At 46.6% G+C, this 116032-nt stretch overlaps 2 protein-coding genes across 6 annotated transcripts; one reads left to right on the forward strand and one right to left on the reverse strand.

The window, feature by feature from the left end:
• Positions 1 to 40669: 40669 nt before the first annotated feature.
• LOC132591432 (spectrin alpha chain, non-erythrocytic 1-like) lies at positions 40670 to 54617 on the reverse strand. 2 transcript variants are annotated; one of them, XM_060270005.1, is made up of 5 exons: positions 54463 to 54617; positions 48647 to 48886; positions 46117 to 46242; positions 43814 to 43954; positions 40670 to 41200 (listed from the first exon to the last, which is right to left on the reverse strand). In XM_060270005.1, the coding sequence occupies exons 1-5, from the start codon at positions 54472 to 54474 to the stop codon at positions 40670 to 40672; spliced, it is 1050 nt and encodes a 349-aa protein (XP_060125988.1). In that variant the 5' UTR covers positions 54475 to 54617. The 2 variants fall into 2 exon arrangements, with proteins under 2 accessions (XP_060125988.1, XP_060125989.1); XM_060270006.1 differs by lacking the exon at positions 54463 to 54617 and adding an exon at positions 53386 to 53831.
• Positions 54618 to 55061: 444 nt separating this feature from the next.
• On the forward strand, positions 55062 to 99765 carry LOC118078993 (nuclear receptor subfamily 6 group A member 1-like). Of its 4 annotated transcripts, XM_060270107.1 has the most exons (11): positions 55062 to 55437; positions 63644 to 63685; positions 64392 to 64448; positions 66079 to 66309; positions 69554 to 69609; positions 74766 to 74920; positions 76278 to 76502; positions 79813 to 80067; positions 81383 to 81504; positions 83238 to 83390; positions 91811 to 99765. In XM_060270107.1, exons 1-11 carry the CDS (start codon positions 55068 to 55070, stop codon positions 91897 to 91899), a joined length of 1755 nt encoding a protein of 584 aa, XP_060126090.1. In that variant the 5' UTR covers positions 55062 to 55067; the 3' UTR covers positions 91900 to 99765. The 4 variants fall into 4 exon arrangements, with proteins under 4 accessions (XP_060126090.1, XP_060126088.1, XP_060126089.1 ...); XM_060270105.1 differs by lacking the exon at positions 91811 to 99765 and having other exon boundaries at positions 83238 to 83640; XM_060270106.1 differs by lacking the exon at positions 91811 to 99765 and having other exon boundaries at positions 76281 to 76502; positions 83238 to 83640.
• The last annotated feature ends 16267 nt before the right edge of the window (positions 99766 to 116032 follow it).

The following is a 116032-nucleotide window of genomic DNA, read 5'->3' on the forward strand; positions in this document are numbered from 1 at the left end:
TTTATACCCCGCCCATCTGGCCGGGTTCCCCCAGCCACTATGGGCGGCTTCCAACAAAACACCAAAATACAGAAATCCATCAAACATTAAAAGCTTCCATAAACAAGGCTGCCTTAAGATACCTTCTAAAGGTCTGGTAATTGTTGTTCTCTTTGACCTCTGGTGGGAGGGCATTCCACAGGGTGGGTGCCACTACCGAGAAGGCCCTCTGCCTGGTTCCCTGTAACTTAGCTTCTCGTAGCGAGGGAACCGCCAGAAGGCCCTCGGCGCTGGACCTCAGTGTCCGGGCAGAACGATGGGGGAGGAGACGCCCCTTCAGGTATACATCCCAATACATCCTTCAGGTATACATCCCAATCCCAAAGAAGGGCAGTCCCAAAGAATGCTCCAACCACCGCACAATTGCCCTCATTTCACATGCTAGCAAAGTTATGCTTAAAATTCTACAAGGCAGGCTTAGGCAGTATGTGGAGCGAGAACTCCCAGAAGTGCAAGCTGGATTTTGAAGGGGCAGAGGAACCAGAGACCAAATAGCAAACATGCGCTGGATTATGGAGAAAGCTAGACAGTTCCAGAAAAACATCTACTTCTGCTTCATTGACTATGCAAAAGCCTTTGACTGTGTCAACCACAGCAAACTATGGCAAGTTCTTAAAGAAATGGGAGTGCCTGATCACCTCATCTGTCTCCTGAGAAATCTCTATGTGGGACAAGAAGCGACAGTTAGAACTGGATATGGAACAACTGATTGGTTCAAAATTGGGAAAGGAGTATGACAAGGTTGTATATTGTCTCCCTGCTTATTTAAATTATATGCAAAATTCATCATGTGAAAGGCTGGACTAGATGAATCCCAAGCCGGAATTAAGATTGCCGGAAGAAATATCAACAACCTCAGATATGCAGATGACACAAGCTTGATGGCAGGAAGTGAGGAGGGATTAAAGAACTTTTGAATGAGGGTGAAAGAGGAGAGCGCAAAATATGGTCTGAAGCTCAACATCAAAAAAACCAAGATCTTGGCCACTGGTCCCATCACCTCCTGGCAAATAGAAGGGGAAGAAATGGAGGCAGTGAGAGATTTTACTTTCTTGTGCTCCTTGATCACCGCAGATGGTGAAAGCAGTCATGAAATTAAAAGATGCCTGCTTCTTGGGAGAAAAGCAATGACAAACCTAGACAGCATCTTAAAAAGCAGAGACATCAGCTTCCGGTCCGTCGCGCTGGTGGAGTAGGACGCAGGGACTTCGCGCTCTGAAGTCCCTGGCTTCGTGGAGGGGGGGGGGAAGTCCGCAGAGCGAGCGGACTCCCCGAAAAAACACCGGGTAGAGAATCCCGGTGACATAGCGCCCAGCTGCCTGCTCCAGACGCGATTCCTCCGCTGCCCGAGAGCTCCGTAGAGCGATCGAGAGCCAGCGGAGTGGAGTCGCGGGAGCCATTTTTGGGTTTCATCTTACCTCCTCATTACAGGGGATTGAAATGCTAAAGTAGGGAATCAAGAGATAAAAGGAACAACTGGCAAGTTTGGCCTTGGAGTTCAAAATGAAGCAGGGCAAAGGCTAATAGAGTTCTGTCAAGAGAACAAGCTGGTCATCACAAACACTCTTTTCCAACAACACAAGAGATGACTCTACACATGGATATCACCAAATGGGCAGCATCAAAATCAGATTGATTATATTCTCTGCAGCCAAAGATGGAGAAGCTCTATACAGTCAGCAAAAGCAAGACCTGGAGCTGACTGTGGCTCAGATCATCAGCTTCTTATAGCAAAATTCCAGCTTAAACTGAAGAAAGTAGGAAAAACCACTGGGCCAGTAAGATACAATCTAAATCAAATCCCTTATGAATACACAGTGGCAGTGAGGAACAGGTTTAAGGATTTAGATTTGGTGGACAGAGTGCCTGGAGGCTCGTAACATTATACAGGAGACAGCAACGAAAACCATCCCAAGGAAAAGGAAATGCAAGAAAGCAAAATGGCTGTCCAACGAGGCCTTACAAATAGTGGGGGAGAGGAGGCAAGCAAAATGCGAGGGAGATAGGGAAAGATACAGGAAACTGAATGCAGATTTCCAAAAAATAGCAAGGAGAGACAAGAGGGCCTTCTTAAACGAGCAATGCAAAGAAATAGAGGAAAACAATAGAATGGGGAAAACCAGAGATCTGTTCAAGAAAATTGGAGATATGAAAGTGAAGCTCTGAGTCCTCAGCCTGCAAGCGGTGGATTCTTCCAAAAAAAATAAAAGACTTGTACAAAGTAAGTCAAATCTCTATTCGGACTTTAAAAATTTTAAATTTGAAGATAGGAAGAGATTCTAAAGCAACGGAAGCCGATCTCTTCCAAATGGTTAATCGGGAGGCGTATTAAATATTCCTAAGCCGAAAGGGGGAAAGTTCATTTCCAGATTGTGGACCCGAGAGAAAGAAAGACTTTTCCAAACCTTCCCAGCCCCCGGTGTCGATACCCCTTGAGGTTCAGCAGCAACAAGGGGGAGGACGTTTTGACAGCTGTCAAAAGCTGTCAAATTGCTACAGGATTAAGAAAATTGATTTTACTGTTGTGGACTGTAAAAACTGATTGAAGAGGATTCAGAAGTAATTTAAGTGGAATTTAAATTTGAAATGTAATGAAGTTAAAGACAAAGGATAAGATCAGCCAAGATGGAGCCGACAACGTGGTAGAGAGGAATTTCCCAGCACTCTTTGGCCCTTATCTCTGGTCTGCCTGCGGTTAAGTGAACTATGAAAACAAAGTTTTCTCGAGCCTTCCAGGAGGCTGTGTTGAACTACCTACAAACATGGGAAGATATTTACAAGGAACGGCAATGTTTGAATCCAACAGAAATGGAGAATGAGGTGCAAGATCAAGATTTAGAGGACAATTTTGATGCTGAGACTGTGTGTGAGGAGCAACAATTTGAGGATAACTTGGAGACTGATTTGGACCAAAAAAAATATGTGTTGGATGATGAAAAACAAAAATCTGAACAAGGAGATGAGGCCGACAAGGAGAAGCAAAGTGAAGAGAAGATTGATGGAAATGGAAATCCTGGAAAGACTGAAATGTGGAGTGGTGTTAGTGAAGGGAGGGATAGGCAGGAAGAGGGGGGGTGCAAAGGTCTGGAAGTGGATGTGGGAAAGGACTGGTGTGGGGTGAAAATTTTAGTTTAAGGGTTTTTTTTTTTGCTTGATGAATAACGGTGTCTGAATCTTGGCCTGCTAAAGGATATGCTGATCCAATGGGGGGAAGGGACATTGGGAGGGGGGAGGGAGAGATTATTAAAAGTTTAGGGTTAAGAGTTTTCTGGAGGGGCAGAAGAATGGCTGGGGAAACATGTTAAAGTTTGTTTTTAATGTTTTTGGTGATTAGAGAGGTGTTTGGGTAGAGAACTACCTGTCTCCCTCTCTTTACTCTTGGCATTCAGTGGCAGGGGGTGTCTGGAGGGGAGAGGGGGTGGTGCAAGGAAACCCAGACACAAAAATGGAACCTTTTGACTGCGGAACCCCTCGGGTTACCCTAGTGGCAGGAGGGGACTCGGAGGGGGGCAGCATGAAGAAGGAGGAGGATTAAGTTAATATAATAAGAATAAGATTTTGAATTAGATTAGAAAACCCGCCAAAATTAATTAAAGAAGTCAGGAAATCCAGGAGGAAGAGAATCGTGGAAGCCGCAAACAAACTGTTAAGAAAATAAGATTTGGAATTTAGATGTTTTTGTTTTTTCTTTTTCTTCTTTTTTCCTTTTTTTCTTTTTTCATGTTTTTTTCTTTTTTTCTTTTTTCTCTTTTATTTGTGGTTTTGTTGTTGAATTATAATGAAGAATTAGCTGGGAGATAAGCCAAACCTCAGAGCTCCTCCACCTCTGTCCTCTCAGTGGCAGGGGGGGGGGATGAGGAGGGAGGGGGGAGGTCAAACCCAGCTTAAAAATGGACCCCTTTGTTTCTCAATGCCCATGGGTATCACTGGTGGCAGTAGTGGTCTTGTGGGTGGAGGGAAAATGAAGGGACAGAGTTTATTGTATATGTTGTGTATGTTTTGTCTTTATAAAGAAAAAATCAATAAAAATTATTATAAAAAAATAAAAATAAAAAGCAGAGACATCACCTTGCCGACAAAGGTCCGTCTAGTTCAAGCTATGGTTTTCCCAGTAGTGATGTATGGAAGTGAGAGCTGGACCATAAAGAAGGCTGATCGCCGAAGAATTGATGCTTTTGAATTATGGTGCTGGAGGAGACTCTTGAGAGTCCCACGGAATGCAAGAAGATCAAACCTATCCATTCTGAAGGAAATCAGCCCTGAGTGCTCACTGGAAGGACAGATCCTGAAGCTGAGGCTCCAATACTTTGGCCACCTCATGAGAAGAGAAGACTCCCTGGAAAAGACCCTGATGTTGGGAAAGATTGAGGGCACAAGGAGAAGGGGACGACAGAGGATGAGATGGTTGGACAGTGTTCTCGAAGCTACCAACATGAGTTTGACCAAACTGCGGGAGGCAGTGGAAGACAGGAGTGCCTGGCGTGCTATGGTCCATGGGGTCACGAAGAGTCGGACACGACTAAACAACAACAAGATAGATTTTTTATATATTTACCCTTCCATTCTATTAATATTTTGCCAAATTTTGAAATTTCCTTCTCAAAGCCAATTTTGATATCTTTTTTAAATCTTTAATTTATTTGAAAATATTCCAGCCAAACATTACAATATCCTTTAATTTCATTATAATCTTTTAATCTACAGTCATGAACAGGTTTACCATACTAAAAGAGCCCACATCCCACTGCTGATTTACGCTGGAGGCGCAGTAGGGGCTCCTTTAAACTCAGGGCTGGATTTAGATGAAGAGAGTCCCTAGGCTACTCCACTTGTCTGCTCCAGAGGGATATGAAACACTCCTGCTTTTAACTCCACAAGAAATAGACTTCAGGCTAACCAGCCTTACTAGACTGCTGTTGTAGCAAACCAGCTACCATCTGCACAGCGTCTGTGGAACTCACTGCCACTAGAATATAAACACCACCACATAGGCAAAGCCAATGGCCATCTAGTTATGCAAAACATGAGTCAGCTCATCCTGAAATTCACCTCAGGAAATGGGAAACACTAAGCATCCAGCTTAAGCCCAGAAAACACAGCTTCTACAAGCTTACCCCACCTGTTGAGACTGAGTACACCAATATCTACTCGGCATAGGCTTTAAATAAATATTGTCAACCACCGACAAATCACCAGTTATTCAAACAGCAATTCCCCTCCGGGCAACACCTCTCCCCTCTGGAAGTGGGAGTGGCACCTGCTCCTCTCTGAGCAGAACCTATAGTCACTCACTAAACATCATGGATGCCAGAGTCCACTAAGACCCATCTACAAGGAAAGTCACAGGAAAGTCACAGACCTCTCTTTCTTTAGACCAGGGGTCGGCACATTTTTTTCAGCAGTGGGCTGTTCCACTGTCCCTCAGACCCTGTGTGGGTTCGGACTATATTTTGGAAAAAAATATGAATGAGGGATGATGAGGGGCGTGTGGAAGGGCTCCGGAGAGGGTCTGCTTTAAATGGCGGCCGCTCAAGAGGGGAGCTCAGCCAACCGCGGCTCCTCTGTCTTCCAAGTGGCAGAGGCTGGTTGTGGAGGGACTATGGGCGGTGGTGGCGGAGGGACAATTAGCGGCGCGTGAAAGGGCTCCGGAGAGGGGTTGGCACCAACAAAACCCAGCCCCTTTCCTCCTCTAGGCAGGGCGGGGAGAAGCATAGCTGCCAAGTTATCCCTTTTTTTAAGGGATTTTCCCTTATGCTGAATAGGCTTCCTCGCGAGAAAAGGGAAAACTTGGCAGCTATGGGGAGAAGCCAGGAGGAGGGAGGGAGGAGGCACCGCCACGGTATGTGTGAGGGGGGGGGATGGAAGAGCCTGAAAAACCAGAATCAGATCCACACCGATCCACGCAGCGATTCCTGGACCATCCGCGGGCCAGATCCAGAAGGCAATTGGGCAGGATCTGGCCCCTGGGCCTTAGTTTGCCTACCCATGCTTTAGACAGTAACACCTGTTGTAGTATGTTTGTTTGTGGGTCATAAATCCTTTGACCCATGGAGTCTGCTGCCCGACAGTGTAATTAGCTTGATTTACAATCGGGTCCAACGTTTATGGCCGCCCCGCACGCTTCCTCAGCGCTCAGCCACACTTCTGTCTTGTCGGACGTTGCAGAGTTCAAAATGCAGCAAGGAATGGCAGCTGTCTGTGTCTTAGTGGCGTCTCAAATAAACAGCTCGACACCAGTGCTTCTTAATCTAACAGAAGACTTTCTTTCTTTAGCATAAATGAACAGAAAACCCTACAGAAGCAAGCTGCATGTCTGCAGTGCTTATCTCTGTCTCTCTCTCACCAAAACCAAAACCAACTAGCACAGAACAAAGGAAAATGCCCAGATAATCTGGGCAGGCACCCAGTGAATAAGAACACCTCCTGGAGTGTTAACTCTATACTGTCCAGAATCCCAACAACACCATCTCCTCTCGTGGAGATGGCACCAGCTCTTTACCATGGTTTGAAACTGAAACCATTTGAGCTAGCCAGTCCAGCAAACTTCTGATAGCTGAATCTGGCCCAATTCCTGTCAGTCAACACCAGTTCCATTAGAGTGAGATTGATGCCCACCGGTAAAATTAGCTAAAATGTACCGTACATCTGATAATAAGTGTTGGAAATGCAAAGAGAAAGAAGGAACCTTTTTCCACATGTGGTGGATATGCCCCAAAGTACAATAAAGGACTTATGGGAAAAGATATATAATGAAATGAAAAAAGTGTTGAAAGACACTTTTATTAAAAAACCAGAAGCCTTTTTAATCGGAATAGTAGGGGGAAATCCCCAGAAAAGATACAACATTCTTTCTGTATGCCACAACAGCTGCAAGATTGTTAATTGCCAAGAATTAGAAGACAGAATAAATACCAACTATAGAGGAATGGCAAATGAAGATGATGGACTTTATGGAACTCGCCAAACTGACTGGGAGACTCCCCGATCAGGAAGAGGAGACGGTGGAAGAAGATTGGAAGAAATTTAAATTATATTTGAAGAAACATTGCATATTCAATAATTAGAAATCCTTAGGGAAGTTTGATATAGGCTTTCGGGTTAGAATTATGAGTTAGGTTTAGTATTTTTAAGATAGTTTATTTTTTACTTAGGAATGTTTTGCCCTTTTAGTAAGGATAATTTTATGATTTAGATTAATTGTTTTATAGAATACTTCAAAAGATGATTAAAAGTGAAATTCAGACAGGGGGGACTCGGGGAAGTCACCCAATAAGGTTAACAAAACTATGAATATATAAGATTATGAGTATTGCTGTTGTTTGTTTGTTTTCTGTTTTTTTCTGTTTATGTATGGTTTTTGTATTTTGTATGCTTGTTTGTGTTTTTATAAAATGAATAATTTAAAAAAAAATAGAGTGAGACTGATGCCCTGTCAAAGGCCTTACACATCTCCTCCCTAGATGCAGAAACAGACTAAAACAAGCAAACTTCCAGCTTGTGAGCCTGTGGGGAAATCAACCCCCACTTCTGCTTCTGCCTATCGCATACCAAAAAAACCCTCAGTTTTGTCACCTGAGTCTATGTTAGATGAAACCACATTCTGTAGGAGTTCAATAAGATTATCATATGCCTCAATAGAAGCTTCTGCAGATTGACCATTTATAAATTTTTTCTCTTAAGAGAATTACTGGTTCTGAATTTAATCTGGTGTAAACTGCAGGAAACTGCTTTGGAGACCATTTTATTCTTCCCTTGGTTGGGCCATCTGGATCATGGTTTGTTACTGGGGGCCGCACGTTTATGCCCTGGGGTAGGACAGAAAGGACCAAGGGCAAAGGGTAACTTTCTATCCTATTGTCAATATTAAAAGAATTAATTGACATAAAAACCTTTTTTTATATAAAAAAACTTTATTTATTGTTTCTTAAAAAACATACACAAAAAGAGAAAAAAAAGGACACAAACATAATCAACACGACTTAACAAAGGAAAACATTCAACATAATGAAATCTCAAAACATAAAAAAAATCTTAAACAACATAATATAACAAAACAAATAATAAAATAAATAATGAAATAATATTAATTCCAAATCATATATACATAAAAAGAACATAACTTTAATTCATAATATTAAATGATAATAATCAAAATTAACGATATAACAGAAATATCTTAACATTGAACAACACTAGAAAAATTTACCCCCCTCTTCCCCCACCCCCCTCCACCACTTGTGACTTCCAGCCTCTCCTATATACTGATTTATATTACCTTGATAGATTGCATACTTTAATCTATCAATCTTTTTCTTTTAGCTTTTTAAATTTGTGCCCTTCATACCTCTGCTATAATATTCGCTTTTTCTATCTGTTTCTTTAAATATGATTTGAATGGTTCCCAATCCTTCCCTGCTTTTTCTTCACTTAACCCTTTCATTCTTCCTACTTTACCTCTCTCGCCCTGATCTGGCCTCAGTGATCCATGCGACGGTCACCTCCAGGCTTGGTTATTGTAACTTGGTTATTGTAACTTGCTCTACGTGGGGCTGCCCTTGAAGCTGACCCAGAAACTCCAGCGGGTGCAGAATGGCGCGGCGAGGCTCCTTACGGGGTCCCAGCCGCGGGATCACATTAATCCAGTGCTTTACCAGCTGCACTGGCTCCCGGTGGAGTACAGGATCAAGTTTAAGGTGCTGGTTTTGACCTTTAAAGCCCTATGCGGCTTGGGACCCTTGTACCTACGGGACCGCCTCTCCCGGTATGCCCCACGGAGGACCTTAAGGTCCACAAACAACAATATTCTGGAGATCCCGAGCCATAAGGTGGCTAGATTGGCCTCAACTAGGGCCAGGGCCTTTTCAGTATTGGCCACAACTTGGTGGAACGCTCTTTCACAGGAGACCAGGGCCCTGCGGGATTTGTCATCTTTCCGCAGGGCCTGCAAGACAGAGCTGTTCCGCCTGGCCTTTGGGTTGGATTCAGTCTGACCCCTATGTTTTCCTCCCTCATGGTTTGGATTTATGGACTACTTAGAATGAGGCTGCATTTTAAATTTTAATACTTTATTTTAATTAATTGTTTTCTTTTTTTATGTCTTATTGTAATTTTATTGGTGTTAACAGCCCTGAGCCCGGTTTTGACTGGGGAGGGCGGGGTATAAATAAAAATTCATTATTTATTATTATTTATTAAAGCCGAATTTTGTTTTGGCAGAAGAGTTATTGTGGCGTCTCTCCATGAATCTGGCATAACGTCTTTTATTAAAATTTCATTCCTTACATTTTTCAATGGAATTATTTATAAATCTTCTAAATTCTTATAATATTCTATTGGGATCCCGTCGGGACCTGGTGACTTCCCAAGCTTCATTTTCTGAATTACCTCTTTTATTTCTGTTTCTACTTTCATTTAATGCCTTGATATTATCAATGGTTATTTTTGGTAATTTATATTTACTTAATTTTTTAAAATTTTCCTCTTCATTTTGCTCTTCCCTTCGATAAAGATTTATATAATTTTTTTCAAAAAATTTTCTTATCTCTTGGGATTTTTCTATCATTTCTCCTTCTATTTTTAATCTGTTTATCCATCTTTTGCTTTTCCTTTTTTAAAATTGCCACGCTAACATCTTCCCAGGTTTGTTGGCCCACTTGAAATTTTTATATTTCCAAAATTGAATTTCTCTTTCCATTTCCTGATCTATTAAATTTTCATATTCGCCCCTTAGGATATTAATTTCTTGATTATTTTTTTTTCTTTGTTCTGTACAATAATTTTTCCTTCCTCTTTATCTCTTCCATCAATTTCTTTTTCCTTTCTTCTTTGGCATTTCTGTCGATCTTATTCTGCTGTATAAAATAGCCCCTTGCCACTGCCTTCCCAGCATCCCATATTGTTTTTAAATCCACCTCTCCATTGCAATTAAGTTCAAAATATTCTTGTATCAACTTGCGTGCCCCCTGTAAAACTTTTTTTTATTATTCATAAGAAATATATTCATTTCCCATCTTTTATGTGTTTCTTGTTCTTTTTCTTCTATACTTAAGGTTACCGGGTTATGGTCTGTCAGAGTTTTAGATAGTATTTCTACCTTTCCTATTCTCATTAAGATATTTTTAGAAATCCATATTCCATCTATTCTGCTCGCTGACTGGTGTAATGATGAATAAAAAGTAAATTCCTTTTGTATTGGATGCTTGTATCTCCATGCATCAAACAAATCTAGATTTTCTACCATATCGTGGAAGCTTTTTGGTAATTTATTTTCTTTCTTTCTCTTTTTATTTCTTGATTTATCTAATTCGGGATTGGTAACTCCATTTAAATCTCCCATTATTAGTATTGGCTTATCCATATAATCTAAAAGTTTCCCTTCCAATTCTTTAAAGAAGCCAACCTTACTCCCATTTGGTGTATAAATTCCAGCAATTATCCATGATTCGTCTTCCACTTTTATTTCCACCATTACTATCATCCCTTCCTTATCTCTCCATATTAATTTCGACTCCCACTTTTCTTTGATATACACAACCACTCCTCTTTTCTTTTTTTCACCTGCTGCTATAAATTCCTTTCCCAAATTATCATTTTTCAAAACTTTTTCATGTTTTTTATTTATATGGGTTTCTTGTAAGCAAATTATGTCCCAATTCGATTTTTTCAATATATGCCCCAATTTATTTCTTTTTTTATTATTTAGACCATTCACATTCCATGATATAATTTTTAATTTCATCTTGTTTATTTAATTTATTTATGCACTTTATTAAAAATAAAAAATAGAGATTCACTGTAATCACAAGCTCGCAACAAAAATGAAAACAGACAATCAAAGGAAAAGACAATATATACATTAGAAGCTTTTTTTCAGGGGAGAATTAGTTCTCCTCTGTCTCTTCCTTTCGAAGCGAATTACATTGAGATCCCTTTCCCTCTTACCACTTTTTGGTTCCAAGACCACCCCCTAAATTAAGTCTCTTGGTTATTTCCTTCTTCTTCATCTTCTTTCTTGTCATCTTCCTCTACCTCTTCCTCTGCACTTTCACCGTCTTCTTCCTCTTGGTTGCTGTCCTGTTGTTCTTCTACTGGCCTGACTTTTTCACCACCCAGTTCTTGCCAATACTTTCTCCAAAACAAGTCCGCCTCTCCCACATTCTCAAATTTCCTTCGCTTCCCTTTATATAAGAAAGATAGACCTTCTGGATACTCCCAGCGGAAAGGGATTCTCTTCATTTTTAATGTTTTAGTTAGGAATTGGTATTTTTGTCTCTTGTGGATCAGTCTTGGTGGGATTTCTTTCAGTATTACTACCTCTACGCCTTCTATTCTCAGCTTCTTTTTCCCTTTTGTTTGGAAGAAGAAGAAGAAGAAGAAGAAGAAGAAGAAGAAGAAGAGGAGTTTGGATTTGATATCCTGCTTAGAAGAAGAAGAAGAAGAAGAAGAAGAAGAAGAAGAAGAGTTTGGATTTGATATCCTGCTTTATCACTACCCGAAGGAGTCTCAAAGCGGCTAACAATTCAAAGCGGCTAACAAGATCCTTTCTACCAGCCAACTTGTAGTAAAATTCACAATGCAGTCTCCAGGCCAGTTGTTCGCTCTCACTTTCTTTGAATTTACTCTAAAAGCTTTCTCCACTCTTTCTTCTATTCCCTCTGGCTCCACCTCTAGCCATTTTGCCAACTCTTCTGTTATCCTTTTTTCTATTTCTTCATTTTCTTTTTCAGGTATTGTAAGAGAGAGGGCTTGCAGAGAGCAGCCCACTCTGCTTACTTCCACCAGATGGGAGAGCAGCAGCAAGTCTGGGAGTTCAAATCAGGAACAGGAAGGGTTAAGACGGGTCCAGGGCTCTGCAGAGTCCTGGTGGCTCAGCTCCAGGTTGGTAGCAGGGAAGCAGGGGAGGAGCTAGCTTCAGCAGGGGCTGGAAAGGAGGGAGGAGAGAGAACGGCACCTCAGGAGCCTGGTTTGGGACCACGGAGGACCCATAGAGCAAGGAGGAGGGGCGTTTGGAGTCTTAAAAGGGGGGTCAGAGCCCACGAGACGCCATTGTGGGCTTCTGCCCCATGCAGAGCAGACATGATTTGAGACATCTCACCACTGTATATAGCATGCACAATAAAACTATGAAAATCCAGAGGATGTGTGGAGTGCTTACTCGGGAGTAGCCAACACCCCATCTGTGACAGCAAGCCCACAATCTTTTGATGGCTACCCCGAGGGAAGAGGGCTGCAAATGTAGCAGCCGGCATGAAGTTGGCAGCATCTAAAGCAGAAGAGAGAGATGCCGAGGGAGGATTGGCATGAGTTGCCAGCACCCTGCAACTATGGAACGGCTCAAGCACCAGGTAGGCACCCGGGCACAGGGGAAGCCAAGCTTAGTGAACCGAGCAGCTCTGAACACAGCCAAGCCGGGGGAGCGGAGGCTGGACAAGCAGAGAGGACACTCGGGACGGGCCAGCACTTCGTAGGGCGACCCTCAGCACAAGCTGGCTCTAAGACTGAGAGGCATGGTGGCGTGGAAGTGCAGGAGGCTGAGAGGCGAGTCCGGGCAGAGGGGACAGACGGAGGGGAAAGGCAGCGGCCACAAGTTCCCATACAGTCCCGGGGAGGCAGCTGCAGCACAGCACAGCCCCCTCCAGCCAGATGTGATGCAGAGGGACAAAGCCCGCGCGCGGGTACTTTCAAACGCTGACGCGGGAAAACAGAGGAAAGAGAAAGGCGGGAGATGCCTTTACAATGCACCCAGCCACTGGGTGGAACACTGCCCCCAGAGGAAGGAATGGCGAGAGCAGGCAGGCACAGACACAAGCCTGGATGCCAGATCAGGAGGGGAGGGGCCAGGCAGAGCACCAACAACTGAGCCCTCCTGTGACACCCCACAGCACGACAAAGAGATGGAAGTAAGTCTGCAGCTGCCAAGAGGCCAGACCCAGGAGACAGTCGGGCTTCTCTGCAGGGGCAGCAGCAATGATTTCCTATCGGTGGACTTTGCTAGGCAGAATCAGATTCCCCTTTTCCCAAGGAAGCTTCCCATGAGCGTCTCGGCCATAGACGGCAGGGAATTGCAGGAGGGTGAGGTCACGCAACAGACCCCCTCTCGGAAGATGGCAGTGAACAAGCACGCAGAAGTGCTAGCTTTGGACTTAATGGACAATGACCCTGTGGGCAGCCAGCGCCGGGGAGATCTCACCTTTGGAGATGCAGACGGCAAGGAGCACTGCAGGAAAGAAGGAGAATCCTCAGGATCGCACCACATCAGCTCCCCAGGCGGATGGAACGACGCAGAGGCGGGGATGCAGGAAGAGAAACTGAGCCAACTCACCAAAGAGGACACTTTTACCCAGAACATACGGAGGGACTTGAGGGAGAAAAAGGGGGCAGGGGAAGGGCTTGCCGAGAAAGAGGGGTTACTCTTTAGCAATGATGCCCGGTATATGCCCCAGGACTCCCTCAGAGGGAAGATTCTCAAGCAATATCATGACAACCCCACGGAGGGGCATGCAGTACATGTCTTCACGAGGCTCACACCCAGTAAGGCCAGTCTTGGGCGAAACCCCAGAGCCTTCCCAGAGCAGGGGGAGGGGGAGATTGGGGGACCACCTATTGAGGCATGGGGTGAGAGGAGGGAGACAGTACACCAACAACTGGATGGAGACGTGGCAAGGGGCAATGAGGCTTACAAGGAGGGGGCAGACCATCACAGGGGACTGGAGAAGGTCTTCCACGGAGGGGACAGGGTCTGGCTGTGGTCAGAAGGCCTTCCCATGGGGGGAAGGGGGAAGAAGCTGGCACCCAGAAGGCTGGGGCCCTTCAAGGTTCTGACACAGATCAACCCTGTCACCTTCAGGGGGGAAGTACCTACAGCGAGAAAGGTCCATCCCGTGGGTCACAGGTCTTTGCTCTCACACTTCAGGGAAAGCCCAAGGTTCAGAGGACGTGACACACATCCAACACAAGACGCTGACAGGAGAGAGGGGGAGGAAATCACACAAAAGATACTAGACAGAAGGGTGGAGGGAGAAGGCAGCCAAGAGGTTCCAGAAAGAAAGGAAGAGGAGGAGGTCTACAGTGCCACAGCGAGCCCGGGCTCCCGGTGGGGGGAGGGGGGGTTAAAATGTCTGATGGCCAGGCAGGGCACTCCTGCTTCCCAAAACGCGGAGGCAACCACGCACACCATGCAAGGGGAGGACCGCACACTGGAACTGCACGCTCCTTTCTCCCACAGACCCAAACCACCACACGTCAGTAGCACAGGGAACACAGAGGGGGAGGGCGATCCCAGGTGGGGAGCAGGGGAGACGCAGACCCAAGGAGCCCTCCGGGAATCGGAAGCAATTTTCCAGAGGGAGGAGGAGGATGACAACGGAAGGAACTACACGGACCAGCCACCCAGCACCGACGGGGAACAGGATTTTACACACACTACAGAGGAGGAAGACCTGTCAGGCTTCCAGCCCTCTTTACAGACATCAGACCAGGCAAACCAGGCCTCAGAAAGGGGGGGGGAGCCTGGAGGGGGGGTGGATGTAAGAGAGAGGGCTTGCAGAGAGCAGCCCACTCTGCTTACTTCCACCAGATGGGAGAGCAGCAGCAAGTCTGGGAGTTCAAATCAGGAACAGGAAGGGTTAAGACGGGTCCAGGGCTCTGCAGAGTCCTGGTGGCTCAGCTCCAGGTTGGTAGCAGGGAAGCAGGGGAGGAGCTAGCTTCAGCAGGGGCTGGAAAGGAGGGAGGAGAGAGAACGGCACCTCAGGAGCCTGGTTTGGGACCACGGAGGACCCATAGAGCAAGGAGGAGGGGCGTTTGGAGTCTTAAAAGGGGGGTCAGAGCCCACGAGACGCCATTGTGGGCTTCTGCCCCATGCAGAGCAGACATGATTTGAGACATCTCACCACTGTATATAGCATGCACAATAAAACTATGAAAATCCAGAGGATGTGTGGAGTGCTTACTCGGGAGTAGCCAACACCCCATCTGTGACAGGTATGTTCCGGAATCTCAACGTCTTCTCACGGAGCTTTAACTGCATCATCGCCAGCGCATCATACGCAGCCTCTTGTAACGTTCTATGTTTCTAACTCTTTTTTCATCTTTTCCATTTCTTTTTTCCCTTCCTTCTTTTCTTTGGCTGCTTTTTTGATATTGTTTTCCAATGCCTGGATCTTCATTTTCATTTCTTGTATTTCTGTTTCAGCTGCTTTACTTCTTTCTTCCACTTCTTTCAGTTTGCTTTTCATTTCATTTCTCTCTCTCTCTCCCGGTTTTGCCGTGGTCGCGTTCGGACGCGCTCTGGGGAGCTCCTAAACCCCTGGGGTGTTTTGCTGGTGGAAAAGGGGGTTAGTGGAGGCGAACGCACCCCCGAATGAAGGGTCGGAAGGCGATTTCGACCCAAGAAGTCGGCAGTGTCTGGAAGGGATTCTCGGTACCCCTCGCCCGAAGGCTGAGGTGGGGGAGAACCCAGGGCACTAAGACAAAAAGATTGACTTACCCAGCAATAAGCTGCAACTCCAACGCGTTCCTGACGGTAAAATTTCATTATCTTAAACTGAACCTATACTGGGGCGTGGGGAATAATAAAGAACTAAAGTGGAAGAAATCCCCCCCAACTGAACTGAAATTAAATGAAAGTAATTTAAAACAGCGAGAATTGCTGAAGGGGAGGGACGGACGTGCAGGGAAAAGCCTTTTATATATAATAAGTAAATGCTGCTGGAAGTACTTGATAAAAAATAAAAGAACGTGAACTTAAGGATTTTATTTTTGAAGCCATCGATATCCTGAGACGAGTAAAGTGCATGCAAAAGAACTGTGCCTGGGGGAAAAAGAGATAACGTAGAGACGGCTGCCTGAGAATCGTGCGAGTGGGGAGTAAAAAGGAAAGACGTTTTTTAAAGATAGAGTGGGAGCCTGACGGGCTGCAGAACAATTTTAAAGAGCGATTGATCAGAAAGAGGGTCATCCTGTTAAAATGGCGGGTGCCTCTCTGCTGAAATGATTAAGCAAAAAAATAAATGAAGAAGCTGGAAGTAAGGGGAGAATCAGAGACAAAGAGAAGCAAATAAAGAGGAGACTCAAGTTTCAGCCTGGTGGGAAATAACGACACCTAGTGGCGAAATAAAATAAAACAGCTCCAATTATAAAAAATAATACACAGCGTCATCGCGTGGAGAAAAAAGATATGACAGTTTTGGAATACAATTTGGCAGTCGTATTAGTGAAAATGTAAAAGACAGGAGCTGGAAGTTTACAACAAAAAAGGAGCTCCATAATGGATTCAGAAATGGACTTAAAAGAACTTATTTGGAATCTGAAGGGAGATATTGGTGAGGTAAATAAAGACTTGGCGGAAATAAAAAAGGAAATGAGTGAGAGATTAAAGGTGCTGGAAGACAAGGTAGATAAGATGGAAGTGAATGTGGATAGTTGTGACATAAAAACCTTTCTAGTTACCAGGCAGTAGTCAACTGTACTTGCTCCCCAGTAGTTCATGAAGGTGAATTCTCCCATCATACCCTCTGGAAGTATCCCATTCAGGATCATAAGGTCTAGCCTTAGTTTCAGAGAAGTCAAACTATAACCAGTGAAATTTGATTTTTGGATGATCTAGATAGAAAATAACCAGGAGAGGAGTAATAATGGGAATTGAGCTTCCAATTGGGTATCTTCCACACCAATTATTGCGTTCATATCACCCATTATACACACAAAAGCAGTAGGGTATTTGATTAATAGAGAGAATAGGTAGCTTTGTAATTTGTGCCAGGAGCTCTCAATCTGTGCATTAACTTTATAGGGTGGAATATAAACTGAGACAAAAATAATAGGGTTAGTCCCAATATTCAAAATGATTCCCATGGCTAGATGGTCAGGGTCCTCAATGACTGTGATCTGGGAACCCTAACCCTAACCCTTTCTTGACATCAAAGGAAATGCTATCGGTTAGCCAAGTTTCTTGCAGCATTATCACATCATAACCCTTTATATACTTGCAGAAGGACTCATCCCCAATTTTGTTGGCCCAGCCCGCAATATTCCATGAAATTATTTTTAAACAACTCCTCTCTTCATTGGCAGTTGGACTTCATTGTGGCAGGCTGGTTATATCCAACATACTCCCAGCCTCATTAAGGGCACAGTCATTCATAGGGTTTTTATGGTGAGAGATTTCCCTCTGCTGTGTAATATCCATGTCCAAACTGCACAACAGAAAAAGCATTGCACGCTGATTTATACTTTTAGGACTGTTAGGGTCTACAGTAATTAGATCTAGGTTGAGTGTGCTTGAGGGCAGTGTAATAAATAAAATAAAATAATAGTAATAGTAATAGTAATAGTAATAGTAATAATAATAATAATAATAATAATAATAATAATAATAATAATACCCCACCCATCTGGTATGAGGGCAGAGTTTGATGGTCGCTTCACTCAGCAGTATATTGCTGGTGAAACCCCTGCCACTCCTGAGTCCCTCTGCTACCAGCGCCAGTTGGAGGGAGTCAAGTGCAGCAGTGGTTTCACTCGCAATATACTGCCAAGTGAAGCAGCCATCACAGTCTGCCCCTCATACAAGTCCTGGGTGGTACTGTATTGGCCTATTTAGTGCAAAAGGCAACCTGTGTGGATTTCCCCCACTCTTGTTTTCCATGGGAAGCTATGTGGCTACGTTTTGGGGTGGGAGGAAACAGATGTACAACAGAATCCTAATAGATTCAAAAGTTGGTTGTTCCTATTGGGTAATCAGCAACAATAAAAATCTCACTCCAAATGAGTACTGTATTTAACTAATTAATCTCTTTAAGCCAGGGATGAAAGATGGGCACAAGAGAACTAAATAATAAAAAAATGTTGTTGTTGTTGTTGTTACTACTACTACCAACATTACAAAATTCCAGTTGTTTTCTACTCAGTCTTCACCAATACTTTATCAAGCCATGAGGCTCCCAGCCTGAATGTGTGCAAGGGGGTGCCAACTAGGTCTTTGACCTGGGTGAAATAAAGCTTAGTTTTGCCCCTGCCTGAAATCCTTTGCTTATTAGGGGCCACCTCACATTTTCTTCAAAAAATTACTTTGCATAGGTAACTACCATAGAATTATCAAAATTTTCAAAAGTAGGTGGTACAGGGCTTGGCTTTTGAAAAGTAGGGGGTCCTCACTGATTAGTTACCACTGACATAGTACTTTGAATTGTGTTCCAAAAAGGGAACCAGTGATTAAAGGGATAGACATCTGTAAGGATCGTGGGGTGGTTGCTCACGAGTAACAACACAGGACTCCAACCTGATTATTTACAGGGCCTTAGATTGCCTACCCCTGCCCAAGATGATGGGAGGTCCCGCCAACGTAGTCACGTTGAAAGTGATGGTCTCTGAGTGAGTAGACACCCACATTCGCATGGGGGGGGGGGCGTCTGGTGCGTGATCTCCCCCCCCCCCAGCAACTCCCTGCCATCAATGGTGGTGACTTGCAAGGGAAAGTCCAAAGGTAGTACAGTGGTACCTCGGTTTATGAACACAATTGGTTCCGGAAGTCTGTTCATAAACTGAAGCGTTCATAAACTGAAGCAAACTTTCCCATTGAAAGTAATGAAAAGTGGATTAATCTGTTCCAGGCAGTCTGCGGAGTACTTAAACTGAAGCGTTCATAAACTGAAGCGAACTTTCCCATTGAAAGCAATGGAAAGTGGATTAATCCGTTCCAGACGGGTCCGCGGAGTACTCAACCTGAAGCATACTTAACCCAAAGCATGGGTGTAATTGGTTCCGGAAGTCTGTTCATAAACTGAAGCGTTCATAAACTGAAGCGAACTTTCCCATTGAAAGTAATGGAAAGTGAATTAATCCATTCCAGATGGGTCCACGGTGTTCGTAAACCGAAAATTCGTAAACCGAGGTGTTCATAAACTGAGGTTCCACTGTAAGTGCAACTGGTGTTCGAAGGCAAATTTCCTGCTGAAGAAGTTTGCACTTGCTCCTGAGTCGACCAAGGCTTCCACCTCAATGGGGTACCCATTGGGCAGTTCCAGCTTCACCTTGATTACAATTCCTGCCTTGGGGGGGCAAGGTGGGGGCTCTTCTACTGCTATTCTGCCTGGCCGCTGCCCCTTCCCTCCTGCAGCCAGGCACTGTCATTTCCCTGCACTTTCACTTATTCCCCCACCTCTTCGACCGCCTTGCCAGTCATTCCTTGCCAACCGTTGCGTTACGGAAAGGATTTAACAAAGTGGCCTGGCTGATCACATAAAAAGCACTTCCTGGTTCCTTTCCCGCCCTTTCCCTCCATTCTCTTGTGCCCTGCGACGTTTGAAAAGCCCCGTGCGCGGGCTCCATCAATTTCCATCGGTTCTGGAGGAGGAAGTCCAGGCGCAGTGCCAAACAGCTTCTCAGGAATGTGGCTGCCATGGAAACGCTCCCCTTTGCCTTCCCGCCTTTCCAGAAGGCACACTTCCTGCTGGACCCCTATCATAGGGTTGCCTTAGTGAGCTCATCCATTGACTTGGATCTGGGTCCCCTTGAGAGCTCATCCTTCACCTCAGGGTTCAAGCCCATCTTAAACAGCCCCTGCATGGGCTCGGGCGCCAAATCCCAGCCCAGCTTGTGCACAAGCATGGCAAAGCGAGACCAGTATAGCTACGCACAGTCAATGTCCCTTGTTTGAGCGTTAAAAGCTCTTGCTGTGTAACACCCCCCTGGACTTCACTGGTAAACGTAGCGTCCATCGCCTCATTAAACTTCTTTAAATCTTTCAAGGCATCATTTTCCGCTGCTATAAGGGGCCTCACCCACTCACGTGCCCCCCCCTCTAAGTGAGAGATAACGAATGCCACCCTCTCCTCATCGTTGGCAAACTCCCTCCTTTGTAGCTGCAGGGCGTAATTAATCTCAGTCTTAAAGCCCAAATACTCCTGAGGGTTTCCACCAAACTTGCTCACCAGGGTGGGTACCTTTTTCCCCAAGGGTGGCTCCATTGGGTTGCTGGTCTTGCAACCGGTGCTCCTCCAGTCTTGAGGCGAGATCTTTAATGTGTGCCTCCAGCTCAGCGTTGCATTGCGCGAGGGTCGCTGCATATCGTACTGGGTCTTCTGGATGCTTGCCACCCTGGGCTCCTTGCCCAGTGGCGCCTAGCTCCTCCGCTTCCCGGTCAGCCGATTTGCTCATTTCCCCTCCTTTTGCAACCTACTCGTGAGCAACCGCAAAGACTCCCAGATTCCTGTAAGGATCGTGGGGTGGTTGTTCACGAGTAACAGCAACCTGATTATTTACAGGTTTATTGTGCATACTATTTACAGTGAAGAGCAAACAGATTCATGACTGCCCTAGTCACTAGCAGAATCTGGGAGTGCCCCTTTCCGGTTTCTACCCCAGCATAAGAACTTGGAAACCCCCAACCTCCGCCTCCCTTCCTTGCGTTTGAGACCCCTGCACAATTGGGACGACGACAGTAACGTTTCCCTCTCTGAGCCCCCTTGGCTGAGGTGGTGCAATGGCTCAGAGGCAACATTCTGTAGCCCTCTCTCGTCCGTGCCGACCGCCTCTCCACTGGATGTTTGGCTGCTTTCCCGGCTGGAGGAGGTGCTGCTGGAGAGCAATGGCCGAGACTCCCTGTAACCCAATCCCCTGTCTCCCTCCTCCCACTGACCCTGTGAGCGCTCCCTGACAACATCCATTATTATCTGCGTAGTATGCAGACTCCCTGTTCTCCTGTTCCCACTGCTTGCTATCAGGGGCTATATGCATTTCTGAGGCCACCCATTTACAGCCCTGTATTTTGGGGGTACATGGAGGTGGATCATTTCGGCCAGCTTCCAGCGAATCTAAAGAGTATTTGTGAGCAGTTAACAATACCAGTTCAGACAGGTGGAGCAGGACAGAATCCAATTTAAGATTAATTGCTTCAACCATTTTCCCAGTTAATACATGTTATAAGAATTTTAAGGTCATATATAATAATAATAATAATAATAATAATAATAATAATAATAATAATAAATGTTCATAAATATACCAAGCAAACACATATATAAATGTATAAACCACATTTTCTGAAACCCCACAGAAAAAGTCCAGAAACCATTTTGTCTCTCCCAAATGACCTCAAAAATTTCTCTGCAAGGTTGAAGGAAATGGGGAACCTCCCCATTGTCTCTTTGCTCACAAATCCTGTCTCAAGGGCACATTGAAGATGTGAATAGGGTGGACCTGTGACCTGGATTCAGGAATTGAGTAGTTATAACAAAAGAGTGGCCAGACAGGATAAAAAAAAACACACTCAGATTTTTGTTGTTTGTTGTTGTTGGTTTTATTTTTTAAATTATTCATTATATAATAACACAAAACAAACAAATAAACACAATACAATAAAAAACCTAACAAAACCATATAAAACAAAAAATACAAAAAAAATCTCAATATGAAATATCTTTTCTTAACCATTTTATGACGACTTCCTCAAATCCCCCCTTTCTGGGCTTCATTGTGTATCATCTTTAGCAATTTCTATATCATAATTTTAACCACATTTCAAATCTTGTCCTTACATAATTTCTCTCATTATCTACTTAAATCATTACTATATAATTTCTCAAATACTAACCACTACTTCTACACCTGCAACCTATATCAACTTCCAAATGCATTCCATAATATCAAATATTGCAATATTTTTTAATATATATTTTAAATTTCTTCCAATCTTCTTCTACTGACTCTTCTCTGTGGTCACGCAGTCTCCCGGTCAATTTGGCCAGTTCCATAAAGTCCATCATCTTCATTTGCCATTCTTCCACAGTTGGTAATTCTTGTGTCTTCCAATTCTTAGCTATTAATATTCTCGCTGCTGTTGTGGCATACAAAAAAAAGTAACATATTTTTTGGGAATTTCTTCATCTACTATACCAAGTAAAAAGGCTTCTGGTTTCTTAATAAATGTGTTCTTCAACACCTTTTTCAGCTCATTATAAATCATTTCCCAGAAGTCATTTACTTTGGGGCACGTCCACCACATATGGTAAAAGGTTCCTTCCACATCCTTACATTTCCAGCATTTATTGTCACATGTATGATAAATTTTAGCTAGCTTGACTGGCATTAAATACCATCTCTATACATCATTTTCATCATATTTTCTCTCAAAATATTACATACTGTAAACTTAATGCCCTTTTCCCACATCTTCTCCCAATCCTCCATCATGATGTTGTGCCCCACATCCTTAGCCCAATCAATCACTACCGATTTCACCTGTTCGTCTTTCGTATGCCACTCCAGCAATAAATTATACATCCTAGAAAGATTTTTTGTTTTTGGCTCTAACAATTCCGTTTCCAATTTGGATTTCTCTGATTGAAAACCTGTTTTCTTATCCATTTTGAACACTTCATTAATCTGATAATATTGAAACCAATCATCTACATTATCTTTCAACTGATCATACGATTTTATCTTAAATTTATCTCCTTCTTCCAATAAAATATCTTTATATTTCAACCACTTGGCTTCCATATTTAGCCATATTTAGGCCTTCAATGGTGAGATCCACCTGGGTGTTTTCCTTTCTAATAAATCCTTGTATCTATTCCATACATTATACAATGCTTTTCTGATTATATGATTTTTGAAACCTTTGTGGATCTTTATCTTGTCATACCATAAATATGCATGCCAACCAAATACATTATCAAAACCTTCCAAATCTAATACATCGGTATTTTCCAACATGAACCAATCTTTCAACCACCAAAAGGCTGCTGCTTCAAAATGGATCTTTAAGTCTCACAAGGAAAATTCCCCTCTATCTTTCAAGTCCATTAATAACTTTAACCTAATTCTAGGTTTTTCCCCCTGCCAGATGAATTTAGACAATACCTTTTGCCATTCCTTGAAACAATTCATCTTATCAATGATAGGAAGTGCTTGGAATAAAAATAACATTTTTGGCAATACATTCATCTTCACAAATGAAATTCAGCCCATCAAAGATAGCTTCAAATTTGTCCAAATGTCCAGGTCCCTCTTTCTGTTGTTTGATGTTGTTTAGTCGTGTCCGACTCTTCGTGACCCCATGGACCAGAGCATGCCAGGCACTCCTGTCTTTAATAATAAATTATTAAATTAAATTTTCATTTTAAACATAAAAACAGTAAATTCCAACAGTTATCCACACATCTCTTTCCACATCGCTCTGCCGAGCTTTTGACTTCCCTCCATCCCGCCATTAGGCTTTCCCTCTTCCAATCTACGTCTCGCAGTCTCTTCTTATAGTCCAGTCTACGTCATAGGATTTATTTCAAGCCCACTAGCGTCTTCAAACCTCTACAGTTTTTATTCATATAATCCATAAATTTACTCCAGTCTCTTTGGAATTTTGCTTCATCCCGGTTTCGGATCCTGCAGGTCAGTTTTGTCAGGTCCTCATAGTCCATCATCTTCGTCTGCCACTCCTCTATCATTGGTACTTCTTGTAATTTCCACTTTTGGGCTATTAATGTTCTCGCCGCTGTTGTTGCATACATAAACAATCTTTGGTCTACCTTAGCAATTTCCTCTCCCATTAAGCCCAGCAAAAAAGCTTCCGGCTTTTGGGGAAAGGTATATTTAAACATCTGTTGCCTTATTGGCCTAAGCTGGGTTCCTTAAGTTGCGCCCAGGCAGGGACAAAGACAGTCAATAACGACACCGAGGGTTGAATTCAGAGAAAGAGTTTAATCTCTATATAGAGAGACCCTTGGTGATCACTCTTAACGGCAAGAGCAAAGAAAGACAGTTTTACATGAGGCTTTTATCCACTTCTTGGTGCTCCTCTCCCCCCTCCCCATGAATCCACTCTGTAAGTGTGCGTAAGAGGGTCATAGGTTACAAATACATATATGAATCTTCCTGTGTCCTGTCCTTCTCATAAACACATGCTGACTCAGCAATGCTACCCCGGTACCAGCCTCAAGCAGCCTTGAGTGTGGGGGCTTGAGTTCCTGTCTGTCTTGCCTCTTGTGCCTGATATATGCGTCACAACAATTACCAGACCTTTAGAAGGCATCTCAAGGCAGCCCTGTTTAGGGAAGCTTTTAATGTTTGATTTCTGTATTTTAATGTTTTGTTGGAAGCCGCCCAGAGTGGCTGGGGGAACCCGGCCAGATGGGCGGGGTATAAATAATAAATTATTATTATTATTATTATTATTATTATTATTATTATTATTATTATTATTATTATCACCTCCTGATGTAGACCTTGAGCATCTCCGGCAAGGCCATCCTGTCTAGATGTCGAATGTTTTCATTACACTTTGACACAGAGGCACAGAGGCAATGGAAAGCACCCAGGAATATTGGGGGGGGCCCCTAAGCCATACAGTCTGAATTATACAATGCAGGCAATGCAAACTATAGGATCAGATTTAGCTCAAGAATACAATTAGCAAATCTCTCTCTCCACATCTTTTTCAGTTCATTATAGATCAATTCCCAAAACAATTTTATCTTTTCACATGTCCACCACATATGATGGAACTCTCCATCTTTCTCTTTACATTTCCAACGTGTTTTGCTACCCATCCTATACATTTTAGCCAATTTAACCGGTGTTAGGTACCATCTATACATCATTTTCATTACGTTTTATTTTAAAGTAACACAAGCTGGAAATTTTAGACTTTCATTCCATAATTTCAACCATGCATCATATTCAATGTTATACCCAAAATCCATTGCCCATTTTATCATCACTTCCTTCGTCGGTTCATGTTTTGTAAACCATTCCAACAAGAAATTATACATTTTAGATAATAATTTGCTTCCGCATTCCAACAGTTCGATTTGAAAACTGGATTTTTTATCTTCAGATTCTACTCTCTTATTGCCCAAAAACACATCATACACTTGGTGATATTGTAACCAACCTGTAAAGACCTATTTTATTTGGTCAAACGGCTTTAATTTCCAACCTCTATCAGTTTTCATTAAAATCTCTTCATAAGTGGCCCACCTCCCTTCTGTATTCAACTTCTTAACAGTTAAGACCTCCACAGGTGATATCCACCATGGTGTTTTCCTCTCCAACAAGTTTTTGTTGACGTGATTTGTGAAACCTCTGTGAACTTTAACTTTATCATACCAAAGATACTAATGCCAACCAAATCTGTTGTCGTATCCTTCCAGATCTAATAAATCTGTGTTTTCCAATGTAATCCATTCCTTCAACCAACAAAGACAGGACACTTCATAGTAAAGTTTCAAGTAAAGGCACTCCTGTCTTCCACTGCCTCCTGCAGTTTGGTCAGACTCATGTTGGTAACCATCTCATCCTCTGTCATCCCCTTCTCCGAGGGCCCTTAATCTTTCCCAACATCAGGGTCTTTTCCAGGGAGTCTTCTCTTCTCATGAGGTGGCCAAAGTATTGCAGCCTCAGCTTCAGGATCTGCCCTTCCAGTGAGCACTCAGGGCTGATTTCCTTAAGAATGGATAGGTTTGATCTTCTTGCAGTCCATGGGACTCTCAAGAGTCTCCTCCAGCACCATAATTCAAAAGCATCACTTCTTTGGCAACCAGCCTTCTTTATTGATTTCTGTGTCTGTGTGTGTTGTTTCTCTTCAGCCGAGAGGGAGCAAGCCTTCTCGGCTGCAGAGTCATTTAAGTAAACACCTGTGTTTTAATGAGAAGGAGTTGTCTCTTCATTATTTAAAGACACGAAAGATGGAACTTTTAAGCTGCTGATCAAACTCTGCCAGTTTGAATTGGAAAGAAAGACTTTTGAGACTTTGAAAGGAGAAAACGCCACGGAAGCAGGCTGAGCAATTCAAACGCAGGAAAATGCTGTAGGCAGATAGGTTTCTTTACCTCCTGCTCAAGCCCCTGCATCATATCTTTTTCAATATACGCCATAGGTCATGGGCAGGCAATTAATTTAGCTTTTAAGTGTCTGTGAAGAGCTGCGAAGAGCTGTGAAAAGCTGCTGTTTGGAAGCAGTGATTTATTCCAGCTTGGAGGTTTCTGCCGGCAAGGCAGGAATCTCGCTGGCAACCCATCCGGAGGCTGAAGCTACTGGGAGTCACTGTGGAAGCGTGAGTAAGCTGACAAGCCCTGGGGAAAGGAGGGGAAAGCACTGTTGTTTACACAATGGCAGAGGCTTCAAAAGTTTTCCTTTGCCACTTTCCCACGTTGTCGCCAAAGAGAATCTGGAATGGTCACCCCAAGGAGGCAATGCCTGCTGGCCTGAAGACGCCCCCCCCAGCCCTAGCCCTTGACACAGCAGTGAAGGCTGTGGTCGCACCTACTCTCAGGGAGATGAGAGAGGGGGGTTTCAGAGGGGGCTGTTCTGCTGCATGCAGTGAGGGCACAGCCAAGGCAGGAGATGTCCTGGGAGGCTTTGCTGGAAAGTGGAAGAATAGTAAGTCTGTTGCTAATTCCAGGGGAGGCTGGGCACTTATCCAAACCCCACGGTCGGCCCCTGCAGGAGCTGTGCCAGAACTGGTGGGAGCTGTTTTGGCCAAACAATGCAGAGATGATCGGGCTGAAGAACTTGCCCAGATGCCTGTAGTTGCTGATCAGGGCCATCTTAAGCATATCTGGCGCCGTGGTGCGAAGATCCCTCTGGCGCGCCCCCCCCCCCCAATTCCCAAGAATTTTTTAGGCAGGGGCCCCCCAAAGTTGTTGTCCATTTTTAGGAAAGATTCCCCAGAGAAAAAGCTGACAAGAAGCAGCGGGTGGAAATTAGCAAATGCTAAGGAAAGAAGGGGTGAAAGAGAGAGGGGGGAAGAGAGAGGGAAGGAAGGAGGGAGGGAGGGAAGAGAGAGAGGAAGGAGTCAGAGAGAGAAAGAAAGAGAGGGGGGGAGGAAGGAAGGATGGAAGGAAGGAAGGAAGGATGGAAGCGAAGTGAGAGCCGCGCACAAAACGCCCAAGTGGCTCTTGCTTTTCTTGCTGGTACAGCGAGCTGGGAGAAGGGACGGACTGATGGGAGCTCCCGTCCACCACCACCCCTCCCAGCTCGCAGCAAAGCAAGCGGAGCAGGCTTGGTAACTGGCAGCAGGGAGGGAACGGGGCATCCCAAAAGTGCTCCTTCTGCCTTCCGTGCCTGTGTTCCAACGGAAGGCAGGCAGGCAGGCAAGGCAGGCGGCTCAGCCCGGGAGAGGCTGCTGCTTTTGCAAGCAAGGTGTCAGTCTATTCGGAGCTAGAGCGCCTGCGTTCCGTGGGCTCCTCTAAAGCAAACACTTCGCTTGCTTTAAGGAGAAGCCAACGGAAGGCAGGCAGGCAGGCAAGGCAGGCGGCTCAGCCCGGGAGAGCAGGGGCGTACCCAGGATCAAAACTAGGGGGGGGGGCAAGCCATGGTTCAGGAGGCTGGCTGCTCCAAGCCAGTTCCCCGTTGGCCTGATGCAGTGGTGAACTTTCCACCTAGGTGGCGGCAGAGCCCCCTTCTTGCAGCACCCTCCCCGCATTGGCACCCAGGGCCGTCTTAAGCATATCTGGCGATCCCTCTGGCGCCCACCCTTTCCCAGAGTTGTTGACCTTTTTTAAGGGAGCTGACACCATGCTTACACTCAATCTCAGGGTTGTGGTTCCAAGCCCCATGTTGGGCAAAAGATTCCTGCATTGGAGGGGGTTGGACTAGATGACCCTGGTGGTTCCCTTCCAACTCTGTGAATGGTTCTGTTATTCTGTTGTATCCGAAGGCCTGTTCACAGGGAAGATGGAGCAAACTTGTTTTGTGAGAGATGCTTGTGGTGTGATACCTGCACTGGAGGGGGTTGGTCTAGAGGACCCTTGGGGTTCCCTTCCAACCATCCAGTTCTGTGATACTATGATTAAAATATTCAGCAAAGGTGTGCAGAAGAGAGACAGATACATATTATTTCCATCTGAAAAGTTGGCATTGAGGCAAATGTGAAGAATAACCAACAGAAACAAAACCATGGTGTTTGCATTTTTATAACAAAATAAATCTACATTAGAGTTGTTGTTTTAGTTGCAGGATACACCCCCCTTTTGTGGTTTTGAGTGATCTATATCCATACCTTTGAATTGATAAACATGTCTTAAGAATTCACAGCTCCCCAAACCCATTTGGGAAATTTCTTGATATTGATGTTTATGTAATCACGAGGCACAGTTTAGATACATTCTGGGGGAGGGGGATTTGTTATCCAATTTCTCTATCTTCTTGCTTTAGTTTCCCAGGGCTTTGTTTATTTATTCTTAAAGCATTCAAAAACAGCAACTGTTTTTTGCTGTACAAATTTGATGAAAAGATGATCTACATGCAGCACTCTTCTCTGGTGCTCAGTGATGGAGGGGAGAAACACATGTTAACAAAGGGGGGGGGCACTTCTCAGTTAGCTCATAATGTCCCCTGCTGTTCAATTGGGATCGTAAAGAGTATGCCTTAATGAAGGCAGGTGAGAAGGTGAAAAAAAACTAATGAGCGTGTTCCTTCTGCATTGAAAAATCACTTAGGAGCTGCAAGAACTTTTGTGTTAGCAGAATGCACAAATTAGGTCTGAAATCATCACACACACACACCAAGATCACAAAGGCCTGACACTTGGTGCAGCACAGTCCCTTTCTCTCCCTCATAACCAATTTTGCACCTTGTGTCTTTTTTCTTTTCTTTTCCCTCAAGGTTTGAATTTATGGTGATCTAGTGAAAAGGGACCCAATTTTATTGTCCCTTTTTTTTTTTTGCTTAGTGCATAAGGAATGTGGGCTAGTGCATAAGGAATGTTGACTAGCCAGTAGCCTGTGCAGTTTTTAAACTCCTGGAACAGTCCCCAGGGTGAGTCACACCATTTAAGATAGAACTTAAGATACGTTAAAAAGCAGTTAAATTGGCTTTGGCTACAGTGCAGAAGTTTCTGTTCTTAAAGACCAACTAAGTTTTTATTTTGGTATGAGCTTTCGTGTGCATGCACTTCTTCAGATGAAGAAATCCCTCTGAAACCCTGGTTGCTAGGCGACGAGAACGATAGGCAATTGACAGGCAATTGACCTGCAGGCTCAGACAATGATTTTTTTTTAAAAAAAATTATATTTATTGAAAGGTTTTTTGATACAAAATAGAAGAAAACCAATTTTACATAGCCAATACAAATAAAAAACAAGAAGAAGAAAAAAAGGGAAAAAACCACAGGATTAAAAAAACACTTCAAAAAAGAAAAGAAAAGAAAAGAAAAAAATAAAAGAATAAACATTCTAATTTATAATCCATGATTATAATCAATTCTGACTTCCCCGACCCCTCTTTTCCGAGCCCCTTTTTATCCCCAAAATATGCAACTTCCAATTCATTTTAAAAATACAACTTTTTACATTCATTTTCCAATCTAAAACAATTCCATTTCCCCCCCTAATCCAAACATTATAATCTTATTTATCTATTATAATTCCCCATTGGCCTCTAATTTTCCCTCAAAAATGATTCACAAAATTATCAAATCTCCTTATATTTTCCTCTTTTACTTCTAAGTCCAACCCCCCCCCCCCCCGGGTTCCGGTTTTCCCGGATGCTTCAACTAGCTCCTTAAAATTATCCATTTCCAACCAATTTAATCCGTCCAAAAATTAAACAAACATCAATTTTTCATCCAATCCCAACTCTGACCCACTCCTGCCCAGTCCTTTTCCCCACAACCCCCTTTCCTTCGTCCTGTTTCTTTTTATTATACATTCCATCGCTTTCCAGAAAGTTTCTCTCTCTGATATAGAATCCATTGCCGCTGCTGGGGCCGCGCTCCTCTTCTCTCACAGGAGGAGAGTGACTCCCCGCCTTCTTGTCTTTACCCATTGGAGCCTCTTGGATAGCAGTTGTAATCTGAGCTACCCCTCTCACGGGCAGCGTCGGATTTCCTTTCGTTTGCTCCTCTTCGTTACAGTCAGAGTTCTTATGTAGATCAGTTTCCATTGGGGTTGTGTATTGTTGTCCCTGGCCAGTCTGGTTTTCGTCAACGATGTCTCCTCCATTTGATTTGCAAGCGGCTAGAATTTCTAACGCTTTTTCCAACAAAATCCCCCAACAGGATTCATCCATCTGCGTAAGTTGTGTCTTCTCCATTTCCGTTCTTTGTTGTCTCAAATTACCTCGGGTAGCTACGCTGCTTTGTTCAAGATGGCGCAGTCCCTTAATTCAATATCCTGACTTGATTAATAAATAAATTTCCTCTTATCAAATTCTTTTCTCTTGCTTTTGTTACTTCCTTACCATTATTTCAATTCAAAAGCCAATCTTTTCCGTTTAACACCTCCACCATCCAGCTCAGAGATCTACAACACTGGAGACATTCTTTCTCTTTGAAATGTAAACAATGTAACAATGTGGCTAGTCTCCGCTCCCGGTTCCCGTCCCCAGGCTACAGGGAGTTTGTCCTTTTGCAAATTTAACAGAGTTTCTTGCAGGTTCCAATTATATATGCTTTCTTCCCTTAGTCCTGCCACTAAGGGAGGTCAAATGTTCTTCTTTTTGAAAGTTATAAAGTTCAATCCGTGGTAATGGCTGCCGGCAAGATAGCTGCGTCATAAACCACTCGGTGAGGAAGGGACCGACCTCCGTTTTAAAATCCACTTCCTTTCGCCAAATTTATTCCAAATAAAACGATTCTTGAAATTACTTACAGGCAAATCAATGTTTTGGAGGCATCTGCTGCTCATTTACCGTCGGCACGGAGCTTTGCGACTGCGGAGGAAGCGAATCAATCCAAGGCTCCGTCCCCTCGACCTGCTCTCGGTGGCTCTAACTGGCCAACCGGGCAGTAAAGGGGACTTTAAGGGGCACTGCTGGATGACCATGCTCTCAGAAAGCCCATTCTGAGATTTTCCCGGGTAGCCACATCGCCCTTGTGGCATTACCCCCTCTCCGTAGCGCTAGGAACCTCGGAGCCGAGGTGATCCTCGCCTTTCGGTAATGGCAGCAAAAGCGGAAGCAAAAGCAGGCTCAGACAATGATAACTATTAAGAGCAATTTAGGTGGCTGGGCAAAAGGACAACAGAGTGTCAGGAGTATGGGCAGGAGTCAGGCTCTGGGGCCTGTAGTGCTTTGCAGGACTGGGGCATGCCTCAACTTGTGCTGGAGAAGCAAGGAGTAATCACCCAGGTGAGGCCACTTGAGATCTCAGTGCACCTGGTGGCAGGAGCTGGGAGGGATAAAAGCCCAGCATTTCCCTTTAGCTCTTTGCCACAGCAACGCTATCCCTGCCTGGTTGCATCTGGCCTCCTGTTCCTTGGACCCTTGCCTTGTTGCTGCCGTGCTTCTTGGACCCCTGCCTCGCCTTTGCCTTGCTCCTGCCCCGTGGACCTTTGCCTTGCTTCTCGTTCCTGGACCCTCGCTTTGCCTTCGCCCTGCTTCGTGCCCCGTGGACCTTCGCCTCTGCCTTCGACCCTGCTTCTTCACCACCATCTTGCCTCTGGTCCTGACGCCCGCCGACCGGACCGTGACACAGAGCAGGCAAGATAAAGTCACAATAAAGCTAACTACTGTACTTGCCCCAACGAGCTAGGCTGACCTTCACTGGCTGAAGATGGGGGGGGGGGAGCTCCACTCCCACAAAGACAACTAAAATAAAATAAAATAAAACAGCCGTGCAGCCGGGACACGCTTCCCTCAGCCACACACACGCCCCACAAAGATATGTTATTAATCCCAACAGAGGCAAAGACGGGGAGTGAGGAGTAAGGGGGGAGGAGCCAAGCAGCAGCAGAAAGGGGGAAAACGCTCCCAGATGCAGGAAGGGAAAAACGCTCAGCCACGCTCCCAGATGCACCCCTCCCCACCAAAAGCCTTTGCTAAACTGTAAAGCAGTTAAAAGGCAGAACATGCCCAATTAGGAAGTAATCAGCAAAGAAAAAAGCCTCCGAAACAAGACACACACACCCCCGCAGGTACAAGCCCTGATCCCCGAACGTTACCACTCTCAGGGAGAAGGAACCTATTCCGCTTCTGCGGACAAGCCAGGAAAAGCCGAAAGGGGCGAGCGGCGAGGTGCTGCCGGCTCAAAGCCCAAGGTAGTCAGCTGAGCGAAGGAGGACTGGAGGCAATAAGGAAGGATGGCTCAGGGCTGCCGCGGCTGTTTGAATACAACTAGCCCCCGCCCCCGAGCCAGCCCTATTGGCTGGGTGCAGTAGGCAGGGCGTGGCAGCTGGGACGGCTAAGGCAAGGAGCCGATAGCCCCCTTGCCGACGCAGGGAACCGGCTCCCGCTCACAACTCCTCCCCTTTGAGAGGCTTTGCCGGAGAGACAGCCAGGGAGGGAGCGGGGAGGACGGGGAGCCACTTATTTTTTGCTTCTGGGGGGGGGGGCGCGGCCCCTCCCTGCCGCACGCTGGGTACGCCCTTGCGGGAGAGGCTGTTGCTTTTGCAAGCAAGGTGACAGCCTCTTCGGGGCTAGAGCGCCTGTGTTCCGTGGGCTCCTCCCAGCCCTTTTTTTATATATATATAAAAAAACCAGTTTATTAGATTTTCCAAATAAACACATTAAACACATTAAACAAGACAAAACATTCAAAAACAAATACCACACACAAAATTTTTCTCTTTTTAACAACTATTCCCATATCGCTAATTCCCAATGCTCTGCCGAGCATTGACTTCCCTCCCTCCCCTCATTTGGCTTTCTTTCCAACTCTTGTCTCGCAGTTCCTTTACTCCTTATTTGAAGTCAATTCGTAGGATTTATTTCAGTCCTGCAAGTGTCTTTAAACTTCTACAGTTCTTTTCCATATAGTCCACAAATTTACTCCAGTCTTTTTGGAACCTTGCCTCTCCCTGGTTTCGGATCCTGGTAGTCAGTCTTGCTAATTCCGCATAGTCTATCATTTTTGTCTGCCACTCTTTGATTGTCGGCAATTCCTGGGTTTTCCATTTTTGGGCTAACAAAGTCCTAGCCGCGGTTGTCGCATACAAAAATAGTACTTGATCCTCTTTTACAATCTCCTGTCCTGTAAGTCCTAATAAAAAAGCTTCAGGTTTTTTGGGAAAAGTGTATTCAAGAATCTTTTTCAATTCGTTATATATCATTTCCCAAAATCTTTTAACTTTTTTGCACTTCCACCACATATGACAAAATTCGCCATCCTTCTCTTTACATTTCCAGTATGATTTGCTACTCATCCTATACATCTTGGCTAATTTTACTGGTGTTAAATACCATCTATACATCATCTTCAAAACATTTTCTTTCAGGGTAGTACATGCAGTAAATTTCAATGTTTGATTCCATAATTTCAACCACGCATCATATTCAATACTATACCCAAAATCTTTTGCCCATTTTATCATCACCTCTTTTGTCAATTCATCCTTCGTATACCATTCTAACAGCAAATCATACATTTTTGACAACAATTTTGTTCTGCCTTCCAACAATTCTATTTGAAATTTGGACCTTTTATCTTCAAAACCCGTTTTTTTATCATTTGTAAACACATCATTTACTTGGTGATATTGCAACCATCCGGTCAGAGATTCTTTAATTTCGTCATAAGATTTCAACTTCCAACCCTTTTCTGACTTCCTTAATATTTCCTCATAAGTGGCCCTCCTCCCTTCCATATTTATCTTTTTAACTGTCAGTACCTCCACTGGTGAAATCCACCATGGGGTCTTAGTCTCTAACAGTGATTTATTTATTTCCCACACCTCATACAAAGACCTTCTTATCACATGATTTGTAAATCCTTTATGAACTCTTTTTTTTATCATACCAAAGATATGCATGCCAACCAAATCTGTTGTCATATCCTTCCAAATCTAATAAATCTGTATTTCCCAATGTTATCCATTCTCTTAGCCAACAGAGACAGGATGCCTCATAGTATATCCTCAAGTCTGGCATTGAGAATCCACCTCTTTCTTTTCTATCCACCAAAATTTTATACTTTATTCTTGGTTTCTTCCCTTGCCAGACGAATCTCTGCAATTTTTTTTTGCCATTCTCTGAATTGTCCTGTTCCCTTTATTATAGGAATCGTTTGAAATAAGAATAACATTTTGGGTAATACATTCATCTTAATTGCGGTTATTCTCCCGAGGAACGACAACTTCATTCTGTTCCAGGTTTCTAAGTCCTTCTTTATCTCCTTCCACACTGGTTCATAATTATCGTTAAATAGGTTGATATTTTTTGCTGTCATCTATATTCCCAAGTATTGTACTTTTTTTGCCACTACAATACCATGTTTCTGCTGCAATTCTTCCTTTTCCTCCATCTTCATATTCTTAATCACCATTTTCGTTTTTTGTTAGATAAATTTGGACAATTAGCTGGATTCAAATTAAACAATCTCTTCTATAACTTCTGCAACACTTTCATTGGGATTTTCCAAAGTTAAAACTAGGTCATCGGCAAAGGCCTTCAATTTAAACTCTTTTGCACCTACTTTAATTCCTTTAATTGTTTGTATTTCTCTGATTCTATTCAATAGAACTTCCAGGACCGTAATAAATAATAACGGTGATAACGGACATCATTGTCTAGTACCTTTCCTGATTTCAAAATATTCTGTTAGAACATTATTTATTATCAATTTCGCTCTTTGTTCATAATATATCGCTTCAATTCAATTCAGAAAGGATCCCCCCACGCCCATCAGTTCCAGGTTCTTCTTCATGAATTGCAAAAAAATATTATCAAATGCTTTTCCGCATCTATAAACATTAATACTTGCAGGCTTATCTATCCTGGTCTCCAAATATTCTATTACATCAATTATGTGTCTAACATTGTCTTTCAGTTGTCGACCAGGGAGAAATCCTGCTTGGTCCTTATGTATAATCTCATTCAAAATTTCTTTCAATCTTCTTGCCATTAAGCCTGCAAAAAGCTTGTAATAGTTATTCAGTAATAAAATTGGTCTATAATTTTTCACATCTAATCCATCTGAACCTGGTTTTGGAATCAATGTTATGTATGCTTCTTTCCAAGTGTTTGGGATCCTTCCTCCTACAAGCATATTGTCAGAGATGCCGATGTGGCTACTCTAGAGTAACGACTCCTCACAGCATTGTCTTTTCAGTCTTTATTAAGTGCTGATTATTTACAGTGCTCGGACCGATCTATATACATGTTGTCAGTTAGGCGTCAGTACCTCCGAATGGAGGTTGGCGCGTCTTCTTCCAGCAAAGAAGTTTGGGAAGACCTAATCTCCTCCCACGACGTTTCTTGCGTAATTCCGGGGTTGCCGGGATCGGCCTTCCCCCCTTGCTCCCCCCTTCCTGTCCCACCTTGTGCATGGGCTCCGCTACCTTGCTGGAGCCTCGGTCACCACTTCCTGAGTCTCCGCTTGAGGCATAACCCTCCCCGCTTTCCCCAGCGCTTGGCGATGAGCTGGTACTTAAGATGGGAGGGACCTCCCGGTATCCCCTGTCCTTCACACATATTATTCATCACTTCAACTAAAACTGGTGTCAATTGTCCGTTTAACACTTTGTAATATTTTGCTGAAAGCCCATCTGGTCCTGGAGCTTTACCTTGTTTGATTCTCTTTATTGCATTTTGTATTTCCTGTACTGTTATTGGGGCATTTAATTTCTTTCTTTCATTTTCTGGAATTTGCTTCAATTTATATTTGTCCAGATATTCTTTAATTTTCTTACCATCTTCCTTTCCTTTGCTATATAAATTTTTGTAAATTTTTTGAAAAGCTTTCCTGATTTCCTTTGGATCTTCCGTCATTCCGTCTTCTACTTTAATTTTATTAATTGCATTTTGATTTTGACGTTTCCTCAGTTGCCAAGCTAACAGTTTACCTGTCTTATTTGCTGATTCGAATTTTTTTTCTCATTTGTTTTATTTTCCATTCTATCTCCTGGTTCACCAACATGGAGAACTGCGTCTGTAACATCTTTATGTTATTTTTGATTTGCTGATCCTGCGGATTTGCAATCAAATTCTTCTCGTTCTCCATGAGATATCCCAGGATTTCCTCCTTTTTCTTTTCCCTCTTTCTCCTCAGGAAACTGTTCTTCTGTATTAGAAAGCCCCTCATTACTGCCTTACTTGCATCCCACACCATGTCTATTCCGGTTTCTTTGTGTAAATTCCAGTAGAAATAATCCTTCAAAATTTCTTTAGCTTTATCCACAACTTCCTTATCGTCAAACAGATCTTCATTCATTCTCCATCTAAAGGAATTCTGTTCTTTCCCTCTCAGTTCCATGAATATTGAATTATGATCTGACAATGTTCGTGGCGTAATCTCACTACGTGCTGTCCTGGGCACTAGTTCTTTAGAAATCCACATATGGTCAATTCTTCCCGAACTTTGTTTTGGTTCTGAAAAAAATGTAAATTGTTTAGTCGTCTGGTGTTTTAATCTCCAAATGTCCACTAGGCCCAGGTTCTCTACTAACTCAAAAAAGGACTTAGGCAACTTTCCTTCGTTTTTCCTCTTTTTTGTCCTGTCCAATTCTGGTATCGCCACTCCGTTAAAATCTCCCATCAAAATTATCTTTTGATCCATGAATTCTGTCAATCTTTCTTCCAAATTCTTGAAAAATTCTGCTTTATTCTCATTCGGTGCATAAATTCCCACCACAATTAATTTTTCTCCTTGCGATGTTATCTGTACAGCGATCACTCTTCCCTCTTCATCCTTTGAGATCAGTTTCGGGTCCAATTTCTCTTTTATATACAAAACTACTCCTCTTTTTTTATTTGCAACTGAATTTATAAATTCTCTTCCCAATCCTTTATTGATTAAAATATGCCTATGTTTTTTCGCCACATGTGTTTCTTGTAGACAAATTAAGTCTAATTTTTTCTTCTTTAATACATGTTCAATCTTATTTCTTTTAATTTTATCATTTAATCCATTCACATTCCATGAAAGCACTTTAAGTGCCATTTTGAACTTCGGCTATCAGAAATTTGGTTTAGTCTTGGATGGGTATCCTCCCCCTCCCCCTCCCCCTCCCCCTCGGTTTTGGCTCTTCTGCTGCTGCTGTTACTTCTGCCAGGACTGCTAGGTTGGGTTCTAGGACACCAAGATGTTTCTCACTCAAAAATGGTGCCAAACTGTTGCAAAGACTCCCCTGACACGTTTAGCGGTGGAAAGAGAAGGGTTTTTATCATAGGCAATAAAATCTGGCCTCGACAACTTAACCTGCGAAAGAACATTTTTTTGAAAAAAATCTCTGACCGGCGGGTCAGAATTTCACCAAAAATCTGATGTTATCCAATTCACTCAAAAATGGTGCCAAACTGTTGCAAAGACTGCCCTGATACATTTGGTCAGGGTCAGGGAGTTTTTTCAAAAAAATGTTCTTCCACAGGTTCAGTTGTCGAGGCCAGATATTATTGCCTATGATGAAAACCCTTCTGTATCCACCGCCAAACATATCAGGGGAGTCTTTGCAACAGTTTGGCACCATTTTTGATACAGAAGGGTTTTTATCATAGGCAATAAAATCTGGCCTCGACAACTTAACCTGCGGAAAAACATTTTTTTGAAAAAAATCCCTGACCGGCGGGTCAGAATTTCACCAAAAATCTGACGTTATCCAATTCAGTCAAAAATGGTGCCAAACTGTTGCAAGGACTCCCCTGATACGTTTCTGATTCTCAAATTTAGAGATTTCAGAAAAATAGTTCCTTTTCCAATGGATTTTAAAGAATGTCCATCTGCCTGTGACACGATGGAGTCCAGCTTCTCAAAAGTCTGGAACAGTCTCTTGTCTTTCACAAGATGGTGGGACGAACCAGAATCAATTATCAGATAAGATCCGTCGTCTTCTTCATCCATTTGAGCAAGCATTGCAAGCATTTTGTGTGCTGTAGGGCCCTTGGAGCTTCCGCCGCCGGTGCCCCTCCCCTTCGGCTCTCTAGCCTGTTGTGGCTGGCTATGAAAGTCCTTCTGGAGCTTTTTGCACGTCTTCGCTGTGTGCCCAATCAGGTTGCAAATCTGGCATCGTATGGCTGCTTTAAGAGCTTGCTGAGTCTCTATAGCAGATCCTGGTGAGGGTGACGTGACGTTGCCCCTCCCATTGGCCTCTGCCTGTGCACGATTTCTGTCCTCCTCACTCCCTGTTGGCATCCAGTTGCAACAAGATCCCTCCCACCGCCACATTTGAAGCATCAGTTTCCAGGCGCAGCAGAGCGTCGTGCACCACGTGAAACAGGTGCTGTTCTGCTGCAAACACCGTCTTCAGGCGTTCGAAGGCTGCTTGCGCCTCTGCTGTCCACCTGAACTTCTGCTTGTCCTTGCGTGTCCTGGGGCTGTGCCAGTCAAGTATGGCCTGCACCTTGTCCTTGTCCATTGCCAGCCCCTTGTCCGATAGCTTGTAGCCCAGGAATTCCACCTCCTTGGGGTGAAACTTGCACTTCTCCAGTTTCACATATAGGTGGTTCTCCTTGAGACGCTGCAAGACCTCTCGGACATCCTTCTTGTGCTGGATGGGGTCATCTGAATAAGTAAGGATATTATCCAGGAATACGACACAGTTCTTGAAGAGCAGGGACCCCAGGACGTGGTGCATGAAGGCTTGGAAAGAGGCTGAGCCCCCTTGCAACCCAAAAGGCATAACCAAATATTCAAAAGCACCGAGCGGCGTGAACATCGTGGTCTTCCACTCATCCCCTTCCCTGATCCGCACCAGGTTGTACGCCCCCCGCAGATCCAGCTTGGTGAAAATCTTGCCTCGCCGTACCGCTGCCAGCAGGTCATCCACCCTGGGCATAGGGAAGGCCACTGGTTCCGTCAAGGAGTTGAGCCTCCTAAAGTCCACTACCAGCCTCTTCTGGGGCGTGTCCCTCTTGTCCACCCAGAACACTGGACTGCCCCCTGCTGCTTTGCTTTCCCTCATGAATCCCCTCTTGAGGTTCTTGTCGATGAATTCACGCAGGTCTGCCAGCTCCTTATCTGACATGGAGTAAAGCTTGGCAGGTGGCAGTTGGGCCCCAGGTACCAGGTTGATCTGACAGTAAAAAGGCCTGTGCGGGGGTAGGTGGTCTGACTCTGCTTCGCTGAAGACCTCCTGCAGGTCCCAGTATGGTTTGGGGATGGTGACTCCGCCTTTCGCCTGCATCGTGGGCACGGTGACCAGCGGCGGCCCCTCCCCTTGTTGCTGCTGCATGCAGTGTTCTATGCAGTAGTTGGAGCCAAACGTGAGGGACCTCTGGTGCAAGCTTATTGTGGGGTCGTGGCGTGCCAGCCAGCTCATGCCCAAAACTATGGGCGGTTCCGACAGCGTGGCAATGTTGAACGCTAGTGTCTCTGAATGTCTCCCCACTGTCATTTGCATGGGGGGCGTCTGATGCGTGATAGCGCCTCCCAACAATTCCCTGCCATCAATGGTGGAGACCTGCAAGGGGAAATCTAGCTGCAGGAGGTGAAGCTGGTGACTCTCAGCAAATGTCCGATCCAGGAAGCCCGCTGAGGCACCTGAGTCCAACAGGGCCAGGACGTCCAAAGGGAAGCCATTGGGTAATTTTAGAGTCACTTCCACTACCACCCCTGCGGTGGGCGGTGAGGGGGGGGGATGTGCTCTGACGTGAGCGGGAGGGTGGGAGGGGGCTGTCTTATTGAAGTTGTGCCTGGCTGCTGCCCCTTGTCTCCTGCAGCCAGGCATTCCCGTTTTCCGGAGGCTGAGCAGTTGCCGCTGCTTCTGAGACCACTATGCCCGCCTTCCCCTGCCAGTCTTTGCGCCAGGGACACCTGCGGACCTGATGATTAGGGTCGTTGCACACAAAGCAGTTACCTCCCCTCTTTCCGCCTTGGCGTTTTGAAAATCGCGCGCGCGCTCCATCAATTTGCATGGGCTCTGGGGCTGGAAGGGGTTCATCCATCGATTTAGGTCTCGGTGCTCTTGATAGCTCATCCTTTACTTCAGGATGCAGTCCTAGGTAAAACGCGGACTGGACTGGCTCAGACTGAAGATCCCACCCCAGTTGGTGAACCAGCATGGTAAATTTTGACCAGTACTCTTGCACCGTCATCTTGCCCTGCTTTAGACCATGTAACTCCTCTCTCACGAGGTCAATTTGCGAATCACTTGAGAACATTATTCTCATCGCTTCCAAAAATTGTTTTATGTCCTGTAGGGATCTGTTTTTCGATGCCAGGAGAGGTCTTACCCACTCTCTAGCACCCCCTTCCAAATGTTCGATGACGAAAGCCACTCTCTGACTATCGTTTAAGAACTCAGCATCGTTTAGCTCCAGGGCATATCTTATTTCCGTCTCAAATCCCATAAACTCTCTTGGATCTCCATTGAACTTGGCCACTAGGGACTGGGCTCTCCTTCCAAACCCCCCTTGTGGGCCCCTCATGTCCACCCTCCTTCTTTCCTCCAATTGCGCTTGCAGGGTAGCCGCGTGGTTCCTAAGCTCCTGTTCACGGACAGCGTACTGTCTTACCTCCTCCACCAGCTTGTTCATTTCTAAGCACGCTGCTTGAGCGTCAGCTGTGGCTGCAGCAATTTGCCGCTTCGCGTCTTCTGCAACTTTCAACAGCTCCTTTTTCGCCCTCTCCGCAGCCTCCCTCGCCTCTGCTAGCTCCTGTGCACTCATGTTGCCGCTTGCTCTCGAGTAGTCTCAAAGACTTTCGGATTGCTGTCAGGGGTATCTTGCAACTACTCTAGAGTAACGACGCTCCTCAGGTTACTTTTCCATAATGTGTTTATTGGTGCTGATATGTACAGTGAAGCAGGTGCAGAAACATGTCTGCTCACTCTGATGCAGAATCCGGAAGTGCCCCTCGGCGCAAACGCCCCCAACATAAAAGGCGCGGGACACTGAATCTCCTTCCTTTTCTCCTCCTTCGTAATTCCGGAACCGGCGGAAAGGGTCTGCGTTCCATGTTTTCCCTCTCCCCCTTGTCCCCTTCTCTCTCCTCCCGTCTGTGGAGTCTGGGCTCTTTCATCCTGCCTGAGCCCGGGCACTCTCTCTCCATGTCCTGACTTCCCTCCCCGGAGTCTATGTTTCCTTCGCTACTCTGTGAGGAGCTACTCTTGATGATGGGGGGGGGTACTCTGTACTCCCTCCCCCTTACAGAAATGAAATAGAAAAAAGGAGGACAAATAAGATAAATGGAAATCAAATAAAATAGAGGGAAAGCCGGCCACCTGTTGAAGCGCTGCACTTCGGCCGCCCCAAAAAGTTTTCCCTGCCTCTGGAGAGCCAATCCCTTCAGACGCTGCCAGGAGGCGTTGACCTCTTCCTGCTTGGAGCGGATCACTTCCTCTTCCAGGTGCTGCTCCTGAAGAAAAGGGCGACAAAGCTTTTTATTTATTTATTATGATTTTTTAATTAAGATTTTTTTTAAAAAGTCTATATTTATTGCTTGAAATTCCCGCATTGAAGGGGGTCAGACTATAGATGTAAAATTTCCTGAAATGTTGAAGCTGCGGGGAAATTTTGACTAAAGTGGTTAATTGCAAAATCACAGCCTTTGGGGGGAAATTTTGGCGAATGTTTTTGGCAAAATCACAAGCTTTTTTGGGGAAATTTGGGGCAAAATATTAGGCAAAATCACAGCCTTTTGGGGGGAATTTTTGGCCATTTTGGGGGCAAAATCACAGCCGTTTGGGGTAAAATTTGGGAAAAGTTTAGCCAAAGTTTTTGGCAAAATCACAAGCTTTTGGGGGGAAATTTTGGGCAAAATATTAGGAAAAATCACAGCCTTTTGGGGGAAATATTGACAAAAGTCATTTACAAAATCACAGCCTTTTGGGGGAAATTGGGGGCAAAATATTAGGCAAAATCACAGCCTTAAAAGGTGAAACCAATATATGAGATAAATGCATGACATGCAAAGCAAGATATGGCAAGCCTTTTTTTCTTGTCACTGTAATTATTTGTCGTTAGGCGGGTCAATTATAAATGGAATGTCATTAATGAAATGTAATAGCGATGTTTATTTTTGTTGATTTGTGTGTGATTGTAACTATTTGTTTTCTTACTGTGGAATTTCCAAAAGAAAGCATTTGTCAAAATTATAAGGAAAATAAAAAAATAAGAAGTTGCATTACTGAAATCGATACTTTTCAACGACATTCTAATTTTCCGAGTTTCACCTGTATTTTACTAAACGTTCTTAGGTGGACTTCCTCCAATCCCCCCTCTCTGATTTTCATTTTTCATTTCATTTTTCCTGCATCTCAATCATCAAAGAAGAAAAGGTAGGAAATTAAAATCGGTTCATGTTTAGGAAAAGTAACCGTGAATTATGGAATACAAGAAGAAGGTAGGAAGATTGGAAATCTTTAGACGTGGTTGAAGGAAGTCGGGAAAAAAGATCGTACGAGATATAAATGTTAAATGACGTCTAAAAAATGTATGCAAAACCTTTATTATTATTTGGTTTTATTATTTATTATTATTTAAATATGATATTTAAATATTTAAAATAAGAGGAGGTTCACAGTATATCAGGCTCTTTGTAAGGTTGCTTGATATAAGCCGCAGGCTAAATTTCCGTGGTCGGGATTTTTTTTGGGGGGGGGAGGCGTGGCTTATATTCGGGCCATTACGGTAGAATTACAGACACGGGAGGGTAAGAAGTTAGTTATTAAGATTTGGGAACAGATTGTTATAGAAATATTGAGAATCGTGGGTAGAAGGGTGGATATATCTAAATTAATGGTTCTTATTAGCCTCGGTAGCACTGGGTTGAAAACAAAAAGAGAAATGTAAATGGGTAAAATTGATGGCAATTGCAGCTAGACAGGTTATATAGCAAATTGAATATTATAATTTTAGAATACCTAACTGTGAAGATGCATAAAATGAGAAAAAGCAGGATTGGTTTGAAACGCTATTGAATTATTTGGGGAGGTTGGAACAATTTGGGGTAATTAAAATGTTTAAAGTTAGATAAACCTTGTGGAGGGTGGAGCTTAATATAGCTAGGTGTCACAGGCGCTGTAGCGGCTACTCTAGAGTAACGACTCCTCCAGGCGTTGTCTTTTCATTCTTTTATTTAGTGCTGATTATTTACAGTGCAGAACAGTACTATGTACATGTTGTCAGTTAGGGGTCAGAACCTCCGAATGGAGATTCGCGCGTTTTCTTCCAGCAAAGTAGTCTAGGCATACTGAATCTCCGCCCCCGTCGTTTCCTGCGCAATTCCGGGGTCGGTGGGATCGGCCTTCTTCCCTTGCCTCCCACTTCCCTTCCCACACTGGGCATGGGCTCCGCTACCTTGCCTGAGCCTCGGTCACCACTTCCTGATTCTCCGCTGGAGACCTCTCCCTCTCCACTAGCACTCGCGCTGGGTGACGAGCTGCTACTTAAGATGGGAGGGACTTGCCTGTAACTTCTGTCCCTCACACTAGGTGTCAGAATTATGCCACTGGAGGGCGCTATTTTTTGGGGGTAAAAACATGTTTTTACCTGTGTTAGGTATGAAATGTGTACAATCTGAGGTTACGCAAACACTCGGGTTTTGCCGCGGACCGTTGTGTCCAAATTTCTACACAATCGGTCAAGCGGTTTCAGAGAAAAGTGGAGCCCACAACTTCACCCTTTCTACATTTATATATATATATATATATAGATGTACAGTGGTGCCTCGCAAGACGAATTTAATTTTGCGAAAAATTAAAAATTTTGCGAAAAATTCGTCTTGCGAATCGCAGTTTCCCATAGGAATGCATTGGAATTTCTTTTTTTGTGGGTCACCATCAGATTGCAAGACGCTTTCGTCTTGCAGGGCATTCGTCTTGTGAGGTACCACTGTACATCCAATGTATTGGACGCCCGGTGGGTTTCACTGTCTGGGTTTGGTGTTGGTGAATTAAATAAAAATTATATATATAAAAAGAAAGAAACACAAGCGAGGGAGGAAATGAACGGAATCGATCACCAATACCTTGTCATTGATCCAGTCCATCACATCCTCGCACTCTCGCAGGTATTGCACGAGTTTCTGGGCTTGGGGGAGCTTGACGCCCTTCTCGCGAGTCTTCTCCAAAAGCAGCTCCCAGAGCCGGTGGAGCTCTTGCATCCGGGTCTGGAAGGGAGGGGCGGGAAACCCAGCCGTCAATCAATCAAGGACATCGACTTGTTTTCAATCAAATCCGGCCGTCGATCAAATGGAGATTGAGAGGAAAGGAGAGGGCAAATGGAAGGAAGCGAGAGGGTAAAGGAGGGAAGATGAGAGGGCCAAGAAAAGGATATGAGAGTGCAAGTAAGAGGAAAAGAGCAAATGAAAGGAAATGAGGGGAAACGAGGGCAAAGGAAAGGAAATGAGAGGAAAAGAGAGGGCAAATAAGAGGAAAAGAGGGCAAATGAAAGGAAGTGAGGGGAAACGAGAGGAAAAGAGGGCAAAAGAAAGGAAATGAGTGGGGAAAGAAGAGGAAAAGAGAGGACAAATGAAAGGGAATGAAAGGGAAAATGAAAGGAAATGAAACAAGAGGAAAAGAGAGGGCAGATAAGAGGAAAAGAGGGGAAACGAGAGGAAAAGAAGGGAAAGGAAAGGAAATGAGAGGGGAAATAAGAGGAAATGAGGTGAAACAAGAGGGAAAGAGGGGAAATAAGAGGAAATGAGAGGAAAAGAGAGGGCAAAGGAAAGGAAGTGAGGGGGGAAATGAAAGACAAATAGAATAGAGGGCAAAGGAAAGGAAGTGAGAATAGATAGCAAAGGAAAGGAAGTGAGAGTGCAAACGAGATGAAAAGAGGGCAAATGAAAGGAAATGAAGGGAAACGAGAGGAAAAAGGGAAGGAAATGAGATGGCAAGTGAGAGGACAAATACAAGGAAATGAGAGGGAAAATGAAAGGAAATGAGGTGAAACAAGAGGAAAAGAGAGGGCAAATGAAAGAGGGCAAATGAAAGGAAATGAGGGGAAACGAGAGGAAAAGAGGAAAAGGGAAAGGAAATGAGAGGGGAAACGAGAGGAAATGAGAAGGCAAATGAAAGGAAGTGAGGGGAAAGAAGAGGAAAATAGAGGGCAAATGAAAGGAAATGAAGGGAAGCGGGGAAAATGAGAGGGCAAATAAAAGGCAAAGAGAAGAGAGGGCAAAGGAAAGGAAAGGAGAGTGCAAACGAGAGGAAATGAGAAGGCAAATGAAAAGGAAGTGAGAGGGCAAAGGAAAGACAGAATAGAGGGCAAAAGAAAGGAAATGAGAGTGCAAATGAGAGGGCAAATAAAAGGAAGTGAGGGGAAACGAGAGGAAAAGAGAGGGCAAATGAAAGGAAATGAAGGGAAGCGGGGGAAATGAGAGAGCAAATAAAAGGCAAAGAGAAGAGAGGGCAAAGGAAAGGAAAGGAGAGTGCAAACGAGAGGAAATGAGAAGGCAAATGAAAGGAAGTGAGGGGAAACGCGAGGGCCAACAAATGGGCATTCCAGGAGAAATGGCAGGCAATAGCACACTGGCACCCACACCCTCGGACAGAGGCAACAATCCACCTACTCGTAGGTGAGCCCCCACTTGGATGACGGTGACGATGGGGCGCTGCGCCGTCCGGTATGGCGTGAAAGACTGAACTGTCGAAACACAACAGGTTATGGCGGCGGAGCAGCAGGACCCGCCCCCGCCCAATATCAGCGCCCAAAATTCATGGCGTTCACCCAGGCGGGTCTCCCGCTGTTTACAAAACTAGAACTCCCATAATCCCTGGGCGCTGTGGAGGATGGGAGTTGTAGCGACACAACAGAGGACGACCTAAGGCATGCTTCCTCAACCTTGGCCCTCCAGATGTTTTTGGCCTACAACTCCCATGATCCCTAGCTATCAGGACCAGTGGTCAGGGATGATGGGAATTGTAGTTTGAGGAAGGCTGACCCAAGGAAACGGACCCCACAGCCATCCCCGCCCTGGACAATCTTAAATCTTAATTTCTCCAAGACGCTCATGGTCTCTGAGAAAACTAAAAGGCTCAGCAATGTTGGGATCTTCCTCAAAAAAAGAAAGGTAAACAATTTTGGGTTCTTCCTTTAAAAAAAAACAACAACTCAGCAATTATATCTTCCTATAAAAAGCTAAACAATTTCAGTGGATTACTTTTTTGAAATTCAACAGTATCGGGGTCTTCCTAAGAAAAAGCTAAGCGGTTTTTTTTTTAAAAGCTCCACTATTTTGGTAGAGTTGTTTTTTTAAAACTTGACAATTTGGGGGGGGTCTTACAGCAGGTATAACTGCAGGGACCGGGGTAAAACCGCGGGGGGACTTACCCGGATGGTTTTGCCGGCGAAGTGGCCCTCGTTCATCATCTGGTTGCCGGTCTCGTCCAGCTTGACGATGGCGCCAGCGTTGGCTTGTACCTCGGCTTCAAAGGCCTGGTGCTTCTGCAGCTTCCCCTGGAAAAGGGACAAAGATTGTGGCAGGTCAGACTAAATGACCATGTGGGGACCCTTCCGGCTCGGTTGAGATTCCACAATTCTCAGTCGAGATTCTATGATTCTCGGTCGAGATTCTGAAATTCTCGGTCAAGATGCTATGATTCTCGGTCGAGATTCTGTAATTCTCAGTCGAGATTTGTCACGGTCCGGTCGGCGGGCGTCAGGACCAGAGGCAAGATGGTGGTGAAGAAGCAGGAACAGGTGCAGGGCTGAGGGTCCAGCCGCAGGCAATTGCAGGGTCAAGGAGCAAGGCAGAGACGAAGGTCCAAGGAGCAAGAAGCAAGGCGAAGGCTCAAGGAACAAGAAGCAAGGCGAAGGCTCAAGGAACAAGAAGGCGAAGGTCCACGGGTCGAGGAGCAAGGCGAAAGCAAAGCAAGGGTCCAAGGGTCGAGGATCCAGGCGTCGGCAAGGCAAGGGTCCAAGGAGCAAGGAGCAAAGCGAAGGCTCAAGGAACAAGAAGCAAGGTGAAGGTCCAAGGGTCGAGGAGCAAGGCGAAGGCAAAGCAAGGGTCCAAGGGGCGAGGATCCAGACGTCGGCAAGGCAAGGGTCCAAGGAACAAAGATCAAGACGTCGGCAAGGCAAGGGTCCACGGAGCAAGGATCAAGACGTCGGCAAGGCAAGGGTTCCAGGAGCAAGAGACCAGAGGCAACCAGGCAGGGATGGCGTTGCTGTGGCAAAGAGCTGAAGGGAAATGCTGGGTTCTTATCCCTCCCAGCTCCTGCCACCAGGTGCAGTGAGATCTCAAGTGGCCTCACCTGGGTGACTACTCCTTGCCTCTCCAGCACAAGCTGATGTCTTCACCTGTGTGGCCACGCCTTGCTTCCCCAGCACAAGCTGAGGCAGGCCCCAGTCCTGCAAAGCACTACAGGCCCCAGAGCCTGACTCCTGCCCATACTCCTGACAAGATTCTAGAATTCTCAGTCAAGATTCTGTAATTCTCAGTCGAAATCCTATGATTCTCAGTTGAGATTCTTTAATTTTCATCAAGATTCCATGATTCTCGGGTGAGATTCTATTTCTCACTGGAGATTCTAAAATTCTCAGTTGAGATTCTAAAATTCTCAGTTGAAATTCTATAATTCTCAAATTGAGATTCTATAATTCTCGGTCGAGATTCTATGATTCTCGGTCAAGATTCTACAAATCTCAGTTGAGATTCTATAATTCTCAGTTGAGATTCTGTAATTCTCAGTTGAGATTCTATAAATCTCGGTTGAGATTCTATAATTCTCGGTTGTGATTCTATAATTCTTGGTCGAGATTCCATAATTCACTGTCAAGATTCCATAATTCTCGGTTGAGGTTCCGTAATTCTCATTTCTATCATGAGATTCTATCATTTTCAGACTGGATTCTCTAATTCTCTAAATCTGCTGGATTCTCAGTCGAGATTCCAGCATTGTGGTGGGTCATAGAATCATAGAGTTGGAAGAGACCACAAGGGCCATCCAGTCCAACCCCCTGCCAAGCAGGAAACACCATCAAAGCATTCCTGACAGATGGCTGTCAAGCCTCCGCTTAAAGACTTCCAAAGAAGGAGACTCCACCACACTCCTTGGCAGCAAATTCCACTGTCGAACAGCTCTTACTGTCAGGAAGTTCTTCCTAATGTTGAGGTGGAATCTTCTTTCTTGTAGCTTGAATCCATTGCTCCGTGTCCGCTTCTCTGGAGCAGCAGAAAACAACCTTTCTCCCTCCTCTATATGACATCCTTTTATATATTTGAACATGGCTATCATATCACCCCTTTACCTTCTCTTCTCCAGGCTAAACATACCCAGCTCCCTAAGCCGTTCCTCATAAGGCATCGTTTCCAGGCCTTTGACCGTTGTGGTTGCCCTCCTCTGGACACATTCCAGCTTGTCAGTCTCCTTCTTGAACTGAGGTGCTCAAAACTGGACACAGTACTCCAGATGAGGTCTGACCAGAGCAGTATACAGTGGTACTATTACTTCCCTTGATCTAGATGCTATACTCTTATTGATGCAGCCCAGAATTGCATTGGCTTTTTGAGCTGCTACATCACACTGTTGACTCATGTCAAGTTTGTGGTCTAACAAGACTCCTAAATCATTTTCACATGTACTGCTCTCAAGCCAGGTGTCTCCCATCCTGTATTTGTGCCTTTCATTTTTTTTGCCCAAGTGTAGTACTTTAAATTTCTCCTTGTTAAAATTCATCTTGTTTGCTTTGGCCCAGTTGTCTAATCTGTTCAGGTCATTTTGAAGTGTGATCCTGTCCTCTGGGTTATTAGCCACCCCTCCCAATTTGGTGTCACCTGCAAACTTGCTCAGGATGCCCTCAAGTCCATCATCCAAGTCATTGATGAGGTCAGCTCAACGACTCTAGGGTTCTCGCTTACCTGCAGGTTGGTGGGGTCCTTGTAGCTCTCGTCTGAGGCCACTTGGAGCTTCTCCTGGATCCACTTTTCCAGCTCGTCGGCATCGCGCTGGAAGAACTGGAAGCGGTAGGAGTCCTCAAGCTTCTGGCGCCGCAGGGTGGACAGCTCCTTAAAGCGGTGGTAGCGGTCCAGGACCTGCTGGCGGCGCTCTTGGATGTCCTCGGCCGTCTCCAACACTTTCATCCCGGAGAGGTCCATGGTCTGGAAGTCAAGAGTTTCTCTCGTCAAAATATGGTTTGAATTGCATTGTTAAACGAAAATCAGTTAATAATAATAATACCGTAATAATTTTTAAAAATAGGTTTGCATTGCATTGCATCGTTAAAGGAAAAGCAAATAATAATAATAATAAATAGGTTTGAATTATATTGCATTGTTAAAGCAGTAAATATTAATATTAATAATAATTTTTAAAAATTGGGCAACTACATCACCAGCCTCCGGCGGCTGGGGGCGTCCCAGGGAGGGCTTGGCGAGTACCTCTTTGACAAGCACACCCTGGGAGAGAGTAGCAGCTGATTGTGTCTCCCTCCCTTCAAATAGGTTTGAATTGCATTGCATAAGGAAAAACATAATAATAATAATAATAATAATAGTAAAAATATATAGAAAAAATAGGTTTGAATTGCAGCAGCACAAATATAGTTGCCATCGAAATGATTCCACACAAACACCCCGTTGGCGAAAAAAGCAATGGAAAAGCATGATCTGTTTTTAAAAACCAGAATCGGACACAAGTAGAAAATTTGAGAGAGAGTGAGAGTGAGTGAGAGAGAGAATGTATACATTTTAAACCGGAATAAGATAGAGAAATAATGTATAAGAGGTTAGGCCTTAGAAACTGCCAAATAAGATAAAGAAAATGAAATTCAGAAGGGGAAAGTCATATATAGATGTAAAGAAAAGTTATGATGTCGTAAGAAGAAATTTTTGTATTTGTTTTCGCAATTTTTCTCTTTCTCTATATAAATGAATTTTATTTTATTTTTAAAGATGCAAGTTGAAAACTATACATTTTAAGGCAGAATAAGAAGCAAGTTTAAAACTATCTATTTTAAGGCGGAATAAGATGCAAATTGAAAACTATATTTTTTAAAAACCGGAATGAGATCCATTTGGAAAAGAAGTTATTTTTTAAAATCACAGAGACCCAAGAGGAAATTATGATTTATATTTTTAAACTAGATGACCCAAGAGCAAAATGATACCTATTACTTTAAACCAGAATAAGATCCAAGTGGAAAACTATAGATATAATTTTCAAACCAGATTCAGATGAAAGTTGAAAACTATATATGTTTAAAAACCAGAATGAGATCCAATTGGAAAAGGAGTTATTTTTTAAAATCACAATGAGATGCTTTTGGATCTTCCAGTTTCAAAATCTAGATCTCATTTGGAGATCTAGATTTTGAAACGGGAAGATCTAAAAGCAAAACGATATGTGTATTTTAAACCAGATTCAGATGCAAGCTGAAAACTATATATTTTTTAAAACCAGAATAAGGTCCCATTGGAAAAGGAGTCATTTTTGAAAATCACAATGAGACCCAAGAGAAAATGAGATCTGTATTTTGAAAGTGGGAGATCCAAAAGCAAAACGATATGTGTATTTTAAACCCGAATCGGATGCAAGCTGAAAACTATTTTTTTAAAAAAAAGACCAGAAAAAGATCCATTTGGAAAAGGAGTTATTTTTTAAAACCACAAGTGAAAAATAATGATTTTTAAAAAGGCAAAATAAGATCCGAGGAGGAAATGAGATCCCCCCCCAAAAAAACCCCGGAATAAGAGGCTTCCTGCAAAAGCCTGCAGGGGAAATTTTGCAAACGCCATTTTTGACAGCACAGCTTTGCTTTGCTGAACTGTTTCCTTTTCTCACTGCGAAAAAAAGCCTGGGGAAGGGGCAGATCTCCTGCAAAATAAAGCCTGGGGAAGGGGCAGATCTCCTGCAAAATAAAGCCTGGGGAAGGGGCAGATCTACAAAAAAATGCTTTGGGGAGGGGCAGATCTCCTGCAAAAAAATTCTTTAGGAAGGGGCATATCTCCTTCAAATCTGCTTTGGGAAGGGGCAGATCTCCTGCAAAAAAATGCTCTGCGAAGGGGCAGATCTCCTGCAAAAAATGCTTTAGGAAGGGGCAGATCTCCTGCAAAATAAAGCCTGGGGAAGGGGCAGGTTCTCTGCAAAAAAAAAACTTTGGGGGAAAGAAGCGGGGCTGGCTGGGAACCGTGGCGCAAGGAACCGTGGCGCTGGGAACCAGGTGCTGGGAAAAGTGGCGCTGGGACCGGATGTTGGGAACCATGGCGCTGGGAACCAGGTGCAGGGAACCGTGGAGCTGGAAACCGGGTGTTGGGAACCGTGGTGCAGGGAACCAGGCGCTGGGAACCGAATGTTGGGAACCATGGCACTAGGAACCAGGTGCAGGGAACCGCAGCGCTGGAAACCGTGGCACAGGGAACCGTGGTGCTGGGAACCAGGTGTTGGGAACCCAGGCGTTGGGAACCATGGCGCTGGGAACCAGACGCTGGAAACCGGGTGTTGGGATCCGTGGTGCAGGGAACTGGGCGCTGGGAACCGTGGCACTATGAACCAGGCGCTGAGAACGGTGACGCTGGGAACTGGGTGCTGGGAACCAGGCGCTGGCAACTGTGGCACAGGGAACCAGGCGCAAGGAATTGTGGCGCTGGAAACCAGGCGTTGGGAACCATGGGCTGGAAACCAGACGCTGGAAACCGGGTGTTGGGAACCGTGGTGCAGGGAACCAGGCACTGGGGAAAGTGGCGCTGGGAACCGGATGTTGGGAACCATGGCACTAGAAACCGGGTGTTGGGAACTGTGGTGCAGGGAACTAGGCGCTGGGAACCGTGGCACTATGAACCAGGCGCTGAGAACGGTGACGCTGGGAACTGGGTGCTGGGAACCAGACGCTGGAAGACCGGGTGTTGGGAACCATGGCACTAGGAACCAGGTGCAGGGAACCGCGGCGCTGGGAACCGTGGCACAGGGAACCGTGGCACAGGGAACCGTGGCACTGGGAACCGTGGCACTGGGAACCAGGTGTTGGGAACCATGGCGCTGGGAACCAGGCGTTGGGAACCAGGTGTTGGGAACCGTGGTGCAGGGAACTAGGCGCTGGGAACCATGGCACTATGAACCAGGCGCTGAGAACGGTGACGCTGGGAACTGGGTGCTGGGAACCAGACGCTGGAAGACCGGGTGTTGGGAACCGTGGTGCAGGGAACCAGGCGCTATGAACGAGGCACTGAGAACGGTGATGCTGGGAACTGGGCGCTGGGAACCATGGCGCTGGGAACCATGGCGCTGGGAACCGGGCACTGGGAACTGTGGTGCAGGGAACCAGGCGCTGGGAACCGTGGCGCTTTGAACCAGGCGCTGAGAATGGTGACGCTGGGAACCAGGCGCTGGAGACCAGATGCAGGAAACCGGGTGCTGGGAACTGGGCGCTGGGAACAGGCACTGGAGACCAGACGCTGGGAACCGGGCGCTGGGAACCGTGGCGCAGGGAACCGTGGTGCTGGAAACCAGGCATTGGGAACCAGGCGTTGGGAACCATGGTGCTGGGTACCAGGTGATGGGAACCATGATGCAGGGAACCAGGCGCTGGGAACCTGCCGATTGGAACCAGGCGCCCGGTGCTAGAACTCCCCCAGACCTGGGAACGCTTGGGCCTACCTCCAGCTTGAGGAAGGGGCTTTGGGAAAGGCAGATTCCCTGCAAGGGGCAGATCTCCTGCAAAAAAAGCTTGGGGAAGGGGCAGATCTCCAGCAATAAAAAGTTTGGGGAAGGGGCAGATCTCCTGCAAAATAAAGCCAGGGGAAGGGGCAGATCTGCAAGGCGTAGGAAACAAGCTTTAGGAATGTGTCGATTCCTTGCCAAAATGCTTTGGGAAAGGGGCAGATTTCCTGCAATGAGCAGATCTCCTGCCAAAATGCTTTGGGCCGATTCCCTTGCCAACGGAGCTTTGCGAAGGGGCAGATTCCTTGCCAGAAATGCTTTGGGAAAGGGTCGATTTTCTGCAATGAGCAGATTCCCTGCAAAGCAGCTTTGGGAAGGGGCAGATTCCCTGCAATGAGCAGATTCCCCGCAAACCAGCTTTGGGAAGGCGCAGATTCCCTGCAATGAGCAGATTCCCTGCCAAAATGCTTTGGAAAAGGGCAGATTCCCTGCAAAAACCATTTGGAGAGGGGCAGATCTCCTGCCAAAATGCTTTAGGCTGATTCCCTTGCCAACCAAGCTTTAGGAATGCGTCGATTCATTGCAAAAATGCGTTGAGAAAGGGCAGATTCCCCGCAATGAGCAGATCCCCTTCAAAAAATGCTTTGCGAAGGGGCAGATCTCCTGCAAAAAGCCTTTGGGGAGGGGCAGATCTCCTGCCAAAAATGCTTTGGGCTGATTCCCTTGCCAACCAAGCTTTAGGAATGTGTCGATCCCTTGCAAAAATGCTTTGGGAAAGGGCGGATTCTCTGCAATGGGCAGATCCACTTCAAAAATGCTTTGCGAAGGGGGCAGATCTCCTGCAAAAAACCCTTTGGGAAGGGGTAGATCCCCTGCTGCAACGAGCAGATCCCCCGCCCGAATGCTTCGGGAAAGGACCCGATCCTCCCGCGCCCGGCCCTCGCCCAGCAGGAAGACAAAGGGAAGCCATTGTTGGGGGAGGGGAAGGAGACGGATTACTCACCTTCTCCCGATCTCCCCGGCCGGGTTCGGGTCGCGATCCGGTCGGAACGGGGAAAGGAAAAGAGAAGGAAGGAGGGAAAAAAACAAGAAATGTCGGTTGCAGCAAGGGGAGACCTTCTTCCGCAGGGGCGTTGCAGCAAGAGCGCGTCTGCTGCGCGGAGATAAAGCAGCTGATCAGGCGATCCCGGGCGCATCAAGGCTGCAATGGGCGGGTCCCAGCTGCGCGCCCCCCCGCGGAGACGGGGCCGCACGCAGGCTGGGCAGTGGGGGCGGTAGCCGCCCAATCGCCGGCTCCCTTGCAGGGGAGGCGAGGGCAAAGCTCTGCGTCTTGCTCTTCTGGATTGACTGATTGATTAATAATAATAATAATAATAATAATAATATAATGATGATGATTGGGATGATTCGGCCGGTGTCATCAGAGAAACCTGGGTCAGAAGAGGGGCGTTGGGGAATGGTCCTGCCTATATCCATGTTGGATTTCTTATTTTGCATTTCTTATTATTATTATTACTATTATTAATTATTAATTATTATTAATCATTGTTACCTTATTATTATTATTGGGATGGTTTGGCTGGTGTCATAAGAGAAGAGGGGAGTTTGGGAAATGGCCCTGCCTAGATCCATGTTTATTTCCTATTTTGCATTCCCCCCCCCTCTTCTTCTTCTTCTTCTTCTTCTTCTTCTTCTTCTTCTTCTTCTGGCATCCCCCAGAATGTTTTGGCCTACAACTCCCATGATCCCTAGCTAACAGGACCAGTGGTTGGGGAAGATGGGAATTGTAGTGGGGCCAACAGGGGAGTCTGAAGGGGGGCTCTGAGGACCCATTTCACAGACTAAGCCACAGCAACGCGTGGCAGGGCCAGCTAGTCTAAATCTATATCGATATCAATGTCATCTATGCATGTGTGTTCATCTGCAATGTTCAACGAAACCGCTGGACCGATTGCGTTCAAATTTTAACACAAAGTCAAATGCGACTACAAGAGGAAGCCCATACGGTTTTCAAAGACAAACGTCACACCTGGGCCATGTAAAACTCCCGAAACCCCGTGTTCAAAAACTCACAACTCACCCTAAAGTGCATGCTGGGAAACAGAAGCCAGAATCAGGAAACCTTGCACAACACCGGCCTCTAGTGGCGGCCACACTGGTACTGCAGGTAGGAAAGCTTGCCTCTCCACAGCAACTCGGCTCACCTTTGCAGACTAGGCTGAATAGAGGTGGGGGCTCCCCTGGGTGGGGGAGGAGGGGGAGGGAAGGGTCATGGGTCGGGACAGGGTGGGGCCAATCACAGGGATGAGCCGGGGTGGGGGGAGGAGTCTGAAGGGGGACTCCGAGGGCCCATTTAGGGCCTAAAGGGGGCCAGGAGGGGGACTCTGAGGGCCCGTTTAGGGCCTACAGGGGTGTCAGAAGGGGGACTCTGAGGGCCTGTTTAGGGCCTACAGGGACGTCAGAAGGAGGTGATGGTGCGCGTGCACAGTCAGCTCGGCGAAGGGTTAATTTGGTGCATGCGCAGTCCCTGTAGGAGGGCAGGCGAAGAGGTGATTCTGCGCGTGCGCAGTCAGTTCGGCGACTCGGTCATTTTGCGCGTGCGCAGCCAGCCTGGCGTGGAGGCGACTTTGTGCGCGTGCGCTAAGGCGCTTCCGCGCCTGCGCCCCGCCGCCCCGCCGCCGGACAATGGCGTCCGTCGGGGCTCGGAGGCCCTGGCGGGCCTTTCCTCCGCCGTCCAATCCGCTTCTTCTCCACCGCCCGGGGGGGCGGGACGGCGCGTGCGTAGTGCGGAGCGGCGCGCTGGGACGGGGCGTGGGTGCTGGGAGGCCCGTCAGTCGGGTCGAGTCGCTCGGTCCTGTCAGGTCGGCGAGCGGCGGCGATGGGCGCCGGGCGCGCCAGGGCGTCGCGGCTGCTGCCTCTTCCGCCTCCGACGCTCGCCTGAGAGACATGGACGACGAGACGGAACCGCCGCTGCCGTCCGGAGCAGGACGGAGGCCAACGGGAGCGCCGCGGCCTCCTCCGCCGCCGCCTCCCCCTCCGCCGCCGCCTCAGAATGGTAAAGGCCTCACGGGGAAACAATGGGGGGGGGAAGGGGGAGGAGAACGGAAGGGGAGGGGAAAATAGGGGGAAAGAAAAGAAAAACTGAGAAAAGGGAAATAAAGGGGGAGGGGAAAGCAAGGGGGAAAGGGGAGAAGAAAATAGGGGAAAAGAAACGAAAAACTGAGAAAAGGGAAATAAAGGGAAAAGCAAGGGGGGAGGGGGAAACGGGAAAAAGGGAAATAAATAATAGAAGGAAAAATCAAGGGGAGGGAAAGGAAAAAAAGAAAAGGGAAATAAAGGGGGGGAGGGGGAAACGGGGAAAGGGAAAAAAGAAAAAAAGGGAAATAATAGAAGGAAAAGGTAAAAAGAAAAGGGAAAGCAAGGGGGAAGGAGGGGAAGGGGGAAACAACGGGAAAAGTAAAACAGGGAGAAGGAAAGGGGCAAAGGGGGAAGGGGAAAACAGGGGAAAAGAAAAAAAGGAAGGGGCAAAGGGGGGGAAGAGAAAAGCGAAATGGGGGAGGGGGGAAAAGGGAGAAAGAAAAAGGAGAAAGGGAAATTAGAAGAGAAGGGAAAGAAAGTAGGAAGGTGGGAAAATAAGAAAAGGGAAAAACAGGGGCGGAAACAGAAAAGGGGGGGAGGGGAAACGGGGAAAGGGGAAAAGAAAAAAGGGAGTGGCAAAGGGGAAAAAAGAAGAAAAGGGAAATAAAGGGGGAAGGTGGGAAAAACGGGGGACGGGAAACAAAAAGGGAAAACTGGGGGGGAGGAAAGGGGAGAGAAATGGAAGGAAAATCAAGGGAGGAAAAGGGAAAACAAGGGGGGGATGAAGAATTAAAGGGGGGAAGAGAAAGTAGAAGGAAAATCAAGGGGAGGAAAAGGAGAAAAGGGAAAGAAAAGGGGAAAGGGAAAACAAGGGCAGAAAAGGGGAGAGAAAATAGGAAAATCAAGGGAGGGAAAGGGAAAAAGAAAAGGGGAGGAAAGGGAAAACAAGGGTGGAAAAAAAGAAAAGGGAGAGAAAATAGAAGGAAAATCAAGGGGGGGGAAGAAAGGGGGAAAGGGATAACAAGGGTGGAAAAGAAGAAAAGGGAGGATAAAATAGAAGGAAAATTAAGGGGAGGAAAAGGAAAAAAAGAAAGGGAAAGAAAGGGAGAAAGGGAAAACAAGGAGGGAAAGAAGAAGAAAAGGGGAAGAGGAAAAAAGAAAAAGTTGAGGAAGAGGGGGGAAAGAAGAAAAGGAGAAAGGAGGGCGAGATAAAAGAAGGCAAGAAGAAAGGGGAAAACAAGGGGGATAAAGGGAATAAAAGGGGGAACTGAAAAATGAAGAGAAGGAGGAAGGGAAAAACAAGGGGGGAAATAAGAAAGGGGGGAAGAAAACGGGGGAAATGAAAAAAAGCAAAAAAGAAGCAATGGGGGGAAAGCTTTCTCCTTTGTAGGTGAGAAGCCTTGGTTTCTAACGTTATGATTTAATTCATTTCTAGAAAAAGAAGGGAATAAAGCAGGCACCCCCCAAACTCGGCCCACCAGCTATTTTGGGACTACAGTTCCCATCATCCCTGACCACTGGTCCTGTTAGCTGGGGGTGATGGGAGTTGTAGTCCCAAAACAGCTGGAGGGCCGAGTTTGGGGGATGCCTGGAATAAAGCGCCTTTGTTTCTAATGCTCAACAGCTGCAATATCCTAATATTATTATCTTGTTCTTGTAACATTGTAACAATATTTTGCTATTATAACATAATATTATTTTATTCCATTTGATAACCTTTATTGGGCATAACAGACCCGGCAATTTCAGAACAGACATTATATATAAAATATATACAGGTGAAACTCGGAAAATTAGAATATCGTCGAAAAGTGCATTTATTTCAGTAAAGCAACGTTTTATTTTTTATTTTTATTTTGACAAATGCTTTCTTTTGGAAATTCCACAGGAATCAAACAAATAGTGACAATAATACAAAAATAAACATCGGTATGAAATTTTATTAATTACATTCCATTTATAATTGACCCGCCTAATGACAAATAATGACAATTACAACAATCAAGGCTTGACATATCTGCTTTGCGTGTCATGCATCTATATTATTATTATTATTTATACCCCGCCCATCTGGCTGGGTTTCCCCCCGCCACTCTGGGCGGCTTCCAACAAATACCAAAATACATTAAAATACCACAGATTAAAAACTTCCCTAAACTTCTCATAGATTGGTTTCACCTTTTTAGTTGCGCTACTGAAATAAATGCACTTTTTGACGATATTCTAATTTTCTGAGTTTCACCTGTAGTCTTTTTGCAGCGTTGCCTTCGTGCAAGAGATACAGGACAATTAAATCAAGAACAAATGGATTAAAAAACAGTTTCTATCCAAGAGCTATAAGCATCTTAAATGCTCTAACTAAATAATATGATCTTGGGGAGTTGCGATGGGTGTGTGTGGGGCTGTAATTGTGTTTTTATTTTGTTTTTTTATGGGATGGCATTCAGTTTTGTTATACTATGTACAATAACCATAAGGTATCTATCTAAAATATTTAGAAGTAGAATATGGAAATGGATAGAATTGGAATATCCTAATCAATTTGACTACCTCCCCCAAAAAAATTGGACGGTGGGTGGAAGACCTTCATTTATAATGATAAATAGTTACAACATCATACTATTATGTTATTAATTTGTCCGGATCCGCTTCATTTCTATACCGCTTTATCAAAATCTCAAATCAGTATAATATAAAAATATCTATCTTATTATTATATAATCCAGGCATCCCCAAATTCGGCCCTCCAGCTGTTTTGGGACTACAATTCCCATCATCCCTAGCTAACAGGGCCAGTGGTCAGGGGTGATGGGAATTGTCGTTTCGGACTACGATTCCCATCATCCCTAGCTAACCAGACCAGTGGTCAAGGGTGATGGGAGTTGTCGTTTCGGACTACGATTTCCATCATCCCTAGCTAACAGGGCCAGTGGTGAGGGGTGATGGGAATTGCCGTTTGGGACTATGATTCCCATCATTCCTAGCTAACCGGACCAGTGGTCAGGGTTGATGGGAATTGTAGTCCAAAATCCGGCCTTCCAGAACGCTCTGGATTGGAATATCGTAATGCATAGATAAAGCTCCCCCCCCTCCCCGCAATGTGGACCTTCGTTTCTAACGATAATTAATTACAACAGCGTTTCTCAACCGCTGTCCGCGAGACGCTGGCTGGTGTGCCACGACGTGCGACGACGAGAAGGGCGAACGCCCGCGTCGTAACCCGGCCGGCTTCCTTTCTGGCGGGTTATTGATGGGTATTGGCGGCCGCCAGGCACGTGACAATGCAAATCGCCCTTCTCGTCGCCGCACGTCGCGGCAAAATTTAGACAAACTTAAAGAAGCTGGCTGGATGAGCTCAACCTGAAACTTGCTGAGCAAAGGATTGTGCTGGCCAAGAAATCAGCGGCTTGTGAAGCCTTATTACAGGAGATTGCAACCAACACAGCAATTGGCAAGTGTTTCTTACAGTCATAATTATATAGTCAATATAGGGCGGCACAGAGTTAATTTTTTTAACTTTTTTAATGGTGGTGTGCCTCGTGATTTTTTTCATGGAACAAGTGTGCCTTGGCCCAAAAAAGGTTGAGAAACACTGAATTACAACACCCTAATTTTATTATGTTGTTAACTTTCATTTCTATACCGCTCTATGTTTTTTTATATATTAAAAATCTCAAGGTGGTATACGGCACATGAAAACATTGACACTGGGAAGTTCCGTGACAGGGACCTTAGTTTCTAATGAGAAATATTGATAACGTATAAATAATCCTACAGAGTATGAGAATATCGTAAAAATAAATCTGGCTCCCCCGGCCAGCAGCTCCAACACTGCTGTCCCCCACAAAAGGAGTGGGTGGGTGCAATAATAATAATAATAATAATAATAATAATAATAATAATAATTTCTTTATACCCCACCCATCTGGCTGGGTTTCCCCAGCCACTCTGGGTGGCTTCCAACAGAATATTAAAATATATAAAATAAGTTTGTTGCCACAGACCCACCAACCTTCTTCTGATGAAAATCAGGACGTCTCATTCCATAATCATAAGAAGCTCTGTAAAATAAGTTTGTTGCCACAGACCCGCCAACCTTCCTCTGATTAAAATCAGGACGTCTCGTTCCATAATAATAATAATAAGTTCTATAAAATAAGTTACAGGTAGGTAGCCGTGTTGGTCTGAGTCGAAGCAAAATAAAAAAAATCCTTCAGTAGCACCTTAAAGACCAACTAAGTTTATATTTTGGTATGAGCTTTCGTGTGCATGCACACTTCTTCAGATACACTAGAAACAGAAGTGTCAGACCCTATATATATACAGAGGGTGGTGGGGGTGGGTGGGAATGGGAGATGGGCTGATGGGAGTGGTAAACCTGGTTTACCACTCCCATCAGCCCATCTCCCATTCCCACAGGTTTACCACTCCCATCAGCCCATCTCCCATTCCCACCCACCCCCACCACCCTCTGTATATATATAGGGTCTGACACTTCTGTTTCTAGTGTATCTGAAGAAGTGTGCATGCACACGAAAGCTCATACCAAAATATAAACTTAGTTGGTCTTTAAGGTGCTACTGAAGGAATTTTTTTATTTTGCTTCTATAAAATAAGTTTGCTGCCACAGACCCTCCAACCTTCCCCTGATGAAAATCGGGATGTCTTTTTCAACAACAACAACAATAATAATAATAATAATAATAATAATATATATTAAATAAGTTTGCTGCCACAGACCCTCCACCCTTCCTCTAATGAAAATTGGGATGTCTTTTTTAATAATAATAATAATAATAATAATAATAATAATAATAATAATAATAATAATAATAATATCTATTAAATAAGTTTGCTGCCACAGACCCTCCACCCTTCCTCTCATGAAAATCAGGACGTCTCGTTCCACAATAATAATAATAATTTCTGTAAGAGTTTTGAAAAGCCATTCTTTTTGCTTGGCAGTTTATCACTCTTCCAATAAGATGTCACTCAAGGCTGTTTCTTTTCTTGGGTACATCTGGAGTGGGGATACCCTAATAGCTAAGCTTCTGGCCTCTAATAAATCATTCAGGGCGTGTTTGCAGGAGGGGCCAATTCCACTGTAAATGGCTCCCTTCCCTCCCTTTGAAGGCTCCTTCCTTCCTTCTTTCCTTCCTCCTTGGCCGCTTCTTCTCCCCAGTCAATCCCCCCCCCCCGAGTTTCAATGGCCGCCTTGAACATTTTATAACACCCCCCCATCAATCAAAAGAGCCCCATTCAAATGCAAGCCGGCCTATATTATGATGGGAAACCCTAAAAAAATCTCCCCCCCCCTCACCAGCCGCAACCCCTTTCTTCTCCTTTCTCTTCCTTCTATCTCCCCCCCCCCCCCGGTCATTTGAAGGTCCTTGCCGCATTTTCACCCAAACCGGATTTTTTGGTTTGGAGCCCTCTTATCCCTTAGGAAGCGGGAAGCGGCAAAACTGGTCCGACTCCTCCCCCCTCCGTGCAAGGAGCAAAGCAACAGAAGTTCTTGCATTTAGTCCGAAAGAAGAGTCTTCTCTTCTCCCTCCTCTATATGACATCCTTTGATATATTTGAAGCGATCTGCGCAGAAGCAATCTGTGCAGCTCAAGCGATCTGCGTGCGCAGGAGCACTCTATCGGCGCTTCACGCACAAGCGTGCCTTCGGCGAGCGAACGCCTCCGCGGAATGGATTGCGTTCGCAAACCGAGGTACCACTGTATTACTTCTCTCACTATTACAGTATCTCACTATTACTTATAAATACACTATAACTCAATCTCTCCTTTCTTTCCCCTGCACTATTTATAATAATAATAATAATAATAATAATAATAATAATAATAATAATTTATTATTTACAGTATATTCCTGCGTATTAGACTACTTTTTAACCCAGGAAAATCTTCTCAAAAGTCAGGGGTCGTCTTATACGCCGGGTTGTATTTCTTATACAGTGAGTATATCCCAAACTCTATATTTTAACTGGAAAAGTTGGGGGTCGTCTTATACGCCCAGTCGTCTTATACGCCGGAATATACGGTATACCCCGCCCATTTGGCCGGGTTCCCCCAGCCACTCTGGGTGGCTTCCAACAAAACACTAAAATAAAGAAATCCATCAAACATTAAAAGCTTCCCTAAACAGGGCTATTTCATATATTGTACTCCTCCTTACAGAACTTCTTGCACAAAATCTCCTTAATTTCAATTCATAGAATCATAGAGTTGGAAGGTACCACAAGGGCCATCCAGTCCAACCACCTGCCAAGCAGGAAATACCATCAAAGCATTCTTGACGTATGGCTGACAGCAACGCGTGGCCGGGTCAGCTGGTAGATTCATAGAATCATAGAGTTGGAAGAGACCACAAGGGCCATCCAGTCCAACCCCCTGCCAAGCAGGAAACACCATCAAAGCATTCCTGACAGATGGCTGTCAAGCCTCCGCTTAAAGACCTCCAAAGATTCGATTCCGGTCATCATCATACAGTACCTTGGGTACCTTGGTTCCCAAACTAAATCCGTTCTGGAAGTCTTTTACAAAACCCAATCGTTCTAAAACCACGTTGTGCTTTTCCATAGAAAGTAATGCAAAATGCCGTTTCCGAGCACAATTCAAAGTGTTGGAGCTGACCTTGAAAGCCCTAAATGGCCTCGGTCCAGTATACCTGAAGGAGCGTCTCCACCCCCATCATTCTGCCCGGACACTGAGATCCAGCGCCGAGGGCCTTCTGGCGGTTCCCTGATTGCGAGACGTGAAGTTACAGCGAACCAGGCAGAGGGCCTTCTTGGTGGTGGCACCCGCCCTGTGGAACGCCCTCCCATCAGATGTCAAGGAAATAAGCAGCTATCCTATTTTTAAAAGACATCTGAAGGCAGCCCTGTTTCGGGAAGTTTTTAAATCAGAACCAGTGAAGGTCCTGTGTGAGTGCCTGGAGGCGGTTGGAGGGTGGATGGCGGCTAACGGATTGAAGTTGAATCCTGGCAAGACAGAAGTACTATTTTGGGGGGACAGGAGGCGAGCAGGTGTGGTGGACTCCCTGGTCTTGAATGGGGTAACTGTGCCCCTGAAGGACCAGGTGCGCAGGCTAGGAGTCATTTTGGACTCACAGCTGTCCATGGAGGCACAGGTTAATTCTGTGTCCAGGGCGGCTGTCTACCAGCTCCATCTGGTATGCAGGCTGAGACCCTACCTGCCCGCGGACTGTCTCGCCAGAGTGGTGCATGCTCTGGTTATCTCCCGCTTGGACTACTGCAATGCGCTCTACGTGGGGCTACCTTTGAAGGTGACCTGGAAACTGCAATTAATCCAGAATGCGGCAGCTAGACTGGTGACTGGGAGCGGCCGCCGAGACCACATAACACCGGTCCTGAGAGATCTACACTGGCTCCCAGTACGTTTCCGAGCACAATTCAAAGTGTTGGTACTGACCTTTAAAGCCCTAAACGGCCTCGGTCCAGTATACCTGAAGGAGCGTCTCCACCCCCACCATTCAGCCCGGACACTGAGATCCAGCACCGAGGGCCTTCTGGCGGTTCCCTCATTGCGAGAAGTGAGATTACAGGGAACCAGACAGAGGGCCTTCTCGGTAGTGGCACCCGTCCTGTGGAACGCCCTCCCAGCAGATGTCAAGGCCATAGCTGCTAAGTTCTCCCTTTTTTTAAGGGAAATTCCATTATGCTGAATAGGCTTCCTCGCAAGAAAAGGGAAAACTTGGCAGCTATGGTCAAGGCAATAAGTAACTATTTTACTTTTAGAAGACAACTGAAGGCGGCCCTGTTTAGGGAAGTTTTTAATGTTTAATGCTGTACTGTTTTAATATTCGGTTGTAAGCCGCCCAGAGTGGCTGGGGAAACCCAGCCAGATGGGCGGGGTATAAATAATAAATTATTATTATATTATTATTTAATATTCAATGCTGTATTGTTTTGATACTCGATTGGGGGCCGCCCAGAGTGGCTGGGGAGACTCAGCCAGATGGGCAGGGTACAAAGAATAAATTATTATTATTATATATGTATATCATAAAGCACTGTAAATATATCTCTACGTGAACAGAGGTATTTCTTGCGGAAAGCTTCCAGGCTCCCTTCGCAGAGGGGCTGAGCCATGGTCTTACCCTTGCTTATAGCACCAACCCAATGCTGTCTCTCTTTCCTGTCCCCGCCCCCCCAGGTTTCTACCGGGAGCCACCTTCTGAACACGACCCGCCTCCCGGTAAGTGCGGATGCTTCTGATTTCCCTCGGGAAATGGGGTTTCAACGGTGGAAGTCCAGAGCGGTTTGAATCCCCGCGACGGGGTGAGCTCTCGTTGCTTGGTCTCAGCTCCTGCCAACCTAGCAGTTCGAAAGCACGTCAAAGTGCAAGGATACCGCTCCGGTGCCTATTGACAATGGCAATAAAGATTTGTTCTATTCTACTTATTCTATTAATAATGATAATAATATTGGAATTGCAAGTAGCGCAAATAGATCAATAAAGGTGAAACTCGGAAAATTAGAATATCATCGAAAAGTGCATTGTAACAAAATACAAATATAAACAAAACAAAACATCATGAAGACATTTCATTAATTACACTAGCTGGCCCTGCCACGCGTTGCTGTGACTCATCATTAATTCCATTCCATTTATAATTGACCCATCTAACGGCAAATAATTACAATGACAACAAATCATGGCTTGACATATCTTGCTTTGCGTGTCATGCATCTATCTCATAGATTGGTTTCACCTTTTTAAGTTGCGTTACTGAAATAAATGCATTTTCGACGATATTCTAATTTTCTGAGTTTCCCCTGTAGGTACCGCTCTGGTACCTATTGACAATGACAGTAAAGATTTATTCTATTCTATTCCATTTATTCTATTATTATTATTATTAATATTGGCATTTCAAACCCTGCCTCCTTTCTCTTCCTAGCTACGGATGTTGAACCGATCAACTCCCCTTCCTCCGCGCTTCCCTTGAACGCTGGCAGTAAGTACCTCTTTTCTCTCTCACCTGGGAGAACCAGGGATTTGCACACGGACACATACATATATACACGTGTGTGTGTGTGTACAGGTGAAACTCGGAAAATTAGAATATCATCGAAAAGTGCCTTGATTTCAGTAATGCAACTTATTCTTTTTTAGTTTTCTTTTAATTTTGACAAATGCTTTCTTTTGGAAATTCCACCGTAATAAAATAAATAGTTACAATCATGCAAAAATCAACACAAATCAACATCACTATGACATTTCATTCATTACACTAGCTGGCCCTGCCACGCGTTGCTGTGGCTCATCATTAATTCCAAATCGCTACAATCATACAAAAATCAACATTGCTGTTACATTTCATTAAATTATAATACCGTCGAAAACTGCATTGATTTCAGCAATGCAACTTGTTATTTTTTATTTTTCTTTTAATTTTGATCAATGCTTTCTTTGGAAATTCCACAAGAATCAAACAAATAATTACAATAATACAAAAATCAATAAAAATAAACATGGCTAGGACAGTTCATTCATTCCATTTATAATTGACCCGCCCAACGACAAATAATTACAACGACAACAAATAAAGGCTTGACCTATCTTGCTTTGCGTGTCATGCATCTATCTCATAGATTGGTTTCACCTTTTAAGTTGTGTTACTGAAATAAATGCACTTTTCAACGCTATTCTAATTTTCCGAGTTTCACCTGTATGTATATATTGCATGCATGTATGTGTATATATATATATGTTTGTGTGTGTGTGTGTGTGTATACACACACACACACACAGTGGCACCTCGTAACACGAATGCCTTGCGCAACGAAAACCTCACAAGACGAAAGCGTTTTGTGATGTTTTTGGTGACTCGCAAGACGAAGTTTTCTATGGCCGTACTTCGCAAGACGTTTTTTTTTTCACGGGTCCCCCCCCCCCCGTCTTGCGAGGCATCACTGTATATGTATATGTTTGTGTGTGAGCTCTCTGCTCCTTATGCTGAAAATCCTTCAATTTATTGTCTGTCCTTTGGGCCTTCAAAGAACAGACGGTATTTTCCTGTGTGTAGCACAACCCTATTTTTTATTTTTACTGTATATTCCTGCGTATAAGACTACTTTTTAACCCAGTAAAAATCTTCTCAGTTGGGGGTCGTCTTATACTCCGGGTTGTATTTCTTATACGGCGAGTATATCCCAAACTATAATTTAACTGGAAAAGTTGGGGGTCGTCTTAGATGCCCGGTCATCTTATACGCTGGAATATACGGTATTTTATTTTTTTCTACGGTTGTCAAGCTTTTTTTGTTTGTTTGCAAAACGGTTTGCGGATAGGCAATGATACTCAGATGGCAGGAGCGCCTATCCCTGAACTCTGTAGGAGCTTAGATAACCGGAGGTCCCGTATTTTTCTATAAGACACCCCCCATTTTTAAGAGTTTAAAGCAGGCATCCCCAAACTGCGGCCCTCCAGATGTTTTGGCCTAGGACTCCCATGATCCCTAGCTTACAGGACCAGTGGTCAGGGATGATGGGAATTGTAGTCCAAAACATCTGGAGGGCCAAAGTCTGGGGATGCCTGGTTTAAAGGGTGTTTTTTTTCCTGTTTCTTCCCCCCCCCCTTTGCAGGCGCCTGGGCAGAGCAGCGCACCTGCCTGATTTGCGGCGACCGCGCCACCGGCTTGCACTACGGCATCATCTCCTGCGAGGGCTGCAAAGGCTTCTTCAAGCGCAGCATATGCAACAAGAGGGTCTACCGGTGCAGCCGTGACAAGAACTGTGTCATGTCCCGCAAGCAGCGCAACTGTTGCCAGTACTGCCGCCTGCTCAAGTGCTTGCAGATGGGAATGAACCGGAAAGGTAACCTCTCCCGCAGCGTTGCGGGGGCTGGGGACGGAGGTAGCTCAGCGCACGCTCTCAGAGTTTCCTAATCGATCGATCAATAGCTCATCTTTATTGTCATTGTCCCATACAGAACAACAAAATTAGAAAAAACTACATAGATAGATAGATTGTTGTTTTGTCGTTTAGTCGTGTCCAACTCTTCGTGACCCCATGGACCAGAGCACGCCAGGCCCTCCTGTCTTCCACTGACTCCCGCAGTTTGCTTAGACTCACGTTGCTGGCTTTGAGAACACTGTCCAACCATCTCGTCCTCTGTTGTCCCCTTCTCCTGGTGCCCTCCATCTTTCCCAACATCAGGGAATCTTCTCTTCTCATGAGGTGGCCAAAGTCTTGGAGCATGTTGGTAGCTTCGAGAACACTGCCCAACCACCTCGTCCTCTGTTGTCCCCTCCTCCTTGTGCCCTCCATCTTTCCCAACATCAGGGAGTCTTCTCTTCTCATGAGGTGGCCCAGTCTCGGAGCCTCAGCTTCAGGATCTGTCCTTCCAGTGAGCCCTCAGGGCTGATTTCCTTCAAAATGGATAGGTTTGATCTTCTTGCAGTCCATGGGACTCTCAAGAGTCTCCTCCAGCACCAGAATTCAAAAGCATCCATTCTTCGGCAATCAGCCTTCTTGATGGTCCAGCTCTCACTTCCATACATCACTGCTGGGAAAACCATAGCTTTAACTATACGGACCTTTGTCGGCAAAGTTATGTCTCTGCTTTTGAAGATGCTGTCTAGGTTTGTCATTGCTTTTCTCCCAAGACGCAGGCGTCTTTTGATTTCGTGACTGCTGTCACCATCTGCAGTGATCATGGAGCCCAATAAAGTAAAATCTATCACTGTCTCCATTTCTTCCCCTTCTATTTGCCAGGGGGTGATGGGATGCCATGATCTTAGTTTTTTTGATGTTGAGCTTCAGACTATATTTTGCGCTCTCCTCTTTCACCCTCATCCAAAGGTTCTTTAATTCCTCCTCACTTTCTGCCATCAAAGTTGTGTCATCGGCATATCGGAGGTTGTTGATATTTCTTCCAGCAATCTCACTTTCATACATCACTACTGGAAAAAGCATAGCTTGAACTAGCCGGACCTTTGTCAGCAAGGTGATGTCTCTGCTTTTGAAGATGCTGTCTAGGTTTGTCATTTCTTTTCTCCCAAGAAGCAGGCGTCTTTTAATTTCGTGACTGCTGTCACCATCTGCAGTGATCATGTCTCAAACGGTGGCCAATTTGGGCGCAGATTCGTTGCCTCGTGGGCTTTTCTCCACGGCCACGTTAAAAACAGAAAAGAAAATGTGACATAAAGTGCAGCTCGTAAAGCAGCAACAGAATGTGGCAGCGAGGAAGATAAATTGCGACCTTTGCCATAGCTAAAGCAGGAGGGGGAAGGAAGTTGTTAAAAGATGTTTATGGGGGATTGCATGGCCAGAGAAGAAGCTCATTAAAGAAATGAGGGAGGGAGAGGAACTCAGCCTGATTTGTTATTGCTCAGCCCTGCTGGGCCTTAGCAAGGTCTCCCCCAGGGCAGAGCGATGCCCTGCCAAGCCAGGCGCTCTACTGAGATGGAGGTTGTTGCCATGAGAACTTAAGCAGAGCCTGCTGCAAGATCAGGCCAAAAGAGCCACTTGCTCTAGTTATCTCCCGCTTGGACTACTGCAATGCGCTCTATACTTTGAAGGTGACCTGGAAACTACAACTAATCCAGAATGCGGCAGCTAGACTGGTGACTGGGAGTGGCCGCCGAGACCACGTAACACCGGTCTTGAAACACCTCCATTGGCTCCCAGTACGTTTCCGAGCACAATTCAAAGTGTTGGTGCTGACCTTTAAAGCCCTCAACGGCCTCGGTCCAGTAGACCTGAAGGAGCGTCTCCACCCCCATCGTTCTGCCCGGACACCGAGGTCCTCTGGCAGTTCCCTCGCTGCGAGAAGCCAAGCTACATGGAACCATCTTAGTTTTTTGGATGTTGAGCTTCAGGCCATCTTTTGCGCTCTCCTCTTTCACCCTCATTCAAAGCATAGCTGTCAAGTTTCGGATTTGAAAATCAGGGATCAGCACCCTCACCTGTCCCCGGAAGTGCCTCCCGCATTTTGGTCAAACTCATGTACGCAGCTTCGAGAACATTGTCCAAACATCTCGTCCTCTGTCGTCCCCTTCTCCTTGTGCCCTCCATCTTTCCCAACATCAGGGAATCTTCACTTCTCATGAGGTGGCCAAAGTCTCGGAGCCTCAGCTTCAGGATCTGTCCTTCCAGTGAGCACTCAGGGCTGATTTCCCTCTGAATGGATCGGTTTGATCTTCTTGCTGTCCATGGGACTCTCAAGAGTTTCCTCCAGCACCATAATTCAAAAGCATCCATTCTTCAGCAATCAGCCTTCTTGATGGTCCAGCTCTCACTTCCATACATCCCTACTGGGAAAACCATAGCTTGAACTAGATGGACCTTTGTCGGCAATGTGATGTCTCTGCTTTTGAAGATGCTGTCTAGGTTTGTCATTGCTTTTCTCCCAAGAAGCAGGCATCTTTTAATTTTGTGACTGCTGTCACCATCTGCAGTGATCATGGAACCTAAGAAAGTCAAATCTCTCACTGCCTCCATTTCCTCCCCTTCTATTTGCCAGGAGGTGATGGGACCAGTGGCCATGATCTTGGTTTTTTTTTGATGTTGAGCTTCAGACCATCTTTTGCGCTCTCCTCTTTCACCCTCATTCAAAGGTTCTTTAATTCCTCCTCACTTTCTGCCATCAAGGTTGTGTCATCAGCATATCTGAGGTGGTTGATATTTCTTCCAGCAATCTTAATTCCGTACCTTACACTGTGTTTATAGGTGAAACTCGGACAATTTGAGTATCGTTGAAAAGTGCCTTTATTGCAGTACTGCAACTTCTTATTCCCCCCCCCCCTCTTTCAATTTTGACAAACGCTTTCTTCTGGAACTTGCACAGGAATAAAGCAAATAGCTACCAGAATACAAAAATAAACTTTGACTTGTATTTGTCGCTGTGGAGCCGAGTCCAAAGTTTCGGAGGGGAAGGGGTGGAACCTTTCTCTTCCCAGCGTCTCACCGATAGCACTCCCCCCGGCCCCCCGTCACGATATTAGGAGGGCGCTCTCCCGGGTGGCCCACCTCGTCTGCCCCACTCTGGTGCAGGTGGCTGGGGTGCCGGCAGGCATGTCCCTAACCATCTGCTCTTGCTGCCTTCTTGTTTTTCAAGCGATCCGCGAAGACGGGATGCCTGGAGGAAGGAACAAAAGCATCGGACCCGTCCAGGTGAGCTGCCCCGCCGAGCATTTGCCAGCGGGTGGGGGACTCCCAAGAGCCAGTGTGTGGTGTAGCGGTTAAGAGCGGTCGACTCGTAATCCGGTGAACGGGGTTCGCTTCCCCGCTCCTCCACATGCAGCTGCTGGGTGACCTTGGGCCAGTCACACTTCTCTGAAGTCTCTCAGCCTCACTCACCTCACAGAGTGTTCGTTGTGGCGGAGGAAGGGAAAGGAGAATGTTAGCCGCTTTGAGACTCCTTAGGTAATGATAAAACGGGATCTCAACTCCAAACTCTTCTTCTTCCCAGGTGGCTCTAGCCGCATGGGACACGAGCCGCAGAGGCGGGCGTCTCCCAGCCGTCTGTTTCTGACGGAACTCTCAAGCAGGCGCCCCCCAATTGTGGGACTACAATTCCCATCATCCCTGACCCCCTGGGTCCTGCTGGCCCAGGGTTTGTGGAAATTGTAGGCCCAAACATCTGGAGCAGGCATTGGCAGCATGTCACGGAGGCCGTTTATCAGGCCTGTTAGCCAACCCGCTTGGCAAGTCCCCCGCACGCTCCGCTAAATCGACGCGGCGCGGGGACACGCCGAGTGGCGCCAGAAACGGAGGCTGCGCAGATGCTGGAAATCACTTCTGCGCGGGTGCAATTTCCGGCGTCTGCGCAGCCGGAATATCGTCGAAAAGTGCATTTATTTCAGTTAGGCAACTTAAAAGGTGAAACCAATCTATGAGATAGATGCACGACATGCAAAGCAAGATATGTGAAGCCTTGATTTGTTGTCATTGTAATTATTTGCCGTTAGGCGGGTCAATTATAAATGGAATGGAATTAATGATGAGCCACAGCAACGCGTGGCAGGGCCAGCTAGTGTAATTAATGAAATGTCATAGTGATGTTTATTTTTGTATGGTTGTAACTATTGGTTTTCTTCCTGTGGAATTTCCAAAAGAAAGCATTTGTCAAAATTAAAAGGAAAATAAAAAATAAGAAGTTGCATTACTGAAATCAAGGCACTTTTCAATGATATTCTTATTTTCCAATTTTCACCTGTATGTGTGTGTGTGTGTGTGTGTGTGTGTGTGTGTGTATATACAGTGGTACCTCGGGTTGAGTACCCAATCCGTTCCGGGGTGCCGTTCAGTGCATGCACAAAGCGCCGATAGAGCAACTCTGCGGACACGTGCAGAACACTTCTGCACATGCATGTGCGGCAAAACCCGGAAGTATGTGTGTGTGGATCAGGGTGGATCACAATTTAAATCACTCCTCAGTAAGGCTTGATTTAAATCATAGCTTTCTACATAAAGACTTAATTCTTGCTGATATAACTTGAATATGCAAGTAGATGAAGATTTTTAGAATCACAACTTTTCATATTAGTTTTTTTACCCCCAGTTTAATAGGTTAATCATCCATTTTTGGACAACTTTTCTGTTGTACTTAGGAAGGAGAAAAATAATCATGACCTTAATAATAACAATTTAAATAGATTTATTCAACTGAAACAATAACATTACAGCATGTGTTATTTGCTTAAACAAACATTCATGTTTGGTAACTAATTTGGCTAAACAAAAACAAAATATATATATTTTAAGAAACTTAGACTGTCAGCCCAGCCTACACATGAAAAACTTAAATACTGTCCTGTCATGGTTGATGTTGCTACTCTTGAGTAACGACCCTCCACATGCTTGTCTTTAAGATGGTTTTATTAGTGCACATTATTTACAGTGTAACGAGCTGGTGGTTTCATGTCTGCTCACTCCGAATCAGATTCCTGCACTGGCGATCGCTGGGTTCTAGACCAACATAAAAGCCTCGGAACTGTGAAGTGTTTCCCTTTTCTCCGCCTCCTCAATTCCGGTGTCGGGGGGAATGGTCTGCGGACTGACTGACTCCTGTCCCCTCTTTCTCCCTCCCTCTCTTCCTGCCTATGGAGCAAGGGCTCTTGGATGTTGCTCGAGGGCTGGCACTCCCTTTCCGTCTCCTGGCTCTGCTCATCAGACCCTTCGCTCTCGTGGCTGCTCGGAGATGAGCTGCTCCTGATGAGGGGAGGCTGTTCTCTGTAAGCCTTCCCCCTTACATGTCCACTCCAACAATCAGAAAAAATATTGTTTCTATTCTATTCACTGAACTTCTTGAAACTTAGCACTGAAGGGGTTGATTCTGTATTCATAGGTTTGTAGAACAATAGGATTAAGGTCTTTTTCTCAACTCTGTTCATGTTATAACATTTTTGCTGTGAAGAAGAGGCATGCGATCTCTGCTGAGTCAAATTCAGTTTTGAGAACTGCAAAAGTCAACCAAGCATCTGTGATAATATCTTGTGTGCAGAGAAACTGCCCAATAATCTTACAAAAACCTATGGAAGAGCATGACATTGTGAATGGATTAATGGAATTTATTTACCAAAAAAATTAAACATATACAACCTTATTCTACATAATTAAAAAAACTAATCTTTATTTCATGATGGAATAACCTTTGGATGGTAATAGATTTTCCTCAAAAAGCATTTTATTTTTTAAAAATCCGATTTTTTTGGTTTTTTTTAAAAAAAATCATTGATTTTTATCAACCCTGGTGTGTATATATACCGGTGTGTATGTGTATGTATGTGTATAGATAGATAGATAGATAGATAGATAGATAGATAGATAGATAGATAGATATGTATGTTATTTGTAGATAAGCGGCCCCAAAAACAGCCGCTTCCTGGTAGAAAAATCTCATGCAATTACCCTCAGGACGTCGTAAGGCTGTTGCAGCGAAACAATATATATACTGTATTTTTCCATGTATAAGAAGCTCCCCCCCCCCGAAAACAAAGTCCAAAATTTGGGGGTGTTTTATACAAAGGGGCCATCTCCCCCCATTTTCTTAAATCGGAGCCCCCCAAAATAAGGGTCGTCTTCTACATGGGGGCATCTTACACGCGGAAAAATACAGTGTGTGTGTGTTATTTCTAGATAAGCAGCAGCCAATAAATAAAGAGCCAAAGGTAGATCGAAAGCAACATTATTTAAAAGGCTGTTTCCTCAGTCCATGATAGTGCAGAAGCTCTTGCCCAGGGGTCAGGAAACTTTTTCAGCAGGGGGCCAGTCCACTGTCCCTCAGACCTTGTGGGGGGCCGGACTATATTTTGAAAAAAAATATTGAATGAATTTCTATACCCCACAAATAACCCAGAGAGGCATTTTAAATAAAAGGACATATTCTACTCATGTCAAAACACGCTGATTCTCGGACTACCCGCCGGCCGGATTGAGAAGGCGATTGGTCCACATCCAACCCCCGGCCTTAGGTTGCCTACCCCTGGTCTAGTCCCCTGGAAAAGTGGTAACCAGAGATATAAACTGGCCAATCCAGTTGCAGGGAGTTCCCAAGAATGGAACCGGCACAACAGATGTATACTACGTGTATACATTTGTTTATATCTCTCTGATGTTGCTATTGCTTTTGTATCATCGGTTATTTAAAAACTAGTTGGCCCAGCCACGCGTTGCTGTGGGTCAGTCTGTTAAATGGACCCTCAGAGTCCCCTGTGCTTTCCCCCACCCTGTCCCGACCCATGAGCTATGCCGCCCCCTCCTCCCCCCACTCCCTGGCTTATCCCTGTGGTTGGACATACCTGTCCGGACCCATGACCTATCCCACCCCCTCCTCCCCCCACCCCCTGGCTTATCCCTGTTATTGGCCCCAGCCTGTCCCAATCCATGACCTATCCCGTCCCCTCAGCCCAGTCTGCAAAGCCAAGCTGACATGCTGTGGAGAGGGAAGCTTTCCTAGCTGCAGTACCAGTGTAGCCGTCGCTAGAGGGCGCTGTTTTGCAACCTCTCCCTTACTCCCAGCATCCCCGGCTGTCTTGAGTTTTGTGTTCGGGAACAGTGGGTTTTACCTGCTTTACCTGCTAGAGGTGTGGCCATAGCTGCCAAGTTTTCCCTTTTCTCGCGAGGAAGCCTATTCAGCATAAGGGAAAATCCCTTTTAAAAAGGGATAACTTGGCAGCTATGGGTGTGGCATCTGTCTATGCAAACTGTATATCGTCACTCGCATATTCGCTCGGGACGTCGTGTCCAAATGTAAACGCAGTCGGGCAAGCGGTTTCGGAGAAAAATGGGCTTTAACAAACATGGAGCTTCTACATTTTTATATATATTAGGGTGGTGACTTTTTTACAACTTCATTTCCCTGTATCATAATTTGATGAGCTTTCATGAAAGATTATATAAAATCTGACTTTCAAAGAGATTTGATTAAAAAAACCCTCACACACAAAATGATTTAAAAAATTTTATTGATCCGTTTTTTGACCATTTTTGAAGTCACTGTAAGCAGATATAAAATTGACCCCAAGCTTGAGAGTCACATATATACAACATTATATAGGGTCATCAAACACACAAGGAAGCTTTTTTTAGCTGCAGTAACAGTATAGACGCCGCTAGAGGACGATGTTTTGCTACCTCTCCTGTAGGTTCTTTTCCCAGCATGCCCGGCAGGGTCTGCTGGCTGAGTTTTGAGGTCCCAAAAAGGGGCTTTTACCTTGCGCAGATGCGACATTTGTATACCCTATGTTGCTAAGAACATTCCCCATTGTGGAATGTGGTGTTGTGTCCAAATTTGATACGAAATCTAAATAGAATTGTTAATACAATTTTATGAAATGGTAAAACGGCATACTGAAAGATTAAAAACGGTTTGTGCGTAACCTTTTTAAATATTTCAATGGAATATACCTCATAGGCAAAAGTTCATCCATTTGTGCTACAGGAAATAATTTTTGAGAAATTAATATATATAGATGAGGGAGTTCTGTTGAGATTTTTGTACGTAGTTTTCGATCTACTTTTGCCTCTTTCCTACTGCAAGACGCAGGGGGAATGTGCAGGCTGTTCTCTACAGAGGGCAGTCACATATCGCTGGCCTCTGGATTTGTCAAGGCATCTGCAGCCGTCGAGGACCGTCCGCCCCCCACCAAAGGGGGGCTGGGTAGCAGCTCAAAGGTCAGCAGGGGGCTGGCGCGACGGTTCCTGACGCGAGAACCCCTTCCTCCCAATGGCCCGCTCGCCACGGAGGGAGGCGGGGCGGGCTTAAGCGCTGCGGCCGGGGTCCACGCATGTCCCTCCTCTCCTTCTCAACCCCCCCCCCCCCGCAGATCTCCGAGGAGGAGATTGAGAGGATCATGTCCGGGCAGGAATTCGAAGGCGAGGCCAACATCTTGTGGAACAATAACGGAGACAGCGACAACAGCTCGCCCGGAAACGGGGTGTCGGAGAGCAACCAGCCCTCGCCGGTCTCTACTCCTTCAAGGTGGGACACCGGGGGGGGGGGAGACGGGGAAAGGTTCTCAGGCCAGATGAGAACGGGGGGCGGGGCGGTCGGAAGCCGGTTCTCTCATTCGGGGCCTGGTAGTGTACCAGGGTAGAATTGGCATGTTGATTCAATCAGCTCCGTCTGGTACGCAGGCTGAGACCCTACCTACCCGCGGACTGTCTTGCCAGAGTGGTGCATGCTCTAGTTATCTCCTGCTTGGACTACTGCAATGCGCTCTACATGGGGCTACCTTTGAAGGTGACCCGGAAACTACAACTAATCCAGAATGCGGCAGCTAGACTGGTGACTGGGAGTGGCCGCCGAGACCACATAACACCGGTCCTGAAAGACCTACATTGGCTCCCAGTATGTTTCCGAGCACAATTCGAAGTGCTGGTGCTTACCTTGAAAGCCCTAAACGGCCTCGGTCCAGTATACCTGAAGGAGCGTCTCCTCCCCCATCGTTCTGCCCGGACACTGAGGTCCAGTGCCGAGGGCCTTCTGGCAGTTCCTTTGCTACGAGAAGCCAAGTTACAGGGAACCAGGCAGAGGGCCTTCTCGGTAGTGGCACCCACCCTGTGGAATGCCCTCCCACCAGAGGACAAAGAGAATTACAATTACCAGACCTTTAGAACGCATCTCAAGGCAGCCTTGTTTAGGGAAGCTTTTAATGTTTGATGGATTTCTGTATTTTAATATTTTGTTGGAAGCCGCCCAGAGTGGCTGGGGGAACCCGGCCAGATGGGCGGGGTATAAATAATAAATTATTATTATTATTATTATTATTATTACTTCAGAGTTAGAATTATTCAATGTAGTGCTCCCTCTTCATCGACAGAAAGTCCCAGGGCGGCTCACAACCAATCTGAAATTCAGAATTAACAAATGCGTGGCAAGGCGGCACTGCTTCCCTCCCCCTTTGCCTATGGTTCTTGAATCCTGGCTGAAGGTTGATTACAGAAGGCAGAATATGAAAGGGCACATGGCAGGCATGCTGTACATAATAAAGCGTAAATTATCAAACACACAAACATCTCTCCTCCCAGAATCACCTTGAAAAGGACACAAAATGTTAATTGGCTGAATGCCTGGTTGAAGGAAAACATTTTCCCTTCAACATCTTTATAGACGACTTGTTCAATTTCTTCCACATCTTTAGCAACAAAACTGCGGGCCCGACTAGGGAAGCAAATACCCTGCGCAGGCGCCTCGCTTGTTGACACGGGAGGGGAGAGGGGCTTGAGGGCATCTTGATCAAGTTTGCAGAGGACACTAATCATGGCGAGTCGTGGAAGCTTTGATGCCCCCTCCTCTTCCGTCTCCCGTCCCGACGGCCTGCCTTTGCCTCTTCCAGCAGATCCGTCGAGCTGAACGGATTCGCTGCACTCAGGGATCAATATATGGGGGCGCCGGCACCTTACCAGTACCTCCCGCACCTTCTGGGCTGCCCAGCTCACTCGGCCCTGCTGCCCCCGCAACTCCGAAGCTTCGACCCGCAGTCCCACGGCCTCCTCATCAGCCAGCTGGTCTCGGCCGAGGACCTGGAGCCACTTGGCACCCCGATGCTCATCGAAGACGGGTGAGTGGAGCCTCGTCAATCGGGGGGAAGGGGTGCCTGCTCTTCTCCAGCTTGGCCATATACAGGTAAAACTTGGATAATTAGAATATCGTAGAAAAGTGCGTTTATTTCATTAACGCAACTTCAAAGGTGAGATCAATATATGAGATAGACTCAAACAAGATGAATTTGGGCCCAGTCTTCTTCAACATCTTTATCAATGACTTGGATGATGGGCTTGAGGGCACCCTGAGCAAGTTTGCAGATGACACCAAATTGGGAGGGGTGGCTAATACCCCAGAGGACAGGATCACACTTCCAAATGACCTTCACAGATTAGACAACTGGGCCAAAGAAAACAAGATGAATTTGAACAGGGAGAAATGTAAAGTACTCCACTTGGGCAAAAAATATATGAAAGGATGGGTGACACCTGGCTTGAGAGCAGTACATGTGAAAAGGATCTAGGAGTCTTGGTAGACCACCAACTTGACATGAGTCAACAGTGTGATGCAGCAGCTCAAAAGGCCAGTGCAATTCTGGGCTGCATTAATAGGAGTATAGCGTCTAGATCAAGGGAAGTAATAGTACCACTGTCTTCTGTTCTGGTCAGACCTCACCTGGAATACTGTGTCCAGTTCTGGCCACCACAGTTCAAGAAGGATACTGACAAGCTGGAACGTGTCCAGAAGAGGGCAACCAAAATGGTCAAAGGCCTGGAAACGATGCCTTATGAGGAACGGCTTAGGGAGCTGGGTATGTTTAGCCTGGAGAAGAGAAGGTTAAGGGGTGATATGATAGCCTTGTTCAAATATATCAAAGGATGCCATATAGAGGAGGGAGAAATGTGGTTTTCTGCTGCTCCAGAGAAGCGGACACAGAGCAATGGATTCAAGCTACAAGAAAGAAGATTCCACCTCAACATTAGGAAGAACTTCCTGACAAAGAGCTGTTCGACAGTGGAACTTGCTGCCAAGGAGTGTGGTGGAGTCTCCTTCTTTGGAGGTCTTTAAGCGGAGGCTTGACAACCATCTGTCAGGAATGCTTTGATGGTGTTTCCTGCCTGGCAGGGGGTTGGACTGGATGGCCCTTGTGGTCTCTTCCAACTCCATGATTCTATGTGATGAGATGTGATGTGATGTCTGTGTCCAGGGTGGCTGTCTACCAGCTCAATCTGGTACGCAGGATGAGACCCTACCTGCCCGCGGACTGTCTTGCCAGAGTGGTGCATGCTCTAGTTATCTCCTGCTTGGACTACTGCAATGCGCTCTACATGGGGCTACCTTTGAAGGTGACCCGGAAACTACAACTAATCCAGAATGCGGCAGCTAGACTGGTGACTGGGAGTGGCCGCCGAGACCACATAACACCGGTCCTGAAAGACCTACATTGGCTCCCAGTACGTTTCCGAGCACAATTCAAAGTGTTGGTGCTAACCTTGGAAGCCCTAAACGGCCTCGGACCTGTATACCTGAAGGAGCGTCTCCACCCCCATCGTTCTGCCCGGACACTGAGGTCCAGCGCCAAGGGCCTTCTGGCGGTTCCCTCATTGCGAGAAGTAAGGTTACAGGGAATCAGGCAGAGGGCCTTCTTGGTGGTGGCACCCGCCCTGTGGAACGCCCTTCCGTTAGATGTCAAAGAGAAAAACAACTACCAGACTTTTAGAGGACATCTGAAGGCAGCCCTGTTTAGGGAAGCTTTTAATGTTGAATAGATTATTGCATTTTAATCTTCTGTTGGAAGCCGCCCAGAGTGGCTCGGGAAGCCCAGCCAGATGAGCAGGGAATAAATAATAATGATGATGATGATGATGATGATGATGATACAGTTTTGTCCCTCCTGCACCCGAGCTTAATCTGTGTCGGGGTTCACCGAATCATAGCCCCTGCACTGGAAGGTCTGGCATATTTACTAAATCGAGAGTTCCCCTGGGCATACTCAGAGAGCATGTTTAAATCTTCCTCCCAAGGGACAGATGCTTTGGGCAGGGCGGGGTTTCAAGGCGAGGAGTGTGGGACCCACCTGTGTTCCCCGTTTATAATAATAATACCGTAATAATAATAATAATAATAATAATAATAATTTATTATTTGTATCCCGCCCATCTGGCTGAGTCTCCCCAGCCACTCTGGGCGGCTTCCAACAGAATAATAAAATAATTGATTAAAGATTAAAAGCCTCTCTAAACAGGGCTGCCTTCAGATGTCTTCCAAAAATCTGGTAGCTGTTTTTTTCTTTGACATCTGATGGGAGGGCGTTCCACAGGGCGGGCGCCACTACCGAGAAGGCCCTCTGCCTGGTTCCCTGCAACTTGGCTTCTCGCAGCGAGGGAACCGCCAGAAGTCCCACGGGAGAGGGACCCCGGTGTCCGGGCTGAATGATGGGGGTGGAGACGCTCCTTCAGGTATCAACGGATGTCATATAGAGGAGGGAGAAAGGTTGTTTTCTGCTGCTCCAGAGAAGCGGACACGGAGCAATGGGTTCAAACTACAGGAAAGAAGATTCCACCTCAACATTAGGATGAACTTCCTGACAGTAAGAGCTGTTCGGCAGTGGAATTTGCTGCCAAGGAGTGTGGTGGAGTTTCCTCCTTTGGAGGTCTTTAAGCAGAGGCTTGACGGCCATATGTCAGGAATGCTTTGATGGTGTTTCCTGCTTGGCAGGGGGTTGGACTGGCTGGCCCTTGTGGTCTCTTCCAACTCTATGATTCTACATGCAAAGCAAGATATGTCAAGCCTTTATCAGTTGGTCAGTCAGTTTTATTCCACATAGCCAAAGGCTACCGCAATAAACACAGAATCATTCAACAATTAAAAGAAAATATGCTAGATGAATACAAAGAACTTAAAACATTTACATGATCAAAGCATTACCTACTCTAACAGAGCTATAGAAAGACCTTAATATACAGGTTAAGAATTTAAACACTAAAATTTATAGGCTAAAATCACCACATGGGGGTTGCGGCGCTCATCTCTCTTTACTGGCCGAGGGATCCAGCGTACAGCTTCCGGGTCATGTGGCCAGCATGCCTAAGCCACTTCTGGCGAACCAGAGCAGCGTACGGAAACGCTGTTTCCTGCTGGAGTGGTCTACTTTGACATACTTTTGAACTGCTAGGTTGGCAGGAGCTGGGACCGAGCAACGGGAGCTCACGCCGTCGCGGGGATTTGAACCGCCGACCTGATCGGCAAGCCATAGGCTTTGGGATTGAACCCATGAAAAACAGACGCACAGAGGGATGGTATTAAATGGTTCGAACGTAGCCACGATGGCAGCCTCTCGGTTTGGTCCACACCCCTGAACCGCGCTCCCCCCCCAATGCCCGCAGGTACAAAGTGACTCAGTCGGAGCTCTTTGCGCTGCTGTGCCGCCTGGCCGACGAGCTGCTTTTCCGCCAGCTCAGCTGGGTCAAGAAGTTGCCGTTCTTTGGCGAGCTCTCCATCAAAGACTACACCTGCCTGCTCAGCTCCACCTGGCAGGAACTGCTCCTCCTCTCCTCTCTCACCGTCTACGGCAAGCAGATCTTTGGGGACCTGGCAGACGTCACCGCGAAATACTCCCCCTCCAACGACGAGCTCCACAGGTGAGGCCGGGCCGCCGCCCCGTCTTGTTTCGGGGTCATGTCGGGATGCAATAATAATAATAATTTAATTATACCCCGCCCTTCTGGCTGGGTTTCCCCAGCCACCCTAGGCGGCTTCCAACAGAATATTAAAATACAACAATAGATTCCGGGTCACCTTCAAAGGTAGCCCCACGTAGAGCGCATTGCAGTAGTCCAAGCGGGAGATAACTAGAGCATGCAGCACTCTGGTGAGACAGTCCGCGGGCAGGTAGGGTCTCAGCCTGCGTACCAGATGTAGCTGGTAGACAGCCGCCCTGGACACAGAATTGACATGCACCTCCATGGACAGCTGTGAGTCCAAAATGACTCCCTGGCTGCGCACCTGGTCCTTCAGGGGCACAGTTACCATATTCAGGACCAGGGAGTCCTCCACACCTGCCCCCGCCTCCTATCCCCCCAAAATAGTACTTTTGTCTTGTCAGGATTCAACCTCAACCTGTTAGCCGCCATCCATCCTCCAACCGCCTCCAGGCACTCACACAGCACTCACACAGGACCTTCACCGCCTTCATTGGCTCTGATTTGAAAGAGAGGTAGAGCTGGGTATCATCCGCATACTGATGGAACACCCAGCCCAAACCCCCTGATGATCTCTCCCAGCAGCTTCATATAGTTGCAAATGGCCTTGGCATGGCCTGCTATCCATCAATCACTTCCTTGATAAATCCTTCTTGCTCTGCGATGTCCGCTGAGCTGGAGAAGGCAAGGGGCCAGGAGTGGAAACGGGCCAGATCTTTGGCCTTAGGTTTTAATCCGGACATGCCTGCTTGCAAAGGATCGACTGGGGCTCCCCTCACCCTCACAACGTGGGCACCTCCATGTCAGGAGTCCCAGCCACTACTGGACCTTCATCCAATTCACTTGTTTAGTCATTTCGTCATGTCCGACTCTTCGTGGACCAGAGCACGCCAGGCACTCCTATCTTCCACTGTCTCCCACAGTTTGGTCAGACTCATGTTTGTGGCTTTGAGGACACTGTCCAACCACCTCGTCCTCTGCCGTCCCCTTCTCTTTGTGCCCTCCATCTTTCCCAACATCAGGAAGTCTTCTCATGAGGTGGGCAAAGTCTTGGAGCATGTTGGTGGCTTTGAGAACACTGTCCAGCCATCTCGTCCTCTGTCGTCCCCTTCTCCTTGTGCCCTCCATCTTTCCCAACATCCGGGTCTTTTCCAGGGAGTCTTCTCTTCTCAGGAGGTGGCCAAAGTCTTGTAGCCTCAGCTTCAGGATCTGTCCTTCAGAATCTGACGCCAAGCTCCCTCCCTACCCTCTACAGGTTCAGCGAAGAAGGGATGGAGGTGATGGAGCGTCTTATCTACCTGTACCGCAAGTTCAGCCAGCTGAAGGTCAGCAAGGAGGAATACGCCTGCATGAAAGCCATCAACTTCCTCAACCAAGGTGAGCAGGCAGGGGGCATAGCTGCCAAGTATTCCCTTAAGCTGAATAGGCTTCCTCGCGAGAAAACGGAAAACTTGATAGCTATGTCGGGCGGTGAGGCTTCCCTTCCTGCCTCTCCAGGAGCCGCCCTTTTTTATTTGCATTTTCGGAACAATTTCTTTTCATGTTCTGTCGCATGAGAGTTTTCAGCTTTTCTCACACGTTCTTTCAATGCTGATTTCATTTCTGAAGTCGGTTTCGTTCTGTAAGCTCTAGTCTAGTTTACAGTGGTACCTCGCAAGACGAAAACTATTCGTTCCGCGGGTTGTGCTGTCTTACGAAATTTTCCTCTTGCGGAAACAAACAGCAGACGGCAAAAACAAAAAAGCGGCAAAAAAAATTCGTCTTGCGAGACGCAGCCATAGAAAGCTTCATCTTGCGAGGCAACAAAGAATTTCGTCTAGCGAGTTTTTCATTGCACGAGGCATTCGTCTTGCGAGGTACCACTGTAATTAAAATTCATGTTTTCCACTTTGTTTTTCGCAATGCAAGAATTCAATATTTTATTAAACACATAGCCAAAGTAGTACAACAGAATTATAAATGCAAGTGACATAGCCAGGTGTAACTCAGAAAATTAGAAAAATTAGAATACCTGTAATACATGTCGTGTTCAATGCTATACATTTATAATCCTGTTGTACAACTTTGCCTATATGTTTAGTAAAATATTGATTTCTTGCATTGTGAAAAACGAAGATTCTGGTGAAAAGTGAAAAGCGTGAATTGCAAACAAACTAGAGCTTACAGAACAAAACCGACTTCTGATATGAAATCAGCATTGAAAGAATGCTGATTTCATATCTTAAGTCGGTTTTGTTCTGTAGGCTCTAGTTCAGTGGCCCTAAACTAAGGCTGTTTCATCAAGCCATCTTTTTGGTTGATTGTGACATGGAAGGAGGAATTCTGGATTTGATTCCGAGGTGGATTTAAAAGAATTAATTTGGCTCAAAAAGCCAATGCAATTCTGGGCTGCATCAATAGGAGTATAGCGTCTAGATCAAGAGAAGTAATAGTACCACTGTTTTCTGCTCTGCTCAGACCTCACCTGGAGTACTGTGTCCAGTTCTGGGCACCACAGTTCAAGAAGGATACTGACAAGCTGGAAGGTGTCCAAAGGAGGGCAACCAAAATGGTCAAAGGCCTGGAAACGATGCCTTATGAGGAACGGCTTAGGGAGCTGGATATGTTTAGCCTGGAGAAGAGAAGGTTAAGGGATGATATGATAGCCATGTTCAAAGATATCAAAGGATGTCATATAGAGGAGGGAGAAAGGTGGTTTTCTGCTGCTCCAGAGAAGCGGGCACAGGGCAATGGATTCAAACTACAAGAAAGAAGATTCCACCTCAACATTAGGAAGAACTTCCTGACAGTAAGAGCTGTTCGGCAGTGGGATTTGCTGCCAAGGAGTGTGGTAGAGTCTCCTTATTTGGAGGTCTTTAAGCGGAGGCTTCACAGGCATATGTCAAGAATGCTTTGATGGCATTTCCTGCTTGGCAGGGGGTTGGACTGGATGGCCCTTGTGGTCTCTTCCAACTCTATGATTCTATGTTTCTACTAGCTGACCCGGCCACGCGTTGCTGTCAGCCATCTGTCAAGAATGCTTTTATGGTCTTTCCTGCTCGGCAGGGGGTTGGACTGGATGGCCCTTGTGGTCTCTTCCAACTCTATGATTCTATTATTCTTCCGCCCAGATATCCGAGGCCTGACCAACGCCTTCCAGCTGGAGCAGTTGAACAAGAGGTGTTGGTACGTCTGCCAAGATTTCATGGAGTTCAAGTACCCCCATCAGCCCAACCGCTTCCCCGATCTGATGATGTGCTTGCCGGAGATCCGATACATTGCAGGTGAGACTCCCTCGGCGGTCATTCTGGTTCCGCCACCGCCTCGTGAAGCTCGGAGGGAGATACTTCGCTGTTTCTCTCTGGCTGCGCTGCCAGCGTGTGGGATCCTCCTTCCCATCGTTCAGAAGTGCAGTCCAGGGCAGCGGGTGGGCAGGAAGGTTCCACCTTTCCTGTCCATAAGAACTTGGGAAGAAGATTCCACCTTAACATTAGGAAGAACTTCCTGACAGTAAGAGCTGTTCGGCAGTGGAATTTGCTGCCAAGGAGTGTGGTGGAGTCTCCTCCTTTGCAGGTCTTTAAGTGGAGGCTTAACAGCCATATGTCAGGAATGCTTTGATGGTGTTTCCTGCTTGGCTGGGGGTTGGACTGGATGGCCCTTGTGGTCTCTTCCAACTCGTATGATTCTATGACCCCTGACCATTAGGTCCAGTAATGACCGACCCGTTGTGGCGCTCATGTGCTGGAAGCCTAAATCTCAACATGGGACTGGATGGCCCTTGTGGTCTCTTCCAACTCTGTGATTCTATGATTCTATAACTTGCTGAAACAAATGAATAGCTCATCTAGGCCCTCATTCTGGGGGTAGTGGGGCCACCCTAGGAAACCCAGAAGCAGGAACCTGATCACAAGAGCCCTCCCTCTCCCTGTGGAGGCAGAGGTGGAGCATAGTGTGGCAAGGCCACATGGAAATAAGGACAAAGGAGACAGAAGTTCAACCGGCAAACTCTGGGGGGAAAGTGCATGCTCCCTCTCCGCACCCAGGTCTTTTATTAGCATAAGAAAAGTGTTACAGAAATTCAAATCAGCCAATAACAATTCATCTTACCTCCCCAAATCCCTCCCTAGTTTTCCCTCCCACAAGAACATGATACCCTGGGAAAACTTGGGGTCTAGCAAGGTCTTGATAAAGGGCAATCTAACTACAAAGGGAATGATACCTAAACAAGAAGAGGGAAGGAAATTCCTGAGAGGATTATCAAGACAGTGGCACACAGGAAAAAGGATTTATCACCTCTCCAAGGTTTCCCAGGAAATGGAGATCTGCAGATGCCCTTTTAGCCAAATCTACTGGGCCATATGTTTAGACAACTGGCCTAAAACAATTTACAACCTGTGAGGGACAGGAGCTATAGACTGCCCCCTCCCATCGTGACCACCAGTTCCTCTCCGAGCACAAGTGGGAGCGGGGAAGGAGATGAGTCCAGTGGGGAAACAGGAAGTAGAGCGCAGGGCTCTGACAGGGTCACAGAGCCCCTGCGCCGACCAGGAGAGGAAAGAAGGGAGAGGGAAAAGGGGAGGCAGGAAAACATGGCCAGAAGACCCCTCCCTCCAGTTCCGGAACTGCGCCTGAAGAAAAGGGGGCGGAGATTGGGGATTCCCAGACTACTTTGTTGGAAAAAGACGCAGGAATCCCCATTCCGGGGTACTGACCCAGACTGAGAACATGTACCTTGTACAGCTTCTGCACTGTAAATAGTCTGCACATAATAAAAGCATGAAAAGGCAACGTGTCGGAGTTGTTACTCTAGAGTAGCCGCCAGCGACCCTGTGACAGCTACCCCGGAATCTTTGGCTACTCTAGAGCGGAGAAGAAAATGAGCGCGCAAGAGGCAGAGGTATGGCGGCAAGCAGCGGAGAAAGCCCAGCTGGAACGAAAGAACCTTACGGAGCAAGCATGACAACAGCTGGACGCCGCCAGATCAGAGGCCGCGCAGACACAGCAGGAGATGAACAAACTAGTGGACCAGGTGAGAAAGCAAGCGGAAACAGAGCAGCAGCTCAGAGCCCTGGTGATGCGGCTGGAAGGTCAGCTAGAAGACAAAAGGAGGGTGGAAGGGGGGATGCCCCAAATGGGACCCACAAGAAGAGGGCAATCCCTGGTGACTAAGTTTAACGGAGACCCAAGGGAGTACCTGGGCTTTGAGACGGAAATTAAGTACGCTCTCGAGCTGCATGATGCGGAATTTCCAGGTGACAGCCACAGAGTCGCCTTTATTGTGGAGCACTTAACTGGGGGTGCACGCGAGTGGGTAAGACCGCTAATCGCGTCAAAAAATCCATGCATGAAGAATGTCAATGTTTTTAGAAGGGATGAGTGTAATGTATTCCAGCTATAGCCAGATGGAGGCTGTGAAGGAGGAGCTTCATCATCTGACGCAGGGGAGGATGAGCGTGCGGGAATTCTGGGCTAAATTCACAATGTTGATCCACAAGCTCGGGTGGGATTTACAGTCTGAGCCAGTCCAGTCCGCGTTTTACGTGGGGCTGCACGCTGAGGTGAAGGACAAGCTCTCTAGAGGTCCGAAACCCCGGAATATGGATGAGCTAAGTAAAGCGGCTTTAGCGGTGGGCGTGAGGCAAGAATCCCGATGGAACGATAAGCAGGCAGCGCGCGCAACCCACCCCTGGTTCTCACGCTCCCAGGAGAAGGCCAGCCCAGCTGCACCCCAGGCCCCGCCCAGAGCCCCCCCGAGCCGGAACCCATGCAAATTGATGGAGCGCGCGCGCGCTTTTCAAACCCCCATGGCGCCAAAACGCAAGGAGGGAAGGGGCGGGAACTGCTTCCTCTGCAACGCCCCAGGCCATCTCGTCAGGAACTGCCCACATCGCAGGGAATGGCAAGGAAGGGCGGGAACAGTCGTCCCACCCCCAACGGAGGAGGCTCAGCCGCAGGGAAACGAGACAGCCTGGCTGCAGGAGACAAGGGGCAGCAGCCAGGCGCAAACCCCAGACAGCAGCCCCAACCCACCCACGCATGCACCCAGGAGCGGCACAAACCCACCCACCCCCCAGAGCAGGAGTGGTACTGGAAGGGACTCTGACGCTGCCCAATGGCTAGCCCCTGAACGTTATGGGACTGATCGATTCGGGAGCGCCTGCAAAAAAATTTTCTAAGGAGTTTGCAGAAGCATATCAGATCCAACTGCTGCAGCTGGACTTTCCCTTGCACGTCTCCACCATTGACGGCAGGGAGCTGCTGGGGGGGGGCATCACTCATCAAACCCCTCCCATGAGAATGACGGTGGGGAGGCACTCAGAGACACTGGCGTTCAACGTCACTACCATCTCAGACCCCCCCCCCCATCATGCTGGGAATGAGCTGGCTGGCGCGCCATGACCCGTCCATCAGTTGGCACCAGCGGTGCCTCACGTTTGGATCAGACTATTGCCTGGAACACTGCCTGCAGCGCCAGCCAGGGGAGGGGCCTCCGATAGCCACGGTGGCAACCATGCACATCAAGGGGGGGCAGCCATCCCCCAGCCTTACTGGGACCTGCAGGAGGTCTTCAGCGAAGCGGAGTCCGACCACCTGCCCCCGCACAGGCCTTTTGACTGTCAAATCAACCTGGTGCCAGGGGCCACGCTACCGCCTGCTAAATTGTACTCCATGTCGGATCAGGAGCTGGCGGATCTGCGTGCGTTCATTGACAAGAACCTCAAGAGGGGGTTCATCAGAGAAAGCAAGGCAGCAGGGGGCAGCCCGATCTTCTGGGTGGACAAAAAGGACACGCCCCAAAAACGTCTGGTGGTGGACTTCCGGCGCCTGAACTCATTGACGGAACCTGTAGCCTTCCCGATGCCCAGGGTGGACGATTTACTGACAGCGGTACGACGCGGCAATATCTTCACCAAGCTAGACCTGCGGGGGGCATACAACCTGGTCAGGATCTGAGAAGGGGATGAGTGGAAAACCACGATGTTTACGCCGCTAGGAGCTTTTGAATATCTGGTGATGCCATTTGGGCTGCAAGGGGGGTCCGCCTGCTTCCAGGCCTTCGTGCACCACGTCCTGGGGTCCCTGCTATTCAAGAACTGCGTGGTCTTTTTGGATGATATCCTTATTTACTCAGAGGACCCCGCCCAGCACGTAAAAGACGTCCGAGAGGTCTTGCAACGCCTCAAAGAGAACCACCTATATGTGAAACTGGAGAAGTGCAGATTTCACACCAGAGAGGTGGAGTTCCTGGGCTACAAGCTATCGGACAAGGGGCTGGCAATGGACAGAGACAAGGTGCAGGCCATCCTGGACTGGCACAGCCCCAGGACACGCAAGGATGCCCAACGCCTTCTAGGCTTTGCACACTTCTACAGGAAATTCATCAAGAACTTCTCCCATGTCACAGCTCCCATCACGGACTGTTTGAGAGGCAAACAGAAGTTCAGGTGGACACCGGAGGCGCAGGCAGCGTTCGAGAGCTTGAAGAGGGTGTTCGCCTCCGACCAGAACTTGTTCCACGTGGTGCAGGATGCACCCCTACGCGTCGAAACGGACGCTTCTGATAGAGCGGTGGGAGGAGTTCTGCTGCAACTGGATGCCAACAGGGAGTGGAGGCCCTGTGCGTTTTTCTCCAGGAAGCTGAGCCAGCCGGAACGCAACTACACGGTCTTCGACAAGGAACTTTTGGCCATACATGCTGCGTTTAAACACTGGCACCACTTCCTGTTGGGCGCCAAGCACCCCATCCAAGTGTGCACCGACCACAAGAACCTGGAGTTCTGGCGAACAGTGAGAGTGCTCAACCAGAGGCAGATACGGTGGGCGGAGTTCTTCTCCCACTTCAACTTCTCCATCCACTACATACCGGGAGAGCAGAATGTCAGGGCGGATGCCCTCTCCCGCAAACCGGAGTACATGGAAGAAGAGCAGCCGCCGGCTCCTCGACACGTCTTTCCCCCGTCGGCCTGGACATGTGGGGGAGCGGTGGTGAGCGAAGCAGAACTCACAGCCCTAACGGCCAGAGATGAACTCTCCGCACGCATCTTTCAGGAACTATGGGAAGGAAAGGGGGAGGGCAAGGGCTTTGCGAAGAAGGGGGGTTGCTCTTTTACAGGGGAGCCCTGTACCTGCCCACCGACCCGCTGCGAGGTAAGGTCCTCAAGCAGATGCACGACAACCCGACAGCAGGATATTTTGGAAGGGACAAAACCACACACTTAGTCATGAGACACTTCTGGTGGCCAGGGGTGCGGGAGGATGTTCGGGACTACGTAAGGGGCTGTGATACCTGCCAGAGGGCCAAAGTGGTCAGAGCAGCACCAGCAGGGTTGCTGGAACTGTTGCCCACGCCGCACAGGCCGTGGGAAGTAGTGTCCATGGACTTCATCACCGACCTGCCTTCCTCCAGAGGCAAGACCGCAGTGTTGGTGGTGGTGGACCTCATGTCCAAGATGTGCCATTTTATACCATGTGCACGGGCGGTCTCTGCAGAAGAGACAGCCAAACTGTTCGTGGACCACATATTCCGGCTGCACGGCTTACCCTTAAGGGTTATATCGGACAGAGGCCGCCAATTTGTTTCCAGGTTCTGGCACAGGCTCATGAGCCTCCTACAGGTGGAGGTCAGCCTATCCACGGCCCGGCACCCGCAGACCAATGGACAGGCGGAGAGGGCCAACGCCATTCTGCAGCAGTACCTGAGATGTTACGTCAGCCAGCGACAAACAGACTGGGTGGATCGCCTGCCTCTGGCAGAGTTTGCCTACAACAATGCAGTGCACGTCTCCACAGGGGTGTCGCCCTTTAAGGCCAACTACGGGCGGGACCTCAGATCATTCCCAGAGTGGGAGTGGGAGGAGGAGGAGGGCCCCGCAGCTGAGGATTGGGCGGAGGAACTGGAGACTGTGCACCAACAGCTAAGAGAGCACTTGGAGAGGGCCAAGGCAGCGTACAAGAAGGGGGCAGATCGCCACAGGCGACCGGGGGAGGTCATCAGGGTGGGAGACAGGGTTTGGCTGTCCTCTGAGGGCCTTCCAACCAGGGGGAGATGCAAGAAGCTAGCGCCCAGACGTTTGGGACCCTTCACGGTCACGCAACAGGTCAATCCGGTAGCCTTCAGGCTGGAACTGCCGGACTCATGAGAGTGCACCCCGTGTTCCACAGGTCGTTGCTGTCGCCGTATAGGGAATGTACCAGGTTAGAAGCCGGCAAACAACCCCCCGCAGAGCGGGAGGCGCAGGGGGTGCAACAGCCACTGAATGTGGCCACGGAAATCCTCGACTCCAGGTGGGGAGGGGGGGGGACTGGAGTACCTCATGGCATGGGAGGACACTCCGCCTTCCCACAACGAGTGGGTGCTGGCCACGGAGGTACAGGAAGACTTCTTGGTGGAAGAGTTCCACGCCCTCTTTCCACACAAGCCCAAACCGTGGCACATGGAGAGGGAGGACACGGCAGAGACAGATGGGGTGGGGGTGGAACCCTCAGAAGGTGAGGACACCAGCAGCTCCCCATGGCAATGGGAAGTGGGTTTTGAGGAACAAGAAGAGGAGGGGTGGTGGTATAGCCGGCCCACAGCAGTGCCGCCAGTCGAGGACTGGGAGCAAATTTTCACACCCATGGACTCTGATGCCACTGACTTTTTGGGGTTTCAGTCGTCTCCTGGAGCAGGGTCGCAGGACTCTGGTTGGGAGAGAATTTTCACCCCCACCAGCTCGGACGCCACGGAGTTTCTAGGCTTCCCATCGCCTCCCACGCCCCAGACGCCCTCAGGAGGGGGGAGGGGGGCCTGGAGGGGGGTGGATGTGAGGGACAGGAGCTGTAGACTGCCCCCTCCCATCGTGAACACCAGTTCCTCTCCGAGCACAAGTGGGAGCGGGGAAGGAGATGAGTCCAGTGGGGAAACAGGAAGTAGAGCGCAGGGCTCTGACAGGGTCACAGAGCCCCTGCGCCGACCGGGAGAGGAAGGAAGGGAGAGGGAAAAGGGGAGGCAGGAAAACATGGCCAGAAGACCCCTCCCTCCAGTTCCGGAACTGCGCCTGAAGAAAAGGGGGCGGAGATTGGGGATTCCCAGACTACTTTGTTGGAAAAAGACGCGGGAATCCCCATTCCGGGGTACTGACCCAGACTGAGAACATGTACCTTGTACAGCTTCTGCACTGTAAATAGTCTGCACATAATAAAAGCATGAAAAGGCAACGTGTCGGAGTCGTTACTCTAGAGTAGCCGCCAGCGACCCTGTGACACAACCATTTGCAATTTGTTGTATATCACATGCAGCAAGGCCTGTAGATTTATGCACCAGAATACATGTTAGAAGCCTTTTTTGGACAAAGAGCACCCTACTCAACTGAATTTATTTAATCCAGGAATATCCTGCTCAATTAATCCTTCACCAGCATCTTTCATGAATTCCTTTACCAATCCACAGAACCGCTAAAGCATAGCCCCCATGAATAATAATAATTTTATTATTTGTACCCCGCCCATCTGGCTGGGTTTCCCCAGCCACTCTGGGCGGCTTCCAACACAGAATTTAAATACAGTAAAATGTCACACATTAAAAAGTTCCCGGAACAGGGCTGTCTTCAGATGTCTCCTAAATGTCAGGTAGCTTTTTCTCTCTTTGACATCTGACGGGAGGGCGTTCCACAGGGTGGGCGCCACCACCGAGAAGTCCCTCTGCCTTGTTCCCTGCAGCTTGGCTTCTCGTAGGGAGGGAGCTGCCAGAAGGCCCTCAGCGCTGGATCTCAGTGTCCGGGCAGAACGATGGGGGTGGAGACGCTCCTTCAGGTATACTGGGCCGAGGCCGTTTAAGGCAGGCATAGGCAACCTTGGCCCTCCAGATGTTTTGGAACTACAGCTCCCATGATCCCTAGCTAACAGGGCCACTGGTCAGGGATCATGGGAGTTGTAGTTCCAAAAAATCTGGAGAGCCAAGGTTGCCTATGCCTGGTTTAGGGCTTTCAAGGTCAGCACCAACACTTTGAATTGTGCTCGGAAACTTACTGGGAGCCAATGGAGGTCTTTCAGGACCGGTGTTATGTGGTCTCGGCGGCCGCTCCCAGTCTAGCTGCCGCATTCTGGATTAGTTGTAGTTTTTGGGTCACCTTCAAAGGTAGCCCCACGTAGAGCACATTGCAGTAGTCCAAGCGGGAGATAACTAGAGCATGTACCACTCTGGCGAGACAGTCTGCAGGCAGGTTGGGTCTCATCCTGCGTCCCAGACGGAGGTGCCCTGGACACAGAAGGGACCTGTGCCTCCATGGACAGCTGTGAGTCCAGAATGACTCCCAGGCTGCACACCTGGTCCTTCAGGGGCACAGTTACCCCATTCAGGACCAGGGAGTCCTCCACACCTGCCCACCTCCTGTCCCCCACAAACAGTCCTCCTGTCTTGTTCGAATTCGACCTCAATCCGTTAACCGCCATCCAACCGCCTCCAGGCACTCACACAGGACCTTCCCCGCCTTCACTGGTTCCACTGTGGGGAATTGTTGGAACTTCCAGACGCCTAGTCCAAGCAAGAGATAACTAGAGCATGCAGCACTCAGCTATAATAATAATAATAACAACAACAACAACAATATTTTATTATTATTTATACCCCGCCCATCTGTCTGGGTTTCCCCAGCCACTCTGGGCGGCTTCCAACCAAATATTAAAAACCATACCGCTAACCACGATTGTGTTCTTGTCTCGACAGGGAAAATGGTGAGCGTCCCGTTGGAGCTGCTGCCTCTCCTCTTCAAGGCTGTCCTGCACTCCTGCAAGGCCGGCGTGAGCAAAGAGTGAGCAGCCTCCTCGGGAGTAAGAGGAGGAGGAGGAGGTGGTACACGCAATGGACGGAATGGCTGCAGCTGGGCAGTGGGTAGCCTTGCTGTTGCGGCAGGAATCTTTGCGGGGCTGGTTGCTTTCTCTCTCTCTCTCTTTCTTTCTCGTTCTTTTCACTATTTATTTCACGACAAAGTTGAATGTATAATCTTCAACCCCCCGCACACGGCGTTTCGTCCGATTGCGCAGCCGCTGCGTCCTCTCGCCGTTTACAGAATGTGAAGATGTTTGTTAACAGTGTTTTTTTTGTAGGGTTAGACTTCTTTTTTTTACCAGGGCGATAATTTTTAAGACTACCTCAAGGGGCAGCTGCTGTGCTCGTTCCTCTCTTTCTGTGTTCATTCTCGGAGGCCAGAATCTGCTCTCCCCTAGAGAAATGCCATGTTTTGTGGCTGCCCTCCTCCCCCCCCCAAAAAAATCTCTTCTCAGAACACCTCAAAATACACCCTCTTGGCACTCCAGAACCAGACGCCACTAACCCCTCACCACTAAAGCACAAGGTTGCAAGGACGATGGCCGAGTCTCAGCGGGTGCGATGGCAGCCCCTTCCTCGTGCCGCCTGAGGGGCTCTGCTCTACAGTTGAAACTCGGGAAATTAGAATATACTAGCTGGCACCTGCCACGCATTGCTGTGGCTCATCCTTAATTCCATTCCATTTACAGGTGGAACTCGGGAATTAGAATATTGTCGAAAAGTGCATTTATTTTAGGAACGCAACTGACTGTTTTTAATTTCCCTTTTCATTTTGAAAGGAATGAAATGCCACCGGAATAAAACTGATAGTTACAATCATACAAAAAACTTTCTTTTGGAAATGCCACCGAAATAAAACTGATAGTTACAATCATACCAAAAACTCAACAAAAGTCAACATCGCTATGACATTTCATTCATTACACTAGCTGGCCCTGCCACGCGGTGCTGTGGCTCATCATTGATTCCATTCCATTTATAATTGACCCGCCTAATTGACAACCAATCGACGCTTTGCATGTCACGCATCTATCTCACATACCGGTTTCACCTTTTCAGTTGCGCCACTGAAATCAAGGCACTCTTCGATGCTATTCTAATTTTCCAAGTTTCACCTGGACATTTTGGAGGCTTGGCATCTTTCTAGGGGAGATCCTGATATACAGGTTGGCCCTGGAATCGCAACCGCAGAACTGAGCATCAGGGGGAAACTCTCAGGTCCCTCTCCCCACCGCCAACCCAACCTAGAGCTTCCTTCGACCATTGGCGTTTTGCTTTGTGCGGGCGGGGGGCTCCCTTTGCTAACCCCCCCCCCCGCACTCGACGCTGCTGTTGCTGATTCCAGCAAGCTCAAACAGGTAAACGGCCCCGCAGCGGCCAGCTCTTTTTGTGTGCGTCACAAGACTGGCATTCGCGCCCTTTTCCTTTTCCCCATTGCTCCAAGTAGCATTTGTAAAAAAAATCCACTCCCCGCCACTTTGAAAAGCCTTCTGCTTTGACACGATATACCTCAAGGGGTAGTGGGGGTACACAAGTGTTGCGTGTCTTGTTTGTCTGTCTTTGTCGCAAAGCTAGAACTTGCTGCCTACCAGAACGAACATTGGTGTTATTTTTGTGTTGTGTGTTTTGCTTTAAAAGGGTGGGGTGGGGAGAGCTGTCCAAAATACCTCCGATTGACCTATTAGTTACCTTCTGGTTTGCTGCTTCTACTTAGCCGGGATTCTATACATTGCACAAGACTGCGGAGTCTAGCCCAGGCACCCCCAAACTGCGGCCCTCCCGATGTTTTGGCCGACAACTCCCATGATCCCTAGCTGTAATGATGTGGGCTGCCTTCTCACGAGTAAGACACTCCCAACTCGGTGCCTGGTTTTGACAGAGTTTTATTATACAGGTGAAACTCGGAAAATTAGAATATCATCAAAATTTGCATTGATTTCAGTAATGCAACTGATTATTATTTTATTTATCTTTCAATTTTGACAAAGGCTTTCTTTTGGGAATTCCACAGGAATAAAACAAATTGCTACAATCATACAAAAATCAACAAAAATAAACTTTGCTATTGCATTTCATTAAATTATAATATCGTCGAAAACTGCATTGATTTCAGTAATGCAACTGATTATTTTTTATTTTTCTTTCAATTTTGACAAAGGCTTTCTTATGGGAATTCCACAGTAATAAAAAAAATAGCTACAATCATACAAAAATAAACATCAGTATGACATTTTATTAATTACATTCCATTTATAATTGACCCGCCTAATGACAAATAATGACAATTAAAACAAATAGTTGCAATCATACAAAAATAAACATTGCTATGACATTTCATTAATGACACTAGCTGGCCCTGCCACGCGTTGCTGTGGCTCATTAATCCCATTCCATTTATAATTGACCCCCCTAACGACAAATAATTACAATTACAATAAATCAAGGCTTGACATATCTTGCTTTGCATGTCACGCATCTATCTCATAAATTGGTTTCACCTTTTAAGTTGCGCTACTGAAATAAATGCATTTTTCGACGATATTCAGCTTATAAGCTGCGCTACTGAAATCAATGGACTTTTCGACAATATTCTAATTTCCCGAGTTTCCCATGGGCTTTATTCGGTCGCAGACCAGCATAAGCAAAACATTTCAATAAATAGTATAACAATAGGAATCATAGCAAATAATTAGGAAATAAATGGGGGCCAAAACCAACCGTAGAGTAAAACATAGACATAAAATACTGAATTAAGCATAGATGGATAAGCATAGGTGGATAAAAGTAATTAGAGGGATTAAAGGACTCCTTCAACAGCTATAAGGGATGGGGCTTCAATAATTCAGATCGAACAATCTGGGTCATTTTAGGACTGATTTGTAACATAGACCATCCTTCGACCAATATCTGTCATGGCAGCGCAGAATCTGGCGACTGAATACTGTATTTTTCGCTCCATAAGACGCACTTTTTCGCTCCTAAAAAGTAAGAGGAACTGTCTGCGTTTTATGGAGCGAATATGTGGTCCCTGGAGCCGAATTGTCCACGGGCGAAAAGCAGATCGTGCTTTTGGGGGGGGGGAGAGCTAGAGGCTAACAAGAGGGAAAGAAGGTGTTGAAAGGAAGCCACTCAGCAGCTGATTGCAAGAGATCGGGAGGGAGATGAGGGACGCTAGCTCCCTTCCCAGCCCCACCCCCTTGCCCAGGCCTCCATTGTTGAATGTTCTGCAGACAGAGGCTGTTTGTTTCCCCAGCGACATGTGACAGGCTGATTAGATTATCTGTCTGGAAACTGTAGAAATGGCTCCCTTTCCTAGAGAAGCTGCGGAACTGTGAGTTGAACCCCATAAAACAGGATTTTTTCCCTGCAAGGTAAGCTCAGCAACTTTGAGCTTTCCCCCTTTGCAAAAAAGCTGCAACTGTGAGCTGACCCCCCCCCCCCAAAAAAAGGGCTTTTCCCATTTGCAAAAGAAGCTGCACATCTTTGAGCTGATGCTCAAAACAAAAACATGGCTTTCCCCCTTTCCTCCTCTAAAAATTGGCTGCGTCTTATGGAGCGAAAAATACGGTGTGTGACTTCTGGGCTTTCATCCTGTAGTAATAGGGAGGCGTGTTGTTCTGAAGCCTCTATTTAATGTCTGGGAGCAGGGTGAGGCCGACTGAATCCAGGCGCACACACCAAAGGCTAATGCAGCGAGCCAGGAGGTAACTTGGGCTGTCATAAATTTATCGTGCAACCAAGCCCCACGATGGCTTGTTTGGTTTTGAAAACAGGGTAAAAGTGAATGTATAATGCTTTGCAGACTCAGGTATTGTGTGAAGAAAATAGGAACCGTAGCTTTAGAGACGTAGGGACCATAGTAGGTCGCTCGCTTAGATGGACTGGCGGATTTGGCTTGAAGGACACTGTACAAAGGTTGGAATTCTCTCTCTGCGCTGTCTTTTGTTCGGCGGTCGTTTTGCAAAAACAAAAGGGGGAACTGTATAATAACACACAGGTGAAATGGGGGAAATGAGAATATCGAAAAGTGCATTTATTTCAGTGACGCAAATTCTTATTTTTCTGTTTTCTTTTAATTTTGACAAATGCTTCCTTTTGGCAATCCCACCGTGTTAAAACAAATAGTTACAATCATACAAAAATCAACAAAAATTAAACACCGCTATGACATTTCATTCATTACCCTAGCTGGCCCTGCCATGCGTTGCTGTGGCTCATCATTCATTCCATTCCATTTACAGGTGAAACTCTGAAAATTAGAATATCGTCGAAAAGTGCATTGATTTCAGGAACGCAACTTCTTATTTTTTAGTTGTTGTTTTTTTGACAAATGCTTCCTTTTGGAATCCCACCGTAATAAAACAAATAGTTACAATCATACAAAAATCAACAAAAATTAAACACCGCTATGACGTTTCATTCATTACACTAGCTGGCCCTGCCACGCGTTGCTTTGGCTCATCATTAATTCTATTCCATTTATAATTGACCCGCCTAACGACAAAGAATGACAATGACAACCAATCATGGCTTGACATATCTTGCTTTGCATGTCACACATCTCTCTCCTAGATTGGTTTCCCCTTTTAAGTTGCATCACTGAAATAAATGCACTTTCCGACGATATTCTAATTTTCCGAGTTTCGCCTGTACGTTTACTTCTTTTCCGCAGTGAACTGAGCCCAAGCGGCTTATGGTATACCAAATACATACTGAAATAAAGAGCACGTCAGTCAAATTCCTTAAATGGCAACAGTCCCAACAATTTGGCAAACGCAGAATAAATTCAATTATCCCCCCTCCCCCCAAAAAATATATACCTGGGCTTATTAAGTACACAAATACAAAACAGAAATGGAAGTTTACTGACAATAAAGTTTCTTCTAAGGAGCCTGGCTTAATGCAGTTTGGCGGTGAGGGGCAGGTGACATACAGGTGAAACTCTGCAGAACCAGGCTGACCCACAGTGCAAGCTTCTTGGGCCCACTGCGGCCAGGAAGCCAAGTTGACATCCTTCTCCCTTTCCCCCTTCGTCCCGAGCTGAAATTCCCCTTTTGCCATTCAGCGGCAGTCCTTCAAACCAACATTTCCTCTTGTATTTTGTTTTGTTTTATTGCTGTTTATAATAAACTTGAACTTCTTTTTTTAACCTTTTAATAAAGATTTTATTTCTAAATAGGAAAAAACAACCAAAAAAGGTTGTGGGGTGGAGGGGGAGCCATTGATACCCCCTATCCACCAACCAACCAACCACCCCACCCGAGCCCCTTGGCCAGGGGTCCCCAAAGTTACCTCGCCGAGGGCCGGTGACGTCAGCGCCGAGCACGCACCCATATGCGGTCGCCAGAACACCGGAAATCGCTTGTGCCCATGTGCATGGGCCTCCCCCGGACATGCGCCGGATAGGACGCCTGCCCATGCGCACGAGCTATTTCCAGCGCTCCCGGCGACCTGGGCGGGGGTTGCCGGGGGCCGGATAAATGAGCCTCGTGGGCCGTAGTCTGGGGACCCCTGCTCTACCAGCTCTGCAACTACGAGTCTGTAGAGATCAGGAGGGCCGTGGAATTCCCTCTTCCTTGGCCTCTGACATGGCAGAAGGGGAAGAGGGTGATGGGGGGGGTGGTAACTGAAGTTATGACGCGGGTATTTTTTTTGTATCTCGGGTGATGCCAGTCCAAAGGAACGCTCTGTCTCGCGGCAGCAACCTGCGGGGGGTTTCTGTGGGTTCTCTGCGCGCCGAAGCTCAGGGATATGTATTTAAACTGAACCCAGGGAAACCCTCCCCCCCCCCGTTGCGAGAAGCCCCTGTCTGGACTTGAACCCGCCCCACTCAGGGCACCCATGGACCTCGACTGAGCCGCCTTTGCGATATAGACGCGTTTGTTCTTTCTTTCGTATGATAATGTTTTTTTGTACTAGTTGGCCGATAACTTTATTGACTCAAGTTTCCATAACAAAACTACCTCTTCTCGTGGGACATCCTGTTTTATCGTCTCAAAAGGGATTGTGGGGGGCGGGGAAAGAAACAGAAAAGGAACAAAGCATTTATTCCCCCCCACACACACTTCAAAAAAAACTAAAACTAAAATAACCTTGCTTCCTCTTTGTACATGTTTCCGAGCGGAGATGCAACGGGAGATTTTGGAGGGAACGCTGCTTTGTCAAACTTCTCCAGAGATTCTCCATTCCTCGTTGGTGCTGCAGGAGAATTCTTTGCCTCCCTCTCCCCCCTCGGGGCTGTGTCAGAAGGAGGTTGCATGTGGGGTGGAATGAATGGAAAAGACGCCTGGAATAGAGATGTAAAGTTTCCGGAAATTTTGAGGGGGGGGGACCTTGGTTTTTCCCCGGGGAAAAAGTGGAAATTTTCAGAAAAATTGAAATAAAATATATGCTACATTAGCACTTCTTTTTTCTTTTCCAGATTGAAAGTCATTCTGTTACTTTAGAAACATAAAATATACAGGTGAAAATCGGAAAATTAGAATATCATCGAAAAGTGCATTTATTTCATTAACACAACTTCTTATTTTTTATTTTTCTTTTAATTTTGACATGCTTGCTTTTGGAATCCCACCGTGTTAAAACAAATAGTCACAATCATACAAAAATCAACACAAATAAACATGGCTATGACATTTCATTCATTACACTAGCTGGCCCTGCCACGCGTTGCTGTGGCTCATCATTAATTCCATTCCATTTATAATTGACCCGCCTAATGACAAAGAAAGACAATGACAACCAATCAAGGCTTGACATACCTTGCTTTGCATGTCACGCATCTATCTCATAGATTGGTTTCACCTTTTAAGTTGCATTACTGAAATAAATGCACTTTTCGACGATATTCTAATTTTCCGAGTTTCGCCTGTAACACTGGGCAATTTTAATGAGCATAAAATGATCACAACTAGCATATTAAAAATTGATTGTATCCAAACAATTATTACAAACAGAATAATTGGCAGGGGGTTGGACTGGATGGCCCTTGTGGTCTCTTCCAACTCCATGAGTCTACTAGCTGACCCGCCATGCGTTGCTGTCAGCCATATGTCAGGAATGCTTTGATGGTGGTTCCTGCTTGGCAGGGGGTTGAACTGGATGGCCCTTGTGGTCTCTTCCAACTCTATGATTTTGTGATGTGAACAAAAAACCCCTCCACAAAACCATTTTTAAAAATCCAGAAGTAACAATTATTCATATTTCCTCTCCGCAGTATTTAATTTTTATTTTTTTCAATTTTTCGGGGGGGGGGGGGACCAAAAAAGGCTTCAGGAAAGATTCCGGGTTTTTTCCTTGCCTTCACATCTCTACTCCCAGCCGGAGGGAGGGGCGGGCAGCAGCAATGCCTCATGACCAAACAGTTCTGCAACATCTTTCCCCCTACAATCCCTTGTACAATCAGGGAAAAGCAGGGTGTCACCACGACGTAACAAATAGTGAATGTTTAGCTGTTATGTTTCGACATGCTTGGAGCCGGAGCCATCTGCACTGCAGGACAGCGACAGTGTTCTGACCCATGCGGCGAAAGCCCAGCAGCCTCGGCTCTGAAGTTCTACTCCATGACTTGACTACCTGTGGAAATGTGACCAACAAGTGTTAAATGCATGTGTTAGATATTTGAACTAATAAATGTGAAAATGGTTCTGCACCGCTTGGCTTCTTGAGCGTCCTTTCTGTTGACTGCTTCCTTCCTTCCATGTCCCACACCAGGGCTAGGCAACCTAAGGCCCGTGGGCCAGATGCGGCCCAATCGCCTTCTCAATCCGGCCCATGGGCGGTCCGGGAATCAGCGTGTTTTGACATAAGTAGAATGTGGCCTTTTATTTAAAATGCATCTCTGGGTTATTTGTGGGGCCTGCCTGGTGTTTTGCCACGAGTAGAATGTGTGCTTTTATTTAAAACTAGCTGGCTCGGCCACGCGTTGCTGTGGCCCAGTCTGTTAAATGGAGCCTCAGAGTCCTCCTTCAGACTCCCCTCACCTTCAGAGTCCCCCTTCATTTTGTTGAAATGTTTGACGCGTGTTCTGTTTACACAGGCTCATCCCTGTGACTCCCCCCACCCATCCCCGGCTCATCCCTGTGGTTGTCCCCACCCTGTCCCAACCCATGAGGTATGCCACCCCCCCAGCCCCCGGCTTATTCCTGTAGCTGGGCATGACCTATCCCACTCCCCCCCACCTCCGGCTCATCCCTGTGATTGGCCCCACCCTGTCCCAACCCATGACCTATCCCGACCCCTCCTCCCCCCATTCCCCACCCAGGCGAGCCCCTACCTCCACTCGGCCCAGTCTGGAAAGCTGAGCAGAGATGCTGTGGAGATGGAAGTTTAGTGTAGCCGTCACTAGAGGGCACTGTTTTACAACCTCTCCTGTGCTCCCAGCATGTACTTTTGTTGTGATTTCTGAGTTCTGGAACACGGGGTTTGGGTTTTTTTACGTAGCCCAGGTGTGACATCTGTCTACGCAAACGGTTTATTCCTCCTCTCTTATTCCCATGTGACGTCGTGTCCAAATTTGAACACAATCGGTCAAACGGTTTCGGAGAAAAGTGGAAACACACCCACATGCCCTTTTTACATCCATCTATCTATATCTCTTCTCTCTATATATAAAAATGTAGAAGGGCCATGTTTGTTATAGTCCACTTTTCTTGGAAACTGCTTGACCGATTCCGCTCAAATTTGAACATAGAGTTCCTTGCCAATACGAGAGTGTTTGCAGAACCTTAGATTGTTAAAATCCCACCCCTAACACACCTAAAAACAGGTAGGTAGCCGTGTTGGTCTGAAATAATCAAAACAAAATTTAAAAAATCCTCTCAGTAGCACCTTCGAGACCAACTAAGTTAGTCACACGAAAGCTCATACCTATGACAAACTTAGTTGGTCTCGAAGGTGCTACTGGAAGGATTTTTTAAAATTTTGTTTTGACACCTAAAAAACGTGATTTTCTCTTTTTTTAAAAAAGGCAAAATATACCGCCCTCAAGTGGACATCAAAGGAACAGATTGCAAAATACATAAAGACAGACAAAAGACAAACATCAACTATCTTATTCCTTTCTTCGTAATTTCACACACGCCACAGAAACGTGTGGCAGGGCCAGCTAGTTTATATATATATGTAGATGCATCTCTGGGTTATTAGTGGGGCATAGGAATTTGTTCATTCCCCCCCCCCCCCAAATAATAGTCCGGCCCACCACATGGTCTGAGGGACAGTGGACCAACCCACGGCTGAAAAAGGTTGCTGACCCCTGTCTCACACCCATGCACACCATTATCTGGCTACGGGAGGGGGTGCTTGGAGAAGGGGGTCTCTCCAGGCCTTGAGGCTGAAGAGGCTTTCACCAGTGGTGGCAGGATTCATCTCTGTCAAGCTGGAAGCCACCTTAGGCACTGATGGTCACAGTGGAGCACAGGAGCTTAGGTAAAAAAGGTCCAGTCGTGACAGACTCTGTGGTTGCGGCGCTCATGTGCTGGAAGCCTAAATCTCAACAGGACAGGATCACACTTCCAAATGACCTTCACAGATTAGACAACTGGGCCAAAGCAAACAAGATTAACGGGGAGAAAAGTAAAGTGCTACACTTGGGCAAAAAAATGAAAGGATGGGTGACACCTGGCTTGAGAGCATGACATGTGAAAAGGATCTCAGAGTCTTGGTAGACCACCAACTTGACCTGAGTCAACAGTGTGATGCAGCAGCTCAAAAAGCCAATGCAATTCTGGGCTGCATCAATAGTATAGCATCTAGATCAGGCATCCCCAAACTGCGACCCTCCAGATGTTTTGGCCTACAACTCCCATGATCCCTAGCTAACAGGACCAGTGGTCAGGGATGATGGGAATTGTAGTCCAAAACATCTGGAGGGCTGGGCTTGAGGGCATCCTGAGCAAGTTTGCAGATGACACCAAATTGGGAGGGGCGGCTAATACCCCAAAGGACAGGATCACACTTCCAAATGACCTGAACAGATTAGACAACTGGGCCAAAGCAAACAAGATGAATTTTAACAAGGAGAAATGTAAGGTACTCCACTTGGGCAAAAAAAAAATGAAAGGCACAAATACAGTATGGGTCACACTTGGCTTGAGAGCAGTACATGTGAAAAGGATCTAGGAGTCTTGGTAGTCCACAAAGTTGACATGTGTCAACAGTGTGATGCAGCATATAAAAAAGCCAATGCAATTCTGGGCGACATCAATAGGAGTATAGCATCTAGATCAAGGGAAGTAATAGTACCACTGTCTTCTGCTCTGGTCAGACCTCACCTGGAGTACTGTGTCCAGTTCTGGGCACCACACTTCAAGAAGGATACAGACAAACTGGAACGTATCCAGAAGAAAGCAACCAAAATGGTCAAAGGCCTGGAAACGATGCCTTATGAGGAACGGCTTAGGGAGCTGGGTATGTTTAGCCTGGATAAGAGAAGGTAAAGGGGTGATATGATAGCCATGTTCAAATATATCAAAGGATGTCATATAGAGCAGTGTTTCCCAACCTTGTGCCTCCAGATGTTTTGGGACTACAACTCCCATCATCCCTAGCTAACAGGACCAGTGGTCAGGAATGATGGGAATTGTAGTCCGAAAACATCTGGAGGCACAAGGTTGGGAAACACTGATATAGAGGAGGGAGAAAGGTTGTTTTCTGCTGCTCCAGAGAAGCGGACACGGAGCAATGGATTCAAACTACAAGAAAGAAGATTCCACCTCAACATTAGGAAGAACTTCCTGACAGTAAGAGCTGTTTGGCAGTGGAATTTGTTACCAAGGTGGAGTCTCCTTCTTTGGAGGTCTTTAAGCAGAGGCTTGACAGGCGTATGTCAAGAATGCTTTGATGGTGTTTCCTGCTTGGCAGGGGGTTGGAGTGGATGGCCCTTGTGGTCTCTTCCAACTCTACGATTCTAAGTCCTGAGCTCCTGCTACCTTGGCATGGATGTTGAAGTTCCCCAGAGCCAGTGGTCTGAGAGTCCTTCGATACCAACTTTGCCAGCTCAGGCAGGGAGACTGCTGGGCAGTGAGGTGGGCAGTAAAACAGCAGAATCCCATTATCTGTCCACAGCGCCAGGAAAACACACACACACACACACACACACACACACACACACACACTAGATTCCCCCTACCCCGCACAACTGGACAGAGTGCCTAGAGAGAGATGTGGAATCTCCATAAAGCGAAAGGTAAAAGGACCCCTGACCATTAGGTCCAGTCGCAGACGACCCTGGGTTTGCGGCGCTCATCTCGCTTTATTGGCCAAGGGAGTCGGCGTCCAGCTTCCGGGTCATGTGGCCAGCATGACTAAGCCGCTTCTGGCAGCGCACGGAACAGCTCTTACTGTCAGGAAGTTCTTCCCAATGTTTAGGTCTGTTCGGCAGTGGAATTTGCTATTAAAGGGTGCCATATAGAAAAGGGAGAAAGGTTGTTTTCTGCTGCTCCAGGGAAGCGGACACGGAGCAATGGATTCAAACTGCAAGAAATAAGATTCCACCTCAACATTAGGAAGAACTTCCTGACAGTAAGAGCTGTTCGGCAGTGGGATTTGCTGCCAAGGAGTGTGGTGGAGTCTCCTTCTTTGGAGGTCTTTAAGCAGAGGCTTGACAGGCATATGTCAAGAATGCTTTGATGGTGTTTCCTGCTTGGCAGGGGGTTGGACTGAATGGCCCTTGTGGTCTCTTCCAACTCTATGATTCTAACACGGTTTTAACAATGGGTCCGTAAGTGACCGTGGAGGCCAATTCTGGATCCGCACATCTTTCCACAGTGGGGACATTGGTTTCCGGGCGGGAGTTGATCACGGTGTGGATTTGCCCAGTGTTGATGGAAGACAATCTTACTCGGCTACAAGGGATCGCCAAAGAAGAAGAAGAAGACTTATAGTTGGACGTCTACCAGTTGGAGAACAGCCTTGACCAAAGGTGTCCTGGGCTTTGAAGACACTCGATCTCAGGACACAAGGGTGCGAAGAGGAAGGCACGCTTGGCAAATCCACACCGTGATCAACTCCCGCCTGGAAACCAAGGTCCCCACTGTGGAAAGACGTGCGGATCCAGAATTGGCCTCCACAGTCACTTACGGACCCAGTGTTAAAACCGTGTTGATGGAAGACAATCTTGCTCGGCTCAGAGTAAGAAGAAGACTGGAAGGAATTTTATTTTATTTTTAATTTTGTTTTAATTCCAGAGAGCAGGGTGGAAAGAACATTCTGCCGATAAGGGAATGTGGGGGCCTGGAGTGTTAGCAAAACAAAGGCACATTTAATTCCTGCCACAGGCCCAGCTGGCAGCGAGCAAGGATTTTCATACACTAGCTGCTTTGAAAGAAAGGGAAGCCCAATTGCGTTTATGTGGGCCATTAACTAGGGCGATCCAGAAAGGGGGGGGGGAACAGCTGCTCACTTTGGTGACACTGCCATCGCAGTGTGGCAGGCACACAAACACACACAGGCGCACAATGGCTTTGTGAGTGTGCCGCCTGCTGCCTGGCTGAATGGGCCCTGTTAGATCCACTCCAGCATGTATAGAAATCTAAATATATAAAGTCCCTCTCCTCCTGGCTTGCCGCTCTCTCTCGTCGAGCACAAGATATCTTTAATTGATCTCTCCGTTCCCTCTGCCGTGCTCCGGTCAAGGCTGTTTCTGCAGTTGCTTTTTGTCAAAGGGGAAGGGGAAAATCCCGACCGCTCGGCAAGAGGGGGACAACAAGGCTGTATATTGTCTCCCTGCTTATTTAACTTCTATGCAGAATTCATCTAATTGGACGAATCCCAAGCCGGAATTCAGATTGCCGGAAGAAATGGCAACAACCTCAGAGATGCGGGTGACACAACCTTGATGGCAGAAAGTGAGGAGGGATGGAATTGTTCGGTTTCTGTTAATTGGTTCTCATGGGAAACTTACAGATTCTTGCTTCATACAATTAACTCAAGGTAGTGTCAATTTACTCTTGGCAGAAAGCCAAGGTCTGCCTGACCTGGAAACTACTCTCTGATTGGTTAACGACCAGCACTGAACTCTGTTATCTAGGAATGCTAGCACAGTTGTTTCTTGTTGGGTGTTAGGAGTAGAAGTGCTGTGTATATGGTTGGAGAGAGAGAGAGTAAGGATTTATTTTGCTTTGCTTTGTATGCAGAAGCTCTGCTGGTTTTATTTTCTTTTAATAAATCCTGTAAATAGTTATTCTGTGTCTAGCCGACTAGTCATTTCCACCTCAACTAGCTTCTGCGCTGTGCAGGAAAACTGCTACGTTTGGGCTAAAGCCACTAGAGCTATGCCTGACACTTTAAAATTCTAAGAGGTTATGGGTATCGTGAAGCCAGCCTGAGTTGTGGTGGTGTCAGCATAAGCAGTGTTGGTTCCAGTAGTTCCAGAAGTCGCTGTTCCTGTGGCGTTGGTGCAGCGGAAGGAGACTGGCTGGTTCCTGGCTGTCATGAGCTGGTGACGCAGTGGACACAAGGACGACAGCTGCAGCGTGTGAGTGCTGGGTGCTGTGGTTCCTGTTCTCTCTCGGTGGCTGTGAGTAGCTGGTTCCGGGTTCCAGGGACATCGCTCTCAAGATGGCCTCACAACCAGTTCAGATGGCTTTTGAGCGTCTGAATGACTCCAATTACTTGCTGTGGTCGGAACGCATGCAGGCAGTGCTGCAGAGGGATCATCTCTGGCAAGTGGTGAGTAAGTTTCCTGCGAAGCCTGATGATGAAGACCTCGATAAAGACCAAAGAGCAAGGGCCACAATTGTCTTGGGGCTGGAAGATTCCCAGTTGCCGTATGTGAGGGGAATCAAGACAGCTAGAGGTGTGTGGCAAGCACTTAAAGAACTCCATGTGCGTGAGACAGCGGTTTCCAAGCTGTTTATTCGCAAGGCATTGTACAAGGCAATGTTACAGCCTGGGGTTACAATGCAGGAACACCTACACAGTTTGCAGTTAAAGTTTGTTGCGCTTCAGGAAAGAGACTGTGCATTAGACCAGCAGGAGAAGGTGGCTATCATTCTTAGCTCTCTCCCGGAAAGCTGGGATAATCTAGTTATGTCTCTAGAAGCAATGAAAGAGGATGATTTAACAGTCAGTTACGTGAATGGGCGTTTGATTGAGGAATGGCAGAAGAAGCAAGAAAGGTCGTTGGCTGCAGAGGCTTCTACAAGCGGGCGGTTTGGAAGGAGTTCTCATGCCGTACCAGAGGTGAAGCAGCAACAGCGTGCCGGTGAGGAGTCAGCGTTTGCTGTTAGGCGTTGTTTCCGGTGTGGGTCTTCAGTGCATCTAAAACGTCAATGTCCGGAGTTGGTCAAGTCTCAGTGGCCGGTGCAGGAGCAGAGACGAGATCAGCAGCAGCAGCAGCAATGTAAAAAGAAATTCTTCAAGCGAAAACAATCGGCTCAGCTGGTGACCGCCGAGGTCAAGATTGCTGAGGAGAAACAAGCTGTCTGGGTGGTCGATTCGGGAGTGTCTCGGCACATCGTAAATTCAGATGAATTGTTTGTTTCCAAGAACTCGGCACAGCGCAGCCAGGTGGCTCTAGCAGACGGAAGTACTTCTGAAGTGATTTCGGGGGGTGCAGTTTTTGTTCCTTGTCTGTGTGAATGCCTGCAAAATGTACTGTGTGTGCCTTCATTAAGGAACAATCTGATGTCTGTAGATTGTTTGCTAAAAGCTGGGTTTAAAGTGCATTTTGAAGGAGACAGTTGCATGATTAAGAAGGCTGGTGAGATTTTAGGCACTGCTAAGTCAGAGGGAGGCTTGTTTTGGCTTAAAGCAGGATCTCAAGTTGCAGCAGTAGCCAGTAAATCTCAGCCTGCAGTGAGCAACAAAGCTATACATGACAACTGTGTGCACTTATTGCACAGGAAAATGGGGCATGCTGGCTGGAAAAGTGTACTGAAAATGTCTGAATTGGCTGATGGGTGCAATTTAAAGAGTTGTAACCAGTACCTTGACTGCAATGTTTGTAAAAAGGTTAAAACCCACAGAGTCTCTTACCCCAGGAGTGACAGAGTTAGTGAGTCACCGCTACAGCTAGTCCACATGGACGTAGTTGGTCCATTTGCTGTAAGCAGGGGTGGATCGCGTTTTTCTCTAACAATTGTTGATGACGCGACACGTTACACTTGGTGTTATCCCATGAAGAATAAGGGTGACGTGTTCACTAAATTTAAAGGCTGGGTGGCATCTGTGGAGAGGTTTCTGTCCCTTAAACTCAAAAGGATTCAGACGGACAGAGGTGGGGAATTTATGTCAAATGCGTTTAGAGATTGGTTACAGAAGCGTGGCATTGGGCATAGAAAAACGAACGCTTTTTCCCCAGAAGAGAACGGCATTGCGGAGCGAAAACACAGATCTCTTCAGGAGATGATGTTTGCCATGCTTGATGATGCTGATTTGCCCATGTCTTATTGGGGGGAGAGCATGCTCACCGCGTGTTATCTCCAAAATAGGCTCTTTCATCAAACAAAAGGGACAACTCCGTACTTTAAATTGTTTGGCAAAAAACCCAAAATTGACCACTTGCATGTGTTTGGGTCAAAAGCCTGGGTATTAATTCCAAAACAAATGAGAAAGAAGGGAGATCCCAAGACCAAACAGTTAGTGTTTGTGGGCTACCAGGAGCTAGGAAAAGGTTTCTGCTTTGCTGAAGGGACAAATGGCATTGTGATCTCCAGGAATGCCAGTTTTTGTGAACATAGTGGCTGGGAGAGACTACATGCCAATACTGAGGTTTGGTTTGAACCTTCCCAGGGGCTTCGTGACTCTGAAGGTAAACATAGAGAATCAGAGTATGAGGGGGAGGAAAGTTCAGATAAGAGCTCTCAAGAAAGTGCAATTAGCCAGAGACCAGTTGCTAAGCAACAGAAGAGAGGTTATAGTTCTGAGGAGGAAAGTGGGTCAGAAGAAAAATTTTCTCCCAGAAGATCTAAAAGACAAAACAAAGGTGTGCCTCTGGAGCGTTTTTCTCCAGATACTGCAAATGTGTTTAGTGTAATTGCAGAGCCCAAGAGTTTTCAGGAGGTGTTAAAGTTACCAAAAGAGGAGGCAGAGCTTTGGAAACAGGCAATGGAGGAAGAGATGTCCTCTCTGAATGAGCACAAGGTTTTTACACCAGTAGCAGCACCTGAGGGGGCAAAGATTGTAGGCTGCAGGTGGGTGTACAAACTTAAACCTCTGGTGACAGGAGGGTACAAATACAAAGCTCGTTTAGTGGCTCAGGGATACTCTCAGAGGCCTGGAAAAGATTATGACGAGACTTTTCCCCCTACCGCTAAGGGGGACAGTGTAAGGCTGATTCTAACGCTTGGAGCAAAGAGAAAACTCCAGTTAAACCATTTTGATATCCAGGCTGCATATTTACATGCATCATTATCAGAAGACCTGTATCTAGCTGAACCGCCTGGGTATGAGACAGGTTCCAATAGAGTGCTGAAATTAAACAAAGCTCTATATGGTCTCAAACAGGCTGCAAGATCTTGGAACAAGTGTTTGCATGAGGCCTTAGTGTCATTTGGCTTCAAGCAGAGTACAGCTGACAATTGTGTTTATGTACATGGTACAGGTAGTAATCAAGAGTTTTGTCTGCTCTATGTAGATAACGTATTGTATGCTTGCAAGACAGACAAACAAACTAAAAGGTTTGCCAAGCAATTGTCAAGTAAGTTCAAAGTGAAGGACTTAGGCCCTGTTCGGGCATATCTAGGGTTGGAAGTGTGCTGGTCCCAAGATGGCAGCTGCCTAATTAGTCAGCAGAACAAAATCAAACAGCTACTGACTACGTACAGGATGCAGGATTGCAAAGGGGCAGCGGTGCCTATGGATCCAGGTTTCATAAAAACACTTCATGCAGATGAGAGTCCTGTATTTGAACATCCTGATGTATATCATTCTGTAATTGGAAGTCTATTGTATCTAGCACAATGGTCCAGACCTGATATTAGCTATGCAGTAGGCATACTAAGTAGATTGGTCTCAAAACCCACACTAAATGCCTGGAAAGGGGTAAAGCAAGTTCTGAGATACCTCAAACAGACAATTGGCTATATGTTACAACTAAATTCTTCAGAGGATGAAATGTTGAGTTGCTACTGTGATAGTGACTGGGAAAATTTGCCAGAAAATCTGTCACTGGATTAGTCATAATGTTCGGTGGAGCTTTAATTAGCTGGCGATCACGCAAGCAAAACGTTGTAAGTGTGTCGTCAACGGAATCCGAGTATGCCGCATTGAGTGAATTGTGCAACGAGGTGGTTTATTTCAAGCGTTTGTTAGCAGAATTAAATGTAAATTGTGGAGAACCAGTACAAGTTTACATTGATAATCAGGCTTGTATAACCTTAAGTAAAACAGAGGGTTTCAAGTCACGTTCCAAACATATCGGTATAAAATACGAAAATGTTCGTTGCAGTGTACAAGACAATGTAATCACATGTACTTATGTATCAAGTGAACAAAATGTGGCAGGTGTATTAACTAAACCATTGGCGAAGATAAAGAACAAGCAAATGTGCAAGGGTTTAGGTTTGCTGGAAAAAAATGAGTGAACAGTAAAAGTTCCTACACAGGTGTTAATTGATGTTAATTGTCCAGCAGAATCTGTGAGGGGGTGTTCGGTTAATGTTAATTGGTTCTCATGGGAAACTTACAGATTCTTGCTTCATACAATTAACTCAAGGTAGTGTCAATTTACTCTTGGCAGAAAGCCAAGGTCTGCCTGACCTGGAAACTACTCTCTCTGATTGGTTAACGACCAGCACTGAACTCTGTTATCTAGGAATGCTAGCACAGTTGTTTTTTGTTTCTTGTTGGGTGTTAGGAATAGAAGTGCTGTGTATATGGTTGGAGAGAGAGAGAGTAAGGATTTATTTTGCTTTGCTTTGTATGCAGAAACTCTGCTGGTTTTATTTTCTTTTAATAAATCCTGTAAATAGTTATTCTGCGTCTAGCTGACTAGTCATTTCCACCTCAACTAGCTTCTGCGCTGTGCAGAAAAACTCTGCTACGTTTGGGCTAAAGCCACTAGAGCTATGCCCGACACTTTAAAATTCTAACCTTTGAGGAGAGCACAAAAGATGGTCTTAAGCTCAACGTCTAAAAAAACGAAGATCATTGCCACTGGTCCCGTCACCTCCTGGCAAATTGAAGGGGGAAGAAATGGAGGCAGTGAGAGATTTTACCTTATTGGGTTCCATGATCACAGCAGTCACGAAATTAAAAGAGGCCTGCTTCTCGGGAGAAAAGCAATGACAAACCTAGACAGCATCTTCAAAAGCAGAGACATCACCTTGCCGACAAAGGTCCGTCTAGTTCAAGCTATGGTTTTCCCAGTAGTGATGTATGGAAGTGAGAGCTTGACCATCAAGAAGACTGACCGCCGAAGAATGGATGCTTTTGAATTATGGTGCTGGAGGAGACTCTTGAGAGTCCCATGGACTGTGAGAAGATCAAAGCAATCCATTCTTAAGGGAATGAGCCCTGAGGGCTCACTGGAAGGACAGATCCTGAAGCTGAGGCTCCAATACTTTGGTCACCTCATGAGAAGAGAAGACTCCATGGAAAAGACCATGATGGAGGGCACAAGGAGAAGGGGACGAAAGAGGGCGAGATGGTGGGACAGTGTTCTCGAAGCTACCAACATGATCCAAGACTTTGGCCACCTCATGAGAAGAGAAGACTCCCCGATATTGAGAAAGATGGAGGGCGCAAGGAGAAGGGGACGACAGAGGACGAGATGGTTGGACAGTGTTCTCGAAGCTACCAACATGAGTCTGACCAAACTGCGGGAGGCAGTGCAAGACAGGAGTGCCTGGCGTGCTCTGGTCCATGGGGTCACGAAGAGTCGGACATGACTAAATGACTAAACAGCCCCCTCCACCACCACCCCCGGCTGCCTTTCCCTCTGTGAAGGTCAGCGCACGAGCCAGTGACAGAAACACTTGACAAAACAAGTCCTTGGGCCCGTTAATGGATGTCCCAGGCAATGTTGACATTTGGTGATGTACCAAAGATCAGGTTAATGAGGTGATGGCTGGTGACAGTGTGATTTGTTGGCTGCCATCCTCCCAGGCCGAATCACGGACCGTGCGGCCTTCAGCAGTAAACCATCCTCATGCCATCGCCCTCCGGCTGCTGTCACCGGCCAGACGAAGCAAGCAAGCCAGGGAAACGGGGCAATTTGGACAAGTTGGTACCTTCTCAAGTGGCTCCAAAGATCAGGGAGGGGCAGCTCACGAAGCGAGCACAGATCCCCCAAAAGACCCTCGGATTAGTTAAAGACTTTTCGACAATATTCTAATTTTCTGAGTTTCGCCTGTATGTCCATGTGGGTGAAATGGAGGCCTCTCTCTCCCCCCCCTCCCCCCGGTAGGCAAGGAGTCATAGAATCCTAGAGTTGGAAGAGACCACAAGGGCCATCCAGTCCAACCCCCTGCCAAGCAGGAACCACCATCAAAGCATTCTTGACATATGGCTCACAGCAACGCGTGGCCGGGTCAGCTAGTAGAATCATTATTATTTTTATTTATTTGTTTGTTTATTTACACCCCGCCCATCTGGCTGGGTTTCCCCCGGCATTCTGGGCAGCTTCCAACAAATACCAAAATATGTTAAAATATCACAGATTAAAAACTTCCCTAAACAGGGCTGCCTTTAGGTGTTTTCGAAATGTCAGGTAGTTGTTTATCTCCTAGACCTCCGATGGAAGGGCGTTCCACAGGGCGGGCGCCACCACCGAGAAGCCCCTCTGCCTGATTCCCTGTAGCTTTGCTTCTCGCAGCGAGGGACCCGCCAGAAGGCCCTCGGCGCTGGATCTCAGTGTCCGGGCTGAACAATGGGGGTGGAGATGCTCCTGCCAAGCAGGAAACACCACCAAAGCATTCCTGACTGATGGCCATCAAGCATCCGCTGAAAGACCTCCAAAGAAGGAGACTCCACCACACTCCTTGGCAGCAAACAACCTTTCTCCCTCCTCTATATGGCAGCCTTTAATATATTTGAACATGGCTATCATATCACCCCTTAACCTTCTCTGCATTGCAGGTGCCTTCTGCATTGCCAAAGGGACCTTAAACACAACCCATGTGTTGAAATGTAGAGGAATGTTGTGGTTTCGCTTGCGATAAGCATATTTTTACCACCTGCAGCGACTTTGAGGACATCTGGGGCTTGTTTTTTCCCCTTGAGAATGGTTTCTTTCCTGTATGCTGCTTTCTTAGTTCTAGAACTCCCACCAACTGGGGCTCTTGGGAGTTTTAACCCAAAGCACCTGAGCTACAGGTGGCGCTGTGGGTTCAACCCCAGGGCCTAGGGCTTGCCGATCAGAAAGTCAGTGGTTCGAATCCCCGCCACGGGGTGAGCTCCCATTGCTCGGTCCCAGCTCCTGCCAACCGAGCAGTTCGAAAGCACGTCAAAGTGCAAGTAGATCAATAGGGGAGGTAAACGGCGTTTCCGTGCACTGCTCTGGTTCGCCAGAAGCGGCTTTGTCATGCTGGCCACATGACCTGGAAGTTGTACGCCGGCTCCCTCGGCCAATAACGCGAGACGAGCGCCGCAACCCCAGAGTTTGTCACGACTGGACCTAAAGGTCAGGGGTCCCTTTACCTTTTTACAGGAGGCGGCAATGGCCATCAACTTGCGGCAGCTTTAAAGGGCCCCTATGAGAACAGGATGCTAGACTAGATGGGCCTCCTTTGGCCTGATCCAGCAAGTTCTCCTTACAACTAAAGGATCCCTGACAGATGGCCACCCTACCTGTTTAAAAGCTTGCAATGAAGAAGGGCCCATTGCCTTCCAAGGGGCTTATGACCCCATTATAAAATGCCTCGAGTCACAAGCCTCTGAAGGCAGGACAGGGTGTTGCTGTTGTTGAGTCATTTAGTCGTGTCCGACTCCTTGTGACCCCATGGACCAGAGCATGCCAGGCACTCCTGACTTCCACTGCCTCCCGCAGTTTGGTCAGACTCATGTTGGTGGCTTCGAGAACACTGTCCAACCATCTCGTCCTCTGTCGTCCCCTTTGTGCCCTCCATCTTTCCCAACATCAGGGTCTTTTCCAGGGAGTCTTCTCTTCTCATGAGGTGGCCATGTTGGTGGCTTCGAGAACACTGTCCAACCATCTCGTCCTCTGTCGTCCCCTTCTCCTGGGGGGCAAGTCACAGGGATGGGCTGAGGGGTGGAGGGAGGAGGGGGGCTGCAGGGAGGGGACTGGGACCAGTAACAGGGATGTGCCGGGGTGGGGGAGGAAGGGGAGCGATGGCTCATGGATCGGGACAGGGTGGGGACACTCACAGGGATGAATCGGGGGTGGGGGAGGAGGGGGCAGAATAGGTCATGGTTTGGGACAGAGTGGGGGGGACTCACAGGGATGAGCCGCAGCAACGCGTGGCTGGGCCAGCTAGTTAGAAATAAGTTCACAAGTCACAATACCGCTACATACAAAGCTCGGGACACAAGAGGCTGTGGATCTGGCTGCAGGCAGCTTTGTACCAAGAGAGGTTGAGCCCCGGCCAAGCTGAGCTATGCAGCCCTTGAGAGGAAGACCACCAGCGTCAACTGGGCCCAGGGCCCAGGTGGTGGAGGGACCTCCTGGCCCAAGTCTGCTTCGCGCAGCTCCCGCCTTATCTCCGGGAGGTCTTGCTGCCAGGGACCCAAGGGTTTTGCAACCGCTCATCTAGGCCGCACCTGCAGCAAGCGCGTTTCAGGAACGTGGCAGAGGCTCAGCAAGGCTGCAGATAACCAAGAGAGGACGGAGACATGGCCAAATTTATCTCCCTCATGGGACTTTGCAGAATATAAAAGATAGGGGTCAACCCTGGCACTTTCCCCTCAATGCTCACTAGAGCTTTGTGGTGGCTGCTGAGCTGCATTTGAGCTTGGCGGAGGGATTCTGTATCTGTCAGAATCCCTCAGCCGTGATTCAGCTGTCTATCAGCTCCATCTGGTAGGCAGGCTGAGACCCTACCAGCCGGCGGACTGTCTCGCCAGAGTGGTGCATGCTCTAGAATCACAGACTCATAGAATCATAGAGTTGGAAGAGACCACAAGGGCCATCCAGTCCAACCCGATGCCAAGCAGGAAACACCATCAAAACATTCTTGACAGATGGCTGATAGCAACGCGTGGCCGGGACAGCTAGAAGAATCATAGAATCATAGAGTTGGAAGAGACCACAAGGGCCATTCAGTCCAACCCCCTGCCAAGCAGGAAACACCATCAAGGCATTCCTGGCATATGGCTGACAGCAACGCGTGGCCGGGTCAGCTAGTAGAATCCTAGAGTTGGAAGAGACCACAAGGGCCATCCAGTCCAACCCCCTGCCAAGCAGGAAACACCATCAAAGCATTCTTGACATATGCCTGTCAAGCCTCCGCTTAAAGAAAAGACCTCCAAAGAGGGAGACTCCACCACACTCCTTGGCAGCAAATCCCACTGCCGAACAGCTCTTACTGTCAGGAAGTTCTTCCTAATGTTGAGGTGGAATCTTATTTCTTGCAGTTTGAATCCATTGCTCCGTGTCCGCTTCCCTGGAGCAGCAGAAAACAACCTTTCTCCCTTTTCTATATGGCACCCTTTAATATATTTGAACATGGCTATCATATCACCCCTTAACCTTCTCTTCTCCAGGCTAAACATACCCAGCTCCCTAAGCCATTCCTCATAAGGCATCGTTTCCAGGCCTTTGACCATTTTGGTTGCCCTCCTCTGGACACGTTGCAGCTTGTCAGTATCCTTCTTGAACTGTGGTGCCCAGAACTGGACACAGTACTCCAGGTGAGGTCTGACCAGAGCAGAAAACAGTGGTACTATTACTTCCCTTGATTTAGATGCTATACTCCTATTGATGCAGCCCAGAATTGCATTGGCTTTTTGAGCTTCTGCATCACACTGTTGACTCATGTCAAGTTTGTGGTCTACCAAAACTCCTCGATCCTTTTCACATGTACTGCTCTCAAGCCAGGTGTCTCCCATCCTGTATTTGTGCCTTTCATATTTTTTTTGCCCAAGTGGAGTACTTTACATTTATCCCTGTTCAAATTCATCTTGTTTTCTTTGGCCCAGTTGTCTAATCTGTGATGGTCATTTGGAAGTGTGATCCTGTCCTCTGGGGTATTAGCCACCCCTCCCAATTTGGTGTCATCTGCAAACTTGCTCAGGATGCCCTCAAGCCCATCGTCCAAGTCATTGATAAAGATGTTGAAGAAGACTGGTCCCAAGACCGAATCCTGTGGCACCCCACTAGTCACTTCTCTTCAGGATGAAGAGGAGTCATGGATGAGCACCCATTGGGTTCGGTCAGTCAGCCAGTTACAAATCCACTGAATGGGAGCATTGCGTACCCCGCATTTTACTAGCCTCTTTGCAAGAATATGATGGGGCACCTTGTCAAAGGCCTTGCTGAAATCAAGAATATCATAGTGACTTCTCTCCAGGATGAAGAGGAGCCATGGATGAGCACCCTTTGGGTTCGGTCAGCCAGCCAGTTACAAATCCACTGAATGGTAGCATTGTCTAGCCCGCATTTTACCTGCTTCTTTACAATAGCAATGACAAACTTAGCATGAGCTTTCGTGGTCAATCAAGAGGCGTATTAAATATTCCAAAGCCGAAAGGGATACTTTGTTTTTCTGTATCCGAAAGAAACAATCTTTTCACCCCTTCTCAAACCCCGGCGCCGGCACCTCCTGAGGAACAGCAAGTGCGTTAAGGGGAAAAGTTTTGACAGCTGTCAAAGCTGTCAAAACTGTTAAAAGACAAGAAAAATTTATAAAAATTCGTTGAGAGTATAACCGGCTGCAGGATCTTATTAAAAGAGAAGCATTTGGACTTAAGAGATGATTTATTGTGGAAAAGTTAAAGACAATGGAAGGAATTGCCAAGATGGAGGAAAGCGTGAGTGAATGGAAATTTCCAGTGTGCTCTGTCTCCTAATCTCCTGCCTGTTTGTGGTTAGAAGGAATGAAAACAAGGTATTCACCAAGCTTCCAAGAGACTGTTTTGAACTATTTAGAGATTCTGAAGGACATCCATAAGACATTGCAACACTCCAGTCTAACATGTTCAGAGACTTTGTGTAAGAGAGAGGGCTTGCAGAGAGCAGCCCACTCTGCTTACTTCCATCAGATGGGAGAGCAGCAGCAA

Source organism: Zootoca vivipara, chromosome W (assembly GCF_963506605.1).
Source record: "Zootoca vivipara chromosome W, rZooViv1.1, whole genome shotgun sequence".
In the NCBI taxonomy this organism is placed as follows: domain Eukaryota; kingdom Metazoa; phylum Chordata; class Lepidosauria; order Squamata; family Lacertidae; genus Zootoca; species Zootoca vivipara.

Excerpts from the sequence above, each read along its gene's own strand:
- LOC132591432 (XM_060270005.1), bottom strand. Across the intron at positions 46,243-48,646 it reads AGGACCCCACCAACCTGCAG|GGGAAGCTGCAGAAGCACCA; the intron begins GTAAGCGAGAAC and ends TCCCTTTTCCAG. Across the intron at positions 43,955-46,116 it reads TCGCCGGCAAAACCATCCGG|ACCCGGATGCAAGAGCTCCA; the intron begins GTAAGTCCCCCC and ends CCTCCCTTCCAG.
- LOC118078993 (XM_060270105.1), top strand. The coding sequence starts at position 55,068 with ATGGCGTCCGTCGGGGCTCGGAGGCCCTGGCGGGCCTTTCCTCCGCCG. Across the intron at positions 64,449-66,078 it reads GCTTCCCTTGAACGCTGGCA|GCGCCTGGGCAGAGCAGCGC; the intron begins GTAAGTACCTCT and ends CCCCCTTTGCAG. Across the intron at positions 80,068-81,382 it reads TCCAACGACGAGCTCCACAG|GTTCAGCGAAGAAGGGATGG; the intron begins GTGAGGCCGGGC and ends TACCCTCTACAG.